The following is a 144179-nucleotide window of genomic DNA, read 5'->3' on the forward strand; positions in this document are numbered from 1 at the left end:
ATATAGAGCTGTGCTTCCTCCAAGTAGGCCAACCCTGTTGTTTGGCAGTAGACATATATATTGCATGAAACTCCGCCTCTCAGTTCACACTGGCCAGTCAGGTTAAACCACCAGACAAATTAACTGACAAAATTATTGGAAAATAAATTACATGAATACATTTTCAACTCCATTTACTCAGCCCATATATTCACAATTAAAACATTCACTACTAATTTTCATCTCTCAGGATTTGTATTATACCTTAATTTAATCACACTCAAAGCTGAGAATACTCACACTGGCTTCCTATAAAAGAGTTGCTGTTGAGAGGTACTTCCTTTTAAAGCAGAAGATGGCGTTTCTCCAGGAACACTCTGAAAGGTGATGTATTACAAAAAAATGCTTTTAATTGATCAAGCAAATTTTCCTTTCAGAAAGAAGCCACACCTTGAATTAGAGTGTAATAAAAAAAGGGGGAAAAAAAGAAAATGTGAGTATATATAATAAATATGTGACTGTTTTTATATCCACCTGTCTACACAAAAGTTTAAAGAGGTAGCAAAATGCTTCCTAACATTTTAAGTAGTCCAAGAGGAGCAAGAAATTCCACAAAATAGAATCAAGGTAACAGGAAGTGATACAATACGTCTTACTGCAAAGCGTCAGAGATCACCAATTAGCCCCCCTAGGGGCCTTTTCACTCAGTGTGACCATAATATTTGTGTTGAATTCCTCTCACACACTCTCTCTTCCTACCTTCTGGGAAGAGAGAGTAGATAACAACTACAACACAAATATGACCCAGGACACCTTTTACATGATTTAATGCATCAACCAGCTCTTCAGACATATAATTTGTCAGTTTACCAGGAGACTCAGGACACAGACTTGGTTGTATGGGTTCCAAGAGGGTTTTATTATTAAATGCAGCACACAGAGCACAGCAAGGTAGGGTGATCTCCCGGCAGAGCAAAAGAAAAGGGCTATGGAAAACCTAAGCACTCTCCTCAGTAACTATGGCGGAGGATGAGCGCAGCTATGAAAGTTACAAACATAAAAACTCTCCACGCCAGGAGGAAAACAGAAAAGCTATGAACACTTTAACAAAACAAAGACACGCTCTCCTAACGAGGCGGAATAAAACAAAAGACGCACTCTTAACAAAACCGAGGCTCTATGAAACTTTAACGATAACTAAAAGCTCTCCTTTAACGGAGGCGACTATGAATGGTTACGACAAAAATCACTCCTTGAAAACGGAAGAAAAAACAAGGCTATGAAACTTACTGTGTAGAATAAATAAACTAAGGCTATGGACGAGGATAATCTATAAAACAAGATAGCTCTACAGGAGGATCGCTCACTGCAGGCTCGTGGAAACTATGGTTGAAAGAACAAGACAAATGGCCGGTAATGATGCTCATGGGGAGAGACAACATACTGGCACAGGACAAGGGAAAGGCAGACTATTTGAACACATGAGGGACCAAGAGGAACAGGTGAAAACACTTGGGAATCAGGGAAGACAATGAGACACTTGACACGGGAGGAAGGGCAAGATACCTGAAACGAGAGGAGAAGGTCTGTGCTTTCAAAATAAAACAGGAAATGACGAGACAAGACATGGAACAGAACATAAACCGTGACAGAATATCCTTTTTCTGAACCAGCTAAATCCCTGTTGCATGTAAAGAGTAATTTAGGGCTCTCATTAAGACTGTCTTGCAAATAGATATATGGAAATACCGTACACAAAATGTCAAAAGCAACAATGATAAAGTAAAAAAAATGTTTAAAAAATGTATAACTTTAATTACAATCACCTTGCTTTAGAGATCCTTTAAAAGAGACTCTGGTGTTCCGATTATTGCAAGGAACATTTTCATTCTGTCGGAAGTAAGAGTCCTTTATGATTCTGTCGTTGTCTTATGTGCAAATGAAATGAAAGTGATGCTACAGTGGTTTAACAGGTGGAGCCCCTGCAGGCCTTTAAATGACCCCACTTTGTAATCCACTGCCTCTCAGAGACAAAAAACGTGGTGGAGTTATGATATAATGTGGTGGAGAGGAGCTCATTATTGTAGTATTGCATAATCCTTTCAAAACTTTCAAGACGGATTCCGTCTCATTCTTGTCACCTAGTAAAAGAGAACTCATGACAATGTCCTACAAATGACTAATGTGTAATGGTATAATACTGTGACATTATTCCTTTTGTTAATTAAATGTTTCATTACTCACTAAGAAAGTGGGTAAAACCATCTGTTAAATACACAAAACTAAAAAAAGGGTCAGTGTTATTCATTTAGAGTATAATAGAAGCAAACAAATAACATTGAGCTTAAAAGGCCCATGACATGTTTTTTTTCACACTTTCTGACTTATCTGCAGTTTTAAAACAATTACTTATCACACAACACAAAGCTTTTTTTAAAAAAAAAAAAAAAGAATCATTTTAGTATTTCTATGCAGAAGGAACTTGTTTTATCCGGAAGTCTTGAATTCACACTCATGAGGCTTTCTCTTTGCAATCTAGCCACCATTGTATCATAATTCCTGGATTTCCTTGTGTGGTCAAATTATCCAGGCAGTGCCCCCTAGCTAGAATGTACACTGTGTCCATTGCAAGAGCAAAAGATTTTGCATCAAATGGAATGAGTGATACACCACTACTTCTCAGGGCAGAGCACTTAGCAAGTTAACCTTTTTCAGCTTCCCTATCACCAAGCGATGTTGGCTCAGTGCATGTAATTCGTTTTTCCTGTCTTGCAGCACAATCACAAAAATCTTTGGATTTGTTCACTACGCTTCACAGATGACAGTTTTATGAACAGGGCCCTGTGTAGTACTGGCTTTAGCAGAGATTGAGTCTGAACCTCAGGTGGTGAATGAAACTGTTTCAAATGTCTGTGTTGTGTTGACATTGGGTGTGAATACATTTTAGTGCAAACATCAGGGGTACATTGAGTCAAAAGTAAGATAAAGGGCCTAAAAATACTTTTAGTGTGCAGGTCAACCAAAAGTATCCGGTTGTTGAGAAGTGTGTTGACATGATTACTTTTTCGAGTGTTTTTTGTCTGAGTTGGCATTTTACCACACTCCACACATCTGCATCATTAACAAGGAAGTACATGAAAAAATATTTCTACAATGAGGAACTGAAAGAAAGCATAATCCAAAATTATGCACAGTAGCAAGTAAGGGGTATATTTACCAGACAGAGACGTGCTGATCGTAAACTTGCTTTGGGGGTGTGGATTACTACTTCAATAGTGAGGAACAAGCCTGAGTTTGTAAAAGGAATAGTCCCAACTAGATATAGTTATAATCTAATGGAAGTAAATCTGTGTCATCAGATTTTGAAAGAAAAAAGTGACTGAATTTCTAGCACCGAATATCTATGCATTGAAATTATGTATCTGAATGTTTTTCAACGTTAAAATATTCAACCTAAAAAAATTCAACTGCAAAAGCTGAACATCAGCTCCCACTTCAGGTGATAATGGTGCACTTCTACTATGCCATCATCGAGTTCATCCTCACCTCGTCCATCACCGTCTGGTATGCTGCTGCCACGGCCAGGGACAAGGCCAGACTGCAGCGTATCATTCACTCTGCTGAGAAGGTGATTGGCTGTAACCTTCCAAGTCTCCTGGATCTGTACCCCTCCAGGATCCTGAGGCGAGGCAAGACTGCAGCTGACCCCCTGAAGTCCGAGCTGAGGGCACGCAAAATAACCGAACTCCAAGCCCAGTACGACAGGTCTGCCGACCCATCACACATACATTTACAGCCCAGCAACGTGCAAACGAATGTTTCAAGAAGGGTATCAGGGATTGTGGGGCAACATAAAAAACATTTAGTGATGGGGCAGTTGTGAAGGAGTGCTTATAAATACTGTTGCTGAGACATTATGTGAGGGAAAACAAAAAGACGAGATGTGTGAAAAAAATTAAACAAATCCCGATGTCAACTTCAACAGCAACCAGAAAATCAGAAATATTAACAGATGATGTACTGGCACAGCTTGATACAGCTATTTAGAGAGATTCAAGATTCAAGAGGCTTTATTTATTCCAAGGGAAATTGCTGTGCAACAGTTATGGAACAAGGGGGAAAGTACTAAATTAAATAAAATAAAATAGACAAATAAGATAAAATAAAGCTAACATAAAATAACATAAGTAACTGAGTACAATATGTGCGGTGTGCAAATAGCAAACAGCAGCCTCAATAAAGAAAACAGTATGTACAAGCAAGTGATTAGGAGAAGTGGCATTGGGTAAAGTGACATTGGTATTAGGGACGAGCCTTCTTTGGTACTGGAACCAGGCAGGATGTCAGGCTCAGATTGAAGATGCGCTGCAGGACTTCACTCTGGGCTGCACATGTTTTGAGGACCCTTAGGCTGACACCATCGGCACCTGCTGCCTTGCCTGGGCGGAGTCTGCACAGCTCCCTCCTCACCTGCTCAGCTGTGAAGGTCTGTGTGTCGTGTGTTGATGGGGGAGGGGGGAAGTGATGATGGGGGGAGAGAAAGAAGAGGTAGGGCGTAGTCAGGGAGGAACGATGGGGGAGGGGGGACAGCAGGGCTGGAGGTTTGAGGGTGGATGGTTGTTGAGGAGTTGGGGGAGGGGTAGTCCAGAGCACTCACATCAAATCTATTGAAAAACAGATTCAGGTCGTTGACTCGTTCAGGACCCCCTCCCTCTGCTGTCTGGCTACCAGATTGTTTGTAGCCAGTAATGTTCCTCATGCTGCTCCACACGTCCTTTAAGTTGTTCTGGAATCTGGAGTTTGTGCTCCAGATTCCTCCTGTAGCTGTCTTTGCCCTGTTGGATCCTCTCCTTAAACTCCCTGTGAACCCACCTCAACTGTTCCCTATCCCCCACTCTAGCCCTCTTCTTCTCATTCAGCAGGACGTTGATATATCTGCTCTGGTGACCCACGGCTTGTTACTGGGGAAACGGCGTACAGTCACTGTGGGAACAACACTGTCCACACAGAAGTTGATGTACCCTGTTATGCAGTCCGTGAAATCATCAAGGTCCTCACAATGCGAATCACAGAGTAACTCCCACTCTGTTAACTCCAAGCAGCCCTGCAAAGCCATATGTCTCCTGTGACCATCTCCTCACAGACCTAGTGGTCACCGGGAGCCGCTGGATTGTGGTCTGATCTTCCAAGTGGAGGAAGGGCAGTGGAGCTGTAAGCCTCCTTAACATTGGCATACAGTAGGTCCAGTGTCTTATTTTCCCTGGCGGGACAGTCCACAAACTGCTTGAAGGTGGGCAGTGTTGCAGCCAGAATTACATGATTTAAATCCCCAGATTTCGCGATGAAATGCATCAGGGTGCCGTGTTTGGAGTCTCCCAACGACGGTGTGGATGGCGTCAGTCGCGAGCACAGCGTTAGCGGACGGAGGAATGTAAACAACCAGGATGATCACGTGTGAGAACTCACGCGGCAGATAATATGGCCGCAGACTCACGGCAAGCAGTTAAATATCCAAACTGCACACACACTCCTTCACAGTAACATGTCCAGGATGACACCACTTGTTGTTAATAAGAATAGCAAGCCCCCCACCTTTCCTCTTGCCACTCTCACGGTGACTCCTGTCTGCACGAACAGTCTGAAAGCCACCCACAGTTATGTTTAAGTCCGGGATGTCCTCGTGGAGCCACGTCTCAGTGAAACACACCACGCTGCTCTCGCGAAACACCCGCTGAGTCCTCACCAGGCCCGCCAGCTCATCCATCTTGTTAGTGAGAGACCTTACGTTCCCCATGGTGAAGGAAGGGAGATAAGGTTTATATCTCCTCTTGTTCTCCTGGTGTTTTTGTCCAGCCTTACATCCCCTGTACTTTCTCCTCAGCTCTGTGGGGATTTCAGGCCTCTCCCATATAAGCTGATGGTAGTAGCGACACCAGCTGATCCCGAGTGTAAACAATAGCCCAGCCACAGTGTTGAGCCCAGATGGAGACGCGGTCGGGGAAAATTTACCAAAGAATGAGGCCCACGGTCAAAAAGCATGAAAGAAAATTCCCAAACATAATTGGCTAGGTTAGCTCAGCCACTTACTGGAAAAAAAACCTGACAATATCAAACAATAAATAGAAAAAGACAGCGAAAGGGAGAGAGCAACTATTGCTGGCTGCCGCTCGACACAGCGCCGGAAGTGACATGAACGCACCATGCATATCTTTGGTCGTCTACAGATGTAACTGATAATGCCCAGCTTTTGGTGTATGTGAGATTTTTTTCATAAAGATGAGAAGGTGCTCTGTGAGGACCCGCTGGGTGTAACGCCACTTGAAACACACACAGGAGTAGAGGACATGGCAGCAATAAAAGAGATGCTGAGAAAGAGGGGCATAGATCTGAAGCAGGCTGTCTCTGTCACCACAGATGGTGCCCCTGCCATGAAAAGAGCAGGGGTGTGTGTCTAGGATGAAAGAGGACAACCCAGATCTTGTGTGTGAATCAGACATTCACACTGAACATATTTGTTTTCTGTCAAACAACTCAACAGTGCAAAAGACCTGATCCAGCTCTTATTTCTTTATATTTCGCTTCCAATCAGCCAGACTTACTTGTAACCTTTTAATGTGGTCTTAAGCAATAGTTCTCTGGGCTTTTTTTGATGGTCTTTCAAAGTTTTATCTAAGGGCATCAGCAGTTTTTTTTTTCAGAGGAACATATTTTTTTTGTTTGTTAAGCCTATTAGCACTAACCTATGAATCATTCAAGCATGAAAAAGAAACTTAACTCAAGTGTTGTGTCTACACATAAAAAAGCAACTTAGCCAAAAAACTAATTGAAATAGTTTCTTTCGGCACTTTTTTGCTAGCAGCCTGTCACAAAGAGACACACACAAAAGTTACCACAGACAGAAAATTACATTCCTGCAGCAACAAGGTAATTCCCAAAGAGCTATTAGCAAGAAACTGGGCATATCTCAACATGGTGTGCAGTGTGTCCTTATAAAGACTGGGGCCATCCTCCTAATATGTTCTCTCCTCCCTCTTCATGTACAATCTCAGGGTGCTGGATTTAGAATTCACACGCAGTGATGAACTCTCTTGTCTTGTTTATGGTAGTCTCTATTTTCTGCTTTGGTCAGGTTATATCTTTACAGGAACTTGGTTGTGGCTAACTTCCTTTCAGCCTCCTTTTGTTTGCCATGTGTCTGTGGGACCCCACATCTGCTGTGCTGCCTTCTTGTTGTATATCCTGGTGAGATGAATCACTTAGTCCTGCCGTACAGTTAGAGCTTATCCATGTAGGAGGTTGCTGATGATTGCTCTGCTTTGGAATTGCTATCCAAAGCCACTCTTTATGATTATTTGGCAGAGGGGGTTCAGCCCTATGCAGAACAGAAGCAGACTCAAATAATTTCCTTAGTTGATGCTGCACTTGATGCAACAGTTGGCTTAGAATTGGCCTCAAGTGTTGTTTACCACTCCTCTCCTTCATGTGATTTGCGTGTACTGCCACTTCGTCAGCACACTGTAATTATGAAAGATGCCTGTAATGTAACATAACTTTTTGAAAATGAGGATCTAATGAGGACGAAACAACTGTGTTAAACCAACATGCTTTTTATAGTTTCTTGTATGAGGCTATAGGTGTCTCTGCTCTCTCCTTTTCAGGACATTAGAAGATGATTTCATCCTAACCCACCTAAATATTTAGGTGGTCTCGAATCGTTGGATTTAATGGCATGTTGTTGGTCTGAGGTAGTTTTTTTGTCCATGGAAATATCAGCGGTTTTATGATTAAGATTCAAAATATTTGGTGTGGCCCTCTGATGGGCTGGTGACCTGTCAAGGGTGTACCCCTCCTCTTGCCCAATGACAGCTGGGATAGGCTCCAGCCCCCTGGGACCCTGAATTGGATTAAGCAGGTGTAGGAAATGGAAGGATGGATACATGCTGTTCTTTTCCCTGGGTCAATTAGAATAATTCTACACAGTGTTTAAGGGGTTGTGTAAGTTAATGCAAAAGGAAACTTACAATTTGATTGTTTCTGAATAAACTTAACGAAGGACTATTTTTATCCGACTGTCACGAAAGTTGAAGATGATTATGATATGAGGGGAGGAGGAGGAAGAGAAGAAGGGAGGAGGAATGTCATCAGTTAATAAACCTAGCCTCCTCTGCCCGTCATCTTAAAGATCGAACAATTTACCGGTCCCCCCCCTGACTACAAGAGCCTAGTCGTGATGACCGTCCGCGCACAGCGCTGCAGCCGTGACGCTTGATATTTCCTCCATCAAAACTGGTAGATTTCTCTGAGCAACTCGGTGTGAACGCTGGCACTTTGGGACACACACACACGCACACAAACCGTCGGAGACTGCCTCTGTTCTCCAGTGCGCACTTCGCCCCGTCAGAGTCCACCAAGGCTTCCTCTTCTTTCATTTCTGGATTCAAAACTTGCTGGACGTTAACGCAGAGAAGGAAAGGATAGTGTGGTTTCGGTGAATGTAGCGACTGGCTGAGTGTTTTTCAGCGGAGCGCACAACGGTGCTGCTGGAGTCCCGTCTCACATCTGTCCGTATTAACCCCCACTGGGTGTCCCGAACACAGAAAACATGGTGCTGGTCAGGATTGTACTTGTTCTTCTCATCCCAGGTAGGAAACGTCCACTGGTTTGATTTTTTTGAACATGAAAGAGAAATGTGCTCTGAGGCTCTTGAAAGAAAGATCAGTCTTTGTTTCGATTGTCACAGACTCGCAACTTGGATGGAGATGAGGCTCAAGAGTGAAAAGTCTTTCTTAATTTGTAGCCTCGCGTCTTGTCTGTTTTTTAACTACTTTTTTATTTGCTTTAATTCCTCCTTTATAGACTTTATGGTCCGTTTTTATCTCTCCATTCAGCACAGTAAAAAGTGTAAATTACATGACTCAATACTCCATCCTCAGAAATCGTTTTAGTCTCAGAGAGTCAGTTCTTGGCTCAGTTCTCACTCAATACCAGGTATCTCTCGATATGTTTGCATCTGAAACGCCGTTAGGCTACGCCCTGCCAACTGAACTGAAACTTTATTGCGATGGGACCAGAAACACCCTGACCAAGCCAGGCTGTGCTCACGGGCCACAAAGAAAGAATTATAAAATTGTGATGAATTTATCATTTTCTACAGTAAATTTCAAAGACGCAGTTTTACGTTGAATCTTTTATAAGGCTTATAAGGTCAAAATGAGTTTTTAGTTGATGGGATTATGATTTATTTAATTTGCATTATGAATTATGAAATCATTTGATTATGAAAACGGCAGAAAAAAGGTTTGGTTTGAAAATCCAAGAATGAGTCAAAACATAAATCCGACATGGATACTCAGACAAAATCCTGAAAATCTTCACCCTGAAATGCTGCTGGGATGAAGGTGTATTCAAACATGGCCTCCTGTGATCTAAGGAGAAGATTTGCTTATTAGAACATTTAAAGTTAGTGTGAGATTCTACCTGCATTATGGAGTTTATAATTGTAATTAATTGGCTGTTTTCTGATCTCTGCTTGTGCATATATTCTCTACACTTCCACATATCTCCACAGTTGATGGTGATAGGCATCTCATTTTTTATTTTTTTATCATTATTTATTTCTAATTCAGTTCTAAATTGTACTCTGACAGCCTTGGCTATATATTGTGTCATGAAGATGCATGTTATTTTCTTCTTCACAATGGGGCCATAGCGTACCTAAACAATAAACTTAATTTCCAAAAATGATTAATTCTATCAATTAATAATTCTATCACATGCATGGCATCACTTCTTGAGAAGTTCATTTTCTGTATTTTCAGGCTTCAATGTAGCCACTTCGTGATGATCTGTTTGTAATAAATTAACCTTCTGCTGGCGGTGAGCGTGATACAGAACTGAAGTTCACCTTGCTGAATTTAATGAACCTTTTCTCTTGGATTTTAGTGTCAGATTATGTGTCTGTTGTCCAGCACCAAAAGCTTTTTGAAAAAAAAACCAAAAAGAGAATGAAAACTGGCTTCTAAAAATGCTGTTCTGTTTAAAACACATTTGAGGGGTGTGGTAGACCCTAAAGTTCATGTAACGACATTACAATGCAGTAAACTGTATCTGCTGAAGGGTGAGGAACACTGTGTCTGAAAACCATGGATATGATGGGTCATTATGACCAAATGGTCAGCAGTTCAGCCCCCTTTTTTCTCATCTACAATCCTGAGGTCAGGCAAATGCTTTCAAAATCTGCAGATTAGATAAGAGTAATATTTATACACTTTTCAAGTGAATGTGAAAGTAGGGACCAAATTATGTTTTACAATTCAGATAAATAAAAACACTAGCATAACATCTAATTTATTGTGCTTTAATTTTTTCTCTTAGTTTTTGATTATTTCATCTGAACCATTCAGAGAGTGTTAGAGGGCAGTGTCAGTGCTTCTTCAGGACATGTTGTCTTTTAATGGCTGTTACAGACACATAGTTTTCACATGATAAGATAAGATGAAAGCTGACAGAGCAGAGCAAACCAGGAAATCACCTGACTAAAAGGTAACAGTAGATAATCCCATTACAGATTGTCTATATGTCAAATCTGCATCCAGACATATGGACAGTTCAGTAAGAGAAGATATCAGCTAATGAGTTAATGGTTTAATTTTCAAAGGCTACATTACCTGCATTAATTGTGTGTGTTGTTCATGTTTTTTTTTAATGTACAGTTTTTGTAAGGTTGTAGTTAGTATTTTTATTTGAGTGGTATTCAATTTGTTTTGTCTAATGACCTCAACAATCTCGTCATTGAACTGGTTGATGAACTGGTTGATATTGTCCATATGTGGGTTTCAGTTTAGTCTCAACCTGTACTTTTACAGATCAGTGTATCAGAAACCGGAAGTGTCATTTCTTCATTACCATAGCGTCTTGTTGACGCTATGGCCTTTTCTGTATTGTCCCAGGTATTGGAGCTGACAGCTTTGTAGAAGGCTGAGGCATGTAATAGGCCTATAGATTAAAACCGCAATGGAGGAAAGTTTCTGTGATTATTATATCTAATATATATGTTATCATTGTTGTGATAATTTGTCCTCTTACCAAACACACATAGTTTATCTTCACTATTAACTACTTATTATACCCATATTTATGTTTTTTTTTTTGTACCACACAAGGCATTTCAGTCTGAGAGCAAACATGACAATAAGACAAGATTAGAGAAGGCCCACATAGACACTTGTTTATATATTTCAAGCTTTTATCTGTTTTCAGATTTTCTGAGCTACTTCACTGCCCTCTGAGCATTTAAGATTGACAATCCTTTGTTTTCATCAAAGCTGTGGCAGGACTAATGAAATCTCTGCACAGTGTCTTTATATATGACTGTGGTCTGTATTGCAGCAGCCCCTCTGTGTTTATTAGCAGTGTTAATGATTGTCTAGCTTGTAGTGAAGCTGTAATGTTAGTTGACAAGCTCATATAGCTCCCTGTCTCTTCCCTCAGGTTCACCCACCCACCCTTCCTCTTCTCTTCTTTCCCTTCTTCAATGCTTTCAGGTTGTGTCTGAATTTTCTTTTTTTTTCAGTCTCAATCTAAATTCCCTGTCGGATTCAGCCGTGCGTTTGAATAAATTGTTCAATGAGGAAGTGCAGTCAACCGACACTGGTGTGCGAACACATTTTAAGCAGCAGTGGTTGACGTCTTATCGGCATACAGGCAGGTGTGCATGTATGTAGGTATTTCTAGTGGTGGTAGGGTGCATAACATGGCTATTTTTGTACAGACAGTACGTATGGGTTTTTGAGGACCTTTACTGATACTCATACTTTGGCAGTTAATCTGTCCAAGATAAATATATTTGGATATTAATTTTGACCCTTCCACATACAGTTTTTTTTGTTTTTGTCTTTGTTCATCTTAAAGGTTTTGAGTTGTTTTTGACTCCTACATACTGGTTTTTGAGTAATTCTCTAGGGGTATGGAAAATGTCCCAAAAAAATCCAAAAATGTCCATTGCAGTTTTGAATGAATTCTTTAAGAAAGGGAATGATTTGCAGATAAGTAGATAACAAAACTATTAAAGCTGCAAGCACCAATAAAGGCCTGTGCACCTAGGCAAGCGACCGCCCCATCAAGGCTTTCACGCCTCGACTTGTCAGGCATAGTGCTTGAAGTATTCTTAGAATTGTTTCATCTAAGCTGCCATTTTGTGAGAGTCAATACTAATATGCAAATATGATCAGTTCGACACTGTTAGCAATCATGCAAAAATATGAATTTGAATATGAAAATGTTGGAGACTTAGACTTAGACAGACTTTATTGTCATTCCGTATCCAATGAGTGTACACGGAACGAAATTTCGTTGCAATTGAAAATAAATAATTATACACTTTATTTATAACGCACTCTTCATTTAGAAAAAAAATCTCAAAGTGTCACAATCAGTAAAAGGAAACAAAACAACATTAACAATTTAAAAAAGGATACTTAAGATAGATTAAAAGCCTCTTTTAAAGAAAGGTCTTAAGATGTTTTTTAAAAGAGTCCATGGTCTGTGGGGTCCTTAGGTGGCTGGGCAGGGAGTTCCACAGACGTGGTGCCGGAGCACAGAAAGCTCGGTCACCCATGGTCCAGAGCTTGGTTCTTGGAAGGTGGAGGAGATTTTGATGTCCAGAGTGTGTGTTCCGGATGTGGGATTGCTGGGTGTGGAGTTCCTGACACCTACATAATTCCCTCTCATGCATGAATTATGATAAACTCAGTCAGGATTTTTTTAGTAAATGTTTTTATACATCCTTAGGGATGTAAAACAAGGTTTGAAAATAATTTTTTTTTATCTTTATTCTATAGAGAAATATTTATATGTCCACTCGAATGTACTTCATGCATTTTGTACTGTAAAAAAACAATGTAATAACATGGTAGTTATATAGTTATAGCTGTAATTTAGTTATACAGTTGTAATGTAGTATTCTGTTGGAATGGTGGTTCCTTCACTACTCTGTAGGCCTCTATTTTAACTCTATTGATAAACGTAAAAGCTAACGTAAACATAAAACTTTTTTTTTCATTCCGCGTTTTTATTTATCTGTATGGATGCCAATCAAGGTTACAAAAAAATCAAGGTTCCTGTCAAATCATGTTTGTTGCTCATTTTTTAAACTATTTTCTATGATAGTTGCCAAAGCATCCAGGGCACAAAGCTACAAGACATTGCATGCAGATGTACTTGGTTCTTCGTGTGCACGCAACATCTTGGCATCTGCTGGCGTTTTTTGCTTCCTTGAGCTGGGGCCAGTGGTTTCCGGGGGCATACCGGATCTCGGGGGGGCCTTAGACACTGCTCTCCATTTTGCCAGTGGTGGAGTGGCACTGGGTCTGCCTCTGGTGTGTATCGTCACGGCTCTCATCAATCACCTGCATTGATGAGAGCACGAGCTATTGACGCCTTGAAGTGCAGCAGATCCTTCGCTTCACTTCCAGAAATTTTATAAAGGAGCCAGGGCATTCACAGTTGTGACGTCAAGGAAGTGAAAGAACACTCTGATTTACCACTGTTTGTTTCTGCGTCGGTGGGGATACATGGCAACACATTGATCCATGAGATCAACTCCACCCATATGCTGATTGTACAGCCTTTGGATGTTGAGCATTTGCTTCTCTGTCTTGCTCCATCTTTGTGCCACAGCTGTTGGGGATAGACCGGTGCAGGAAGAGGCCATGTGAATCACAGAACTATCCAACCAGTGTGTGGCAGTGATGTTTTGCGCATTGGTCACCACAGAGACAGATCCTCTTCCTTCCTTCTTGCTTGATTTGCTTTTCTCTTTTCAGCTTTTCTTGTGCTCCATGGAGCCTGTTGCTTCTACATGTTCCAGTGCCATAGATCCCTTGGTGTTCCAGTGCCTGAAGGAGGGGAATGGTGCAAAAGAAATCGTCAAAACACACCTTGTGATTCTTGTCCTGAATGTCTTCACAAAGGCGCATGACTGCATCTCCAGCCATTCCCAGATGACTCATCTCACCTCGTCCCCCAGCTGGACCTTGATAGGGTTCAAAGTTGTACATGTACCCAGAGGATCCTGCTCGCACCCACACTTTAATTCCCCAGGGCTTCGGTTTTTTAGGGACATATTGTTTGATAGACAGGAGTCCCTTGTAGGGAATCATCATCTCATAAACCGACTGAAATTCTTCTGGATCAAGCAGAGCGGAAGGTTTCCTTGAGTGCATCCAAGACTGGTGTGATTTTGACAAACCTGTCAGCATTTTCGGGGTCCAGTAAGTAGTTGTCAACAAAGTGCAGGTAACTAAGAATTTTCTCAAATCTGTTCACTGACATTGCATTGGCTATTAGTTCAAGACGAAGTCCTGTCTCTGATGACCTGTACATTCTGGATCTAGGATATCTGACATATGACATTACCATATTAATTCCAAGAAATATTTTTAACTCGTCTGAGGTCAATGCCAGCTTGTCTTTTCCTTTCTAGACAGCGTACATGTTTGTATTGTATACAATGTCATCGATCATATCCTGGGTGAAAAGATGCATGAAGAAATCTATTGGATCTGCTCCCTCAACATTCATCTTGCTCTCTCCTAAGAAAGGAGGCAGGTCTCCCTCAAACGGATTATTCTTAGCTTTCCAGACATTTCTGACACTCTCTTCTTTTACTTTTTTTCCCTGAGCTCTGGGAGGTGGTGGTCCCTCAGGTTCAACAGCCTCATCTCCTTCCTCAGCCTCCTCCCTCAGCAACATTTCCAGACTCCTCACCTTCACTGTCACTGCTTGATCCTACTTCTTCTGCTTGCACCTGTCTGTACTGGCAGCCATTCCTCATCACTACTACCAGAAGCACAGTCTTCTGAGTCTGGAAACTCCTCTATTACCCTGTATGCCTGTCTTTTTGAACTCTACAAAATATAAGGTTATATAGAAAAAAACTCAAATTACATTATGAAAACATAAATAAGTTGATTTACAGCCTAAACATTATAGGATATGAATTATTTTCAAGAACAAAGTTGATAGCAATTGACATTGCATTGAAGTTGAAACATAGCTAGTGATACTGGATGTACAACTGAGTGGACAGATGATTACTCTGTATTTCCTCCAAATATAAAATCAAAACTTGGAAAATCTTTACATAATATGTCACCTTAGATGTTACTTGATGTAATTATATTTTTTTTACCTGCAATGGTATCTTTTTATAGAAGGTAGACACCCAAATAGCCAAGGTGTTTGGTCTTTCTCCCTGTCTGTCGGCCATCTTGGTTTCACTGACTACTGGGAAAACCATTGCAATGACCAGCCAATGGGATTCTTTTGTATGGGATGATGCAATAGCTTCCACTAGAGTGGACTATATGCAGCAGTGCCCAAAACTGCAGACATATATAGAGAAAAAACACTTTTAAACAGCTGTACACTGTAGTGACCTCTATGCATGAAAGGGTATGGTGGGGCGTTTCCATAAATGCACTTGTGAGTGATGAGGGCAATTTTGTAATTCTTTCTTGCAGTGATGGGAAGTGTGAAGTGTGCGAAGTACTGTGGTGATGTGTTCATGTTCATGAGTAGGATCCGGGCTGCGTTGTTCTGGATTAGTTGGAGTTTCTGGAGAGTTTTGTTGGGGGACCCAATGAGGAGGGTGTTGCAGTAGTCGAGTCTGGAGGAGATGAAGGTGTGGACGAGCTTCTCAGCATCAGATATGGTGAGGGAGGGGCAGAGTCTGGTGATGTTTTTTAGGTGGAAGTAACAGGATTTTCACTGATGTTTGATGTGGTTTTCAAAGGTTAGATGAGGGTCCAGTCTCACACCAAGGTTGGTAACAACAGAGGAAATGGGGATGTTTTGTCCAGAAAAGGTGATGGTGGTTATTGTGGATGATTGGACCTGGTGGGGGGTGCCAATAAGTATGGCTTCTCTTTTAGTGCATCCAAGCCTTTATCCTCCAGAAAGGCAGAGAGTGTTGAGAGTGGCGTTGATACTGATGGTGGCGGAGCAGTTGAATCAGTCCTGAGATACAGATGAGTGTCATTGATGTAGCAATGGAATGAAATTCCACACGGTTGATGATATGGCCAAGGGGAAGCATGTGTAAGATGAAAAGCAGTGGTCCAAGTACGGACCCTTGAGGTACACCGCATGCTACTGGAAGCGTTCTGGATCTTGCAGGTCCAATGCTGACAAAATGAGTCCTCTTGGAGAGGTAGAATGTGAACCAGTCCAGGGGAGTGTATGAGAGTCTAATATCATCATGGAGGCGTTTGAGGAGAATGAGGTGGTCAATGGTGTTAAAGGCAGCTGTCAAGTGAAGAAAAATGAGGAGGGAAGGAGGGCCTGCATCAGCTGTCATGAGAAGATCGTTGGTGACATGAACCAGTGAGGTTTCAGTGCTGTGAGCCGAGCGGAAACCTGATTGGAATTTTTTGTACAGGCCGTGGAGATGTAGATGATCCTGAAGCTGAGCTGAAACGACCTTTTCCAGCACCTTGGAGATGAACGGGAGGTTGGAGATGGGCCTGTGGTTGGCTAGAACTTCTGTGTCAAGGGAGGGTTTTTTCAGAAGTGATTTGATGACAGCTGCTTTGAGAGCAGATGGAACATGGCCAGAGTTCAAGGAGAGATTTATTTTACATGCTGATTTAGATTTAGACAGTCCAGTACTTGTAAAAATTCAGCAGCTTGACGACAGGAGTGGATGTTCAGATCACCAGAATGATAGTATTTGCAGATGTTGAGAAAAAAGTAGAGAGGAGGTCTTGAAACTCTGGAATAAAAGCCGGTAGATGAGCAGTACTGTTGAAGGGAAGGGAGACTGACATTTAAAAGCAAGACATTCAAATGAGGAAAATGCAGAAATGACCAAAGGAGACAGTTTGAGTTCATTTCAGTGAATTACCAACAGGCCTCCACCATGGCCAGTGCTGCGTGCTTTCTGCAGGTTACTGTTGCCTGGAGGACAGGCTTCATTCAGGGTATAATACACATCAGACTCGTGCCAAGTTTCAGAAATGCTCATCAAGTCAAGCCCCTTATCCAGGATGTGGTCATTGATGAGGCATGATTTATTAGTCAGTGATTGTGCATTTAACAGTTCCATTGTGATATGTGAGATTATGGGGGTTCAAGTTGTTTAAGTTGACTGGAATCCACTCCACGTTTTCAGGCCCTCTTAGCGTGCAACTGGACTGCTGCCAGTTACACTAGTTCCAACAGTGGCAGTGCACTGATGACGTATTGTAGGTGAGATGGCGCCACAAGTAGACCAGATGGACGGGATGGAAATTTGGCTCCCGTGCTGCAGGTAAACAAACTTGCGGCAGGTGCCTCTGTGGATATATCTTAGTCTATGCAAAAGTCCAAGCTGTTTGATGTTCTCAATACATTCCGGAATGGTTGTTGTTGTATTTCGCCAGCTGTGTGGTGGTATATGTCAGTATGGTGGCAGCCACAGAGGAGGTTAGCCCGGTGCTAACCGCTAGCCCCGAGCTGTTTTACCGGCATCCAGAGATGATGACCGTGAGAGCACCGCACAGGTCGGCAGAAGTCAGGTAAAAAGTATCTAAAGTATCCAGGGTATGTCGGCACTGGTGAATATCTTGATGACAAATGAAGATATCACAAGAAAAACACCCAAAGAAAAACATCCAAAACCGCGGACTGGAGAAGTGGCGAACAGATAGCGCCTGCGTCCTCTCTGTCGTCATAGAATAGACACAATATGACCTTTGTGTGAAGAGTAGTATATTAAAATAAAATAATAATTATATATTATATTATATGAGAGTAAGATATAACGTGTAGAAGTAAAGTGACCAGTAGTAAAGTGACATGTGGAGTTAACAGTAATGCAATTCAAATTGTTCAAGTAATTTTATCAAGATGAAAAACCAAGTGTCATAGTTTTCACTTAGAGTTCAGCAGTCTGATGACCTGGGGAAAAAAAAGCTGTTGCAGAAACTACTGGTCCTGCTGCAGAACCTCTTTGCAGAGGCCAACAGGGAGATGATTGGGGTGTGAGGAGTCACTGATAATGTTCCTAGCTCGGGACATGCAGCGCTTAGATGTTATATCCTTAGTGGAGGGAAGAGAAGTCCCAATGTTCTTCTTCGCTGTCCTCACCACTCTCCTCACATTCTTCCATTCAGAGGCCCTGCAGCCTCCACACCACACACAGATGCAGCTGATCAGAATGCTCCCTTTGGTGCTTCTGTAGAATGTAGAGAGTATGGGCGGGGGCAGGTGGGCTCTCCTCATCCTATGCAGGAAGTGCTGACGCTGCTGTGCCCTCTTGACCAGTGACACTGTGTTCACAGACCACGTGAGGTGATCTGTAATGTGCATCCCCAGGAACTTGATGCTACTGACCACCTCCACAGCCGTGTTGTTGATGAGAAGTGGAGTGTGGCTGGGCTGGTCATTCCTGAAGTCAACAATAACCTCCTTGGTTTTGTCCACATTCAGGATTTGGCTGTTGTCGTCCATACACCAGCCTACCAGCTGCTCCACCTCCTCTCTACAGGCCAGGTCATTGTCACCCCTAATGAGGCCCACCACAGCTATGTCATCTGCAAACTTCACAATATGGTTGGTGGCCACTTTGGGGACACAATCATGTGTAGGTGCACAGCCGTGAAGGGAGCCTGTGCTGAGGGTGATAACATTGGAAGAGTTCTGTCCAAACCGCACTGTGTGGTCTTTCAGTGAGGAAGTCTAGCAGCCAGTTACACAGGGGGGTGCTGAAGCCCAGGGGACCCAGTTTTTCTACCAAATGCTGTGGAATGATGGTGTTGAGTGCTGAACTGAAGTCCAGGAACAGCATCTGCACAGGAGTGTTCTTCTCCTCCAGGTATGCAAGGCTTAGGTAAAGAGTGGAGGAGATGGCGACCATTGCGGAGCGGTTTGGCCGGTAGGCAAACTGGAAGGGGTCAAATGAAGGGAGTCTAGAGATTATGTGCTTCTTCACCAACTTCTCAATGCACTTAATCATAATGTAAGTAAGTGCAATGGACTGGTAGTCGTTAAGTGATGTGATCTGAGTGTTTTTGAGCACTGGGGTGATGGTGGCAGTCTTGAAACATGAAGGGAGTTTGGCTTGATCCACTGAGGTGTTAAAATGGCCTTTAGGACACAAGCTAACTGATCAGCACATTCCCTGAGTACCCTCCCAGGTATGTGGTCCGGACTCGGGGCCTTCCGTATAGTGACTTTTCTCAGAGTCCTTCGCACATCGACTGTATCGAGATAGAGAGCCCTTTCATCCTGATAAGGAACAGCTTTATCTGCAGGAGAACTATTTAATGCCTCAAACCTCCCAAAGTTATTGAGTTCATTGAGGTAGTCTGCATTATCATCACACTGGCTATCCTGTCATTCGTGATAGCTCGTATGCCTTGCCACATATTCCTGGTGTTGGTGGCATCGTGGAAAAAATCGTGGATTTTTTTACTGTGAGCATGCTTTGCTAGTCTGATGGCATGGTTCAAGTTGGCTCTCGCTATTCTCAATGGCTCCTCATCACCAGACTTGAAGGTTGAGTTCCGTGCCTTAAGCATTTTGCATGCTTCATCAGGCATCCATGGTTTTTGGTTGGCCCGGATGACGATGTTCTTTGTGAAGCTGACGTCCTCCATGCATTTGTTAATGTAGTCTGTCACAGACTTGGCATACTCATCAATGTTAGTGTTGTCATTGTAAGTGGCAGCTGCTTTGAACATGTTCCAATCAGTGCACTCAAAACAGTCCTGAAGTATCTCTATAGCCCCCTCAGACCAAACCCTCACCTGCCTCACTAAAGGTTTTTCTCTGATCAGCAGGGGTTTGTATGCAGGAATTAGCATGACAGATAGATGACACAGCCGAGGTGGGGGCGAGGGACTGCTCTGAATGCATTCTTGACATTGGTGTAGGCCATGTCTAATGTGTTCACACCCCTGGTCACACAATCCACATGCTGGTGGAAATGTGGGAGAACTGTTTTCATGTTGGCCTGATTAAAATCCCCAGCAACAACGAAAAAGCTCTCAGTGTGAACGGATTGCAACTCACTGATGGTCCTATAGAGAACACAAATAGTCTCTTTAATGTTAGCACTGGGGGGGGGGGCACATACACAGAAGTGATGACACTTCTGTGGCACTGGACACACTTGAGACACTGGAGTGGCATTATAGTTTATGTATTGTTCAAACCATGTGGATTCCTGTTTCAACAGAGCGGTTCTTTGGTGATTAAACAATTTGATGTGGTTGAAAGAGAGGTTCACATCAACGGCTTTTCTGTGAGGTTAATCATTGAAGTGAGGTATTTTTTTTGGATAAAATCCTGCTCAATCGAGAGCACAACCAAGTGCTCTCAATTGTGTTATTTGGATATCTTTGGGTTGATGTATCCCCCTTTGATTTGCTTCAAGTTTTCCCTCCAAAGACACTGAAGAAAATAGATGGAAAAGAAAATAATCTACTTCATTTGAACGAACACCTGCATGCCTCTTCATCTACACATACTAGCATAAGTAGCGGCTTACTTTACATCCCCCAGTCTTTGGCCTTTGGGCTGAACAAATTTAGTCCAAACGAGCAGCAAATGAAGGGGGTGTGCCACTAACTTGGCAGAATAAAGATAAGTAAAAACTTGTAGTACGTGCTTGTCGCCCAAAATTTAAGATCAAACTCGGCTTCAATTGAAAATGGTCAACTTCCTGTTTGATTTAGAATGCCACCGCAACTTTAAGAACCTCCGCTCTCTAATGCCCTCTTCACTCTGTGACACGCCCCTTGTCTGTGGGGTTATGGAATTGCCAATCTGCGTTAAACAAAGCAGATTTCAATATGGCTTATGCCATCCACCTGTCTCTTGACATCCTGGCTCTCACTGAAACCTGGATTAAGCCTGAAAACAAAGCTACCCCAGCTGCACTTTCAACCAACCAGTCATTCTCCCACACCTCTCATACATCTGGGAGAGGTGGTGGAACGGGCATGCTCATTTCCAACAAATGGAAATACAACCAACTGCTACCTAATGCTCGGTCCCTCCGTTGGTCCCAGGATTGTCGTCTAGCAGCTCCTACACCATGCCTAAGACAATCCAAACTCTTTTCATGTGTCGTCCCACAATGGTGGAATGACCTACCGAGCGCAACCAGAACAGGGGCGTCCCTGTCTATCTTCAAGAAGCTCCTGAAAACCCAGCTCTTCAGAGAGCATCTCCTATCCTAGCACTTACCTTGTACTTACCTACCCCCTTTATCTTTGCACTTTATCTTTCTGCACTTCCTTCTATGTCTGTCACCTCTGACAGAGTAGAGGTATATAGCTTGTTATATCTTAATTTGTAAGTCGCTTTGGATAAAAGCGTCTGCTAAATGCATAAACATAAACATAAGTGGGGCTGAATTTTGAAAGATTTTCAGGGGGGGCTGGAGTTATTTTGCTAAGCCCACAGAATATTTTAATTTTTTTTGGTTCAGTGTGTCTCTGTCATCAAATATGCAAAATTTGATCTTAACTGGATATTGTATATGTCATATATAAGGACTTTATGTTTCATGGCGAAGCATCACAATTCGCCATAGATAAACACAAGTGTGATGGTTAAATCATTGAGAAGTTGCAAGCCATGAACTAAAAACTATCCCGTCCTGTTGTTAGTGGGCGGGGCTACAGTTGGCAGGGTATAGGCATACGCTTCTGTTTGGGGTATGAAAGAGATTACACTCATTTTGGTGCTTCCTAGAAATATGAGCAATTTATAATGACTTTTGTTGTCATGGCGTGATATTGAAATTTTTCCACACAACCACGGACACATCCTCCAGTGAAAAGTCAAAAATGAAATGTCATTATGTCAGCTGTTGTCTTTCTTTTGACCACATTTGAAATAGGTGTGGTTGTTGTGTATAGTCAGCCTAAGTTGTCCCACCAGAGATACGGTTACGTCTTGAGTTCTCTGTCCTGAGTTGACAAGCAATACTTGCAGCCGTGCAATTCTTCCTGGTCTCCCGCTTTCTCATTAATAGATATAATACTAGATAACATGTCAATCTGTTCAAGAGCTCAGTGGGATTATATGTGTGATGTTTAGTGCAGATTGGATTCAATTCAATTTAGTTTTTTTTTTTTTTATATCGCCAAATCACAACAAATGTCATCTCAAGGCACAATATTACAGTCCAGTTCAAGCCAATTAGAGTCCAATTTTTTTATAACTTTAAATCCCACGTGTTAAGACTATGTGGACCAATTTTCAGACATTTATGATTAAATATCTAGGAGGAGTTTGTTAAAATGTAACCTGTGTGAGGTGCCAAAATGGTGTCTTTGAATGAAAATGGTTGACTTCCTGTTAGGTTTGGGACATCGGTCCAGATTTTTTGTCAGTCTTAATATATTACTATAATATTGCCAAGTTTCATTAAATTCCAAGAGCTGCAGTTACAGGGCTACCCTAAAAGGTGATGCAGTGAGGTCAATTTCCCCCAAAAAATTCAAGAGAGCCCAAAAATGTGTAATTTTACACATTTCCATGTGAGTTTTTGAGCATGTTCAGCACCCCCAAAAACTGTTTGGTGATGAAGAAGAAGGAAAATAATAAACAATACAGATAGAGTAGGCCTATGCCACTGTGATTAGGCATTATAGCAAACACTACAAATTCAATAGGCCTTCGGACTTCCTTTGGTGCTTGAGGCCTCATTATACCAATAAGTGGTCTTCCAGTGATGTGGTGTTAGACTTCCACTGAGCCTGTGGATTTGCTATAGACACATTTTTAAAAAAATAAACAGAATATTAGTGATGTTTATTATATCGTCAGGGTTCTTTCAGACAAGGATGCATCAGAGAGTGGCGCAGAGAAATTAATTCAAATGTCCTGACATGATATTTTAGAGAATCTAGTTGACATATACACTGACTTGGCCAGCTTTAAATGACTGCACCACATGAGCTAATCACAAACACATCTAGGGTAATGCTAATTAGCCAAAACACCTCTGGTAAGGCTGTCTTTGTTTTTTCTCTTTTTATTTTGAAGTAAGAGATGAAAAACATGACTATTGATAGAGGTAAAATTATACAGAACATCAAATGCACTATTGCGACAAGCATGTGCATTCAAAGACTGTTGGTCAAAATAAAGATGAATGTAGTCAATGTTAAGTCACCAGTTGGTTTGTGGAGTGCTGTTTTGATGCCTCAGCATTGGTTATATGAATAAACTATTTCAGAAACCAAATGAATTTTCACAAATTTAAAAACTGACCTGATGAAAGAGTAGTCTCCCTTTCAAACTAGGGTCCTTTACCATGGGCCCTATCTTGTGTTGCTCTTCAGTGACAGCTCATGATGTCTATGAAAATCAATGAGACTTGTTAAATGGCCATCATAAAACTGCTTTTATGATAAATGTGAGAAAAGGTATCATAGGAAGGAGAAATGACCAACGCAGAGCAGATGAGAGAGTGGGAGGTTGAAAAGGATTAGAGATGGTGAATGAATTTGAGAAAATCCATCATACGTCTTCCGTTGTACTTAATAAAAAGTGAGCTACTTACCTGGCCTCCATCCACCTTCTTCCATCTGATCTGGATGAACTGTATATGTGGATATGAGAATGTATTGTTGTTGTGTGTTCTTCTCAAAAGGATTAGTGTATCCAGGGGGGTAGTTTGGAGCAGTGCCTTATAGAAAGAGAGTTACGACACTCTTTGAACTAACCGACACACGGTCACGTGGTTCATGTAGTCCACACCGGTTCAAGTTCCAAACAGCTCAGCACTGTCAATCCGTTTGAACAGGTTCTGGCAAGACACAGCGCAAAAACTACTATTTTCCCAACTATTTTCTGTAAATATTGACCAATAATGTGCACTGATTACTACACTGACTGTATTTTGTCAAAGCATTTTTTTGGGGAGCAGCAGAGACTCATCATTTATTATCACTGTTTTGAATTTTAGAGGGAAGCGACAAACACATCATTAAATACATTTACAGATTATATTTAGTGATAAAAAATAAATGTTAGTTTATGCAATACAGTGATTAATAAAAGCATGTCTACAGTAGATTATAGTCAGGTTAAACACATAAAGAAACCAAACAAAGGAGCTACAACAACCATTTTGAAGCTCTTTCTGTTGTTCTCTGCATGCTCACATGGGAATGCTCTACCTTACCCTCCTAAACATGCCAGTGGTTCAGTGTTCTGCTCCAGCTTACCTTCAGTATACATCTTTCAACAAAGCATGATATGACTGTCTGTTCCCAGGATTTACTCCTGTTGTCCCAAACACCCCATCTGTAGAAGATGTCATTCAGTCTGTCTGTTCTCTCTGGTGTCAGATGGAAAATGAGCTGAATGGCGAAGCTGAGCTAAATGACTTGGAGGAAAATATGTGGCTGTAGATGCTTTGACTGATGAGCTGGGATGAATTCTTCTTTTCTGTAGAAGACATAATTATTCTATATTTAATTTTTTTATTTTAATGTGAATTGAATACATGCATCTGTTACACTGTTTATTGTGCTTCAAGCTAGAAAACTTGCATTTACTGTTAAATATTAATCTAAATAATAAAACTTTTTCTAGTTAAAATCATATTAAATGACAAAATAAGTGTGTGTCAGTTGTGCAGAAACAAACAGATTTCAACCAAACAATTTATTACACAATGTCATCATGGAAAATTTAAAACAAGCCTTAATAAAGAAGTTATTTTACTGCTATTTATACTGTTGGGTAGTTTGATCTGCAACAATGAACTGTATTTGATTAAATTAAAGGGTTTGGACATGGTAGAAATGTGCTGACGTCCTAAGGAGGGTTCATCCATGGCAGTAGCTCCCTTTGACTGCAACCATCTGCTGACCTCCCTGACTACAACAATAGAGAAACAATTCATTATCACAGCTTAAAGTTGTGCTGAAAAAAAGTGGCAATATATGTTGTTTTGAAGGAATTAACTCAGAATCAGAGGAAAATTGAATAAACTTTTTTCCATTCAGGCTGAAATCTATGAGTGGTTTCGATCAAATGAAAACATCTAGAATATTCTAGACAGTGCTGTTGGTGTTCACTGACCTGTCACAGGAATCTAACATTCATGTATTTCTGTTTCCCTCCAAGTAGCCAGACTTTACTGTCATCTTTTAAAGTGGTCTTGAGCAATGTGTAAAGTTTGGTGGAGGGGGGATTAAGGTGTGGGGTTGTTTTACAGGAGCTGGGCTTAGCCCCTTAGTTCCAGTGAAAGGAACTCTGAATGCTTCAGCATACCAAGAGATTTTGGACAATTTCATGCTCCCAACTTTGTGGAAATGAGCTTCTGGAAGAATGGTCAAAAATTCCCATAAACACACTCCTAAACCTTGCTGTTATAGCTGCAAAGGGATATTAAACGTCATATTAAACCCTATGGATTAAGAATGGGATGTCACTTAAGTTAATTATGTGTGTAAAGGCAGATGAGCAAATACTTTTGGCAATATAGTGTATATAAAAAAATGAGGGACAGCTCAACAGTTCTGCACAGTGCTGTATCAGCAAACACAATTCAGATTACTTTAAATCATTATTTATTATGGTTTTAGTGTTCAATGTTGAGGGTAGTACCAGAAAAAATTTTATAGTCCAATTTTACATATCACTCTATTTTTGGTGGTGTACAGAATTTTACATATATATTGACAATATCCACATTTATCCTGCCGTCTCTGAGGCATTGTCTGTAAGGATGTATAATTCAAACTAAATTAACCATATCAATATTGCAGATCAAAAACTAAACATGTTTTCTCGTTGAAAAAGTTCACTACAAGGAATTAAAATCAGACATACTGATACAGTCATCTTCGAAGAACAAATCTAATAATAAAAGAAAATCTTTATTTGAAAAAAAGGGCCAATAACTACAATAAATTTGATTGCGTTCAATGCTATAACTGCTGGTGTTTGGAACTACCAGCAGCTCCATGACTCACGTGACTTCTGCATTCCTTTCTTTCGATAGAAGTCTATGGGAGTGTCGCCACTCTCTTTTTACACCACTCTGGTTTGGAGGTCCTTTGTCTGGTATCTTGATAACTGGGATTTGGAACTCAAACACAGGGAAGGCAGATGGTGTGTTGGCTTCTGCTTGCTTGGCTGTGTATTTGTCAAGAGTGTAAATAAGCATTAGTTTTCATGTCGTGTGTGTTGCTGTGTGTCCTTACTTCAACTCAGATTCAGACATGAGTCAGTGGTCCCTGAAGGTACCACTGTTCTCTGTGGTGAAAGCTTGGGCTGATCTCAGGTTGACTGTGGCTTTCTCTTATGTGCATCTACAACCACGATGACAGATGGGTCAGAGACTGGCTTCAGATTTGTGGCTGGATCCATAATCCCAAATTAGTTTTTGAGACAATCTACCTCCCTTTTGGCTCAGACACACTTTATGAAGTTCTTCAAATACACATTGCTTCAAATATCTGCTTTTTTTTACTGTACAAAGCTCAAAGACAAATAATACTGAGAGGACTGTGGCATCTCCTATGAGAACTTCATTATTTTAGCAAAAAAATTAATTCAAGTGTCAAAGGTTTGATGCTTTATAACTCAGGCTTCCAAAGCCACTGTACTAGTTTTGTGCTTTGGATATGTCAGTGTAGAAACTTGATTGTGACAGACTTGATGGTCTGGAAGTGTGTAAAGCCTCACCCTGGCTGCATTACACACATCAAAAAGTAAATAAAGACAACAAAAATAAGATTAGTACACATGGGATTCACTGTAATAAATTGATGCAGTTTTGATGGCTAATAAAGATTTAGATGTTGATACAATCTATAAAAATAAGGACGCAGACTTTGTCAAGCTATTCTCTGTTCATTCTATGAAGCATAACATATTCATTTGGATTTGACTGGTGTTTGATTGTTTTGTTTTTTCACCAGTAAAGTAACGTGCAGTCGTGCCACAGTGCATTGTAGAGAAGAAAAGTAACAAATTGAAAACAAAACTAAGAAAGAAACTCAAAAATTATTCCGTATTAACCAGCTGGAACTTAACAAGTACATGACCAACACTAACCAGGCCCTTAGGTACAGTGCTCTAGTACAGCTGCCTTTCCTGGCCCAACTTGTACACTTCCCTTGCAAGGAGCTTCTAATCCAGGCTTTATACAGGAAGGACCTCCTGCAAGACAAACCAACAGTAATTGACAGTCACTTATACAACACCAGCATCATTCATACACACATACAAACATTTACATCAATATAAAATCACCAATAAAATTGTCATGGCAATGAAATATTCAGATTTGCTAGATTTCTAAATCTTCCATCCATCTTCCTTCTATACCCGCTCAATCCAATTTAGGGTTGTGGGGGGTCTGGAGCCTATCCCAGCTGAGAGGTAGGGTACACCCTGGACAGGTCACCAGTCCAATTAAATTACATTCAGTTTAATTATATAGCACTAAATCACAACAAATGTCACCTCAAATCACTTTAATGATATAGTCCAATTCAAGCCACTTCATTGTAATCATAATCCAATAAAAACCAATTAATCAAATTCAAAACTAGTCCAATTCATACATACAAAGCCAATTCAAAAACAATTTATTCACTAAGAAATCCAACAGATTTCACCGAAACTTCTCTTCAGTCCAATCTCCCGTCCTGAGCATGCGCGAGAGAGTAATAAAGGCATCCTTCGATCAAACTCTTTTTGACAGGTGACCTTTGACCTCTTATCGATCAATCAAATTAATATGTTTGACATCCGTTTGCTGACATCTGGGGATATGACTTTTGACCTCTTATCGATCGATCAAGCTATTTTGACATGTGACCTTTGTTTGACATAGATCAGCCATCTGTTGAGGAGGCCTTTGACATCTAAGGAAGGTGGAGTTTATGGCTAGGGTTAAGAATGATTACAGCTAAGGTCAGGAGGTTGTGAGAAATATATTAGTTGAATGTTTAAATAAGAGAAAGGGTTAGGGTTAATAGAAAAGGTTAAGGTGTAGAAGCGGTCAACATTTTAACAGCTTCAAAGACCGGTCCCTGTAAGGTAAAGATGAGAAAATAATTAGATGTGTGGGGGGTATTGTTCGACCCCAGGTTTGAGGGCCAATGGGTGGACAGGGGAGGGGTTTCGAGTAAAGGATAAAAAACCTGAGACAGTCAGTGTGTAGAGAACGACTTTGGGGTGAAAGATAGCTGATTCAAGATGGCCAGGACAAGAAGCAGAGTGAGTGTAGAGGAGAAATCTACGCAGGCACCGGAGAGGACGTGTGCTCTGCGGTCTCTCATTATAAAGGAGCCATCGCTACTCCTAGCCCGCTACATTACGCCATGAACCGAACGGTAGAGGATGGGGGTTTTATATCACCCTGCCCTCCAACGCTAGTCTCAACGTCTTTAAGAGTAATACCAGTTCCAGTTTCCGTGTGGATTTAGTCCAGCATATCGATTTGGAAGGTTCGTGGCAGGTTGCCTTGACGGAGATTTCTTATCCGTACACATGGCATAACGCCCCCAGGGACCAGGCTTTTTTTAAATGGAGGAAAGCGGGGCTGGAAAAGTTCTACTGCCAGAATATAAGATGCGGACATTTCAAGGATTTGAATAAGCTCAAAGCCGAGATTGAGGGTTCACCTTAGAAAAATAGGTTCTGATATTTATTTAGTCGTGAACACGGTGGAAAATAGACTCGTGTATCAGGCAGGTGCCCAGTACCACCTGCGTTTTTATCCACGACTTAGCTACATGCTAGGTGTGGAGCCTGGTAAATGGATCGTATTTGATAAAAGGAGTGCCCCTTACCCGATGGATTTAAAAGCAGGTTTCTACCAGCTTTACTGTTACAGCGATGTGGTTGCTCCTCAGATAGTCGGCGATGCTTATGCCCCGCTCTTGCGAACAGTTAGAGTAGAGGGTAAGTTTGGCGATATAATTACGCATACTTTTAACCCAGTCAACTATCTACCTGTAGCAAAGAGGCATATTGAAAAAGAGATTAAAACGGATCAAAACACCGTTGTGAGACTACACTTCCAACCCGTGATATCACAACGTGTAATGAAATGATGGTCATTCACTCTGATATCACAGAGAGAGTAAGAGGGAATTGTGATTCTATCTCTCCCGATAAGCTCTGATCAGAAGTAAATATATACATATATATATATAAATATATATATATATAAATGGGCCAATCACAGACTCATTAGTCACTATCAAGCAAACGTTCAGTCAGAGGTCACCTCAGTGTCTGTGTCTGTGTCAGGAGGAGGATAACAAAACAAAGCAACATGGTTCAGATAAACATGAGGGATGATCCTCACCGCTTCGTAAACTATTACCAGAACCAGGTCGGAGGTACCCTGCCTGGTTTTTATGGAGCACCTGTAATGTACGGTCGCGGAATAGGCTCTATATTTTCAAAATTATTACGCTTCGTAGCCCCCATAGTTAAAAAAGGGTTTTGCTATAGCTAAGCCTCATCTGAAAACAGCAGCTACAAACATTGCCTCAGATGTCATAGGCAAAACCATGAGAAGAATTTCTGGTCCTGCAGAGACGGGGGGACAAGAAGGATCGGGTATTATGGTTCTGGGAGCAGAAGGTTTTTAAGTAAATCAACCAAATGTGATCCTCTCACAACCTCCCCCTGATAAACAAATTCTCCTCTGGTGGTCCAGCCATTTCTCTCAGATAATTTCCTCAAGATGTATTCACCATTTCTGCCATCGCGCTTTGGAAGGATTTTTAATACCTCACTCGCCGTTGCATCCAATTCTAACTGATCGGGCTCGTGAACACGGTCCATCTCACGGGAATCTGATTCAGGTATTGGATCATTAAGACTGTTTCGCTGAAGAGTCACAGTCATCCGTGGCTCCTCCATCTGACCTTGCTTGATTAGGGTGAGGTATCTTTGCAGCAGGGCGTCGTATTTCTTAATTTTTTCATAAGAGGTCATTCCTGACTCGTCGAGTATCGCTCTCATTTTATTATCCAAATCATCCTCCGCCGTCTGTCTGATAGAAGTCTCTGACTGACTCAAGTGTTTGAACTGATGAGGTGAGATGAGAAACATCTTTTGTGCCGTCCTGAGCGACATGGTTCTTATCTTCTGTTGTTCTTATCTTCTAACGATTCCGGCCACTAGATCCCCAATTACGGGTGCAAGAGCCGTTAGGATGGGGAGAATAAACCCACCTCCTTGACTTTTGAGAGCCAACTGCTTACGTTTTAAACCGGTTCTCTTATCAGCCAGCAGTTTGATAACTTTCTTTTGCTTTTTCAAACTCCGATACTGGGGAGGGAATAGCTTAATGTTACCCTTTAAAATATTCAGTAATCTCACACAAAGCTTTAAGAAAGTCGGTGAACAATGGCCGAGAATGTCCTTACGTTTCTGAGGTGTGGCGTGGTACAGAGCTCTGAGTAACGGAGCATTCCTTTTTATACGGGCTGACATGATAAATTACTATGCTTTCGGAACATAGACAACTGGCCACTGACTAGGAAGTAAACCCGTTCTCAGTCTGTATTGTTCTGGGCATGAGTGGGTCAGGTCGACGATTAAATACTCGTGCGGCTCTCTGGTGGCGTCCTCAAAGCTCTCCAGGAAGATAGCTTTCTCTGAGGGGAAGATTTGACGGGCTACTATGTTCACCTGCAATCTGTCTCTGGGATTCTTAAACAGCACCAGGTAGTTACTGTTCAGGCTGATGGTGCGACTGTATTTCCCTTGATGAAATACATTTTGAGTCAACATCATGACACTCATATTTCTGTGAAGTCTGTACAGTGTGAAAACTTTTACCTCTTCAGGATGGTCTGAAGCCTGAAAAATAACGTCGTCCAGAATAACCAAGTGCTTACGATCAGGAGGGAACAGATTTTCATCTTCAAAAGAATGAGGCAATCCTTCCACAAATTTGATGTTTTTATTCAACCGCTGAAGTTCAGCATACAATGGTTGGAAAGAGGTATAAATCCAAACAATATTATCAGGTACATCATCCATCACATGGTTACACTTTTTTAAAACACTTTTAACAAAAAACGATTTCCCACATCCGCTGGGCCCCACAATCAGACATGAAAAAGGAGTCTTTAGTCTGGGGTCGAAATCAATCTCCTTCACATCAGAAAATTGCGACATTTTTTTTTTCCCTCTTAATCACCTTAATACCTTAATAACCGAAAGGCAGAGTTGTACCGTCAGGAAAAAGGCGTCTCTTGTCATACACCACCCAGAACTTTTTCATGAATGTCGCATTTTTTAACAGAAACCCCTTTTTATCTCTTCTGATGGTACGCTGAGGGGTCTCGATCACTGTTTCTCTGGAGTCAGCCAAGTATCCCTCCACTAACTCTTTGATGCTGTCAAAGTTGACCTTCTCGCTGCATTCATGTGTCTGAGTGATGCCTTTAATGCGCATCGATACTTTTTTCTGATTTCTGGTCTGGTAGGCGTAACTCTTGGGTCCTGCTGCAACAAATTCCTGAATTGTGTCACCCCCCAGCTCATCGGTCAAATCCCCCAGATAGTTTCCCAGTTTCAGAGGAGTCTCACCTTTTTTCACCACATAGATCAGACTATCTGTGTCTATGTAGAGAATTTTGTCCTGCATTACTTCCAGACAGCTGTACAGTTTTAAACGTGCATATGCGGTGGTAAATGCTGCAATGAATACATTGTTTACCTTGTTGGGAGGAGCGATGGCCATTTGTTGTAAGTCCACTGCAACATGCACATGTCAGGGTTTAGAAAGTGGAAGTAGGCTATCTTGTATTTACCCGAGAACATGAAATTAAAAAATTAATTTGGGTCTGTGACAATGGTGGTCTGATGGAGGTCGTTCCTCTGCGCAAATTTCCCCCAGAAACTGTTCAGACACAGTTTAGCCACCTGTCTTTTAGCAGGGTTCACCTCTATTTTGCTGGTATCCAGTTGAATACCTTGATGGAGTTTGTAATCTCTGACGTACCTCAGCTTACTCTCCTCATCAAGTGCATCTGCGGGATATCCTGAAACCTCTTGTTTACCCTTAAGAAATGTGTGTATGTAGTCTACAAAGATTGAACTACTGGTCCAGTCAAAGTGCCACACCTCAGTGATTTTAGCAAGACGATAACCAAGCTTTAACGCCTTGCTCCACTCCACACTCACCCACACACCTGTTAGTGCTCTCTCCTCTCTCCTCATCGCTGTGGTTGCATGCACCTGCCTGGTTATTCATTTCAGCACAGGTGCGACAGAGAGTGAATACAAGTTTTCCGTGAGATGACTTGTAAGGTAAAACTGGGAAAAACAGCCCGCGCGGAGGATAAACAACAGCTCTTATGAAACCAAAGTAGCTGTCAGGGTCATCAAAATCTTTGCAAATAATTCTGGGATGGCCGAGAGGGTAAGGAAAGCTGCAATTTACATAGGGGTAAAGAGATGTAAAGTCAGCGTAGTGCACAGTTTCATCTACCCCCGCACTGTACCTCAACCTGAGTGCGCAGGTCCGACCACCGTACAGTGCTTGTCTGGGAGAGAGAGGTACAGGGGCGTTAAAGCTACCCTCACACCGTCAATTTCCGCATACCCATCTACGTGATAAGGACCGATTCCTTTTTCCCCTGTGTTTAACGCGTGGCTAATCTCAGTCCCTCTGCTAAATGCTAACCACTCCAGCCACTTTGAGAAGGTCTTACTCTGCTGACTGTAATCAACGGGTGAAGGTATAGCCAGGGTTTTAGGCTGCAGAAAGTTGGTGGTAAAAACTTTCATACAGGCCGACGCGATCGCGATGCATTTCAGGGGGTCCACGCGCGTCTCGTTAAAGAATTGCTCGTGGAATTTGACACACCCCTTGAACACTATATCTACATAATTTTTGCAGTAAAGCATGCTCTGTTCACGAAAGTTAAAGGTGCCTTTACACACTCCACAGTACTTTCTGTAGAACTCTCCCTGCTCACTGGGGCTCATGAGTTCTACAGAGTAGTAACTCGGTGAAGGAAAAGGCCCCATATATTTCAAATTCTGTTCTGAAGAGAATCTGTGGGGAAAGAAACCTTTGGTATGATCACTGAAACCTAATGCTTTTGGCATCATACTCAGTTTCATAGCCAGGAATGACAGACTATCGATGAATCTCAAACCATAATCACAGTCTGTAAAACAGAATTTTACTCCCCTGTGTGATGAGAGAGGGCTTCATACCTAGTTGCACCATGACGTTAAGGATAAGATAGCTATCATATCCTCGCCCGTTGTGAGCAATAAACGTGTATCCACGGTAGCGTGGTCTCCTGAAATGGAGGAGGAATTTCCTGACACAATCCAATCCATAGGCAGACCACTCGACACCTTTCAGCGTTTTTGCACAGACCAGAAAGGGGACATGCACATCGTTCTGACCGACTAAGGATTCAAAATCATAAAAGATCAGTTTTTCGTCAAGCCGTTCGTTGGCGCTGCTAGGTTGAATGTAGCACTGGTGTCCACTGAGAGTTGCTGTAGAACCGGGGGTCAGTTTCTCACCACAGATTGTACATTTTAAACCTTCACACGCGTGGGTTTTTTTTACCTTAGTCATCGCAACGCAATAAAATCTCTTACACGTCGGAAACCTTTTAATCAGATCACAATCACTCACTTGCATTCTGGCTCGGGGTCTCCCACGACGTTCTTTGTGTCTGTTGAAGCACGACGAGTTACGACAGCTTCTGTTGCAATCGCCACAAAATACAGGACTGAACTCTTGATTTGTACATGACGAGTCGCAACACACAGGACAGTAACCAGGACAGTAGTGTGAGTGTGGCTCATTGTAACTGGTGTAGCAGTGCACGCAAATGTACCTCGACCCTATAAATCCTTTGAGGTTTTTTATTCCATAGTAATGGTTTTGGAGTAATAACAGAAAGAGAGGGCTTGATCGATCTCTGAAATCAGTCTCAAATTTACACAGAGCTCGATCACTCTTGGTTCTGTGAAACACCACAATTTTTCTGTTTAGGATTTTTTCAAATTTTCCAACATCACTGAAAGATACAGGCGTCTTATCAGTCAGCCCTGCCAGACGCTGGCACTCTCTCGCCTGGGCCAAAGCCTGACTATCGGTAAATTTAGAGCCGGAGACGTGCGCGAGTCTGATGGCGAAGCAGAGCTGATTGTCACAATTATCTGTAATGCACAAGTGACGTTTTTTCTTATGGATTAATTCGCATTCTAAGGTTTTTTAAGCCTTCCGTTTGGCGCCCCCTGTAGGGTTTCTTACTACCTGGAGGACTAACTCCAGGTTAGTATCAGAGGCAATCTCTGCGTTCGATTGAGTTAACTCGTCTAAAAAGTCCAGAAAGGCTTTCAGGATTACATCAGACTCGTCTGTGACAGAAACGGCAATGTGTTGAGAAATACTCTCACCTACTAATTCTAGCTGGACGACATCATTACATCTGGCGAGTGATCGCGCTGTTTCTGCCACTTCAATAAGATTGCTCATAACAGCTGAAGTGAACTCAGCGATGTTGGGCATTATATCAGGGCACGGGCGCGGTATTGTGACGGGACGTCTTATTTCAAGACAATTGAAACGTTCATGCTCAATCGGTGGAGGTGTATCTCTGTGATTCTGTTCAGGGACGGCTACATTCTCCTGATTCAAGCCCCCAATCGGTGGAGGTGTATCTCTCTGATTCTGTTCAGGGATGGCTACACTCTCCTGATTCAAACCCCCAGTCGGTGGAGGTGTATCTCTCTGATTCTGTTCAGGGACGGCTACATTCTCCCGATTCAAGCCCCTACCATGCTGCCGAGTTTGTTCTGCTGCAGCTGGAGAAGGTAAAGAAATAAGATTTGGTGAGAGAGTATCTGATGCTGAAGTTTGAGAATCACTATTCGCTGAGGCTGTATCTAGTGATGTGACACAAGGAGCTGGATTTGGTGAGACAATATTCGGTGACTCATTTTGCAAACTCAGGGCGGGTGGCGGAGGCCCGTTTAAATTCAGGATTGATGATTCTAATTCGTGTAACACATCACATTTTCATCTTCTTCAATATTCGTAGGAGATGACTGATAATCGACATTAAGGAGCGCATACTCCAGCGGTGTAAAGTAATTCCACACATGAACCGGTATGGGAATGTTTTCCAAATTTCCCACAGCCTCGGATATTATAGCCGGCACACCTCTGCCTGCTTGATTATCCATCTTTACACAGAATTGAGAATGGCTAAGAGGGGATAAGATATCTACTTATATATATACACATTTACTTTACTTCGAAAACACCTTCAAGTCACGGTTAATTTTCTTTATAAGAATCTCGCTACTTCTCATGAATGCCCGAGCTCTTGATTTTTCACGTCGGATGGTAGCGTTTCTTTTCCTCCACAGACGAGGGTCGGGCCGAATTGTAGGACTTATCCGTTCTACTGACAGGTCAGCCTCTGTGGATGAAGGAGAAATAACCATAAAAGTATTTTAAATATACCTGGTTCCGTGATTGTGAATGTTTTAAAAATAAATAAATAAATGATAATAATAATAATTAAAAAATAAATAATAATAATAATAATAATAATAATAATAAATAAAAAAAAAAGTAGAGGAAGAAACTTTACCTCTCATTAACCCTCGGACAAGCGATAGCCTTGAGCGCACTCTAATGCTCCGTTGATTCTTTATCACGGACCTCACAGGAACTAAAACATGAGATTCTGTCTAATTGAAACACAGTTTAATAGGATAAAAATAGATAAATAAATAAAAAACTTAAGTATACACTATGTGAAATTTGCATAGATGTTACCATGTAATGCTCCCGTTGAATGCAGCACGGATAAGTGGACAGAGCAGTAATAATATATCAACTGGCTTGTTTTACAGGCACTTCACATGAGTTCTACTGAAAAAGGCTGCGCTCTTTTAACCCCTCCCACCCTCACTCTCTCCCTATGCGTCACATCCGTGTTGATGACGTATGACGCTTACGTGCACACGTGAGAAAACAAAAACAAAGAATGTAAGTTTTTTTTTTTTTAAACTTACCCCGCAGATCAGGCTGTTTAGCGAGGGGTCCTTCCTCTCCGCGAACAAGGCCCGGCGCCTCTAATAGCTGCGCCGATATGCAGCCTAGTAAACCGACAGCCTGTGTCCCCTCGCCCGCAACAGTCTCGGTGTTGAAGCCGCTCACTGGCGACTTGGGCCGCGGTATTATTCGAGGGGAGAAACGTATGCTCGGTGGTGTGTGTAACACCGATGAATCCAACTGCCCGTCCTCTGTAGTAACACTCGGACACTCCGTTGAAAACTGATTGTCTCGAACAGGGAGCAGTCTTCGTCGTAGCCGAGATTTATTCAGGGAAAGTCCGTTTCCCCCGCTCGGTGCGACGGAAGTCAAATCTCCCTCAAACACGGCTGGGTTCTTCTTTCGCGAAAGCCCTTGCTCCACACTGTTTAGTAAATCTGTAAACAGTTACATCTGATGTTATTTCATTGAAATATTTCACTTGTTAAAGGTTATTAAAGTTAAAGAAACATTACCATAATCGGCTTGCGTCAATATGAAGTCATCCAGATCCTCCGCGTCCAACTCTGGAAATTAACACTCTGTCATGGTGTGGTAATATAATTATACACGCATTCATATGTTTATCATCAGATCTTTTTACTCACCGTTGAATACTTTTAAGAGGGCCGAAGAACCGCCGGTTGGTTGTGTATGGATGTCAGCTCTTGTTTTCCGTCCTTGTTTTTTTTTTTTTTTACTATTACAAGTACTGACCTAAGAGATTTAAAGATTTAAAGTTTTAAGGAGACTTTTGCGTACCAGAGTCCATGATTCCTGTCCTGCCTCGGTTGAGCCCCCGACATAAATGCCTGAACCATTTTATATAGTCTTACATCCCCCTCCATAGAAATAAGGGAGTGTTTTAAAAATTTCTTGAAGTGCTAATTTCAACCCATTTGCTCTTCACACGTACTCTACATCCATCCTACGGTTAGTAACAAATGTATTGATTCTGTTTACTTGTGAAGTAAGACACAGGATGTTTCCCCACACAGTATGATGCATTCTAGTGAACATCATATATGTTCATTTGTTTACTTGCTAACTAAGACAACGACACAGACTGTTTACCACACTGTACTTTGCATTCTTATGACCCCTGGCCATTTGTTCCTTCTGTTCAGTGCCACAGTATGATGCATTCTTGCAACCCCCTGCAGTTGAGTCTCATGGTATGAGCTGGTCAGTCAGAGAGAACCAGATGTAAACTTTATGGGCAACCTGGTCTATTAGTGAATTCTCTGTAGATCAACCCTTGATACCATATGCACCATGTGTGCAAACTAAGAGGGAAACCTTTTTGTGTAATTTAAACCTACCTCTATTTGCTAAAAACACCCCATCCTCCGTTCAGTGTCACAATATGGTGCATTCTTGTGACCCCCCCTCACACGTTCAGTCTCATGGTATGAGTTGATCGGTCAGAGAGAGCCAAATGTCTGTTACCCCCCACCCACACCCAAATCCTTGCAGTGCTGCATTCTTGCGACCCCCCCACACATCTAATTATTTTTCTCATTTTTACCTTACAGGGACCGGTCTTTGAAGCTGTTAAAATGTTGACTGCTTCTACAACTTAACCTTTTCTATTAACCCTAACCCTTTCTCTTATTTAAACATTCAACTAATATATTTCTCACAACCTCCTGACCTTAGCTGTAATCATTCTTAACCCTAGCCATAAACTCCCCCTTCCTTAGATGTCAAATGCCTCCTCAACAGATGGCTGATCTATGTCAAACAAAGGTCACATGTCAAAATAGCTTGATCGATCGATAAGAGGTCAAAAGTCATATCCCCAGATGTCAGCAAACGGATGTCAAACAAAGGTCACCTGTCATATTAATTTGATTGATCGATAAGAGGTCAAAGGTCATCTGTCAAAAAGAGTTTGATCGAAGGATGCCTTTATTACTCTCTTGTGCGGGGCGACTGTGGAAATAAAAAACTCCCTTTTAACAGGAAGAAACCTCTGGCAGAACCAAAGTCAGGAAGGATGGCCATCTGCCTCGACCAGCTGGGGTTTGAGAAGACAGAAAAGAGGGGAAAAAACGCCATAACACCATTCAAAGGATACCTGTTGGAGCAGGGAAACACAAGTTAATGACAACATTAATGCCAAGCGCCAAAGAGAGGAAAGTGAGGAAAGGAATGACATAAGAGGCCCCTCAGCAGTCTAGGCATATAGCGACTTAACTATGGGATGTTTCAGGGTCACCTGAGCCATCCCTAACTATAAGCTTTATCAAAAAGAAAAGTTTTAAGCCTAGTCTTAAAAGTTAGAGAGGGTGTCTGCTTCCCGGACGTATACTGGCAGCTGGTTCCACAGAGAGGGCCCTGACTTTTAGAAACTCGGGGAACAACTAGTAAACCTACAGTCTGAGAGCAAAGTGCTCTGTTGGGAAAATATATAACAAAGAGATCTTTAGGATATGATGGAACTTGGTTATTAAGAGCTTCATATGTGAGGAGAAGAACTTCAAATTCTATTCTGAATTTAACAGGGAGCCAATGAAGAGAAGCTAAAACTGGAGAAATATTATCTCTGCTGTTAGATCTCATCAGAACTCTGGCTGCAGCATTTTGGATCAGCTGGAGGCTTTTCAGAGAATTTGTGGGACAGCCCAATAATAAAGAATTACAGTAGTCCAGACAGCTGGACAATTTCTCCTTGACACGCTCAGGTCCAAAGAAAACAACTTCAGTTTTGTCTGAATTTAAAAACAGACAGTTCTGAGTCATCCAGGTCTTTATGTCTCTAAGACAGGCTTGTAGTCTGACCAACCTATTGGTTTCATCTGGTTTCATAGATAAGTACAGCTGAGTATCACCAGCATAGCAATGGAAATTTATGCCATGCTGTCTAATAATGTTACCAAATGGAAGCATGTACAAAGTAAAAAGAATCGGTCCAAGCACAGAACCCTGAGGAACTCCACGACTTACTCCAACGTGTGAGGAAGATTCTTCATTTACAAGAACAAACTGGAATCTATCAGATAAATATGACTTAAACCAGCCTAATGCAGTTCCTTTAATCCCAATAACATGTTCAAGTCTCTGTAACAGAATGCTGTGATCGATCGTATCAAATGCAGCACTGAGATCCAACAGGACAAGTACAGAAACAAGTCCGCCATCAGAGGCTAAGAGGAGATCATTGGTAACTTTCACCAGTGCTGTTTCTGTGCTATGATGCACTCTGAATCCTGACTGAAACTCTTCAAACAGATTATTTCTATGTAAATGATCACAAAGTTGAACTGCAACTATTTTTTCAAGAACTTTAGACAAAAGAGGGAGATTGGATATAGGTCGATAATTAACCAACACTTCTGAATCAAGAGTAGGTTTTTTAAGTAAAGATTTAATTACAGCAACCTTAAAAGTCTGAGGTACATATCCTATCAACAAAGACCGATTGATCAAATCCAATATGGAAGCGTCAATTAAGGGGAAAACCTCCTTGAACAGTCTGGTTGGGATTGGGTCTAAAATACAAGTTGATAGTTTAGAAGAGACTATTGCTGTTGTTAGCTCAGAGAGATCAACTGGGCAGAAGCTGTCTAAATACAAATCAGGTTCTAAAGATACTTCTAAAGCTGCTCTACTTGATGATACATCAGTGATAATAGTGGGAAGGATTCCATTACTCTTCTCTCTGATAGAAACAATTTTATTGATGAAGAATCTCATGAAATCATCACTGCTGAGAGTTAAAGGAATACATGGCTCAACAGAGCTCGGACTCTTTGTCAGCCTGGCAACAGTGTTGAAAAGAACCCTGGGATTGTTCTTATTCTCTTCTATCAATGATGAAAAATAAGCAGCTCTAGCTTTAGGAAGGGCTTTCTTATACGTTATTAAACTATCTTTCCAGACTAATTGAGACTTCTAAATTAGAGGAACGCCACTGTCTCTCCAGCTTTCTTGCAGTCTGCTTTAACACACGCAGCTGTGAATTATACCAAGGAGCCAACCTCTTCTGACTGATTACCTTCCTTTTCAGAGGGGCAACATTGTCCAGTGTTGTACGCATTGAAGCTATAGTGCTGTCAACAAGAGAGTCAAGTTCTACTGGAATAAAATTTAGGTAGCTGTCCTCTGTCATATCTGCACATGGCAGTGAAGAAAAGGATGATGAAATCAACTCTTTAAATCTGGTTACAGCATTCTCTGACAGACACCTTCTTTATGTAGAATTCTTCTCAGAAGCTGTATAGTCAAGTAATGTAAATTCAAAAGTTATAAAAAAATAGTCAGACAAGACAGAGTTATGAGGGAACACTGTTAACTGTTCACTCTCAATCCCATAAGTCAGCACAAGGTCAAGGGTATGATTAAGGCAGTGAGTAGGTCTGTGAACACTTTGAGAAAATCCAATAGAGTCTAATATAGAATTAAAGTTAATATTTTGGCTGTCATTTTCAACATCTACATGAATATTAAAGTCATAGAGCTGTGGATTGTGGCTCTATACACTTATACACTCATAACTAAGCACGGTTATCATGTAGGTCCTGTGCCATGGGTGTTGCATTTTCTCACACACACACACACACACACATTTATTAGCCCAGTAGCATGCTCGCTAAGCAGTTTATGTATTATCATGTCGTCTCAGGTCATCTATATCCACACCTGTGTTGTATGCGATTGCCGCTTCTTGTGCTGGTTTTTGTTTGTTTGTGTGTTTGTTTTTTCTCTGCTTGTCTGCTTTCAGGTGCTCCTGGTGGCGCTAAGGCTGGATTCCCCTCAGAGGCCATGGATTGTTGTCTGTTTTGTTTTTTACAGGTGTAGCAGCTGGTTGTCTGGTTTTTGTTTCTATTTTTGTTCTGTTTCCTCTTCTTTCCGCTTCTTCTTTCCTTGTCCCCCGGTCCGGTTCAGTTCTATTACATGTTATATATTGTAAACAGAAATAAATAAATGGGCATCAAGGGGAGCTTTACATTTATAAAACCTCCCTTGGCAGAGCAAATCTGTTTGGCATCAAAGGTATTCAGACTACAATTCTGCTGCCATAATGCTGAACAGGACAAGGGGGAGAAAAAAAAAACAAAAACAAAAGAGCTAAAACTAATCTTGGGTCTAGGACTGATTAGTAACCCTGATCTGAAGATAGCTGCCACTCCTCCTCCTCTGCCTGTGGTTCTAGGAACATGAACATTTAAATAGTCAGAGGGAGTTGATTCATTAATGCTAACATGATCCTCCTGCTGCAGCCAGGTTTCTGTAAGACAAAATATATCAATATGATGATCACAGATCAAATCATTCACTAACATAGACTTCGACAGGAGAAAATTCAGCAAACCACATTTAATATTTTGATGTTTTTGTTCACTTACAGTTTTTGTTTTAAATTTTTTTGCACAAGAGGATTTGATCCTTTTGTGTTTATTTATTGGGGGGGGGGGGCAGCATCAGATGGAAAGCCACAGAGAAGTGTGTAAGACTACAACTCTGCATCCTGGTCTCAACCCTGGGTTGTCATGTTTTTGGATGACTAATAAATTTGTCCATATTTCTAGAAATGAGAGCCGCTCCTTCCAAAGTGGGATGGATGTCGTCTCTCCTCATTAGGCCAGGTTTTCTCCAGAAAGATTGCCAATTATCTATGTAGCCCACGTTGTTTGCTGGACACCATCTAGACAACCAGCGATTGAATGAGGACATGCGGCTAAACGTGTCATCACTGGTCAGATTTGGCAGGGGTCCAGAGAAAACTACGTAGTCCGACATTGTTTTGGCAAAATTACACACGATGCAACATTAATTTTAGTGACCTCCAATTGGCGTAACCGGGTGTCATTACCGCCGACGTGAATAACTATTTTACAGTATTTACACTTATCCTTAGCCAGCAGTTTTAAATAGGATTCTATGTCGCCCACTCTGGCCCCTGGAATACATTTGACTATGGTCACTGGTGTCGTTAATACCACGTTTCTGACTATAGAGCTGCCAATTACCAGGGTTTTCTCCTCAGCGGGTGTGTCGCTGAGTGGGGAAAATCTATTTGAAACGTGGACAGGTTGATGGTGAACCACGGGCTTGACTTTAGGACTATAACTCCTCTTCCTGACAGTCACCCAGCCACTCTTAAGTCCCGGCTGCTCGGGATCTGCTTGGGGACGACTAATAGAGCTAGCTAGGTTAGTTGGCTCCGCACTGGCTAAAGGGGCCTGGCTCACTATCGTTTGGTTTTCAACAGTGCAGAGCCGAGCTTCCAATTCAGATAACCTTGCCTCCAAAACTACAAAAAGTCTACATTTGTTACATGTACCTACATGTACCACTAAAGGAGGCAGAGGAATAACTAAACATCTGACACACGGAGCAGGTGAAAGCAAGAGATAGAGGAAGAGAACTGGTAGCCATGCTAAGCTAGAGAACCAGACACACCGCTAAAAAGTGAAAAATAAAGACTAAAGATCTTTAAGAGGGAGCGTTAGAATATAACTAGTATGCGATAGAGTTAAATATGGAAGATGTCAAGATGCCATCTGAATACCTCCCAGGAAAGGTGTTTCAGATGTATCCCACCATGAGGGTTTTTCGTGGGTGAATGAAAAACCATATAAGTATGACATTTACTTCATTTATAATGAAATTGGATTACAACTTATGGTAAATTTGGATGGAACTTGTGTTTGGGTCAGTATTATAGAGTGGAACAATTCACCATCACTTTGGTGTTTTCTAAACCCCCCAGGTGCTTCTCTTAGACTTAGACTTAGACTTACTCTTGCGGCCTTCGTTGTGGGTCACTTTCATTAAAGTGACTTGGACCGGTTGCTCTCCTGCGCCGGAGGGGGCTTCTCGTGGCTTAGAAGACAAACGGGGTGGTGTGTAGGAATTTACTGCAAATAATGACAAAATTGTCCAACGGTGGAGTTGGTTTTGTTTGCTGACCAACTCTGATGAGGTGAACTTAAATTCACCAAAGATTGACAAAAAGGTTGAAAAGCTTCACGCTGGCTCTCTTGGTGATCAAAAATAGGTGAGGAAGCTGCAGCAGCTTAAAACGTGCTATAGAGAGGAGACAGGATGACGGACGAGCAAAAATGCAAAAGGTATCTTTCTACTACATTCTTCTCTTTCTGTCTTTGTTGGGACTTTCTTCTTCCATCTCATCTTCCTCTCCTGCCATTTCCAAAGACTCTGCAAGACTCATTCCATCACTCTTCAAACTCTCTGTTCTTCATGATTCAATCTTGATTCTTCCTTTCTATTCCCTACTCTCTTCTGACTTTTCCTCGCGGTTTCTGGAGTTTGATTTGCGGTGGCGGGGCATGACATAGGCTTACGCTTCACTTTCAGCCAATGGTATGCCTGAAACTGTTGTGACGTCTGCCTGGGCGTATTTTGTAAGATGATCTATTCTGAGTTACGAGCCTGCAGCGAGGGTGTAACACAGGAACTTGGTTTCTTCATTCCTCTGTCTCATAAACATTTGTTCAGAGGATTCTGAAAACACCATAACTTGTTAAGATATAAAGGTTAAAGATATAGCATAAACTTATGACATAAAGACATCAAAAACAATGTAACATGATGGTTATGAGTCTCGAAATTCAGATGGATATCTGTAAAGTTATGACTTATGAATAACGAACCAAACAATGTTATCTTCCTGCGTTAAACACAGAATACAATAAGAAACAGCAGGAAAACATTGGTTAACAGTTGCATTATTTCATATAAATGTCACATGTCATATGAAAGTTGTTGACTTAATTTTGGGTCTAACTATTCAGTACTACAGACCACTAGGGGGCAATGTGGCTCCATAGGCCGATTAATCATTTTCCAAAATAATGATTTCTTTGGTGTCCTTCCACATACAATCATGAAAAAGGTGTTAAAATGCAGCTTGGGATATCACTGAGAACATGAAAGAACTTGTACAAAGATATAAAGTACATTTAAGTTTCAAGATTCAGCTGAAAGTGAATCTGGGTGAGGTTATTTCAAAGGTTCCATTAGTCAAAACCCAATTTCCCGTCGGATCCCGCATGAGTCGGGCGCGGCTGCCGGTGGACCTCACAGTCTCCGCGCTGCCCGCGTTACGCGTGTGCCAAGGGGCTCCCGGCGGGGGTTGGTTCGCTCCAGCAGGGAATTGGGGAGCAGGGGGACGCTCCGGAGCGACGCGGGGACGCTCTCTCCGGGCACCGCCCCTCGCGGCGTCGGGGAATCCCGATTCTACCCAGAGACTCCGTGAGCCTCCCGTCAGGGAGCCACGACCAGCCTCCCAGGAGGCACCAATCGACTACGACCTCAGATCAGACGAGACGACCCGCTGAATCTAAGCATATTACTAAGCGGAGGAAAAGAAACTAACAAGGATTCCCTCAGTAGCGGCGAGTGAAGAGGGAAGAGCCCAGCGCCGAATCCCCGTCAGACTGGCGGGCGTGGGAAATGTGGCGTATGGAAGACCGCTTGCCCGGTGTCGCTCGGGGGCCTGAGTCCTTCTGATCGAGGCTCAGCCCGTGGACGGTGTGAGGCCGGTAACGGCCCCCGTCGCGCCGGAGTCCAGTCTTCTCGGAGTCGGGTTGTTTGGGAATGCAGCCCAAAGTGGGTGGTAAACTCCATCTAAGGCTAAATACCGGCACGAGACCGATAGTCGACAAGTACCTTAAGGGAAAGTTGAAAAGAACTTTGAAGAGAGAGTTCAAGAGGGCGTGAAACCGTTAAGAGGTAAACGGGTGGAGTCCGCGCAGTCTGCCCGGGGGATTCAACTCGGCGGGTTAGGGACGGCCGCTCGGTGCGGGAGGATCCCCTCGTGGGACCTCTCCCCGGTGCTGGCTGGCCCTCGCCGGGCGCATTTCCTCCGCGGCGGTGTGCCGCGACCGGCTCTAGGTCGGCCAGGAAGGGCTCGGGGGCGAAGGTGGCTCGCGGCTCCGGCCGTGAGCTTTACAGCGCCTCCTCGCCTGGACTTCGCCGCTTCCCGGGGCCGTGGATGAAGTGCTCGCTGTGCCCTCTCTCCTCCGGGAGGGACGGGGCCCCCTCGCTCCCGGCGCGACTGTCAACCGGAGTCAACTGGAGGTCACAAGACGGGAGAAGGGGAGATGGGCCGAGTAGGTCGAAGGCCCCTTCTCCAGTCCTACCAGATAATTGGAGTCTGAGGAAATTACTGCCCGCCCGATTTCGGAAACCTGGTTTTTAGAAAACAGAGGATGTGTTTTTCCGGCCTGACAGAGCCACCAGGGCCTGGAGCTGAGCTCCGGAGCCATCAACCCGGTTCCTGGAAGAGGGGGGCAGGATTGCAGGGCGGATTGCAGAGTGCTCATGTGGGGCCTGGGAGTGCTGGAGGATCCAGGAGGGGGCAAGATGCTGCTTAGCAGCCCGGGAGGGCAGCTTAAGGGCGGATTGCAGAGTGCTCATGTGGGGCCTGGGAGTGCTGGAGGATCCAGGAGGGGGCAAGATGCTGCTTAGCAGCCCGGGAGGGCAGCTTAAGAGCGGATTGCAGAGTTCTCATGTGTGGCCTGGAAGTGCTGGAGGTGGGGGAGGGAGCAAGATGCTGCTTAGCAGCCCGGGAGGGCAGCTTAAGGGCGGATTGCAGAGTGCTCACGTGTGGCCTGGAAGTCCTGGAGGTGGGGGAGGGAGATGCTGCTTAGCAGCCCGGGAAGGCAGCTTAAGGGCGGATTGCAGAGTGCTCATGTGGGGCCTGGAAGTCCTGGAGGTGGGGGAGAGAGATGCTGCTTAAGTTTGCATCAGAGTCAGAGCAAATGTCGCCTTTCATTTACTTTGACCCAGATAGGGTCAGAAGTGTCCTGTTCTGGTTTTCTCCAAAACTCTCCTGAGAGGGTCCGTTGTTTGTTCAGCTTAGTTAGCATTAAGTTATTAATGCATTCACCTAAATTTATGGCACAGGTCTGTGGAAAGAGGGGCTGAGAAACTCCCCCAAAATGCTTTCATGGGCAAAGGTTGGTGTAAATCTGAGGATGTCTGGTCCTTACACACGAACATCTCCACACCGGAATGTGGAGAGTCTTAAGTTTGAATTAAATTCCACACTTGAGTTCACTACATGATGAATAATGTCCAATTCTAATAGCGAAGTAGGCAGTTAGAATTCTTTTGCACCCTAAAAATTGGTAATCTATAAAAACTCAAATTTTTGTTGAATTACAACATATCAATATAGAATAATACATATATTGCTACAATGGATTTAATTTGCCAATGACTAGAATAGCAAGAAATTATTGTAGCAAAGAAAATGTCAGGTCTAAATTATTGGTGAATTTTGAGATTTAGGCAATACTTTTAGCACTAAGATGTTTTGCTTATGTTTTTTCAGACAATTTATGCTTTTTCCTATGAATTCCACGGGGGTCTGAGTAAAGGACAAGACTATCCAGTGTTTCTGATGTGGATTTTAGCAATCTGGAGACCTGATACAGAGCTAGAATTATATGGAATCGCAATACATGTAGAGAGTGGATTAAAGCTGTTGATGAACTGTTGATGAATGTAAAAAACAGGGAGAGTATAATCCACATAAAACAGGTTTATTTACAAAGAGTATGTGGCCAAAAAATGTACTTAAAAATCAAAAAGGGACATAACAGTTAACTTGGCCAAACTTCGAATAACCTAAACCAACAGATGCTAGATTAATGTCACATGCACTCACGCACACCCCCACAAACAGACAAAAACTATTTTCATAAAGCGCCATCTTCTTAAAATGGCTTCTTTTGGACTTATGTGTGTGTGTTTGAATGGGTGAAAGTGGCTTGTTGTTTAGCACTTTGAGTGACAAACTAGTATAGCAAAGCACAATATAAATATAGACTGTTTACCTTCTATCTGTGTTTGATGGTATCTATTATAATAAAGGCTGAAAAGCCCTAAATATCCTCGTAAACATTTCCAACTTATCTACCCTTAAGCATTTAGAGCATGGACTGCCTTTATATAATGCTTATCTAGTATTATAGATTGCTCAAAGCCCTATGGTGCAAATCACATTGTTCTATTCACACTTTCATTCATACAACACTAACCAGCCTATACGTGCTGTGTATTTCTCTATCATACACACTCTCACCCACTGATCTATGCTTAGGGTTCAGTACCAGCAGCTTTTTACCATCTAAAAAACGTTGCCAGAGTCAAAACAGTAGTGTCTAAACCAGACTTAGAAAGACTAGTCCATGCGTTTGTCTCCAGCAGGTTAGACTACCGTAACGGCTGCTCACTGGGCTCTCTAAACGAGCTGTAAGACAGCTGTAGTACATCCAGAATGCTGCTGCTCAGTCCTGACTGGAACCAGGAAATACGACCATATTAGTCCAGTGCTCAGGTCTCTGCGCAGGCTTCCTGTCGCTCAGAGAATAGCCTTTAAAACAGCTCTGCTTGTGTACAAGTCTCTTCATGGTCTAGCACCAAAGTACATCTCTGGCATGTTAGAGCAGCTGGTTGTCTGGTTTTTGTTTCTATTTTTGTTCTGTTTCCTCTTCTTTCCGCTTCTTCTTTCCTTGTCCCCCGGTCCGGTTCAGTTCTATTACATGTTATATATTGTAAACAGAAATAAATAAATGGGCATCAAGGGGAGCTTTACATTTATAAAACCTCCCTTGGCAGAGCAAATCTGTTTGGCATCAAAGGTATTCAGACTACAATTCTGCTGCCATAATGCTGAACAGGACAAGGGGGAGAAAAAAAAAACAAAAACAAAAGAGCTAAAACTAATCTTGGGTCTAGGACTGATTAGTAACCCTGATCTGAAGATAGCTGCCACTCCTCCTCCTCTGCCTGTGGTTGGAGGAACGTGAACATTTAAATAGTCAGAGGGAGTTGATTCATTAATGCTAACATGATCCTCCTGCTGCAGCCAGGTTTCTGTAAGACAAAATATATCAATATGATGATCACAGATCAAATCATTCACTAACATAGACTTCGACAGGAGAAAATTCAGCAAACCACATTTAATATTTTGATGTTTTTGTTCACTTACAGTTTTTGTTTTAAATTTTTTTGCACAAGAGGATTTGATCCTTTTGTGTTTATTTATTGGGGGGGGGGGGGGGGGGGCAGCATCAGATGGAAAGCCACAGAGAAGTGTGTAAGACTACAACTCTGCATCCTGGTCTCAACCCTGGGTTGTCATGTTTTTGGATGACTAATAAATTCGTCCATATTTCTAGAAATGAGAGCCGCTCCTTCCAAAGTGGGATGGATGTCGTCTCTCCTCATTAGGCCAGGTTTTCTCCAGAAAGATTGCCAATTATCTATGTAGCCCACTTTGTTTGCTGGACACCATCTAGACAACCAGCGATTGAATGAGGACATGCGGCTAAACGTGTCATCACTGGTCAGATTTGGCAGGGGTCCAGAGAAAACTACGTAGTCCGACATTGTTTTGGCAAAATTACACACGATGCAACATTAATTTTAGTGACCTCCAATTGGCGTAACCGGGTGTCATTACCGCCGACGTGAATAACTATTTTACAGTATTTACACTTATCCTTAGCCAGCAGTTTTAAATAGGATTCTATGTCGCCCACTCTGGCCCCTGGAATACATTTGACTATGGTCACTGGTGTCGTTAATGCCACGTTTCTGAATATAGAGCTGCCAATTACCAGGGTTTTGTCCTCAGCGGGTGTGTCGCTGAGTGGGGAAAATCTATTTGAAACGTGGACAGGTTGATGGTGAACCACGGGCTTGACTTTAGGACTATAACTCCTCTTCCTGACAGTCACCCAGCCACTCTTAAGTCCCGGCTGCTCGGGATCTGCTTGGGGACGACTAATAGAGCTAGCTAGGTTAGTTGGCTCCGCACTGGCTAAAGGGGCCTGGCTCACTATCGTTTGGTTTTCAACAGTGCAGAGCCGAGCTTCCAATTCAGATAACCTTGCCTCCAAAACTACAAAAAGTCTACATTTGTTACATGTACCTACATGTACCACTAAAGGAGGCAGAGGAATAACTAAACATCTGACACACGGAGCAGGTGAAAGCAAGAGATAGAGGAAGAGAACTGGTAGCCATGCTAAGCTAGAGAACCAGACACACCGCTAAAAAGTGAAAAATAAAGACTAAAGATCTTTAAGAGGGAGCGTTAGAATATAACTAGTATGCGATAGAGTTAAATATGGAAGATGTCAAGATGCCATCTGAATACCTCCCAGGAAAGGTGTTTCAGATGTATCCCACCATGAGGGTTTTTCGTGGGTGAATGAAAAACCATATAAGTATGACATTTACTTCATTTATAATGAAATTGGATTACAACTTATGGTAAATTTGGATGGAACTTGTGTTTGGGTCAGTATTATAGAGTGGAACAATTCACCATCACTTTGGTGTTTTCTAAACCCCCCAGGTGCTTCTCTTAGACTTAGACTTAGACTTACTCTTGCGGCCTTCGTTGTGGGTCACTTTCATTAAAGTGACTTGGACCGGTTGCTCTCCTGCGCCGGAGGGGGCTTCTCGTGGCTTAGAAGACAAACGGGGTGGTGTGTAGGAATTTACTGCAAATAATGACAAAATTGTCCAACGGTGGAGTTGGTTTTGTTTGCTGACCAACTCTGATGAGGTGAACTTAAATTCACCAAAGATTGACAAAAAGGTTGAAAAGCTTCACGCTGGCTCTCTTGGTGATCAAAAATAGGTGAGGAAGCTGCAGCAGCTTAAAACGTGCTATAGAGAGGAGACAGGATGACGGACGAGCAAAAATGCAAAAGGTATCTTTCTACTACATTCTTCTCTTTCTGTCTTTGTTGGGACTTTCTTCTTCCATCTCATCTTCCTCTCCTGCCATTTCCAAAGACTCTGCAAGACTCATTCCATCACTCTTCAAACTCTCTGTTCTTCATGATTCAATCTTGATTCTTCCTTTCTATTCCCTACTCTCTTCTGACTTTTCCTCGCGGTTTCTGGAGTTTGATTTGCGGTGGCGGGGCATGACATAGGCTTACGCTTCACTTTCAGCCAATGGTATGCCTGAAACTGTTGTGACGTCTGCCTGGGCGTATTTTGTAAGATGATCTATTCTGAGTTACGAGCCTGCAGCGAGGGTGTAACACAGGAACTTGGTTTCTTCATTCCTCTGTCTCATAAACATTTGTTCAGAGGATTCTGAAAACACCATAACTTGTTAAGATATAAAGGTTAAAGATATAGCATAAACTTATGACATAAAGACATCAAAAACAATGTAACATGATGGTTATGAGTCTCGAAATTCAGATGGATATCTGTAAAGTTATGACTTATGAATAACGAACCAAACAATGTTATCTTCCTGCGTTAAACACAGAATACAATAAGAAACAGCAGGAAAACATTGGTTAACAGTTGCATTATTTCATATAAATGTCACATGTCATATGAAAGTTGTTGACTTAATTTTGGGTCTAACTATTCAGTACTACAGACCACTAGGGGGCAATGTGGCTCCATAGGCCGATTAATCATTTTCCAAAATAATGATTTCTTTGGTGTCCTTCCACATACAATCATGAAAAAGGTGTTAAAATGCAGCTTGGGATATCACTGAGAACATGAAAGAACTTGTACAAAGATATAAAGTACATTTAAGTTTCAAGATTCAGCTGAAAGTGAATCTGGGTGAGGTTATTTCAAAGGTTCCATTAGTCAAAACCCAATTTCCCGTCGGATCCCGCATGAGTCGGGCGCGGCTGCCGGTGGACCTCACAGTCTCCGCGCTGCCCGCGTTACGCGTGTGCCAAGGGGCTCCCGGCGGGGGTTGGTTCGCTCCAGCAGGGAATTGGGGAGCAGGGGGACGCTCCGGAGCGACGCGGGGACGCTCTCTCCGGGCACCGCCCCTCGCGGCGTCGGGGAATCCCGATTCTACCCAGAGACTCCGTGAGCCTCCCGTCAGGGAGCCACGACCAGCCTCCCAGGAGGCACCAATCGACTACGACCTCAGATCAGACGAGACGACCCGCTGAATCTAAGCATATTACTAAGCGGAGGAAAAGAAACTAACAAGGATTCCCTCAGTAGCGGCGAGTGAAGAGGGAAGAGCCCAGCGCCGAATCCCCGTCAGACTGGCGGGCGTGGGAAATGTGGCGTATGGAAGACCGCTTGCCCGGTGTCGCTCGGGGGCCTGAGTCCTTCTGATCGAGGCTCAGCCCGTGGACGGTGTGAGGCCGGTAACGGCCCCCGTCGCGCCGGAGTCCAGTCTTCTCGGAGTCGGGTTGTTTGGGAATGCAGCCCAAAGTGGGTGGTAAACTCCATCTAAGGCTAAATACCGGCACGAGACCGATAGTCGACAAGTACCTTAAGGGAAAGTTGAAAAGAACTTTGAAGAGAGAGTTCAAGAGGGCGTGAAACCGTTAAGAGGTAAACGGGTGGAGTCCGCGCAGTCTGCCCGGGGGATTCAACTCGGCGGGTTAGGGACGGCCGCTCGGTGCGGGAGGATCCCCTCGTGGGACCTCTCCCCGGTGCTGGCTGGCCCTCGCCGGGCGCATTTCCTCCGCGGCGGTGTGCCGCGACCGGCTCTAGGTCGGCCAGGAAGGGCTCGGGGGCGAAGGTGGCTCGCGGCTCCGGCCGTGAGCTTTACAGCGCCTCCTCGCCTGGACTTCGCCGCTTCCCGGGGCCGTGGATGAAGTGCTCGCTGTGCCCTCTCTCCTCCGGGAGGGACGGGGCCCCCTCGCTCCCGGCGCGACTGTCAACCGGAGTCAACTGGAGGTCACAAGACGGGAGAAGGGGAGATGGGCCGAGTAGGTCGAAGGCCCCTTCTCCAGTCCTACCAGATAATTGGAGTCTGAGGAAATTACTGCCCGCCCGATTTCGGAAACCTGGTTTTTAGAAAACAGAGGATGTGTTTTTCCGGCCTGACAGAGCCACCAGGGCCTGGAGCTGAGCTCCGGAGCCATCAACCCGGTTCCTGGAAGAGGGGGGCAGGATTGCAGGGCGGATTGCAGAGTGCTCATGTGGGGCCTGGGAGTGCTGGAGGATCCAGGAGGGGGCAAGATGCTGCTTAGCAGCCCGGGAGGGCAGCTTAAGGGCGGATTGCAGAGTGCTCATGTGGGGCCTGGGAGTGCTGGAGGATCCAGGAGGGGGCAAGATGCTGCTTAGCAGCCCGGGAGGGCAGCTTAAGAGCGGATTGCAGAGTTCTCATGTGTGGCCTGGAAGTGCTGGAGGTGGGGGAGGGAGCAAGATGCTGCTTAGCAGCCCGGGAGGGCAGCTTAAGGGCGGATTGCAGAGTGCTCACGTGTGGCCTGGAAGTCCTGGAGGTGGGGGAGGGAGATGCTGCTTAGCAGCCCGGGAAGGCAGCTTAAGGGCGGATTGCAGAGTGCTCATGTGGGGCCTGGAAGTCCTGGAGGTGGGGGAGAGAGATGCTGCTTAAGTTTGCATCAGAGTCAGAGCAAATGTCGCCTTTCATTTACTTTGACCCAGATAGGGTCAGAAGTGTCCTGTTCTGGTTTTCTCCAAAACTCTCCTGAGAGGGTCCGTTGTTTGTTCAGCTTAGTTAGCATTAAGTTATTAATGCATTCACCTAAATTTATGGCACAGGTCTGTGGAAAGAGGGGCTGAGAAACTCCCCCAAAATGCTTTCATGGGCAAAGGTTGGTGTAAATCTGAGGATGTCTGGTCCTTACACACGAACATCTCCACACCGGAATGTGGAGAGTCTTAAGTTTGAATTAAATTCCACACTTGAGTTCACTACATGATGAATAATGTCCAATTCTAATAGCGAAGTAGGCAGTTAGAATTCTTTTGCACCCTAAAAATTGGTAATCTATAAAAACTCAAATTTTTGTTGAATTACAACATATCAATATAGAATAATACATATATTGCTACAATGGATTTAATTTGCCAATGACTAGAATAGCAAGAAATTATTGTAGCAAAGAAAATGTCAGGTCTAAATTATTGGTGAATTTTGAGATTTAGGCAATACTTTTAGCACTAAGATGTTTTGCTTATGTTTTTTCAGACAATTTATGCTTTTTCCTATGAATTCCACGGGGGTCTGAGTAAAGGACAAGACTATCCAGTGTTTCTGATGTGGATTTTAGCAATCTGGAGACCTGATACAGAGCTAGAATTATATGGAATCGCAATACATGTAGAGAGTGGATTAAAGCTGTTGATGAACTGTTGATGAATGTAAAAAACAGGGAGAGTATAATCCACATAAAACAGGTTTATTTACAAAGAGTATGTGGCCAAAAAATGTACTTAAAAATCAAAAAGGGACATAACAGTTAACTTGGCCAAACTTCGAATAACCTAAACCAACAGATGCTAGATTAATGTCACATGCACTCACGCACACCCCCACAAACAGACAAAAACTATTTTCATAAAGCGCCATCTTCTTAAAATGGCTTCTTTTGGACTTATGTGTGTGTGTTTGAATGGGTGAAAGTGGCTTGTTGTTTAGCACTTTGAGTGACAAACTAGTATAGCAAAGCACAATATAAATATAGACTGTTTACCTTCTATCTGTGTTTGATGGTATCTATTATAATAAAGGCTGAAAAGCCCTAAATATCCTCGTAAACATTTCCAACTTATCTACCCTTAAGCATTTAGAGCATGGACTGCCTTTATATAATGCTTATCTAGTATTATAGATTGCTCAAAGCCCTATGGTGCAAATCACATTGTTCTATTCACACTTTCATTCATACAACACTAACCAGCCTATACGTGCTGTGTATTTCTCTATCATACACACTCTCACCCACTGATCTATGCTTAGGGTTCAGTACCAGCAGCTTTTTACCATCTAAAAAACGTTGCCAGAGTCAAAACAGTAGTGTCTAAACCAGACTTAGAAAGACTAGTCCATGCGTTTGTCTCCAGCAGGTTAGACTACCGTAACGGCTGCTCACTGGGCTCTCTAAACGAGCTGTAAGACAGCTGTAGTACATCCAGAATGCTGCTGCTCAGTCCTGACTGGAACCAGGAAATACGACCATATTAGTCCAGTGCTCAGGTCTCTGCGCAGGCTTCCTGTCGCTCAGAGAATAGCCTTTAAAACAGCTCTGCTTGTGTACAAGTCTCTTCATGGTCTAGCACCAAAGTACATCTCTGGCATGTTAGAGCAGCTGGTTGTCTGGTTTTTGTTTCTATTTTTGTTCTGTTTCCTCTTCTTTCCGCTTCTTCTTTCCTTGTCCCCCGGTCCGGTTCAGTTCTATTACATGTTATATATTGTAAACAGAAATAAATAAATGGGCATCAAGGGGAGCTTTACATTTATAAAACCTCCCTTGGCAGAGCAAATCTGTTTGGCATCAAAGGTATTCAGACTACAATTCTGCTGCCATAATGCTGAACAGGACAAGGGGGAGAAAAAAAAAAACAAAAACAAAAGAGCTAAAACTAATCTTGGGTCTAGGACTGATTAGTAACCCTGATCTGAAGATAGCTGCCACTCCTCCTCCTCTGCCTGTGGTTGGAGGAACGTGAACATTTAAATAGTCAGAGGGAGTTGATTCATTAATGCTAACATGATCCTCCTGCTGCAGCCAGGTTTCTGTAAGACAAAATATATCAATATGATGATCACAGATCAAATCATTCACTAACATAGACTTCGACAGGAGAAAATTCAGCAAACCACATTTAATATTTTGATGTTTTTGTTCACTTACAGTTTTTGTTTTAAATTTTTTTGCACAAGAGGATTTGATCCTTTTGTGTTTATTTATTGGGGGGGGGGGGGGGGGGGGCAGCATCAGATGGAAAGCCACAGAGAAGTGTGTAAGACTACAACTCTGCATCCTGGTCTCAACCCTGGGTTGTCATGTTTTTGGATGACTAATAAATTCGTCCATATTTCTAGAAATGAGAGCCGCTCCTTCCAAAGTGGGATGGATGTCGTCTCTCCTCATTAGGCCAGGTTTTCTCCAGAAAGATTGCCAATTATCTATGTAGCCCACTTTGTTTGCTGGACACCATCTAGACAACCAGCGATTGAATGAGGACATGCGGCTAAACGTGTCATCACTGGTCAGATTTGGCAGGGGTCCAGAGAAAACTACGTAGTCCGACATTGTTTTGGCAAAATTACACACGATGCAACATTAATTTTAGTGACCTCCAATTGGCGTAACCGGGTGTCATTACCGCCGACGTGAATAACTATTTTACAGTATTTACACTTATCCTTAGCCAGCAGTTTTAAATAGGATTCTATGTCGCCCACTCTGGCCCCTGGAATACATTTGACTATGGTCACTGGTGTCGTTAATGCCACGTTTCTGAATATAGAGCTGCCAATTACCAGGGTTTTGTCCTCAGCGGGTGTGTCGCTGAGTGTGGAAAATCTATTTGAAACGTGGACAGGTTGATGGTGAACCACGGGCTTGACTTTAGGACTATAACTCCTCTTCCTGACAGTCACCCAGCCACTCTTAAGTCCCGGCTGCTCGGGATCTGCTTGGGGACGACTAATAGAGCTAGCTAGGTTAGTTGGCTCCGCACTGGCTAAAGGGGCCTGGCTCACTATCGTTTGGTTTTCAACAGTGCAGAGCCGAGCTTCCAATTCAGATAACCTTGCCTCCAAAACTACAAAAAGTCTACATTTGTTACATGTACCTACATGTACCACTAAAGGAGGCAGAGGAATAACTAAACATCTGACACACGGAGCAGGTGAAAGCAAGAGATAGAGGAAGAGAACTGGTAGCCATGCTAAGCTAGAGAACCAGACACACCGCTAAAAAGTGAAAAATAAAGACTAAAGATCTTTAAGAGGGAGCGTTAGAATATAACTAGTATGCGATAGAGTTAAATATGGAAGATGTCAAGATGCCATCTGAATACCTCCCAGGAAAGGTGTTTCAGATGTATCCCACCATGAGGGTTTTTCGTGGGTGAATGAAAAACCATATAAGTATGACATTTACTTCATTTATAATGAAATTGGATTACAACTTATGGTAAATTTGGATGGAACTTGTGTTTGGGTCAGTATTATAGAGTGGAACAATTCACCATCACTTTGGTGTTTTCTAAACCCCCCAGGTGCTTCTCTTAGACTTAGACTTAGACTTACTCTTGCGGCCTTCGTTGTGGGTCACTTTCATTAAAGTGACTTGGACCGGTTGCTCTCCTGCGCCGGAGGGGGCTTCTCGTGGCTTAGAAGACAAACGGGGTGGTGTGTAGGAATTTACTGCAAATAATGACAAAATTGTCCAACGGTGGAGTTGGTTTTGTTTGCTGACCAACTCTGATGAGGTGAACTTAAATTCACCAAAGATTGACAAAAAGGTTGAAAAGCTTCACGCTGGCTCTCTTGGTGATCAAAAATAGGTGAGGAAGCTGCAGCAGCTTAAAACGTGCTATAGAGAGGAGACAGGATGACGGACGAGCAAAAATGCAAAAGGTATCTTTCTACTACATTCTTCTCTTTCTGTCTTTGTTGGGACTTTCTTCTTCCATCTCATCTTCCTCTCCTGCCATTTCCAAAGACTCTGCAAGACTCATTCCATCACTCTTCAAACTCTCTGTTCTTCATGATTCAATCTTGATTCTTCCTTTCTATTCCCTACTCTCTTCTGACTTTTCCTCGCGGTTTCTGGAGTTTGATTTGCGGTGGCGGGGCATGACATAGGCTTACGCTTCACTTTCAGCCAATGGTATGCCTGAAACTGTTGTGACGTCTGCCTGGGCGTATTTTGTAAGATGATCTATTCTGAGTTACGAGCCTGCAGCGAGGGTGTAACACAGGAACTTGGTTTCTTCATTCCTCTGTCTCATAAACATTTGTTCAGAGGATTCTGAAAACACCATAACTTGTTAAGATATAAAGGTTAAAGATATAGCATAAACTTATGACATAAAGACATCAAAAACAATGTAACATGATGGTTATGAGTCTCGAAATTCAGATGGATATCTGTAAAGTTATGACTTATGAATAACGAACCAAACAATGTTATCTTCCTGCGTTAAACACAGAATACAATAAGAAACAGCAGGAAAACATTGGTTAACAGTTGCATTATTTCATATAAATGTCACATGTCATATGAAAGTTGTTGACTTAATTTTGGGTCTAACTATTCAGTACTACAGACCACTAGGGGGCAATGTGGCTCCATAGGCCGATTAATCATTTTCCAAAATAATGATTTCTTTGGTGTCCTTCCACATACAATCATGAAAAAGGTGTTAAAATGCAGCTTGGGATATCACTGAGAACATGAAAGAACTTGTACAAAGATATAAAGTACATTTAAGTTTCAAGATTCAGCTGAAAGTGAATCTGGGTGAGGTTATTTCAAAGGTTCCATTAGTCAAAACCCAATTTCCCGTCGGATCCCGCATGAGTCGGGCGCGGCTGCCGGTGGACCTCACAGTCTCCGCGCTGCCCGCGTTACGCGTGTGCCAAGGGGCTCCCGGCGGGGGTTGGTTCGCTCCAGCAGGGAATTGGGGAGCAGGGGGACGCTCCGGAGCGACGCGGGGACGCTCTCTCCGGGCACCGCCCCTCGCGGCGTCGGGGAATCCCGATTCTACCCAGAGACTCCGTGAGCCTCCCGTCAGGGAGCCACGACCAGCCTCCCAGGAGGCACCAATCGACTACGACCTCAGATCAGACGAGACGACCCGCTGAATCTAAGCATATTACTAAGCGGAGGAAAAGAAACTAACAAGGATTCCCTCAGTAGCGGCGAGTGAAGAGGGAAGAGCCCAGCGCCGAATCCCCGTCAGACTGGCGGGCGTGGGAAATGTGGCGTATGGAAGACCGCTTGCCCGGTGTCGCTCGGGGGCCTGAGTCCTTCTGATCGAGGCTCAGCCCGTGGACGGTGTGAGGCCGGTAACGGCCCCCGTCGCGCCGGAGTCCAGTCTTCTCGGAGTCGGGTTGTTTGGGAATGCAGCCCAAAGTGGGTGGTAAACTCCATCTAAGGCTAAATACCGGCACGAGACCGATAGTCGACAAGTACCTTAAGGGAAAGTTGAAAAGAACTTTGAAGAGAGAGTTCAAGAGGGCGTGAAACCGTTAAGAGGTAAACGGGTGGAGTCCGCGCAGTCTGCCCGGGGGATTCAACTCGGCGGGTTAGGGACGGCCGCTCGGTGCGGGAGGATCCCCTCGTGGGACCTCTCCCCGGTGCTGGCTGGCCCTCGCCGGGCGCATTTCCTCCGCGGCGGTGTGCCGCGACCGGCTCTAGGTCGGCCAGGAAGGGCTCGGGGGCGAAGGTGGCTCGCGGCTCCGGCCGTGAGCTTTACAGCGCCTCCTCGCCTGGACTTCGCCGCTTCCCGGGGCCGTGGATGAAGTGCTCGCTGTGCCCTCTCTCCTCCGGGAGGGACGGGGCCCCCTCGCTCCCGGCGCGACTGTCAACCGGAGTCAACTGGAGGTCACAAGACGGGAGAAGGGGAGATGGGCCGAGTAGGTCGAAGGCCCCTTCTCCAGTCCTACCAGATAATTGGAGTCTGAGGAAATTACTGCCCGCCCGATTTCGGAAACCTGGTTTTTAGAAAACAGAGGATGTGTTTTTCCGGCCTGACAGAGCCACCAGGGCCTGGAGCTGAGCTCCGGAGCCATCAACCCGGTTCCTGGAAGAGGGGGGCAGGATTGCAGGGCGGATTGCAGAGTGCTCATGTGGGGCCTGGGAGTGCTGGAGGATCCAGGAGGGGGCAAGATGCTGCTTAGCAGCCCGGGAGGGCAGCTTAAGGGCGGATTGCAGAGTGCTCATGTGGGGCCTGGGAGTGCTGGAGGATCCAGGAGGGGGCAAGATGCTGCTTAGCAGCCCGGGAGGGCAGCTTAAGAGCGGATTGCAGAGTTCTCATGTGTGGCCTGGAAGTGCTGGAGGTGGGGGAGGGAGCAAGATGCTGCTTAGCAGCCCGGGAGGGCAGCTTAAGGGCGGATTGCAGAGTGCTCACGTGTGGCCTGGAAGTCCTGGAGGTGGGGGAGGGAGATGCTGCTTAGCAGCCCGGGAAGGCAGCTTAAGGGCGGATTGCAGAGTGCTCATGTGGGGCCTGGAAGTCCTGGAGGTGGGGGAGAGAGATGCTGCTTAAGTTTGCATCAGAGTCAGAGCAAATGTCGCCTTTCATTTACTTTGACCCAGATAGGGTCAGAAGTGTCCTGTTCTGGTTTTCTCCAAAACTCTCCTGAGAGGGTCCGTTGTTTGTTCAGCTTAGTTAGCATTAAGTTATTAATGCATTCACCTAAATTTATGGCACAGGTCTGTGGAAAGAGGGGCTGAGAAACTCCCCCAAAATGCTTTCATGGGCAAAGGTTGGTGTAAATCTGAGGATGTCTGGTCCTTACACACGAACATCTCCACACCGGAATGTGGAGAGTCTTAAGTTTGAATTAAATTCCACACTTGAGTTCACTACATGATGAATAATGTCCAATTCTAATAGCGAAGTAGGCAGTTAGAATTCTTTTGCACCCTAAAAATTGGTAATCTATAAAAACTCAAATTTTTGTTGAATTACAACATATCAATATAGAATAATACATATATTGCTACAATGGATTTAATTTGCCAATGACTAGAATAGCAAGAAATTATTGTAGCAAAGAAAATGTCAGGTCTAAATTATTGGTGAATTTTGAGATTTAGGCAATACTTTTAGCACTAAGATGTTTTGCTTATGTTTTTTCAGACAATTTATGCTTTTTCCTATGAATTCCACGGGGGTCTGAGTAAAGGACAAGACTATCCAGTGTTTCTGATGTGGATTTTAGCAATCTGGAGACCTGATACAGAGCTAGAATTATATGGAATCGCAATACATGTAGAGAGTGGATTAAAGCTGTTGATGAACTGTTGATGAATGTAAAAAACAGGGAGAGTATAATCCACATAAAACAGGTTTATTTACAAAGAGTATGTGGCCAAAAAATGTACTTAAAAATCAAAAAGGGACATAACAGTTAACTTGGCCAAACTTCGAATAACCTAAACCAACAGATGCTAGATTAATGTCACATGCACTCACGCACACCCCCACAAACAGACAAAAACTATTTTCATAAAGCGCCATCTTCTTAAAATGGCTTCTTTTGGACTTATGTGTGTGTGTTTGAATGGGTGAAAGTGGCTTGTTGTTTAGCACTTTGAGTGACAAACTAGTATAGCAAAGCACAATATAAATATAGACTGTTTACCTTCTATCTGTGTTTGATGGTATCTATTATAATAAAGGCTGAAAAGCCCTAAATATCCTCGTAAACATTTCCAACTTATCTACCCTTAAGCATTTAGAGCATGGACTGCCTTTATATAATGCTTATCTAGTATTATAGATTGCTCAAAGCCCTATGGTGCAAATCACATTGTTCTATTCACACTTTCATTCATACAACACTAACCAGCCTATACGTGCTGTGTATTTCTCTATCATACACACTCTCACCCACTGATCTATGCTTAGGGTTCAGTACCAGCAGCTTTTTACCATCTAAAAAACGTTGCCAGAGTCAAAACAGTAGTGTCTAAACCAGACTTAGAAAGACTAGTCCATGCGTTTGTCTCCAGCAGGTTAGACTACCGTAACGGCTGCTCACTGGGCTCTCTAAACGAGCTGTAAGACAGCTGTAGTACATCCAGAATGCTGCTGCTCAGTCCTGACTGGAACCAGGAAATACGACCATATTAGTCCAGTGCTCAGGTCTCTGCGCAGGCTTCCTGTCGCTCAGAGAATAGCCTTTAAAACAGCTCTGCTTGTGTACAAGTCTCTTCATGGTCTAGCACCAAAGTACATCTCTGGCATGTTAGAGCCACATGAACCAGCTGGGACTCTGAGAACCTCAGGGAGGGGTCTCCTGCTGGTGCCCAGAGTCAGGACTAAACAAGGTGACGCTGCGTTTCAGGTTTATGCTCCTAAAATCTGGAACAGTCTTCCAGAAGATGTGAGACAGGCCCCAACTCTGACAATGTTTAAATCCAGGCTGAAAACAGTTTAGCTGTGCTTATGACAACTGAAAGTATTTTACCTGCCCCTGCCCCTGCCTTTCTTTCAAAGGGACATTTCAACTTGGGGAAGCTGGGCTTGAACCACCAGCTTTTTTTTCTTTTTTTTTTAAGGCAATGCTCATCTCTAGTTCATAGTCCATCCATCTGCACCCATTATTTTTGAAAGCAATTTGTGTGCTTTGTCTGTTGGGTATTTGTAATTTGGAGCTAAAATGTGATATAGTGAAGCAATGGATTGCATGTATGAGAATGAGACGACCTGGTTGTTTGTGCTTGGAGAGGCCAGAACTGAGGCATGTCTCTCTGCTCTGTTGTGCAGCTGCTGCAAATGCTCCCAGAACTAAGTGTGTAACCTGAACATGACACGAGGCTTCCTTTCCACTACTGATGGGAATGATTGAAAGTTTTGTAGAAGTGGAATGATGTGATACTGGCAGGAGACAGGACAAGACAGGACATGGTCAGAGAGTCACTGGCTGAGTGGTCATCCCGATGTCTCCACGAAGTGAGTTGTGGCAGAGTGTCGGGATGCAGTACTGTACAAAGGCTGTTTGTTTGACCTACAATGTTTTATGTATGTGGTTAGTCTTTCATCAGCACACTCAGTATTCAATTTACATACTGTCTACTGATCCGGCACTGAATGTTAAGCTGTTTATGCTCTCTCAGCCACTTTATTCTGACACTAAGATGTGTGTGTGGAAGTGTGTGTGTACGGGTTTGTCTTAGACAGATTGCTTTGCCCCCTCCACCCCCACCTCTGTGGTTGTGCAGTATTGTGTTCTGGTAATAATGATGGGTTCTGTGCCTCCCAGTCTCCCTCCCAGCAGGACACACACATAAAAGGGACCTTCTCAGAGTAGCCATGTGTGCGTGTGATTTCAGTGTTGTTGTTTTGTGACTGAATGTGTGTATTTGTGTGTGCATATGTGCACATCTTTGTGTGATTCTAAGAACATCAATTTTGGTGGTGCATGCTGATTGTGCTTCATACTGTGCGCGCGTCCAACCTATCAAGGTTCACATTGGTGCTCTCACTCTGTCTCTGCCTCTATCTCTTTTACTCTCTCCTGTGCTCCTAACTCTCCCTTTTTCCATCTATCTGTCTGTTCCCCTATTTCTCCTCTCCATATGACATTTTAGCTGTCCTCAGACTACTTTTCTAAACTTCCCTTGTCCGTATCAACTATTGGATTTTAGAATAGGATGCTTCCCTTTTTTACTATTCCTATTCAAAGCAAATTTTCTTCAGAAAATAAACAACTGCTCTTGGAGAGAGGATTGTATTCTTCAATACAAAAACTATAAAAAAAAAAACAGAAATAAAAACTAGAAAATCATCAAGACGGTGCGACCTGTATTTCTGTAAGCGTGTGCCAGATGTGGGCCAAACAAGCATATAGTCAGAATGTTCTGACCTGCTTTCAGTCTGACTCTTGTGCATTTTGTTTGTGTTGCCAAAACAAAGCAGACAGAATGTTGTGATAGTTCAAGGTTACAATAATTCAGGGGGAAAGGAAGATTAAAGTCCACCTAAATCTCCAAAGCTTTACAACAGGCAAAGGCATATGTTCCATAGAGCTGCATTAGTTAGTATTCACATCAATAGAAACTACACCAGACTCAAGTCAAGCAGAAGAATCTTTTTCTCAACCACGTTGCCAGATTGTGTTATTTAGTTTTTTTTGCAGTGCTGCAAAATATATCTCAGTAAAGGTGACAGATGCTGATTACATTATCAGTAAAAATTGAGGGGCTCATTCAAACATGCTGTATGAGAGCAACTCTGAGCAAAAGACGGGCTTTACCCTGACTTTAAGAGGATGTATTTGAAGCTGATACTCAGAAAAAAATGAATTGGTTGGTCCAGACAAATAAGAATATGCACTTAAATACAATTCAGTTTTATTTATATAGTACTAAATCACAGCAAATGTCATTTCAAGGTACTTCAAAGATACAGTCCAATTCAAACCCAGTTCTAATCCAATTCCTTGTAATTCAATAATTATCCCATTTAATCAAATTAATCAAAATCCAGATTAGTCCAGTTCATATAATGCCAATTAAAAAACAAAAGTTACTTAGCTAAGGAAATAAACAGATTGCATCAAAACCAATCAAAAAATGTAGACCTTTGTTGCAGGCACACAGTCTTAGTATCTTGGTAATAATCATGCACAGTTTCAAATGTTCGGGCTGGGAGAATGTCTAAATATCAAATGTTTCTATCAATTAAAGTTTTTTTCAACCTACCAACTCTGTACTTAAAAAAATGATTAACCTTTTATGAGATGATGCAAATAGATGTTATTATGTGATTTCAGTGTCCACAGAAGCTCCACTGGAGAGAAAGAGTATTTGACAAAAACACAGATATTTGGAAATTTTGTCTTTTAAGACATTGACTGCAGCACCAGGATATAACATTATACATTCTAGACTAAAGGCCTGGCCATATCAGTGTTTACGCTGGTGTAATTTCACAGCTAATTCCATTTACTCCAATGCAATTGGCTGGCTTGCGGGAGGAAGTAAATTCCTAATGACAGTCCATCTTGTTGGTGCTGACCTTTGAGAGTGCTAAGAGGAGGATGCTGTCATTGCTCATTACCTGTGTGACACCAACCACTTATATTTAACTCCCTTCACCAAAATATGAACTATTCCACAGAAAAAAGATTAAAGAAAATAGCTACAGAAATGCATTAAGCTCAAGACACTAAACCCCACTTTTCTCCAGGTGTGGATATGATGGAGAAAAAGTGCAGCAAAAATGTGTGCGTAAATGGCTGAATGAGAAACACACTGCACATCATTGAACAAAGTCAAGGTTAAAAAGATGCTGTATAAGTGTGAACCATTTAGCAACAGGTGAACTGGCTTTGTAATTTTTGTTTTGAAAAGTGGTTTCTAACCTGAGCTTCTAGTGGGGCACCAAAGATCACAGGGCGTGTTTTAGCCAATCACTCCAAAAGGGTTGTGAAAATAAGATTTTATGGAATTGCTGAACTTAAAAGAATTCTTGAGTGGATGCATCTACAGCTTTGTACAAACAGCAGACTGATGTGTTTTTGAAACAGCATACCTTGTGAACACATTTACTAAACAATAAAACCGACAATCAGATACAGCATCCTGCATCAAAAACGTGCTGAGTAAATATGCCCTTAATGTGAGTACAGAGTTTTTTCAGGGAAGCTGCAACAATGTCCACAGCTGATGAAGCAGTTCAGTTGCACTGTGTGTGCTTCCTCAGACAGATTTGTGCACTGATACAAGCAGATGAACTTGCTTTGGGTAAGAATTAAATACCGTTTTACCTGTGAGTGTTTGACTTCTGTATTTTAAGCCTCAAAGACATGGAATACCTCACGTGTGATGATGTACTCGATCACCTTCAAGCTAATTCAGTGTAATTGAAATATCTCCACGAGAACAAACAAAAAGTTTTGGACAGTCACAGCACATGTCGTTGTACCCAAACTGATAAGCACTCAGTTCGAGGTTTTTGTCCCTTTCATCTCTATGGATTTGTCTCAGAAAACTCTAGCATTGTTAACACAAAAGGAAAAAAAACAAAGTTACATCCCACCTGACATATCATCCGTGGCCGGAGGTATGCAAGCTCAAGGCAGCTGTTAGTGTTTTCTGAAAGAAAAAGTATGATTTTGTGTTCTAAGACATGGCTTGTGTATGTATGTGCATTAGGCACAGTGTTTTCAAGAAAAACCAGGTTGAGAACCATGGATTTTAAAGATGTTGTCTTGAGGGCAGCACATGTTGCTGTAAAATCTCAGTGACAGACTAATACAGCCTCATATCATCACTCTGTGATGGACTGGCTTTTGGACTCATTGCTGAGAACAGTCTGAATGCTTCTTTTGGTCTTTGGTCCGGAGCACACGGGGTCCATTTCTTTCAACAAAGTTCTGATACGCAAAGCTGATTGAACTTCTGTACATGTATACTGATTACATAACTAGTTATTTGATCAGTTTTCAGTCAAACCAAGCTAAGTCTACCTTGACATGTTACTCGGCTGATGAATTATTGTGCTCTTTCCAAAATTCATGAGAAATAATATGCTGTGAATCACAACCTCTTCTTTCCCCCATTTTAGCTTAGATATTTCCTTCATTCCTTTTAATGTCTCTTTTGTCTTTTCTCAGGTGTGTTGCCAAACTCAGCACCAATGTTTCCCTTCCCTCCATCAGCTCATGACTGTGTTGAAGCTCATCGCATGTGTTCCACAGACCCCCAGTGCGAGGCACTGTATCGTGGTGTGGAGCTGTGTGCAGCCGATACAGCGGTCAATCCACTGGGAGAGCAAGCGGCATCTGAGTGCCTGGAAAGACAGGACACCCTGTTGGCCAAATACCCCTCTCTGTTGGTCTGTAAGTGCCAGCGTGGTTTCCGCAAGGAAGAGCGGTGTCTTCGTATATACTGGAGAGTTCGACTTCTCCCAGGTCAGTCGGGCTCTCTCTGTGGAAATTGATTGCGTGTGTGTGTGCGTGCATATGAACTTACATGACTCCAGACTAAATTTTTCCACAAGTGGTGCTGACGCTTACAACTGGGCTGCAGTGTGTCAGACATAAACAAAATGTTATGCCACGATTTGAAAAAAATGGACCCTCAAAGCAGGAAAAGTTGGGGCAGTATGAAAAATACTGAACAAAAACATTTTTTGCAAAAACAAAATTAACACAAATGCAAATGACAAAACTGTGATTCTTACTGTTTTGTTTTTTTTTTTGTTGTTTTTTACAGTCAATATGAACCTGAAATATTTTGTCTTATCTTTTTTTTTTGCCTAATTTGGTAATTTACATGCAAATCTACATTTCAGGCCTGGAACACATTCCAAAATAAGTTGGGACAGTAAAGATTTTGCCACTTAGTAACACTGCGAATCAATTAAATTCAATTCAGTTTTATTCATAAAGTGCCAAATCACACAACATTCCTTCTCAACTTTTTAAAAAAAACATTCTGGCATTTAGGATACCAAGTAAGGAAAAGTTACAGGTCTTATTTTGTCCCTTAGTACCTGTAAACACGTCCTAATGTGTGCAACAGTGCGGAGTTGCATTACTACATTTCAAAAGTCTCCACACACTGATTCTCTATCGTGGATAGGTCAGGACTGCTGTACCCTCTTTTTCTGTCATGTTGCCATGTTTTCTTCTTTTTTTTTTGGAATGTATGCTTTGAACAGTGCTTCCTAACCTCAAACTCCTAAGTGGGGCACCAAAGATGACATCTTGTGTTAGAAGCCTTTTCTCCACAGGGGCCGTAGTAATTAGATTATCACATGTACAAATTCATAACACATTTACTGGATTAAGACATTCTGCATTTTATAGCATTTCAAGAATTAAAAGAATTCTTTCATAATTTAATAATTAATACATATATTACACAATAACAATGATTATTATTGATGAATGAATTCTTAAGCAATGACTTAATCAATTATTCCAGTATGGCGCTGCACCAGTGGCAGCCTGCTGCAGTTGTTGTGGACCTCTCAAATTTCGTATTTTCTTAAAATTTTCTAATAAGCTTTTTTCTTTTCCTGTTGGTAATTCTGGCTCTTTTTCACATCTGTTTTGATGCATCACCATAGCAAAAAGAAAGTTGTTAGCATGTGGGAGCAGCTGATTGAGCTTTTTAAATTCCAAAGTAATGCCTGGAATAAGATCCCAAATCTAGATGAGTTTAAGAAGAAATCTCTAGGATGCACTGGAGGAACAAAACCGAGTAAAAGGAAACTGTTTCTTGCCTCGATTGTCATGGAAAATGTGAGATCACTGGCAGAAATAATGGACGAGCTTGGGGCGCTGACAAAGACGTGGCAGAAATATCAGTAGTAATAATAATAATATCAATATTATTTTCACTGATACATGGCTGTAGGAATAACTCTAACATCTCTCTACCAAGCCATCAGAGTATATGGGCAGGCAGAGACAGAGTAGTAACAGTAAAGGAGGAGAGATTACAGTGCTTGTTAACAACAGATGGTGTAATCCTGTCAGTGAGAAGGAGCATATCTGCACCCCAATTGTTAAACTGTAGGTTGGGAATTCCTGTTCAAGTTTTCTCTGGGACACTGGGACGCAGCTTCATCTCGCTCTGCGTTCACCAACTTTCTCGAATGCCTGAGTTTTGTTGTTGTTGGTGAAGACGTCAACAGGAAGTGGCTCTATTAGCAATAGTTTAAATGGGTACAGCGCTACCAATCCGATATGACATGCTTTGTGCCAGTGATTCGATTCATTCACCGCCATATATCCAAGGATAATTACCCTCAGATAAGGAGCAGAACCCAACTATAGCTGTAATCCAGCTAATCTCATCATGGAGACCCACTGACTGTGTGACATCATCAGCTACATTGTTGTCAAGTTATAAAATCAACACCCCAATACATTCGTGGCCATCTATGAGGATTTCCAACACACCACTCTCTGCTTCGCTTCAACTTTCTAAATGTTAGTAAGATTGTTTTTATTTGGCTTTATATTATTTTGTTCTCTATCTATAACAGTACTGAAGCAATATAATTTCCCTTTGGGCATTAATCAAGTGAACTGAAGAGAACTGAATTGAACTGAACTGAGTTAAATTGAGTTGAGGTTGACTTGATTGAACTGACTTGAAATTAATTGAATACCACGTCCCTGGAGCCAGTTCTCATTGCCAGGGATTGGCACACCCAGGTCCCCACCTTTGCCAGCCACCCAGCTCACATTGCACCCGACCTCAGATACAAGCAGCTGAAATGGATTTCCTTTGGAGGGTAACTGGGCTCAGCCCTAGAGATGGGGTGAGGAGCTCGGCCATCTCCCGATGGCCATCTACTCAGAGTAGAGCTGCTGGTCCTCCGCATCAAAAGGAGTCAGCACAGGTAGTTCGGGCATCTGGTTAGAATGCCTCCTGGTCACGTCCCTTTGTAGGTTTTCCGGGAACCTCTCACTGGGAGGAGGCCCCGGGGCAGACCCAGGACTCATTGGAAGGATTATATGTCCCTTCTGGCCTGGAAACACCTCAGGATCCCCCAGGAGGAGCTGGAGAGTGTTTCTGGGGAGAGGGATGTCTGTGTTTTTCTCCAGGACCCGACCTTGGATAAGCGAATGGAAAATTAATGGATGGATGAATGAATTGAATTGAATTGAATGCAGCTACAGCTGCGTGGAAAAACTGACTGATGTAATTTAGATTAAACCAGCATACCTCACAGACATTTTTTACCTCAAAATAAGTCCAGCAATCAGGTGCAGGTCATCCCCCGACATCCCTGACATGAGCAAATTGGAATACAAAAAAAATGGAAAAATTTAATCAGGGGAGCAACATCAGTATCCACTGCTCAAGTTACAGTCCAATTGTACTGTGTTCTTCTTTAGTCACTGATTTAGACCCTTATTTTATTGAAATGAATGAAATAATGTTATTAACCCCAAAGAGGATCATTTATATGAAAATGTCAATTTTTTCTTAAACTTGTTTTAGGAACATTGTAAACTTAAAGTAAACTACAGTGTGTTGATTCCCTAAAAAGTAAGTTTTTATAACATGCACATACCAAGTCCAAAAAGGCCCAAAATGCACAAGTATAATCAGCGACCACAGCAACACAAGGATGAGGCAGGGTATTTTTTAATGCTGTAAAGTAGTGCTCCCAAAATGTTGTGTCAGTTGTAGTCTGTTTTGGAACCCATGTTGCATCGCTTTTTGAATCTCTCTCCTAAACCCAACTGAAAGTCAGTCACCAAACTTTTCCGTCATAGAATCAGATCTTGAGACTGTTGTTCTCCTAGTATGCTGACCAGAGCCACCTTACACTTGGTCACTAGATGCATAAGACCTTGATGATGCCTCATATTATACATATTGTGTTTTTTCTCTGTTTTTTGCAAAATGATTTGGTAACTGGGCTGCACAGTGGTGTGGTGATTAGCACTGTTGCCTCACGGTAAGAGGGGTTCCTGGTTTGAAATTCCAACTGGGGCCCTTCTGTGTATGTGTGGGTTTTCTCTGGATACTCCAGCTTCCTCCCATAGATTATTCTAAATTGACTCTATGACTGAGTGTGAGCGTGCATGGTTGTTTGTCTCTGTATGGCCTTGTGATGGACTGCCAACCTGTCCAGGGTGTACCCCGCCTCTTGGCCAGTGGCAGCTGGGATAGGCCGTATTTACTTACAGTCATGGCTCCAATTAATGATAATAGAAAGTCCACCAAATTAGACAATCACCAACCAATTTACTTGAAATTTACAGAACATGCTGTACAAATGAACAACATGAAACATCTTAGGTGGGCAATATCCAAGGCAAACACAAAATGCCATTTGTTTACTTTTAACTCTGATGTGCGACAAGGGCCGGCAAAACTAATATGTCTAATATTTGCAATAAATCTCCTTGACTGAAGTCCTGCCTAAGGGTCTGATATTATTGTTTGCTGCTTTAATCAAATATTTTCACTTTATTACGAGACTTAAATTGCCCCTATCTGAACTTTTTTAAAGATATGGTGCAGGCCTGAAATTAAACTTACAGTATGATTGAAAACTCTTCTGTGCTTGAGAGCAAATATTTCAGTGAAGTTAGAATCAGAATCTCTTTATTCGCCATAGACAACTTCAGCTGAATCTGAATCTGCGGCCTGATGGGAGGGTTATAAACAGGGAGTGAGCTGGGTGTGATGGGTAAACCTCTATCCTTCTAGCCCTCTGCCTGGATCTGCCATCGTGCAGAACACACACGGGCTCCTGTTCAAGGCCCGTTAGACGACTGGCTGTTCGCACGATGCGCTCCAGTCTCTTCTTGGTGTGGGCAGAGGATGCAGGGTACCACACAGTGATGGAGGAGGTGAGGACACTTTCAAAGGTGGCTCTGTAGAACTAAGTGCGAACCTTGGGGGAGACGTTCATCTTGCGGAGCAGCCTGAGGAAGAACATCCTCTGGTGCGCCCGCTTGATAACTTTAGATTAATGTGTCTCCCATTTCAGGTCGCTGGTGATGGTGGTGCCCAGAAACTTCACAGAGTCCACCACCTGTACTGCGGTGTTGTTGATGGGAAGTGGGTGGTGCGAGAGTAAGAGTCTGTGGAAGTCCATGACCAACTCCACCGTCTTGTCGATGTTGAGCTCCAGGTTGTTACGTGTACACCATACTTCCAGCTGTGACATCGTGTTCCTGTAAGCTGACTCATCGTTGTCATTGATGAGTCCCAGGACCGAGGTGTTATCTGCAAACTTAACCAGCTTGATGGAAGAGTGGCTGGAGGTGCAGTCGTTGGTGTACAGGGAGAACAGATAAGGGGAGAGGACTCAACCTTATGGACTTCCGGTGTTGGTGGTGAGGGGGCCGACAGGTGGATGCCAACCTAAACTTGTTGCTTCCTGTTGGTGAGAAAGTCTGTAATCCACTCACAGATGGGGCGAGGTACCTGCAGCTGTAGCAGCGTGGTGTGCAGACAGTCTGGGAGGATGGTGTCGAAGGCCAAACTATAATCCACAAACAGGGCCCTGACGTAGGAGCTTGGCTGGTCCAGGTGCTGGAGTATGTGGTGGAGGCTAAGGTTAATGGCGTCGTCCACAGAGCGATTTGCTCTGTAGGCAAACTGTAAGGGGTCCAGGAGGGGGTCCGTGAGTGGTTTAAGGAAGAACAGAATGAGTCTCTCAAAGCTCTTCATGACCACAGATGTCAGAGCAACAGGTTTGTAGTCATTTAGGCACATTATCTTGTCCTTCTTTGGAACTGGGACGATGGTGCATGTCTTGAAACCGGATAGTACACGACATTCAGAAATGGACTGGTTAAAGATGTCTGAAAACACTGGTGACAGCTTGGTGGCACAGTGCTACATTAACAGAAAGAGTCAGTTGGGTTCAGAAATGTGTTCAATTTTGCAGGGTAAACATATGTAACTTTACAAGGTTATAAAGCCTCCCCCTCTTTATCTGAGCATAACTTCATGTTCAGATGATGCTGCATTCCCTGTAACTCAGAAGTGGGATGTTAAAACACTTGTTTTTGGTTTTGTATTTATATTTATGTAAAATACATTTTATTGTTTACTTGATAGAGGAAATATATGTACTAATATAGCTTACCTGTACTTTGTTTCATGTTTTATCTTCCAACACGGAAATATGTCTTCAGATTGTTGTTCTAAAATACATTAGCAGTTAGAAGTTAGAAATTTGTCACTGAGTGCACCATCAGTAAAGCATGTGTTGTGTGCATCAATAAATGAGCTAACACTAGCCAGCATACTTTCTCCCCTGTGGCCTATTAGTCAGTGGAGCATTAGTGTAATTATACACTCTTCAGTTCCCAGTGCTGCTAAGCTGCTCTAGCGTGTCATTACTATAAATATATAGCCTTGGATAGGATTTACATACATAAACACTTTGCATGTCAGTACATTCTCGATTGAGTTTACTTCGGATTGTACTTAAATAATTTGCTGGAGTCAGTCAGGACGCTACTGATGGGATTCACAATTGGACAAAAGTTATCCTCATTAACATGAGATCATGGTGACTCTTTATTTAACCTCCCATCAGCATCAGCTTACGCCTCATCTAAGTTGATATGAATGTAAGAGAGATGTCCTATTGACTAATGATAGTTATTTCTATGATGTACATCATCAGTCCAAACAAGAATCTTTACGTATTTCTCTAGTGATATAACCCTCCTTTGAGGTGGGCCATATTATTAGATTATTAGAAGAAACATAAATATCAAGATGTATTTTAATTAGTGGAAGAGCATTCTTTAATGCACACTGGTCAATTAATTTAGTTTCCAGGGAAATAAAAGGAACTTTGCCATGGTTAATATCATTCATTACCCTTGTCTTTCTCATTGTCTGATGAGTCAGAATGTTGACTGTGAATAAGGTCTGTTGGATAAGTCAAGCATTTTGTGAGCTGGGGCATAATCTACATGCATTATATCCACAATCTAAATGGCAGCTTGGTTGTGTTGAGCTACTTTGTGGGGAATCGTTCATGGTTTCTGGAGTTGTTGAGTGTTTTGGGTAGGTGAGGTGGCTTTATTTGACTGTTACATGTTAAGTGGCTATCCTGTTTACCTCTATCGGTAAACTGTTGGCCTTTAACCACTGCACTCTGCTTTTTTCCCTCTAAGCCCATGCCCCCAGAAGTGCTCATTGGGAGAAGTTGAGGTGTTACGCACCCCTCTGCATCTCCAGTGACTATGCAGTAGGGATGCACCGATATAAAAATTCTGTCCGATACCGATATCCAATATTAATTTTGCTGTTACTGAGATGATAACATTTTGTACAGACTGAAAATCATGCAAACTGAATTTTTGAATGTCTTTCTTTATTTTCCAGACTTATTTTACTTCTAAATACAAGGTTACAAGGCTACCATAAAATATAAGTAACCAACCTTTACCAATTATCAAACATGCCAGTATTCATGGCAACATGTTTTCAGCTCTGTGCACTCCAATTTAACTCAAATCTGTGAAAAAGGGTACATCAAAATATCCAAAACATGTCCTGACTGTTAGTGCACATTTTTTCAACTTGCACTGTAATTTTCAAGTCAATGTCAAACACTGAAACATTGTTTATACCAAGCAAACATAAAAAAAAAAAACATGTCAATTTCAAGACCCATCTATAATGAAAATATGAGAACTGTGACATAACTGTAATTCAAAACACATGGTGGTCTTTGTACATTTTCCAACTTAAAGCAGCCACAATGTACTCAAAGTAAATGTCCCAAACACTGAAACAGTGTTTCCACCTAACACTGTGCAGTAAGTTATAGTCCAGGCCTACTTCATCAGCAAAGGCAGTTTTTTTTTTTTTTTTACAAAAGAGAAGCATTTTTGCTTTCTCACACTGGATCCTGTTTCTCTTTTCATCAACAATATGTGATGCAGCAGAGAAGAGACGTTCGCTGTCCACACTTGTACATGGAGCTGAAAGGTACTTGCATGCTGCTTTGGCCAGGGCAGGAAAGCAAAACATGTTGCTTTTCCAATACTGCAGTGGGCTCTCACTTCTGGGGATGAGGGGCTCACTCAGGTAGCCATGCACCTACAGGAATGTAGACAAGTGTATTACAATACATGTCTAATAAATGACCAGCAATCTAGACATTAAGAGGTTTGATGAACTTTGCTCTGATGAGATGACCAGTGCTAAAAGTTAAACTCAAGGCAGCAGAGAAGCATTACTAAATAATATATTTATAACAATTAGCTTTTTCATTAAGTACATCTATTATTTTAGTAACTCTATAGAATGTACAGCACATCAATAAACAAAATGAAAATCACTGCACAAAGGATTTTAACAGACTTATTTATTTGAGTAAAAGACTGGGTCTGATAATACTATACCTGCACACTTGTGTGGCTTGTCAGGCCTGCCTGCTGTTCCATGGTCGAGTTTTCCTCCAGAATTTCATCTTGCATGTCAAACAGCGACTTTCCACCCTCCTCGCTTGTTCTTATCTTCTTCTATTGCGGTTATTCTGTGTCCGGTGTCTCCGTAGCGCTCTCGCTGTGCGTCATTTTGTCCACTTGCTTCTGGAGCATATTTACCGCCGCTTGCTTGGTGACTGTGTCAAAATAACGCTCTTTATACCGGGGGTCAAGGACCGTTGCCAAGTAGTAAAGCGGCTCAGAGAAAGGGCTTCCAAATCGCTTGTTCACAGCTTCCAGTAGAGTGTGCTTCGCTGTGTGGACCACACTGTCCGTCTCAGCTGCCGTGGTCAGTAAACGTTTCAGTGCCACAACAGAGGGAATCACGGCCGCAGTAGCAGCCAGATGTGAGCTGATCTCCCTTGTTAATTGTTCAAATCGAGTGAAAAGCGTGGTCATGTTTTCAACGAGGCCCCACTGATATGCACTTAAACAAGCAGGCAGCTCATGGTCTGCTCCATACACACAAAGTGCGCACTTCTGATCCAGTAGACTTTTCATCATATATTAAGTACTATTCCATCTGGTTGCGACAGCTTATTGTAGCATCATGATTTTCAAGCCTAACTCTTGCTGTTTGTCTGTCAGCCGAGAGGTGGCGAGTTGGGAGTGGAGAAAATGTCCAATTATTTTCCTCCTGAGAGCCACACAGTCTGAAATGCTGCGCTGGCTTAACACTGCATCATGCACTGCTGGCTGCAGTCCACGCTTTTCACGCTGTACTCCTCCATTGCCTTCTACATATTCCGCGCATTGTCACGAAGCTTTTTCAATTTTCCACGTAGCAAACATGCTGTCAAATGAGCCAGCGATGGCAACCCCCATATGCGATCCCGCAAACTCTTGCGCATGTAAAACAGCTCTCTTCATTTCAAAGTTGCCATCAACCCACTGAACAGTAAGGCTCAACATACTCATCTGACTTACGTCTGAACTCCATATAACCGTAGTGAAGCTAATGTCAGTCACATTGTCTAACAATTTGTGGATATGCGTGGCCACGATTTCGTACAAAGCAGGGAGGGAGACGTCGGAAAAGTAGCGCCGACATGCTGGCATGCTGTAGCGGGGTTCAATGTGCTCTATCAATCGCCGAAATCCTCGGTCCTCCACTATGGAAAATGGCTGGTCATCAAGAGCAATCATTTCCATTACTTTGTTGGTAATTAACCTGGCTTTTGCGCTGTCCTTGATAATTTTTTTTTTGTCTCGTCGAGTACCTGCTGGATTGGGCTGCAGCTTCTTTCTTTTTAGCCTGCTGGTTAGCGTTAGCAGCATTTGCTTCCTGCAATTGTTTGTGTAGTCCTGGGTAGTGGTTTTTCAAATGACATATTAGGCTTGTGGTGTTGAATGACTTTGATGCGGCATCCTCCTTGCATTACCTCGACTTTGCAGTTGTTGCATACTGCTTTTTGAGTGTTTTCATGCCCAAACAAATACACATGGCCTTGTTTTTTTCTGGTGGTGGGTGTGTTTACACAATCTACAGCCTCCCAAGCCAGAGTGAAGCAGCAAGAAGTGTTCCTGCAGTGTGTACCCATTCTTGCTGTGTAGTATTATGGATGTTTGTCGTAAAGGTTGCCAGATTTGTTGATAGTCAAGCAAAATCTGCATTCAAGCTAATAATACTAAAGGTGTCAGTCTCCTCTTGTTTTGCCAATGTTATACGTTGTGAAATTTTCACTGAGTGAAAAAATGGATGTAGCACCTGACTCTCAGGCTTAGTGACTTGAAAGCCCTGCCAATGAACATTCATGTGTAAGTATTAATAAGCTTTTGTGCATAGTTCTCAGACTTTTTCTATGTTATCCAAACATTTCTAAATTATTCACATTGAAAGCTGTTGGGAGCTCGTTTAGCAATCCTCTTGAGCTGGTTTGGGCAATGTCATGCTTAGTGAGCCTTTATAACTGAGGTGCAAAATGTGTATAACAGAGATGTTGGGAAATTTAGTGCCCCCCTTGTCCTATCCAGCATTACGGCAGCAGAATTGTAATCTGAATACCTTTTATGCCAAACAGATTTGCTTTATAAATGTAAAGCTCCCGAAAAACCAGACAACCAGCTGCTACACCTGTAGCTACACCTCTGTGGAGAATCCAGCCTTAGCGGCACCAGGAGCATCTGAAAGCACACAAGCAGAGAAAAAGACAAACACACAAACAAAAACGAGCACAAGTAGCGGCAATCGCATACAACATAACTGTGGATTAGATTAGATTAGATTAGATTAGAGTCAACTAGCACAGGTACAGGTACTGAGACAACGAAATGCAGTTAGCATCCAACCAGAAGTGCAAAACAGCAGTAAAAGTGGTTAAAGTGCAGAGTATGTGCGTATGTAAAGTGACTAAATGCAGGTTGAGGTTGAGAGTTTAGCAGGGTGACTGCTGCAGGGAGGAAGCTTTTCCTGAACCTGCTCGTCCGGGAACGGAGCACCATGTAGCGCCTCCCGGAGGGGAGGACGTCAAACAGTCTGTGGCTGGGGTGAGAGCTGTCCTTGACAATACTGCACGCCCTCCGCAGGCACCTCTTGCTCTAGACAGTCTCAATGGAGGGGAGTGGGGAACCTGTGATGCGTTGGGCGGTTTTCACCACCCTCTGGAGTGACTTCTGTTCTGCAACAGAGCAGCTGCCATACCATACTGAGATACAGTTGGTGAGGATGCTCTCTATGGTGCAGTGGTAGAAGTTCACCAGGATCTGAGGAGAAAGATGGGCCTTCTTCAGCCTCCTCAGGAAGAAGAGGCGCTGGTGTGCCTTCTTGACCAGGGTTGAGGTGTTGAGAGACCAAGAGAGATCCTCGGAGATGTGGACCCCCAGGAACTTGAAGCTGGTGACACGCTCAACCTCAGTCCCGTCGATAAGGATGGGGGTGGGTGTACCACTCTTCTTCCTGAAGTCCACAATGAGCTCTTTGGTCTTCTTGGTGTTGAGAGCCAGGTTGTTGGCGGCGCACCACTCTGCCAGATGCTGAACCTCTTCTCTGTATGCCGTCTCATCATTGTTGCTGATGAGGCAGCAAACTTGATAATGGTAATAGAACCATGTACAGGCGTGCAGTCGTAGGTGAAGAGGGAGTAGAGGAGAGGACTCAGCACACAGCCCTGTGGGATGCCGGTGTTCAGGATGAGTTCAGAGAAGGTGTGGTTCTCCAGCCTAACAGACTGGGGTCTGTTGGTTAGAAAGTCAAGTACCCAGTTGCAGAGGGAGGCATTGATACCCAGGTCACTGAGTTTGCTAATCAGTTTGGAGGGGATGATGGTGTTGAATGCTGAGCTAAAGTCTGAACAGCATTCTCACATAGGTGTTATTATTGTCCAGGTGAGCAAGGGCAGAGTGTAGTGCTGTGGAGATGGCATCCTGCGTGCTCCTATTCTGGCGGTAGGCAAATTGGAAGGGGTCAAGTGTGGGTGGTAAGCAGGTTTTGAGGTGAGCCAGGACCAGCCTCTCGAAGCACTTCACGATGGTGGGGGTGAGTGCAACAGGGCGGAAGTCGTTGAGGCTCTCAGCTTTGGAATGTTTTGGCACTGGCACAATGGAGGTGGTTTTGAAGCATGTGGGAACAGCTGCTTGGGCCAGCGACAGGTTGAAAATGTCAGTCAGCCCTGGATGAAGAGTAGGCCTGAGCATCACCAGATCTGAAGGCGGCGTCTCGTGCCTTCAGCAGTAGGCGGACTTCTCTATTCATCCACGGCTTCTGGTTCGGGAAAGTAGTGATCCGTTTGTGAGTGGTGACACTGTTGATGCTGGTGTTGATGAAGTCCAGCACGGAGGAGGCGTAAGAGTCAATGTGGCCTGGGTAGCAAATACACTCCAGTCTGTGTGTTCGAATCGCTGCTGTAGTTCCCCAGAGGGCCAAGCGCCCCAGACAGCCACACAGTGGGTCAGCGCCTGCCCCAGCACCCCTAGCCAACTGCCCCGGGAGTCAAGATGTGCCCACAGGTGGGTAAAGTCATGAGCAGCGGGGAGAGGCAACGCCCCCCCATCGGGAACAGCACAAGCAGGCCAGAGGACAGCAAGTCCTAGACCCAGGCCTAGACCCAGGCCCAGACCACACACACATCCCATACATCCGCACGTCCTCCCTCAACTCCGCTGGGGTGTGGCGCAGCGGGCACACCAGGGGGCCAGCAGCCCCCTCAGCCACCACAGGCCCTGAACCAGTAGAATAACTCATCCTCTTGGCCCCTCCCACCCCGGGCAGCAACCAGGCAACAGGGGTGTGGGAAGACCCCTCCCCTCACCCTTGTAGAACTGGGAAGCGCGGCCCTCTGGGCAGCCTACATACCCAAAGAGCCCCGCCCACCAGATGCCACTCAGTGCTACCACCCCCCAAGACCTAATGTGAGTGTGTCAATATTTTTTGGAGAAATGGCGCTGCCAACAAATTCACGATGAGCTTATATTTTTCACGAAACTGAATGTCTCACTTTCAACATTCAATATGTTTTCTATGTTCTATTTATATATTCCGTTGTGAATAAAATATTGGTTTATGAGAGATGCAGAAAAATAATACTCATCATGGACTGCACACCAGATGTCAGCCACGATGAGCAACTGTCAGTGGTATTGCGGATTGTTAACTGTGAGCTCACAAAAGGAGTGTCTATCCATGAGCACTTCATGGGATTCCTTGTGGCAGATGACACCACTGGCAAAGGCCATTTTGACCTGTTTCTGGGACACCTGGAAAGACTGGGCTTGGATGTCTCTGACTGCCGTCATATGATAACGGCAGCAACATGCAAGGGAAAAGGTAAGGGGTCCAGGCGAGGCACCTTCAACTCAACCCCAAAGCTCTTTGTGTTCCATATGGCAGCCACACATTAAACCTGGTGGTTGGGGATGCTGCCAAGTCCTCAACAATTTTTTAGGGTACTTTGGGACATTGCAAAGCCTGTATAATTTGTTTAGTGGCTCTGTTCAACATTGGACAATTCTTCAGGATCATGTGAAAGATTTGTCAGTAAAAGCCTTGTGCACAACAAGATGGGAATGTCATTTGGATGCTGTGAACGCGGTGCGCTACCAGCTTCCTGAGATTGTGGATGCGTTGACAGCTGTGCAGGAGCATGCAACATTGAAGAAGGAGCCAGAATGTGCCTCCACTGCTGAAAGCCCCAGAGAGAACATGACAAAGTGGTCATTCATGGTGAGTACCTTTGTTTGGTACAATGTGTTGTTTCACATAAACCGTGTCAGTACAATCTTGCAGAGCCCCAGTGTGTCAGTTGAGACTGTCATGGCAGTGTCCGACTATTTGGAGGAATTTAGAAAGCGTGGCTTTAAGTCTGCACAAACAGATGCCAGGGAAATGGCAGAGAAGATGGAGGTTGAGATGAGCTGGCCTGAGGTGTGACAGAGAGCAAGAAAAAGGCAGTTCGATTATGAGGGGAGAAATGAGACTCGGTCTACTCCAGAGGAGTTCTTTAAAAGAGAGTTTTTCCTCCATCTTGTTGACACAGCCAGTGCAACTTTAAAAGAGAGATTCTCAAACGTGCAGGTTTTCTATAACCTTTATGGGTTTCTTTATTCATCTGAGCTATTGAGAAGCACCGTTCAGGGAGGAAAGCTTCAAGAGTGCTGCCGAACGTTGGAGCAAGCAGTGGAGGATGTGCATGCAGAGGACCTTAAGATGGAGATTGAAGGAGCTGTTCGGTCCTTCCCCCCACACATCACATCACCACTTGAAATGCTAGAGCATATATATAAGGAGAGTGTCTTAGACATTTATCCAAATCTGAGCATAGCCCTAAGACACCTCCTTACTCTCCCTGTCGCTGTAGCTTCAGGTGAGAGAAGCTTTTCAACACTAAAGGGACTGAAAACGTACATGCGCTCCACAATGTCTCAGCACAGACTATCTGCCCTCGCAACCATTTCTATAGAACATGAGGTCCAAAAAACATTGGATATGGACTCAATGATAGGGAGGTTTGCTGAGGCCAAAGCATGAAAGGTCAGATTTGTATGAGTATGATCTCAACTGTGCCTCCTGGTCATAAGAAGAAGATGAATAATAATAATAATAAATGTCCAGTTCCAGATGTCTACACATCCCCGATGTATGAGAAGAAAAAGTAGCAGCAATAACAAGTAGGAAATTCTTTCTTAGACATAATGTGCAATGAAAAAACATGGACAACAAAACACATGGATGGACTCAAAACACATGGTAGTAGAGCAATTTTGACCATAATTGTTGTCTTTTCAATAATTTGTGATTTTGAGTGATTTGATAATACACATGACTAATACTGGCACTCTTGATCTGTCTGGATAATTGTTCCATTACTCTGTATCTTTTTTCATGTTCTTCTCTTTATGAGACATCAATTACTTATGCTTCTATAGAGTCTTGATATAACCAACTGCTTTAAATGGTTGGTAGATTTAATTTCTAATAACAACAATGGCACACAAGTATGCGGTAGCAGGGAAGTCTTTTGCTATGCTCTGCATCTTTATTTAACTTAGGAATGCAGTTACTGTAATTAAGATACACTTATCAGCATCAGAAAAGGTAACGCTAGGATTTACATGTAGCAGACCCTTAGATTCTTTCTGCCCCCGATATAGACAGACCAGACACCATCTCAAGCAGAGCCACTGACCCAGAAAGAGACAGAAGAAAGCCCATATAAGAGTTTGAGGGAAATCCACTTGGATCGATTAGTATTCCTCTACCTGGCCTACTATTGTCTAATGTGGGGGGGGATTAGCGTGAATGTGATGGGGAAACAGGGGTGGGAAATCCGAGACTGTTACCATTAGAGCCCTAGTGCAGAATATTAGGCTGCAGTGGACTATGTGGGCATGTGGGAAGCAGGACTTGTTTGTCAAAGAGCACTGGACCACAGTAACTGAGAGCAACCACAGGGACTTGGATCTAATTCTGGGACCAATTAAAAGACCTACACCTGGTCTGATTATACACAGTGAGGAAATCAGAAAGTTGTCTCTTGTTTCAAGAGGATTTTAATGGTAATTCTGTGCTGAACTCTGAGCCATTAAAGAGCTCTTAGTAATGGAGTAATAATATGGTCGAAGCTTCTGCATTCCCCATCTGTCTGGGTTGCAGGGGCAACAGTGTACGTAGAGATCCCCAGACCTCCCTTTTCCAAGCCACCTCATCCAGCTCTGCCAGACAGACATTGAGACATTCCCAACTGGGATATATAGTCTCTCCAGCTGGTCTTGGGTCTGCCCCAAAGCCCTCCTCCTGGTGGAATATGTCCGAAACACCTCCCTATGGAGTCATTCGGAAGACATTCTGACTAGATGCGGAGAAGCAGCGACTCTACTCTGAACTCTGCTTGGATGAGCAAATTCCCCACTATATTGCTAAAGGTGAGCCCAGCCACCCTTTGGAGGAAGCTAATTTCTGCCACTTATATTCGCAATCTCATTTCTTTGGTCATTACCCACAGACCAGTAGACGCTGCCCCAATCAATTTCCTGCTCCTTTCTACCCCCACTCATGAACAACACACCTGGATACTTAAACTCCTCCACATGAAGCAGTGACTCACCCCCAACCTGGAGTTGGCAATCCACCCTTTTCCAACTGAAGACCTTGGCCTCAGACTTGGAGGTGCTTATTCTTCTCACGGCTGCTTTACACTCGGATGCAAATTGCCCTTGTGCTTGCTGAAGGTTTCTACTTGATGAAACCAACAGGACCACATAATTTGCCAAAAGCAAAGACGCAATCCTAAGCCAACCAAACTGTAAACTCTTTGACCCTTGGCTGCAGCAAGAAATTCTGTCCATAAAAGTTCTGAATAGAATTGGTGACAAAGGGCAACCCTGACAGAGACTAGCACACATCGGAAAAGAATCTGACTTACTGCCAGCAATGCAGTCCAAGCTTTCATTCCAGTCCGACAGGAACTGAATGGCCCAACAAGAGGCTAATACGTCATACTCCCAAAGGACACCACAAGGAACATGGTTATAAGCCTTCTCCAAGTCCATAAAACACATGAAGACTGCTTGGGCAAACTCCTATGCACCCTCTAATATCCTTGTGAGGGTAAAGACCTGGGCCAGTGTTCCAACTAGGATGAAAACCACGTTCTGAAAATGACAATTGACTATCTGCTGGACTCTTCTGTCCAGCACACTGGCATAGAATTTCCAAGGGAGGTTGAAAAGTGGGACATCCCTGCAGTTGGAACACAACCTCTTGTCCACGTTATCAAAAAGAGGGACCACCACTCCAGTCTGCCAGTTCTAAGCAACTTCCATATAATGTTGCACAGGTGTGTCAACCAATACAGCCAAAGACTTTATGGAACTCAGTGCTGATACTATCCACCCCTTCCAGTATTGCCACCGCAGAGTTGTCAAACGACCATAGCAACTTCAGTCCCAGTGATTGATGACACCCCCCCCCCAAAAAAAACTCCCCCACTTCTGGTTTCAAGCAGATTAAGAAGATCCTCAATGTATTTTTTCCACCCCTGGATTATATTCCCAGTCTTGGTCAGCAGCAATCTGCCCCCTATTCTAAACAGTATTGGCAAAGCACTACTTTCTCCACCTGAGATGTCTGATGGCTTGCCAGAATCTTTTTGAGGCCAACCGAAAGTAACTTTTCATAGCCTCACAAAACTCCACCCTCATCTGGGTTTTTGCTTCCATAACTGCCTGAGCCATATTCCATTTAGGCTGTTGGTACCTGTCATTTGCTTCCAGAATCTCTCAAGCTAACCAAGCTCTGAAGGTGTAATGACCAGTGACCTCAGATTCGAATTACACCACACACTGAATGAAAAGTCTTAACGATTTTATTTCCAGCAAGGGATAATTTGCAAGTTGGTTTCCTTGGTGTCATGGGTGCTGGTAGCCACGTACATAAACAAGGTTAGAACCCAAAAGCAGACCGAGACTGAGTAGGATGGAGATTGGTTTTATTTACAATGATGTGTAGGTACAGAGGTTTCCAGGAGATTCTGGATTGTGGTGGGTCACTATAACAGGAGTGGTTGTTAGTAAGGTCCAAGGGGAATTCGTAATGTGAAGCAAGCAGAGCACTTGTTTCCAGGCGAGGATTGACACAGGAGGGGTACCAGGAGTTGTAGATGTTGTGAAGCTGTTCAGAGGTGCAGGCAGGGTGAGCAGGCATGAGAGACAGCAGATCCGGAGTAGAATGATGAATAACCGAAGGAGTAATAATCCAACTGGATTCCAGGAATGAACATCTCAATGGGGAGTAACGGGAAGAGAAGGCAAGAGGTAAGGAGCAAGGAATTTCTTTGTTACGAAAGTAAACTGAGAACCAGATTTACCACAAAGGTAATAAGACAATCTGACGTCGTCTGTGGCTCCAGCCAGTCCTTATCAAGCCAGTGACTGATGAAGGTAGATGAGCAACAGGTGTGCAGCAGGAGATTCAGAGACTCTGCCTGACACTCTCCATGGCCTGCTCCGCCCCACCTGCAGCACACAGTCTACAACTCTGACACTTGGTCTCATCCTCTGTGGTAAATGCATATAAAAATGCATGGACTAGTTTATCTGCATCACCCTGAGACAGGATGTTCCTGATTTTAACAATATTACGAAGGTGAAAGAAGGCAGTCTTAGAAATCTGTTTTATATGTGAGTCAAATGACAGATACTGGTCAGAAATAACTCCAAGGTTCCTCACTGTAGAACTAGAAGACAAGGAACTATCATCTAGAGTACCTGTATAGAAAGACAAGTTTTCCCTGAAACGCTCAGGTCCACAGATAACAACTTCAGTTTTGTTTCAATTTAGAAGCAGAAAATTTTGAGTCATCCAGGTCTTTAAGACATGCTTGTAGTCTGACCAACTGATTGGTTTCATCTGGTTTCATAGATAAGTATTGCTGAATATCATCAGCATAGCAAACAAAGTGTATGCCATTTATTAAATTAGGATGGTCTGGGAGCAGACACAGTCATTGTGGGGTTTTGGGGGGGAGTAGTAATCCCCCAAATGGTACATATAACATTTGTTACGTGAAACATTTGTTACATGTATCATTATCGTTAAAGGAAGCAGAGGAGTAACTAAACATCAGACACATGGAACAAGAGAAGGCAGGAGATGGAGGGAGAGAGCTAGTAGCCATGTTAAGCTATAGAACCAGAGATCTTTAAGATATGATGGAGCTCGGTCATTAAGAGCTTTATATGTGAGGAGAAGAATCTTAAATTCTATTCTGAATTTAACAGGGAGCCTATGATGAGAAGCTAAAACTGGAGAAACATGATCTCTCCTGTTAGTTTTGGATCAGCTGGATGCTTTTCAGAGAATATGTGGGACGGCCCAATAATAAAGAATTACAGTAGTCCAATCCTGAAGTAACAAATGCATGAACTAGTTTCTCTGCATCACCCTGAGACAGGATGTTCCTGATTTTAGCAATATTACGAAGGTGAAAGAAGGCAGTCCTAGAAACCAGTTTTACATGTGCGTCAAATGATAAATTCTGGTCAAAAATAACTCCAAAGTTCCTCACTGTAGAACTAGAAGCCAAGGAAATACCATCTAGAGTAACTATTTAACTAGACAATTTCTCCCTGAAGCGCTCAGGTCCAAAGAGAACAGCTTCAGTTTTGTCTGAATTTAGAAGCAGACAGTTCTGAGTCATCCAGGTCTTTATGTCTTTAAGACAGGCTTGTAGTCTGACCAACCTATTGGTTTCATTTGGTTTCATAGATAAGTACAGCTGAGTATCATCAGCATAACAATGGAAATGTATGCCATGCTGTCTAATAATGTTACCTAATGGAAGCATGTATAAAGTAAAAAGAATCGGTCCAAGCACAGAACCCTGAGGAACTAAATATGATAATATGATAAATATGACTTAAACCAGCCTAATGCAGTTCCTTTAATCCCAATAACATGTTCAAGTCTCTGTAACAGAATGCTGTGATCGATCGTATCAAATGCAGCACTGAGATCCAACAGGACAAGCACAGAAACAAGTCCGCTATCAGAGGCTAAGAGGAGATCATTGGTAACTTTCACCAGTGCTGTTTCTGTGCTATGATGCACTCTGAATCCTGACTGAAACTCTTCAAACAGATTATTTCTATGTAACTGATCACAAAGTTGAGCTGCAACTATTTTTTCAAGAACTTTAGACAAAAAAGGGAGATTGGATATAGGTCGATAATTAGCCAACACTTCTGAATCAAGAGTAGGTTTTTTAAGTAAAGGTTTAATTACAGCAACCTTAAAAGTCTGAGGTACATATCCTGTCAACAAAGACCGATTGATCAAATCCAATATGGAAGTGTCAATTAAGGGGAAAACCTCCTTGAACAGTCTGGTTGGGATTGGGTCTAAAATACAAGTTGATGGTTTAGAAGAGACTATTGCTGTTGTTAGCTCAGAGAGATCAACTGGGCAGAAGCCATCTAAATACAAATCAGGTTCTAAAGATACTTCTAAAGCTGCTCTACTTGATGATACATCAGTGATAATAGTGGGAAGTATTCCATTATCCACAACAAGTATTTCAGTTGTGCCTTCTTTCTGTTAAAATCTTTATTTACATTTAGCAAGATCCAGTTTTGTTGTGTTCTAAATAGTGTTTAACCAAATGATTCATTAATGGAGTGTGGATTACTAAAAATGTGAATAGACTCTTGCACATATGTACAATTTTACAATGATAGGGACTTTTACAAAGAAACGAAATGCTTACACACAACTTTTTAAATTTGGCAAAAAGAATATGAATGCACATTTTTGCCTTTGTCTGCACTCAGTTTTAGTTATGAAGCTTCACAGTTTCATACATCTGGCCCCTATTTCTATAGTCAAATATATGAAAAGAAGATGTAAGAGTAACAATTACAAAAGGTCAGGTCAAACTCAGTTTTAATGTGTTTTATTGTCTTTTTACTATATTCAATTAAATATACGATGTCCCTTCATCTATGTCAGCCAATTACATCAGTATGTGTCTTAGATTTGTTTCTTCCAATACAGTGTTTCTTTTTTGTGAATGATCACCCATGTATTTGCCAATGTTTGTTTTCCTTTTCTACAGGGAAGGATGAACTGGAAATCTCCCCCTATGATGACACATTAATAGACTCTCGCATGGCCTCTTTAGTGGCAGGTAAGTTACTTAGGCTGCCCTAAAATGTCAGAATTTCACAAAAAGTGGGTGAGGAGTGAGGTCATGGGGGCGTATATAATGCATCTTTAGTGATAGAAATGAGTCATTAATTAAATATGGGCATATTCATTCTGTGTCGGAGGTGAAGCTGATGCAGAACCACTACAAAATGCATCACAGCTTATGGACACTTGGTTGTTTCAATAGATTCTCATTCAAAGAGTATCAACTCCTCTTCGAAAATACTAAGTCTACCATTTTCATTATGGTGTAATAATTGTAGGAGAGCCCCCTGCTAAGTATATCACTGGTCACTTACAATCACTTACAATAATTCCCCAGTCAAAGAGATACACTGCAAGACAGTGCATAGCCCTTTTTTGCAGTGTATACACTGAGCTATTTGTAAATAGGATTGTTTTGATCGAGCCCTTTTAAAAAGCAATTCTATCAACAGGAATGATCTAGCTGTGCTCACAGCTACTTTTTCACTGTCTGCAGAAATGATCATCAAAGATAAGGAGGAGGTTTGGTGTGAATAACACATCCTGAGTTTTTTTGCTGCTTTTCAAACAGTATAATTTTTATAAGGAGAACGAGAAGACATCCCAGTGTAACTTCACTCCTTGCATTGAGTCATATCAGGTCAGTGTGTCCCCAGGATGTATTATGTTCAGAATATGATATTATTGTGGACAAAAAAAAAAAGATTCCTCATTTGAGTAAACAATCAACCCCCGTTTTCCATTTTCCCTTGCTTCTTCATTTCCTGTCTCCTTCCCCATCAGTCACAAAATCGTTCGCTGATTCTGGTGGTCTTCTTGATCTTTCATCCTCACATGGTCTTTTAAATTAAAAGTTACTTGCCACGCATTCAGTAACAGTCAAATTTGCACATGGCCTTGGAGTGAACATAAAGGAACATATTATTATGCAACTGTTATTCAATTAAATTAAATATTCATTCAACAAAACTTTATTAATACCAAAAGGGAAGTAATATTGATGCAGTATAATTCATTGTTATGGATATAAAATAAGATAGAATAAAAATAAGTTGACAAATATTTGGAAAGTTGAAGTGTAGCAGAGAGAGGTGGTTGAAACCTTAAGAGAATGCCATCTATGGATCGGGATATTGTTTTGTAGCTTGGCAACGACTTAGCTGATGATGTCATGCACAGCATTGGCAGGTAACACAGGTGAACTCTCTCTGTAGATAACATGGACATAATCTCAGCCAACAGTTCAACATCTGGTGTGCAGAAATGCTCCTTCTCAGTGACGTGTCCTGGGTTATAATTGTTGTTAACAAACACTGTAATTCTTTTCCTTTTCTGTGACCATAGTACTCATAGAGTCGATTTCCTACCTTATCATAGCTATATTGTTTCTGTCTATCTTGAGATAACAGTTGTATAACATATTCAGTATACAACCTTTCAGTGTAGTAGTACGCTGCTAAGCTACTTAACTATTCTATACCTTTATATCACTTTTATTATTGTCCTACCTGAACCCATTCTACTCATATCCACCCTACTAGCCTCGTCTTTCATGCAACTGGATGGTGAAAACCAGTGTCTGAAGGCAGCGCAAGACTGCGGCCTTTACGAAAAATGTGGTTCCCTGCGATCAGAGTATGTCCTGGCCTGCACCAAGCCGATGCCTGGGACCTCCCGATGTAACCAACATAAGTGCCACCGAGCCCTAAGGCGTTTCTTAGAGCGGGTACCTGAGGAGTACAGTCTTGGTGTCCTGTTCTGCCCTTGCAGCAACAACCTGTGTGGTGAGAGGAGGAGGAAAACCATTGTACCCTCCTGCTCCTACCAGGAAATGGAGGGTCTTCAACCTAACTGCCTCTATCAGCAGAGCTTCTGCCGCCGAGATGACCTCTGCAGGTTTGACATTAAGCCTTTTGTCAACATAGTGTAGAATCTAACAGAAATATTTCACAATTTTTGAAACCCTAACCCTATCTGTTGGGGAATTAATATTCTCCTTCCTAAATGTTATGAATGTTTTTTATTATGGTGGTTAGTTATTTATATTGGATTTCCCTTCAATTTGTTCTCTATCTATATGTACAGAACATTATTTTGTACTCATCCCTCCAGCTTGATTTCAGCAATATGCATAGTTATATGCATATAGATACTCTGAACTTGTCTTCAGTGTGCCCTGGTCAGAGGGACAAGCTTACACCAGGGCCTCACATAACACTGAAGTTTCAAGGTTGTTGTTTCTTGCTTCTATTTTACGTTTGATAAAAGCTCTTGCTAAATGACTACATGTAAATGTTATTTTAAACTTAAACTTTATTATTCAGTAATAAGAGAAACTCCTGGAGATACATTGTGTCAAACAAACACAAACTTGACACTCACCTAAGAACACTTGCTTTTATATCAAAATAAAGACTACAAACAACCCATAATAAAACACTGCCTGTAGAAGACTGGAAAATATTTGAGCCAACACAATATTTTGGAACAATGTTGATGATAACTGTCGCTGATTTTTAGCATGCTAATAAATTATGATCCTTATTTGAAGGCCTTCAATGTTTAAGGAAAAAGAAAGCTGGTGTAGTGTCTGACAACAGAGGTTCAGAAAGGCACCAGGTTTGTGTCTGGTGTGTCCAGACAGGAGATGAATAATGGTAAACATAAACAACTGGAGAAACACCCCTTAACACCCCTCAGTTCTCACTTAAGAATGTCTATTGCCTAATGTCTATTAGCCTGACTATTGAGCCCACCCAGAGTCACCAAATAGAGGAACGTTTACTCTTCATAAGGAGAAAAGCACCCTCAGTGAGGGAGAGATGACACAGACTTTTGGGCTTCAAGGATCTCTCCAGATTTGATGCATCATTCTGTAATTCTGAGAAGAACCTGGTGACCAATAAAAGACTTCTGTGATTGACCAAGTCTGTATCAGTAGAGTTCTTCCTCTACCATTACCAAGTATTATCCCCATCACCATTATCTTCACCTCAATAATCAAGGTCCAAGTATCAAGAACATAATATAATATGAAAGAACACAAAGCAGAAAAACTTTACCTATGTTCAGAGGCACAAAAGGGTATTGAACAGTAAATCCAACCCACATCCACACAAACTCACCCTCTCAAATTCCTTGCTTACTTTTAGCATTTGATGTTGACCTGTATGTGCTTTTGCTAGGTCCAGATTGGCTGATTTCCTCAGTAACTGCCAACCATCTCATCTGACAGCCAGCGGCTGTTTGAAAGACTCAACAGGCCTTTGCCTCCGAGCGTATGCTGGACTCATAGGTACGGGATGGAGGGAGGAAAAAGGGGATGCAGGGTAGTTGAACTACTTAAAACAGAAATTTGTGAGCCAAAATTCAACTTTTGGCAATTTTGGAGATTTTTTATTTTTTTGCTAAGTTGACTCTTAGCAAACGTGGTATGTCTGAATTTTTATCAAGCACACAATTATTGTGTTGCATATCAAGTCCATTTTTGTTGATACTTTGCAACACCAATAATATGAAACGGCTACAGTGGTCCACAGCACAAAATGACAAAAATAAACAAAAACAAAAAATATTAATACAACTACTGCTACCACCAACAATGATATTAAGAAATAACAACACTTTCTGGGCAACAAAGTCTTTAAATGCCTATGTGTTACAGTACATTAAAAAACATTTTTAAGGCTCCAAAAGTGTCCCATTCCTTAGTTTTCTTTTGCAAATTGCAACATGCTTATACATTTTGATACATGAAGAAATCTCAAATGTGATATGTCAGATCAATTACATTAGTTATCCCACAGACTGTCAAACAAGGGAGCCAAGGTCGAGACCCAATATTATTCAACAACTTCAACAATTCAGTTTGGCTTTAATATTGGTAAATAAATGCTTAAAGATTTACATCTCACTGCCTGAATGCTGCAGTACAACAGACATTAAAAACAGCATTGTACAATTTCTTGGCTTTATTGTGACACCACTGTGCTTTGGATTTGTAGACAAACATATCTATTACATATTTTCATGTGAGACAAGGCCTCAGTTACTTAACTATGAAGCTTAGGCCCCTTTTACATTTGCCTTTTCAAGTCAGGACTGATGCACCTTCTTTGCAGCCAATCAAGTCTGACTGACCATCTAAGAGTTTCCCACTTTGTTCCAGTCCATTTTAAATGAGCCCTGGACAAGAGAAGATAGCAAGGATTCTGGATCATGGTCACATATGACACAAATATCACAAAGTGTTCCTGAGCCCATGCAATGATTTCCATGACAAATTCATGTCTATTTTTAATGTCAGGTATGTCAGGTTTTTGGAATAATTGAAGTATCTACCAGTGTTTTCACCCTTCCCATGATAATCAATGGAAAAAATTATTTAACTCTCTCTTCCTTTTTCTCCATTTTGTTCAAATTCTAATTCTAATTGAATTAGAGCTACTACGTTTCATAAAATCGTAAAGTGTCTCACTTTCAACATTCCAACTCAGGAATGTGACAATCCAACAACTCAGGGTCATGAGGGGCTAGAGCCTATCCTATCTGTCACTGGGCAAGAGGCAGGGTACACCCTGGAAAGGTCTATCATATATTTACATAATACACAATAAAATATTGATTTATTAGATTAGCATATTATTGCCCCATTTACATTTACATAATGCCCCATTTTTTGTGAAATTGGGGTTGTATAATGTTCCAACAATCCAAAAAGGACTGATAACTTTGAAACTCCAAATAAAATAAGCACTGGAGAATCCAGTGAGAGGATGAGTGGAAGGATAGATGGAGGGGAACAGCAGATTGAAGTGGATTGGGTGTAAAAGTATGTAAATGAGAAGATGAAGGCGTGGGCACACGTACAGTAAGAAGATAGAGCAGTGCTAAGTGGACCTTCTGGCTCCGCCACTGATATAGTGATATATTTTCTACAGGGCTCAAAGGTTATCCTGCCATTGGGGGAACCCCACCTCTCATGAGAAAACCAGTGGGGAGCCAAATGAAATACCAATGCTTGAAATTAAGCACATGTTGACTGTGCATGTTCCCTCATTAAAAACTGTATTGTATCCTAAAGGCAGCGTGAGTTAATGGTGTGTGCTGTCTGGAGACATGCTGCTGAAAATAGTTAGTTGTATTTGAGAACTCTAAATAAAAGATGAAGAAATAGATAACCTAAGGGACTGGAGGTAGAAATGTTAGTCAATCTGACCACTCAAAGTGCTTTCACACGACATGTCACACTCACTCACACACTTGTGACACGTGGCCTGGAGAAGTCTGGAGTTGAACCACCGACCTTCTGATTGACAGGCAACTGCTTCGGAGATACAGCCGCTCTGAAATGAAGCAGTGAAAAATGTCAAATTCTATTCGCATTCTCTTTGATTTACTTTGATTAATTTGCAATCAATGAATCAAAAGGACACCAAGATCATTGTGTTTTCTAAAATGTTTCACTGATTTAGTAAGAATCAAAGCCTTTGTGTGTGTGTGCGCGCGTGCTCTCAGCCATGGCTATTGTAATGACTCTCAATTCAAGCATTAGCACTTTTTCACAAAAGTCTTTCTGTCCAAACACAAATTACAGAGATGACATCAAACAGATCCTCCATACTTTGAAATATCCCTTCGGCCCATTCAGAAAAGGGCAAAGATTCTATAACATGCTGAATTCAGCCAACTATTTATATTTGTTTGCAGGAAAATCCCAATGATTGTTTTGCTTTTTTTTGCCATGAAATAATCACCTGACAAATGACTCAAAGTAAAATGCAGTGTAGCTTTGACTTTTAAGGACTTGGTTTCAGTGATTTTTTTGTCATGCATTGAACCTTTGACATTCTGATTATGACCTTTGACTGCAGGTACCATCATGACACCCAACTACATCAGCAACAGCTCTGCTGATGTGTCACTGTGGTGCAACTGTGAAGGAAGCGGCAACCAGTGGCAGGAGTGTCTGAGACTACAGCGTCTCTTCACCCACAACACCTGCCTGCGTGAGTCTGCTCTGCCTACACAAACATACGTTATATATTGATATCAGCAATGATTTACCAGAGTGGGGCTGTAAAGGGTTTAATGAACTGGCCTGAACTCATTGTGATTTGACATGTTGATCCACAGTTAAAGTTCAAATTGAGTTTCAGGCTATAGTTGATTTGCTGTTTGTGTAAAACATAACAAGCAAGAATACAGTCAGTTTTTTATTGTTACGAGGTTTTAGCTAGATCCTTACAAGTATTTTCCTCCATCTAAGGACATTTAATCAGTGAAAGATCTCTCTTATGAATTTCTCAGAGCCTCTGTGCATGGAATGATCTTATTCATTTGAAGCATATTTTGAGGCCTGTTCCAGGTCTGCTTCTGACCTACATAAGTCAGAGGAGCACAGAAGCCTATAACCTTCGCTCTCAGGATCTTTTTTTACTGTCTGTTCCGAAAGTCACAAACTGAACAGGGAAAAGAGGCGTTCAGGTTTGCAGCTCCATTTACTTGGAATAATGCACGAAAGGACCTGAAACTTAAAAATCTGGTTTCACTGGACTCTTTTAAGAGGTTGTTGAGCGACTTGAAGGCGGACACATCTGGCTGCAGATGTTTTGACTGATACACAACATTTTTATTTCATGAGCAACTTTATTTTTGGCGTGATTCTGTGTTTTTTAATGTTTTGAATTCTAGTTTCCCGTTTTTTGTATATGTGTTTGTCTGAAATATCAAATTTGCTGCTGCCTTGGCCAGGACACTCTTGAAAATGAGATTTTTAATGTCAATGAGGTTTTCTTGGTTAAATAAAGATTAATGAAAAATGAAGACATTTTCCAAACACATATCCTAATCCACGCTGAGCTTTGTTTTGCGAGTAAACTGATACTGCAAAATATCTGAAAATAATTCGACATACTTAAATGGTTGTTTTTAGCCTGATGTGATTATATCTAGACATATATGGGACTGTATGAAAATAGACTTTTAATCCACTATATTGTCATGTGAATTATATATCTGAGGATCATAATTATGAACACAGTCATAATTCGTCTACATCCAAGATCCTGTGAGGAAGAGCTCAGATGGAATAAATAAAACACAGACTTAGACACAGTGTCTGCTGAATCTGTCTGGGTGGCTACCTCCTGCAGTTACTCTCACAGCATGAGCTGAACTCTGTTGCTTTAAATGTCAGCTACATGCTACAGTCTTAGCATCGAAAAAAATCTTAAAACTGGATTAGCAGGATGAATTTGATGGGATGGAGAAGGTGAGGTATATTCACTTGTCACTCAATCACAGCAGCTGTCAAATACTGTCAAAAACTGTCGATACACACTTAGTCTGTATGTCCAAACACTAAAGCCTGAATCAATTCGTCAAGGCACTTCCCATAAAACTTGGTTATTTATCAAGCTGACAATGACTCAAGCAATATAGCTGCCAAAAAGATATGTTGGTTTTACGCCCACTCAGGCAGCATCACAGGCCAGCCAAGTGCACACACACATACACACAAGCAAACTTGAGAAGCTATTCCAATGAAATACTTCCAATTTCTGTGGTTGAGCAAACCCAAACCCAACTGAACCTAATTCATTCATTTATTAACCCTAACCTTAACCAACCTCCATTCAGACCTTACCCCTTAAACTGAACTCCATAATGATGCCATTAAAACTGTGCTTTGGTCCACTTGAGCAATGCTGGTCCCAACAAGGTAGGTGATTATACCAGAAGATTTCATAGTCAGGCCACAAGACTGAATAAAACACACACACACACACAAACTCTGACAAGACAAAAGTTCATTAAGAGGACTTTAGATTAGTAAAGTAAAAAAACTCAATTTTATGAGGGTTTTTCTGTTAGTTGTGGGGTCCACTTACGGGGTCTCTTCACACAACCCCAGTATTTTGGTCGTCTGCAGGGTCCGTCTCCAACAATCCATGTGAGGTCCACGTTCACACACATTACAATATTTCCAGATTCTTAGCAGGGGACATTAGAGTTCGTGTTTTACCATTCAGCTTATTATAAAAACTGCACGCCAACCTAAGGAGAAAAAACATTTCCAACCAATTGATTTTCTTCAAATATTTTTGTAGTTTAGCAGCACAGTAATAGCTGTTCAACAATTTTCAAAGTGATTTTTCAGAATCAGTGAAACTATCAAGTCCCTTGTTGGACAATTATTTTATGAATTGTAGTAATCTTACATGTAACAACATAAACTCGCTTTAGAAGTTGTATTTATTTATGCACAGGTAATTGGCACAAAATCTGTCTGAAACATAAATCTGTGTAAATAGCATTTTAATACAAAGTTGTAGCTTTTCAGCTCTTCTTTCAATATTTCAAAGAATGTTAAAAAAAAAGATGATAAAGAAAATAAAAACTTCTGTAAAACTCTGCCACTGAACGTTTTGTGTTCATTTATGCATAAGTAAAAGGCACAAACGCAAACAAACATTTAGTGCACATTGCATTTTATAACAAATGTGTAGCTTTTCAGCCTGTCTTCCCATATTTCAAAGTGTTGAAAAAAGAAAAAAAAAGAAAAGAAACTTCTCTCTAAAACTCTGTTCCATATCATATTTGCCTGTCGATAATTTTTTTCTAACTTTTGAACCGAAAGGTAATGAAACAGAACCTACTCAAGTTTTTTTTATGTTTTGCATAAACATTCATAAATTGGGGCCTCCTATGATGCCTTTCCTGCTTATACAGCTCGACAATGGAAATAAAACATGTTTAAGAGAACACTAACAGAACTCTAATAAAACTTTTTCAAACTGTACTGTTTCACTGTAGTATTTCTAACAGTCTGATTTCATGTTCCCTTATGTCCAAAGTACACATCCTAATGCATCAACAAATAAAAGTAGAAGAAAGGACCAGCTTGTGTTTAGTAAAGTTCTTTTCCTGGTTTTTCCTTCTTAAAGCAGTAACTCCATTTTTAACGAAGAACTTAACTGCTTTCCAGTCTCTGGTTCCTTGGGCTTGAGGTTCTGCAGCAACGCAGTCCTCACAGCCTTTCTTACCAGGTACTTGGTGCATCATAATGAATTTCCTTAAATGTTTTTCCACTGCAGCACACTCTTCTGGTGTCCAGCTTCTTCTGACGACAGTCTGTTTTACTACGGTAAAAAGAAAAAAGATTTCAGAACTTAGACTTTTACTGTGGAAATACCTTCTTGCAGGGATGTCACAATGTCCTCATCCAACTCTTCTGCTTCTGTCATTTCTACATCTAGGAACAGAAAATATTTAAACATCTCTTGATGCCCAACATGGTCTACACTTTTGCTTTAGATGAAAACATTCTATATGTATGTATGAGTGTGTGTGTGCATATATAGACATACCTTGCATGTCCTCCTATGAACACCCATCAACAGTTTCTAAACAGGGAATTGATGAAATTAATTAGAAAGGTAAAACTGACTAACTGAACACAACTACTTAACAGAATGTGGCAATGCAAAGCGATATCCATTTTTACTTTGTGGAGTACTTTGAGTACTCCACATTTCTCTCGCTTCTCATTCATGAGGTCAATGGATTCCCTCATGATCGGAGTTAAAAAAACAGGAACTTTCCTGCCTCTTTTTCCAACTATGCTAATGTGAAGAAAATGTTTGCAAAGTTTTTGCTCGAGTGTTGTTAGGGCTAAATTCACATCTTCATGTGTTTTGATAAATATACAGACAAAGGCAGTCTAGAAACTTCGACGGTTGAAGAGAATAACTTGGGTCAAAGTTACTTTTGCCAACTCTTTCCAACTGGAGGGTGAAGGGTCATCTCTCAGGGAATTTAATTGTACCGGCTGTTTGTTGGACAAATAGGAGAAAAGGTTCTGGACATCACGCGTGAAAGGAAGGAGTTGAGGGGCATTTCACTTTGTCTGGTCAAGTTGCGTCAGCGCTTGGCTTGCAATGTCAAACTTCTTGATAAACTTTCTTGATAGAGCTGTGCAAATTCTTCCAAATCCTGAACAGATTGTTTATCTCTTTGTTTCAATCCTTCTGGCTTGATAAACATGGCCAATGAATGCAAGCTATATTGGACTTTGCGAGCTAAAGATGGACGTAGAAATATAGCTGTTGAATCACAGTATCCTGTCAGGCTTCTTACAGCTTTGACAACATGACAGTACTTTTCAGGCTTTATAACATCATTCAGTCTTAACTGTTGCATACTTTTTTGGTTCCAATAGCAATCTGGCAAGTTCTCTAAGCTTTTGCAGAATGTACTGGTGCTGGCTGGTTACCTTCTCATTTTTGTTCAAGATTCAGAAGCCGTACTCCAAAATGCACTTGTCTTCCTTGATTGCAATTGCAATTTTGTCTCCATTCATTTCACCGAGAAACTTCCAATATGCATCACTAAATCCAGATGGAGCTGGTTCAGCAAAAGCACACAAAGCTTGGACTCTTGTTTTTCCTCGTTTAGGTTGATCCTGCTGAGGCTTTAATTTGCAGAGATGAAAATGTCGCCACATAACTCTTTTCTTGAAAAGTCTAAAGCAATACGCACAATGTGTGAATTCTTCTCCTTGAGTTTTCTCAGTTGGCTGTTTCCATGGGATGAGTTTGCCTTTATGGCATTCCAATACTTCTATGTTGTGCTCAAAGTTCCCCCTATTTCTAATATAATCTAATTGTGCATGTCTTTCCTTAGAGTTTTTTGGAAAGCTTAAAGCTTTTGCAACGTCGACTTTATCTCCGTGTTTACGCAGCAGATGTCTTGATATTTTTTGAACAACCTTTCCACAATGTAAGCAGTGATGTTTCTTGTTGTAATGTCTTGAGCCATCCGCCTTTCTCAAAACTGGATTGTCATAGACAGATGGCTGTTCTTCAGAAGGTGCTGGTTCGTCTTCATTCACATCATTTGTGTCATTTAATTAAATTAAATTTTATTTATATAGCGCCAAATAACAACAATTGTCATCTCAAGGCACTTAAATAATATAATCCAATTCAAATTCAATTCATTCATATAGAGCAAATTCAAAAACAATTCCCTAGCTAAAGAAACCAACAGATTGCACCAAAACGTCAGTCCAATCTCCCGTCCTGAGCATGCCTGTGGCGACTGTGGAAAGGAACGACTCCTTTTAACAGGAAGAAACCTCTGGCAGAACCAGAACCAGGAAGAAACCTCTGGCAGAACCAGAACCAGGAAGGATGGCCATCCGCCTCGACCAGCTGGGGTTTGAGAAGACAGAAAAGAGGGAAAAGAGGGGGGAAAAACACCATAACACCATTCAAAGGATACCTGTTGGAACAGGGAAACACAAGTTAATAACCACAATAATGTCACTTGTACATAAAATCAATTAAACAGGGGGAAAAAGAGAGCAAAGTGAGGAAAGGTGTGACAGATGAGGCCCCCCAGCAGTCTAAGCCTATAGCAGCTTAACTATGGGATGTTTCAGGATTACCTGAGCCATCCCTAACTATAAGCTTTATCAAAAAGGAAAGTTTTAAGCATAATCTTAAAAGTGGAAAGGGTGTCTGCTTCCCGGACATTTACTGGCAGCTTATTCCACAAGAGAGGGGCCTGATAACTGAAGGCTCTGCCTCCTATTCTACTTTTAGAAACTCTGGGAACAACAAGTAAACCTGCAGTTTGGGAGCGAAGTGCTCTGTTAGGAAAATATCTTACAATGAGATCTTTAAGATATGATGTAGCTCAGTCATTAAGAGCTTTATATGTGAGAAGAAGAATCTTAAATTCTATTCTGAATTTAACAGGGAGCCAATGAAGAGAAGCTAAAACTGGAGAAACATGATCTCTCCTGTTAGTTCTCATCAGAACTCTGGCTGCAGCATTTTGGATCAGCTGGAGGCTTTTCAGAGAATATGTGGGACAGCCCAATAATAAAGAATTACAGTAGTCCAATCCTGAAGTAACAAATGCATGAACTAGTTTCTCTGCATCACCTTGAGACAGGATGTTCCTGATTTTGGCAATATTACGAAGGTGAAAGAAGGCAGTCCTAGAAACCAGTTTTATATGTGCGTCAAATGATAAATTCTGGTCAAAAATAACTCCAAGGTTCCTCACTGTAGAACTAGAAGCCAAGGAAATACCATCTAGAGTAACTACATAACTAGACAATTTCTCCCTGAAGCGCTCAGGTCCAAAGAGAACAACTTCAGTTTTGTCTGAATTTAAAAGCAGACAGTTCTGAGTCATCCAGGTCTTTATGTCTTTAAGACAGGCTTGTAGTCTGACCAACCTGTAGGTTTCATCTGGTTTCATAGATAAGTACAGCTGAGTATCATTAGCATAACAATGGAAATTTATGCCATGCTGTCTAATAATGTTACCTAATGGAAGCATGTACAAAGTAAAAAGAATCGGTCCAAGCACAGAACCCTGAACCAGCCTAATGCAGTTCCTTTAATCTCAATAACATGTTCAAGTCTCTGTAACAGAATTCTGTGATCGATCATATCAAATGCAGCACTGAGATCCAACAGGACAAGCACAGAAACAAGTCCGCTATCAGAGGCTAAGAGGAGATCATTGGTAACTTTCACCAGTGCTGTTTCTGTGCTATGATGCACTCTGAATCCTGACTGAAACTCTTCAAACAGATTATTTCTATGTAAATATCACAAAGTTGAACTGCAACTATTTTTTCAAGAACTGTAGACAAAAAAGGGAGATTTGATATAGGTCGATAATTAGCCAACACTTCTGAATCAAGAGTAGGTTTTTTAAGTAAAGGTTTAATTACAGCAAAGGCAACTAAAGTAATGAGGTGGTGATACACTTTTATCGTCTTGAGTTTATTTAGTGATGCTTTAATAATTTTAAATCACCAACAGTCAGATCCATACAGGAAGGTCCCATAAGCGAGACATAAAAGACTGTGTGTGTGAAAAACTGTGAACAGGTTCCTGTCTTGGTAAAGCAAGTACCGTGTTTTTTGGGCTATAAAGCGCACTGGGTTATAAGGCACATTAAATTAAACAAAACTCAGATAAGTCAAACTTTTTTCAACTCACTTGTTGAGTTTGAAATCCGCTTCGTAAGCATGTCTCTTAACAGGAGCCAGTTTTGGGGCAGCGGGTATAGAAAATGAATGAGTGAACGCACACACCTTAATGCTGAAGCACAGATCGTATTACTCAGGGAGTCTCGTGACTACGGGGGACGTAATGCTCAAACCATCAAGCAGTGCAGCTTCGTAGCTGACCAAGGCCGTGCTAAAACATTTTGACAGATTTTTGAGCACCGTGTACCACATAAAATCAGATCTAAGTCAGATCTAAGCACAACCAGAATTAATTCATACATGAGGCGCACCACATTTTAAGGCACAGTCGATTTTTGAGAAAATTAAAGGATTTTAAGTGCGCCTTATGGTCCGAAAAATACGATAGTTGAACTGATGAGGAAAAGTACTGAGGAAATGAGAGCTGCAAAAGTGAAGCAGGCAGAAAGACAGAACGGAAAAGGAAACTGAAAAGGGAACCACAGGGAGCTAAATGGAACTCAGATAAAGGTGTTATAATTGGCTTTATTCTTAGACATTATAAATTCATATTCTGTATTTTCCTAAATAACCTCTGTTCCTAGCTGGTACTTTTCCACTCTGCTCATACTGCACAACAGATGACCTTAAATGGTCCAAGACCTTAGAAGGACATAAACAACTGGGTCAGACAAAACATCTCTATTAGGGCAGATAGGTCTGGTCCATTAGATCCACGCCTAAAACAGCACTCACACACACACACACACACACATTGTTTATCACATCCAAAGAACACAACAAGGACAGCAGCTGGCCTGAGCATGTCACCCAAAACTGGCCAATTATACTCTGACAAGTGTGAAAACAACTTCTGTGAGATAAAGCTGAATATAAACATGAAATGTTTCCGGATATCGGGGCTCGGCCTGACGGATTTCCTGCGGGAGCTCTGGCACTCCGAGTCCAGCGCTGTAATATACTTTACTTGTGACCACTAATAAATACTTTATTTGATAAACGATTTCTCCAGCTTGTTCTTGAGCTTCCAATGAAAAAATCGGGCTAACAAAGGAAACATCCAAACATCCAAAAATCTCAAAACTCAACCTAAAAAAAATTTAACAGTAACAGGCTGGCTGTGAAGATGGAGGAATGGGGACTGGAGGCATTAATCTGGAGTGTGGAAGCAGTGCTGGGGCACTGAACGCCACTGGATGCCAGTGAGGGCACTGGAAGCTGGGGGTGATAGTGCTCAGGTTCTGGAAAGTGGCGTAGGGGAACGCTGTGTCCGGAAATAAATCAAACTCAAACTCTTTAAGTTCTGCTTGTTCGGTGTTAACCTCGGCCCAGGCCACCTCCTTTATAGTAGGGATGTCCCAATCAGGTTTTTTTGGCCCCGATCCGATTCCGAGTCATCTGATTTTGCGTATCTGCCGAATCCCGATCCGATACTTTCGTAACACATTAAAAAAAAAAAAAGCACAAATGCATCCAGTTTTTATTTTATTTCATTATTTAACACTATAACACTACGCTTTTCTTTGAGGTAGCCTGAATAACAAATAATAGTGCAACATTTGAATAAAAATAGCAGCTCAACTTAAAATACCCAGCAGGCATGTAAACAAAGTGCTTAAATGAAAGTGCAACTGTGTCATAAAGTAAGGCCAGTAATGTGCTTTTCAGAACTGCACTCTTAATTCTCTTCTGGCTTAATAAAATAATAAAATTTATGTTCTTCTTGATGAAAATCAACATCTCTACCTTTTCTGATTTGAGCCTGTTCCTATTCTCATCAAGGATATTTGACACAGAACTAAAGAGCCTTTCACTCTCTACAGAGCTGCAAGGGGCACAGAGTTACTGGACTGCAAGTGCAGCCATAGCAGGGAAGTGAGTAGCACGTTCTTTCCAGTAGTGAAGTGGGTCATCTCTTTTAGGGATGGTTTGTTCGGAGAGGTAGGTGCAGACCTGCACTTCTGCTGAGGTACTACTCACAGACCGGGCCTGAGATTGTCTCTTGTAGAATTTCCTCAAAGGCACTCTCCAGGGTGTTGTACGCATCAAGCCGTGGTGCCTTGCTCTCAGGGCTGGCTGCAGCTCCTGCTTCCTCTGAAGTGGCAGGCCTCTTCTCCTCTGTCTTCACCACCTCCTGGATGAGGTGTTCCCTTAGATGAGTCAATAGAAAAAAAATATACAATGTAAAACATCATAAGAGACACCACATAGCACAGCCTTGCAACTGTCTTAATCGTGAACTCTTAATGAAGAAATAAAAATCTAACTATAGACCCAAAACTAAAGACAATAAAAACAATATTTATTGACTTAATTCTACCTGGTAAGGATTTTACTGTATATGAACCTGGCATATGAATATGGTGTACAAATGGTGGACTTACATTTGACTATACTTGCTCATCTTTGTATCTGGGATCTAGTAGAGTGGCTATGTAGAAGAGGGGCTCAGTGTCAATATCATCAAAGCGCTTCTCCACTGCCTCCAAGGGGGTTCTCTTCATGGTCTTGATTCCATAGTCATCTTCCTTCTTACGAGAAAGAATACGTCTGAGGACTAACAAATGAATAACTGAGTACATGGGATTATTGTTTTTTTTCAAACACTATCAATAAATATAGCCTAATATCAATACAATACCGGTTATGGCAGGGATCCCATCAGCTGCAGTTGCATCCTCTCTGCTAACCTGCCTGGTCAACTCTTCAAAGGGGACTAGCACATCTGCAACCTTCTTCATGAGGTCCCACTGGTTAGCTGCCAGTACTGCTGGTAGAGTGTGCTCAGTGGCATAGACGCTGAGAGGCTGTTTTTGTTCCAGTAGGCTCTGCAGCATGTAGAGGCTGCTATTCCACCTAGTCTGTGCAGAATATAATACGATGTGTTTAGTTTTGTGTCAACTACAATAAGGAATTCTACGACTATTCCTATTTCCTTGTTCAAATCTGTCTGAATGTCTTCCGGTGTCTATCACGCTACGTTGGGAAAGCAAGCCCTCATGCACGCAAAGTTGGCAAGAATGCGCGACACAGCCCACACTCCGTACCCCCATCTCACCCATAGCTTTCTTCATATAGCAGCGTTGTCACGCAAAATTACATGGACTGCTTGTCGATGCCCCAGTTAGTGAGCATTTTTTCCATAGTCTGATGTGTTTGATGTTGGGATCCGCAAAATTCTTGGCCATGCAGGGTCGCACGGCTTAAAACAAAATTAGAGTCGGCCCACTGAGCTGTGAGGCTCAATAGGGACATCGGAGCTACAGACGAACTCCAGACATCTGTGGTGAACGAAATAAAGGGCACGTCTGATAACAAGACAATAAGTTTGTCCTTAACCCTCTTTAAGAGCACTGGCAAAGCTTTCTCTGTGAAATAGTGGCGAGAAGGCATGTCAAAACGGGGCTCCAAGAAATCTAACAACATAATAAAGCCCGGGTCTTCGACAAATGTGAATGGCTGATCACTGAGTGCTATCATTTGGGCTATCTTTGTGATAATTCCTTGTGTCTTTTCACTGTCGAGGGCATTTTTTCCTTGCGCTTGAATGTTTCTTATAGAGTGGGCTGAATGGTATTGGACTGTGTTGCTTGAGTGAATTCTGCATATTGTTGTGGATGTTTGTTTTTAAGGTGTCGAATGAGGTTTGTCGTGTTAAACACAGCTTTGTCCTTACCCCCCCTGGAAATACCCAACTTGCATGTGGAGCAGTTTGCTATTGCAATGTTTGTGTCATCCACTGTGAAGTATCACCAAACAGCAGACATGTTTGTGCGCCTCCCGCTTAAACTGGTGCCATATTCTGCTGCACTTTACGGCAGTAAAATGTTGTGATCCATTCATGCATTTTAGGTGTGAGACTTCTACTGGGGTATTATGTCTAATAATAACCTTGAAATGCTGATCAGACTAATAAGAGTAAAATTCATGTCCGATCACTGATCGGGATGCAACATCCGATTTCGATCAAGTCTGAAACAACGTGATCAGGCCCGATTTCCAATCACGTGATCGGATTGGGACATCCCTACTTTATAGCCAGTATATCACACGGAAAAAAGGTTTAATTCCTGGAGTCGATAAAGTTCACTGCATCATAAAAGCCCTTTGTGGGATCATACAGCACCAGCAAATCCATAATGTACTGGCCTGCTTGTAAAGCTGACCTCAAAGTTAGATAGAACAGAAATAAATACAAGAGAAATGAATGAGGGTAAAAAGAAATTAGTATGGCAATATATGGATGACATCTGACAATGAATGAAAGAAATAGAAAAGCTGATGTAGGGAGAGGTATAAGTGAGATTAAGAGCAGGAAAAAAGAAGATAAATGTTCTGGAAGTTGAACTGATGACATAAAGTACCAAAAAGAAGAGCAAAGGTGAAGAAGGAAGAAACTGGAAACCAAAAAGGGCACGAAAAAAAACAGAAGAAGAGAAATAGAACTCAGGACAGGACTGTGGAAGCGAATCGTAACCATAATTCAAATTAAAATGCATTTGCAGAAATGCTTTTTCATTTTAACAATGTGGCTGCATTATTTGGCTCATAAATTAAATTAGTAATCTATCATCCTATTTGCATTTTAATTTTCTTCTTCAAGAGTGCTCAATCTTTCACTTAACCCTTTAGGCGCCAGAGGTTTTTTTCTAAAATCCTTGATTTTGACAAATAACTTTCAAAAGGCTATATCTTAAAACTGATAAGAGATAGAGACTTTCTGTAAATTAAAGAAATGTTAAGGATGACCCAAAGTTTATGTAGGAAGAAAATTTACACACCTAATTGGCATATGACATCATGTGGTGGCAGCCATCTTGGATTATAGAATTTTTATGAAATTTTCATGTTTCAATGATGAAATGCAGCTTTTTTTCCCCAAATATGACCCTATTATTCTCTGTGCTATATTCAATATTTTATTTTCAATGTGCTAGACAATGCAAAATGTTCAGGGAAATAGCAAAGAGTAAACCAACATTGTAAATTATTTCTAATAAATGGCCGAAAAAATGCACATGAGCGATAACCTCACGTTTGCCTGCAGAGGTACAAATAGGCATATGTCTATCCATCCAGGTGACACTGTTTGTAGTTTTTTATGGTGTGATACCTTTCATTGCATGGTACCACACAAAGACCCACCCCACACTGCCTACAACTGTAATTTGTCTCACAGCGCCCTTAGGGCGGGTTCGATCAGAACATACAACACAATCTGGGTGGTCATCAGCCTTATACAGAAAGTGACGTTCTGTGAGTCTCTGTGGCATTTCACCCGAGGACTTCTTCCTCCCTTTATGGCTCCCTTTCCTGGAGTAGCCTTCCAGTAAACCAGTTACCACGTCTTGCACAAAGACCTTCAGAAACTTGTGAGGAGCCGGAATACAGCTTCAGTAAATTATGTGAGCATTCACCATACTTATGCAAAGAATAGCATGGAAAATTCTGTTATACCACTTTCTTGATCTGTGGGGAAAGAGTTAGGTCTTCATTCTTTGATCTGCAGTGTCAATGCACCCCAGGAATGAATTATAATCATCAACACACACAGGTGTATTTATTCATCTGTACCCACTGATAGTGTGTTTTGTCCTGATGCGTTTTCGATTTCACTGACAGTTACATCAGACCACTGGTGAAATCTTGAATGTGGCTTGACTTCATGGGAAGCTAAAAACTGATGGGCATAACGATTTGTTTCTACAGTCAATAAATTCCAGAAATCATCATTGAGAAAAAGTGACAAGAAATCTTGGGTCGCATCAGCATTGGATAGTTCTCTGTCCCCCTGATATCCAACTGTTTCATCAAATAGCTTTATCCAATGTTGCTACCCCACCTCATCAGTCAAATACTCAAAGCCTGCATGTCCATAACCTGGCTTAGTGAGACGCATGTTGGCTGACTTGTCTCTGCGTTGTGTAACAGCGCGTCTGCCTCTAAATGCGCTCCTGTCATGTCTCCATCAAGTGCGCCAACACGCTCCGGTCAGTGAACAGACACAGTATGGCTGCGTCTGCATGACCTGTGCCGCTACGTTTTCCCCCAGCTCTCCCACTGACACTTCGACCACGTCTGACATGGCCATCAGATTTGTCAAGCTACTGGCTTTGCGATCGCGAACACTTTGTGAAGGCACCGGGTCAGAAAGCACAGTGTTCACTTGGTGAGCTCGATTAAAAAGACAGAACACCCATATTACTTCCAGCCTTGTTCCCTCCAGTACTACCATCCCTGCTAACTCCTCGATGGAAACTTCGACCCCCTGAAACATTTTCCTCACCATCAACATTGCTTGGCAAAGGATCAGAAGTTGGTGTTTGGTGTAGGGAAACACTTTGTCCGACTGCTGGTGAGGCAGGGACGTGAGGCGCCGGGACTAGCTAACAGCGGACCGTCATCTTCCGAAGGTAGATTTTCCCCATCAGAATCAGGATCAGCGAATAGAAGACCCGGCGCTTCTTTGCAGGTAAACTTTTTAGTGGACATTGTGCGATTATTGGAAAAAAAATACTCGCTAATGCTGACTATATCGCTCTGCTGCTGTGGCTCAATGGTGTACTCGCTCGGTGAAGAACTCGTACTGATTCAACTTGTTGTAGCGCAAAAATTTGAAATAGAATGACGACGTTTTTTGCATCAGAGGAGAAATGTGACATGTCTGCCAACCAGAGGTGGAGAGTAGGAACAAAATATGACGTTATTTTTGCCACAAAGGGCCGTTTTATTCAAGGCGCCATCTTGTCGACTTAAGTCGACCATAGCGCTTAGAGGGTTAATTAAAATGAAAAAGAAATAGACATTTGAGATTTAATTTTCAAAATATGCCCCAGCAAATAGATACCAAAATTCAATTTGAAATGTCAAATTTGAAAATTAAAATGCATTTGCAGAAATGCTAAGAATGGAAAAGGAAAAAGCATTCTGAGCGGCGCAGTAGAGTGACGTCAGCTCTTCTTCAGCTCCCTGCTGACTGAGCTACCCATCTTGTTCGGTAGGGGGCGCTGTGCACATCTGCATTGCATTACATTACATTGTAAATTTGCTGGGAAATTGACTGAATTGCCGGGTCTTTAGAGGACGCATCACAGATCATGGCGCTCCCTCAAATTCTGCAAACACTGTTAGAATTAGCATAGCAGGTAGAATCTAATAATATATCTGGGTCTGATGCCCGTGGCCGAGTAGAACGAGTCAGAGAGCTTGGCTTCAGACTCTGCCGTCACAGATTTACACATTAATGAGGTTGCCAGTAAACCTCTGTTCAGTCCTGGAACAGCTGGATGCTGTGGAGCCTCAAATGGGACGAGTACGACCAACCATCAACATCCGTTCAGTCCATTGAAAGCTGTTTATTACATGGTTTAACAATAAAGGAAATAGCGGAGCTGTTGTAGGCCACCAGACAATCTGGAGGATTGATGTAGCAGACTCCTTATTACTATTATTTGTAAAGGGACCGTGTTCACAACTAAACTTAATTGTTGCCATTTGATGCTTTGTGCCAAAGTTATAACCTGATCATTGTTGATGTGACTGTCACTAAAAATAACTTTTATAACGTAGATCAGCAGCTCCCTTCTATGTCCCAACCGAGTTGACGCACCCTCAATACCCAAGACATTAAGAAACCGGGCGGGCGGTTACGTCTGCTCTTCACTCATGGAACGGGGTTTATGTCTGTAGGAGCCATATATTGTTTTCTTGTCATTATTTGTTTTTCATTTGTTTGGTTGCCACGGTGATATGTGGAGTTTGGGTCACATGTGTGTCGTAGGTAATAATAGGGGCTGAATCACCTGCGCCAGACAGGAGAGAGGCGAGCCAGTCACCTTCATAAAGTCAGCATCAGGGGCCTGCACCTTGACGACCTGGACTTAGAATCAAAATTAGGAACATGGTTACACCTGATGGTGGACACACATCTCTAGCCTGCTGATCCGCTGTGCAGAAACCATGTGCAAAAGTAAAAAATTATCCAGAAAATCTATTTAAAAAGATCTCACCTTCTTCCGCTATGGCCATGGAGAATCACCTTAATTATAATCAATTTCATTTCCCTGTGTGTGGCCCTGGGTGTGACCCTGTGTGTGACCCTGTGTGTGACCCTGTGTGTGGCCCTGTGTGTGACCCTGTGTGTGGCCCTGTGTGTGACCCTGTGTGTGGCCCTGTAACGGACCGCTACCTGTCAGAGGAGAAACCTGCCCCAACCAGCTGAGATGACGTCATAGCTGCTGGATTAAATCAGTCACAGAATCTCACACATTTATGCAAAAACCACCTGACAGGTTAACTTCACAAATTGGAAATATGTGTAACCAAACTTTCTAACCTGAATATTATTCCATACTTTATGTAAAATCACAATGAAAACACCACATATCTATGGTGACCATATTTCAAAAACACTTCAATACCAAAGTCAAAAATAGTTTCGTGTTTTATATTATTATTATTATTATTAATGATAATGAATATTATTATATTTCAATTTACATAACTTTATTTTACATCACCTGTCCTCAATTTGGTAGCACTCAAAGCTCCTGAACACCTGAGAAAAACGCTACAGACAAGACTCCAATCTGACTAAAGTATTGGCTTTCTGCTGTGGGAAGCATTAGAATTATATAATCATTTTGAAAGTGGCTCCTATCTGTAAAAACTTTGTTAATTTGCTCTGTTAGGCTGCAGCAAAAACGTCATTTTGCTAACCACATGTTTAAATGTCTAACATTGATGTTAGCCGAGTTGCCGGTCCAACGCGGGCACACAAGTTAAAACTACTTTTATAAAGTCTCCACTCATAGTATGCCTCTAATTCAAGCCTCTGACTTATGTGTTTACTCACATTTCTTTGATGTTTAATACTTCCTGACTGCTTTAATCGGACAATGGTGCATTTATATGTCAGGAACAATGTAGGAAATAAGAACATAACGGCGCGAAGCATTTGTAATCATATAGATCCCTTGATATTAAAAGTGTAATTTTCAAAAACACGTAGATATCTATATTCTTTTGTAGTCTTTATGGGCATTAATGGGTCCTCTTATTTATTTTAGATATTTAAATGCAACATTTAAATTGACAATATTCAGTGAAGCTGCTGTACAGAAACACAAAGACATTAACAGTTATGGTCCAGTTATATTCTAAATGCATACCAAGTATATTTTAATGATAGAAATTTAATGTATTTTGAAATCCACTAGCTGTCATGATACTAAAATAGCATTTTCTTGATAGCAAACTTTAGCTATATGTGCTAACATTAGCTGCACTAGCTGTTACTACCTGCTGTTCAACGACATTGAAACAAAGTTAAATTCTGCTCTTATCAAGTTTCACTTTGTTTGACCATAGTTTGAAGTAGCGTTCATGGCATAAAAAGTATAAAACAAAAAAAGAAAATTGAACTTACTTGTTGTTGAATAAATTCTCATGCAGGAGCCAAACTGTACAATATCTTATTACGGTCAAATTACCCCAAAAATCAATCAAGGAAATCCTGCTTAAGTATTGCTCATTGGTCAGAATATCAAGCGTTCACATTGGTTAACATGATACACTCTTTAGGATATGTGTATCGATGTAGTACCATCAGATTTTCTGCAGGGGCCTCTATAGAGCACACACATTTCCATACTTTGTCACCTTGTGGGCCAAGTGAAAAAAAAGCAGAGTCCCATTAGGGAAAGCTTCTGAGCTGCTTTTGAATAGAATCCAATGTGGGGCCCTGATTTTTGGGCCCCACATTGTGAGTGAAATCTTTGCCATAGGGCCTCCTGAAGTAGCAATTGTAAGTACACACACGCAAACTTGTCTTTCTGCTAGTGAGGTCACACATTTGACACCCCTCTACCCCTTTTCTATATTATAACCATCATCTGTCTGCCCTACCCTAAGCTCTATCCTATCACACAAAGGTAATTCCAACACCTAACATCCAGTGGGTCTACATGATGAGATTAACTGGATTACAGCTACAGTTGGGTTCTGCTCCTTATCTGAGGGCAATTATCCTTGGATATATGGCGGTGAATGAATGGAATCACTGGCACAAAGCATGTCATACCCCGGTACGATAGGTGGCACTGTCCCCATTTCAACTATCGCTAATAGAGCCACTTCCTGTTGACGTCTTCACCGCCAACAACAACAAACTCAGGCATTCAGAAAGATGGCGAACGCAGAGCGAGATGAAGCTACGTCCCTCTACATTTGTGATGAGCTGGTTATGGGACAAACGCGATGCACAACGGCGCATTCTCCATCGCGTTGTTTGTTTCTTTCTGACGACAACAACAGGAATATCGTCTCCTTCGACTTCCGGGTGACGATCGCCGGGAAAAATCTGGAGGATGTGCAGAACGCTCGATCCGATCCACTGTCGTCTACATGCACGTTCAGGAGGGCATTTGGATCGAGTTATCCCGGGGTCTTAATTTGATCCAAGTAACCCGATCCGATTCAATTTCTTGTCGGATTAAGCTTGTTACATGAGCTGAATAACTCAATCTTATTGTAATTTAGCCATTAATCCAATCCGATGGCACTCATGTAACCGCACTGAATGAAACTACTTTAGTAATCATCCGTGAAAAGTCATTTAAACGTGTGTGTTCTGCCATTCTTTTCCCCACAAACCTACTCAGACCTCTAAAGTATGCTGTATTCCCAGCTTTTGGATTTCACAAAGTATAGCAGAGTATAGCAAGATTACACACACACACACACACACTGAAAGGTGCTGTGTTGTGTCTCCATGCAGGTAATTCAATCAGTTGGATGGGAAGCCCTAGTTCGCTGCCCTCAGAAACCACTCAACCTCCCGCTCCCAGACCTTCTCCACTGGTTCAGGAGGATGAGCTGTTGAGCAACAACCACCTGCCTGAGCTCACTAATGATGTGAGTATGCTTTGGTAATCATTCACAATATCTTCATATTTTAATTTACCTTTCAGACTCTTATTGTATGAGTTTTCATGATGCTTTTTGTGATCCCATCATATCACTGTCTCACTGTGTGTGACTTGTTTTTGTATCTTTTGTTTATTACAGAGCTTTATATCCATCATTACTAATATTTTTAAGCTTGTTAAGCCCACTAAAATCTTTTACTTTATCTGAAGGTTTGTGATCTATCATTGTCATACTTTAAGTGGTCAGCTATACAGGCACAGTCCATTTACCATTTGTCATGGGTTTCATGGAAGGAGGACCCAAATGCAGACATCAGACAAGAGCTTGTCAAATGTGGAACTAAGGCTTTTTTAATAGGGTTTTTATAGAAGAAAACAAAAGTGCTGCCAAGGCAATATTAGAACAACTTAGAGAAAAGAAATGAGAAGAACAAATACTAAGAGAAAAAGAACAATGGGAGAATTGACTAACTCACTTGACGCCAAAGCAAAAGGCATCGATGAACTTACAAAAAGAGCACGGCAGAAGACAATAAATTAACTAGCAATGAACCGTGAGAATCAAGGAGAATATGTACTGAGGGAGTGAATTGAAAATAAGTGACAGGTGCGGCAATCAGCAACGGAAACCAGGTGTGACAAGAAAGTAAATTCAACTGAATACACAAGGGTAGTAAACTCTATGAAATAAAACAGAAAGAAAGCTTTTCTTTAACAATAGTTCAAACAAGAAAAAACAGAACAGGTCCAAAGACATGTCCAAAAACTGGTCAAGGGCCAACAGGGCCAGTCCAAATGCTCAAAAGAAAAGTCAACAGAAGCCCAGCAGAGACTGCTTGGTTCCACACTAGCACACAAGCAGTGATTTTAAGACTCGAGGGGACGCTCCTTTCAAGCCAGATTATGGAATGCACTCCCTCTTTCCTCACGCTGGATAAATCTGCCAAAGACTTGGGTGTTTAAATAAGCTTGTAGTTGGACGAAGGGGTTATTGTTTTTTTTGTGTGTGTTTTGCTCTTATGTTTATTAATTCTATTAACTTGTATTAGTTTTTATTCATAATGTATTGTTATTTATTATTTATGATATATTTATATATGATTTTATGAAGCACGTTGTTATTTTTATCTGTGAAAGGTGCCACATAAATAAACTTTGCTTGCTTGCTAGATGAAAAGGTAGAGATGGTTCAGTCGAGTTTACTTAACTTCTATATATCCAACCTTAAGATATAGTGGCTGCTACTGTTTTCTATTCAGTGGTTGAGCTGAAGGTTAAAGGGTTCAACTTTAAACCTAGAAAATACAATCAGTGTCCAGAAAAGTTGGAATGCTTTGTACAATGCATTCTATCTGGTTTTAATGTAATGCAAAGACAAACCTTCAGAAATTAAAAGAGTACATTTTTTTTGGCTGAAATTCTCGCATATTTTGAGTTGATCTCATCAACACGATTCAGATCATTTGGTGCAGGGTTATGTTTACCACTGTGATGCTTGACCTCTTTGAATAACACATTTTCATATGATTGCATGATATAAGATTTTTTACAGCTAAACTTTAGAGGAGCGTGTTTTTTTTCATTACATAAGACACTGAATGCTTTCAGTATGTGGTGACCTGCTCTCCAGGCCTGATTCCCACATTCACATCAAAGATCCATTATTTGTAATACATGCAGAAGGTTGTCATAAATTCCATTACTGAAACAAAGGTCTGCCAGCAAAAAACATTTTTAGACGGCAGGATGTGTTGCAAAATAGTAGTTTCACCTGACCTATTCAGAATTAGGAACTTAGACAGCACTTTTTTCACAGATGTTAAAAATAGCTGGGTGAATGTAACCACTGTATGGAAATTCAATTCTTTATCAACATATATTCATGGTGTTTGGTTTTCATCATGTGGCTGGTGAGGTGTTCAGAGTCAGACGTCAACTATGAGCAAACTAAATGTTCAACTGTCCTGACTGTGTCTATTAAAGCCAATAGTGTGTTATAGAGACTAATTTTGATTTAGAGCCTCAGCTCCTGGCTGCCCTTGTCCAGCTCTGATCAGTAAACATGGTCCAATCCAATCACTGTCCTGGCTACTAAAACCTTAGCCAGACCACAGTTTGTGTGGCCCTCGGTACCTAGCATGCCTCGCTGCGAGAGATAATCTGGGCCAGCAGACAAGAGGGGATTCCAACTCTCCTCCACTCGCTCACTCTCTCTTCATCTTTTTGTCCCTCTCCCAGTGAGAAGATTAGATGAGGTGTTGGTTGGAAGGAGTTCTTCATTACTATGAATTTATTCATGCCCATATGTTCCCCTCCCTTTCTCTTTATTTCCCTAAATCCTCCCCTTCCTCTCAGCCTTCTGTCCTTTCCTAAATCCCTCCATCCTTTTTTTACTTCTGTTTTCTCTCATTCAATCTCACACCCTTACACCTCCAGTCCAGCCCCGCTACACCCCATCCATAGGTGCTCCACATCTTTTCTGGTTGTTACTCACCTGCACATTTAGTCTCTCCGATGAGCTTTTGCTTGTTTCTCCAAATTGATTTTTCACATAATTTTTAAAAGTCTAATTTAAAAGCACAGATTGCTTTGGGATGTGTTTCTAAGGCCACTTTGATGTGGCCAATTTATGTTCTCATTTGCTGAGACATTCACTTTTTATTTAAACAGTTATTCAGACAAAACACACTTGAAAACCTTTTATGAAAAATCTTTATGAAAATTTTGAGGAACTTTTTTTAAAAATGTTTCTAAAAAAAACACAAAATAGGATGTATTTAATTCATAGTGGGAAAATGTAAACTTATATTGGAACGCAAATTAGAATTACAATTTACAACTTTATTTTAACCTGGTATTAACAAATAATTGTTGATTAATAAGTATGAATGGACCCACAGGACAGTAGGTCCGACGTACTAGTACGAGAATCAACATCATCATCAGTCACAATAAACATCCACTGATTATGTATGAGCAAATAATCCAGATCAAGCCCTTGTGATCTTGCCTACTCATTGAAATGACACTGAGTCAGTGAGAGCGTCACAGCTGTAAGGTCAACATAAACCACCCTGCTGGACACTGGAGAAAAGTGAAAGAGTTGTGAAAAATACTGAAATACTGTATATTGCTTGTGTCCATCACTGTGTCAGAGTGAGATTTGAAAAACCTCAGCAGGATCATTTATTTTTTCAAATATTTAAATTGTTATTTATAGAGTAGAAAAAACTTCATGACAATGTATCAGTGATATTGAGCCTTTCTCAGAATGATTGGCTGTAACTACATTAGATGCACAATGTAAAATAAGTGCATAAACCAAAGCAGTAACAGATGGGCTCTTCATTGACAGCCATGCTTTTAAAATGGCAGCAGGTTCCATTTTAATGATAGAGATAGCCTGGTACGATTCCAGAGAAATCCAGTGTGGAAAGGTTTAACGTTTTTGCATCAGTGTCTGTTTTGAAAAACTATAGTACCAAGTGGTGACTGTTGGGTTGAAGTACAAAGTGTAAAACTGTAAACCAGATAAACTTAGATGGGTTTTAGAACAACTAGAAACAGAAATCTTTCAGAAGTTATTCCCTCAATTGTAAGTTCTTCTAAATTTTGGAGAGACAAACAACCATATGATGGAGAATATGTTTAACATTTCTCTTGTAATTCTTTATGTTTCTGACATTTGATACTTACACCTGGTCTTGTTTTAGTAGAAATTATAATAACTTTCATCTTCACATTTATAAAGCAGATGTGGTGACTATACAAAATTTAAATCTAAGGCAAAATAAAGAAGAGCTTATTAACTATTGTAAGAAGCTTAGTTACAGTAGAAACCAAATGAAATTTCAGTTGGGCTAAAACATTTGCTTTTGATTAAATCAATTAAAGTATTTTTAATAAGCATTTAGTTAATTTTATTAATAAACCACACAATGATCTAACATATTATTTCACACAGGTTGTGTTGTAAATATAAACTTAGTATCATAGGATATAATATTGAAAATATAGAAATATTTATATCATATTAAAATATTAAATATTCATTGTTGATATTTTAAAATGAGGAAATAAGAATCCACAAAAGTGACATATATTCTTATCACAGGCTGGACTCACCTTCTTGTCATATGCATTTATGTATCTATGAATTATTTAATCATATTTAGTACCATTGTATGAAATGATCAATCATTTAAAATTTTGTGTCTTCAAAGAATTATGGGACAATATTATTTAATCTCCTTTCCTAAAGGATTGTCCAGTGTTTCCTGTGTTCAAAGAGAAGATAAAGGAAGCATTTAGATCATTTAACCAGCTCGTGTCATGGCTACCACTTAAATACTTTAGAATCATTTTACTCAGTTAGGAGGAATGTTGGGCAAAAATGGTACATTATGTATGAATGAACATAAACCAAAAGGGACATCATAAGCTGTTTAAAAAAAGGTAAACAAGTATTGTGAGTTATTGAGTTTTTTTATTGTGGATGTGGACTTTCTTTGTCTATAGACATACATATGTTTGAGTCCCAGTTCCCCTCTATTAACCCCAAGGTAATATAGTGAATAAAATGCATTTTAATTAAAGACATGTTTAATTCCATCCATCCATCCAATTTATGTACCTGCTTAATTCCAATTCAGGGCTGTGGGGGAGCTGAAGCCTATCCCAGCTGTCATTGGGCAAAAGGCGGGGTGTAGACCATCACAGGGCCACACAGACATAAATAAGACTCCTAGGGTCAATTTAGAATAGTCAATTAACCTAACATGCACGTTTCTGGACAGTTGGATATGAACCAGGAACCCTCTTGCTGTTAGGCGATGTTGCTAACCACCACACCAGTCTGTGTTTAATTCTCATGAGTTACATGTATTTATTCATCCAACAGTGTATATTTTTTGTGGTACATTAACCTTGAAGACGTAACTGGTTACTAGAGCTCAGATGCCTCTGACAAGCCAAGATGCTTCGAATGAGAGCTATGGCTACATCAAATGCTGCATTTACCGCAACTCTGACTTTCCAGTACCCAGTTGAGCAAATCAATTATCCCATAAAAAGGGGTGGTCTGAGCCCCCCATTTAGTCCCAGAGTTATCTGCCTTGGAAGTGGAATTAGCTGATTCTGTAACAGGTGCAGTTTTCTTCTTTGGTGTAATAGTACAATGTTGTTATCGCCAAACTATAACTACAAGCACAAAAAATAGAAAAACTGGACATCGGCTGCTCCTTAAAAGAAATTTACTTGACTTTTTTACATTTACATTTTTCTTAATGAAGAGCACTCAAACTGGTGTTTTGAATGTACTTAAAAAATAAACTTTAAATAAAGTTATTTTGTTATTTAGCACAGAGACATATGCTGCCCTTTTTTTTACAAGTTAATACAATTTTCTGAGGTTTGAATCAAATCTCTGTGTCATGCTTTGCATAGTATACCACAGAAATAGAACACCACAGCAATCTCATTGTGAGTCATGCACTGAATTTACTCAGGCTGGGGTAACATTGCACCACAGATATGAATGCTGAAGTAACCCAACAGCAGCCACTAGGCAAATGTAATCTTTCTGTCGGACATAGACTTCATAAACACTGTGTTGTACAGCAGGTCCATTCCTCTACGATCGGTTGTAGTTTTTAAAAGCTAACGCTAAGCATTGCAGCCCACATGGGATACTTTTCACCAGCGTTTTAAAGTTTATTTTTACAATAGCTGAAAGACTGATGATAGTGCATCCAGTGACAAAGGGGAAATCAACATTTCCATCTTCTTAAAGGGGAAAAATGAAAGAACATGAATCAAAGGTCATATTTTCCGGTCAGGATATAAGCAAAAAGGAGCAAAGAGCAAAACAGTTTTGACTTCCCATCTTCAATCTACATGAATGCAGCTTGATGTGAAGTTGAAGCTGGGTGAAGATAACGATGAATATTTTACATTGTATATTTAAAAGCAGAAAAAGAGGCACAAACTCATCACTTAAAACTAATTGACATGAGAAGTGGTTTAACTATCAATACACAAAATATTTTCATGTTATATGGGACAGCCCTATCAACACTTTCTGCAAATGTCAAAAGAGATGACAGAGAGTCAAACAGCATAAGTCAAAAATGTAGATTGCAAATTGCAAGAAAGTATGAGAGACAGTGCTTTAATTAGCTTAGAGAGGGGCTTAAAATGATCAGTGGAATAACAGTTTGCACACAGTACCCTAGAACGCGCATTGAGCTCCTCCAGATGCTTTTGCATATCACTGAAGAAAAACAGCTGGGCCCTCAACACTAAAGACAAGCATAATCCACACAGTCTCATACCTATCAAAACAGGTCTTTTGATCACTGTTAAATTATAAAGAAAACAAATGTAATATTATAGAGCATAAGAAATTCTGAAATCAGCTATAGGGCCAACACATTTAAGGTGAAGAAATAAAAAAATCTCTCCCACAATTTAATAAAAATACATGACAATGGTTGAGGTGCATATTTGTCAAAATAAGTCTCCTAACAATGATTAGCATTGGATTACAAATTGAGTTAATGGTTTACATGCTTTTAATTTTCTCAGTGAGTGCAAGAGGACACCTAACAATACCCCGAATCCCTAACATTTCTCTAACTAGCTTTCTGTACATCGCAACTCAGAGGTTTAATAGTGGTTTAAAACAAGATTAAATATAAAGAATATCAACTAATATGGAGACAAACCTGGGTCTCTTGGCTCACATTCTGAGTAAACTCTTCCTAACCCGGATGTTTTAATAAATCCAGTACTAAGTGAGAATGCTTAAGTCTGCTGCTGCAAGCCTCAGCAGTGTAATCTGTCTGAACTGAAGTATTTTATTAATCATGACACACTTTTCACCCATCTGATTATGAAGACGGATATGTGTCTTACGTGTAACAGAGGTTCTCCCGGAGAAGCCTCACTGTTAATGATCGTGGGATAACCACCAGTGTAAACACGGGAGAGAGGAGACAGCTGTCGAAGCAAGAGTAGGGCAATGTTAGAGATGGAGCTTACTGTTGTCTAAAAGATTAGACGCTATTATTTGTATTTCTTATTTGTGGTAACAAAGTGATGTGACATATGAAAGGGGAATTAAAAAATGGTCCTTTAGAGAATGGGCAATTGCAGTTAGTTATACCAATTAGTATCAATTAGTTGACCTTACGCATGGTAAAGGGTTAGAAAGGGCAAGATTGGAGTGTAAGAAAAATGGACATTTTGTTGGGCAATGGGTCATAACATTTGGTTTCCTGTGTAAAAATCGCACGTGCAATACCATTTTTTAAAACTGTAGAACATGAAGTCGTTTAGGCTAGTACATGCCACAGCAGCTTTCACTTACTCACTCTGCTCAATGACAGGTGGTGGAGAGTGAGGAAGAAGAGGAACTGACACAGACAGTTGAGGAGGAGGGCGATGAAGGTGGCCAGTTTGATATCATCCCGCTTTACTCGGAGAAGGCCACTGTCTCCAACCTGGGTTCCTCTGGGACAGGGGCGGGTGCGTCTGTCACCACCAACCCAACTGAACCAGTACTACTGCTCCTTCTGCTTCTGTCTGCTTCCCTCTGCTGGGGGTAGATCAGGAACAGAGGGTATAAGGAGGACACACAAACACACATTTACATAGAATGGATCGGCCCACAATCTTTAACTGATTGCTGAAAAAGTATAACAAGTATAGTGAAGAAACGGACTTGACCTTTTGTCAGTGGAATCTCCTTGATTTGTGTTTTCTGCCCTTCCTTTCTTCCTTTCTTACATAAGAAACTCATTTTGTCTAATTTGATCTGACAGGAATTGGAGTGGGGTGTTGCTGTCCTGTCAGTACAGGTGACATACTTGTGGTACATTCATATTATACCTTCAACCCATGCAAATAATATGTCCAGTTAAAAAACATTTATTCACTGTCATCTCATAAATACGAACAGGTTTTGTTTTAAAATGCATTAGCAGTAGTAACTGTAAGCAGCTTCTCACATTTGTCCCCTTGCCTAACTTTAGAATCTGAGGTCTGGTAAAGTGTACGTTGATGGCAAAACAGAAGAACACAGATGTTTCAAAATGTTAAGATGAAACCCAATGCTTTTATGCTAAAATGAGCCTTTGCAATGAAAAAATATCTGAGTGCTGCTAGGTTTTAGCTGGACATCTTTGTTACTGTTCCATTCATGAATCCCTTTACTATTGTCTGTGCTAATGTATTAGCATTCTGACTACTATAAAATGCAGCAAACATTTTTGGGAATAATTTAGAATTTGTATGAATAGAGGAAGCATGATGTTACTTACTTTTATTCAAATATATTCATTATTTAATACTGAAACCTATTTTATTTTTATGCAACCTGTTTTATTCAAAATAATGACTAACAAGCTACCATCAGTGTTGTCATGCTGGCATCTAGAAACAATCCTTGATGTGGCCTAATTTGTTTTTCTAAAATTAAAAATGCCAGGAAAAGGAAAGCTGAACAGGCTGACATACTTCTAATGACCGAATATTATATAGGAAAAACATTCTTGAATGTTTAGAAACTAATGAGGACAACATTATCTTAATGATGCAGATTTTTGATTCCAAAGTCCAGTACTTCTTTTAATGGAACAGACCACAATAAAAATTATTATCCATAAACACTGATATGTCTACCAACTTGCTGCTTTTAACAGTTACATTGCACTGACCACCATAATAAAAGCTGTTGAGCTATTATTGTTGAATAAGCAAATGGTGAATGAAGAAACTATTCACAGAAACAAAGAAACTCTGCCAACTTGTAGTTTATGTGCTTAGATGTGAATATCTCACGTACACAGAAAAGCCCCACGGGTGCAGTCAGGACCCCTTTTATTCTTTAAAAAAAAAAAAGTGGAATATTTTAATTTATTGATCGATAACTGTCCCATAGAACACAACTTACCTTTCTTTAGTTCATCCTAAAAGAGACACTTTTGTCCCTCACTGTTTGATGAGCATCAGATTCCAAGTATGTGATATGTGTTCTCTTTTTGTACCTGCATGAAGGCATCAATCCAAAAAAATGCCCAAAAAAAAATTGGGCAAAGCTTTTTGTTATAATTTGAGGCCTTCACTTCATCATTCCCATCTATGTCAGCACAGCTTTACATGTTGCATACCCCCAGTGTTGGTCATCTTACTTTAAAAAAGTAAGTTATTTGTAAGTGTAACTAAACTAACAAATTACTTCTCCCTAAAAGTGATTGCGTTAGTAACTCAGTTACCTCATTGTAAGAGTAATTAGTTACTCAGCAAAGTAACTGTGACATTATTTTTCATGTTCTGTACGCTATTACATTCTATAACATCTTTAACGTCAAAGATGTTAATATTATCGGATTGAAGAATAAAAACACTACTTACAGTATTTTAGAACATTTGGTATTTATTTGAACTCAGCAGATCGCAGCCTGCCGTGTCAGCATGTGTTGATGTGAGCTGCTTCATAAGGTTCCAGTTGCTTGAGGCAGACGTGGATAAAGTCTTCTCCTGGACATAGCTGCATGTTACAGAAACATTCTTGCCTTTAATTAAAATGAGAAGTAGTGCTGATACTTTCATTTTGAGGATGCTACCTCTGAATTCCCCTGGATCGTCGCCATTGTCGCTGTCTTGCTGTGTTTGGCGGTCAGAGGTGGGACAGCGTCTGCGGGGCGTGATCCGCCCACCCAGCCAATCATCATCATCCCCATCCCTGCAGGCAGCTAATGTACGGCTAAAACCTGACACTTTGCGCTTCATTCAACCTGTAGTAACACGCCACTTCATATTCTCAGTAAGGGCAACGGCGTTGCAACGATGGGAAAAGTAATTGATTAGATTACTCATTACTGAAAAAAATAATGCTGTTAGTAACGCTGTTATACTCATTATTACCAACACTGCATACCCCCAGCCATATTTACACACATGCTGCCTAACATACATTGAGCTGATGCAGCTCCTTCTCTCTTTATTGCCCTTTCACTGTCTGTGTCTCCCTCCCAGGTGACTCAGGACTGGGACCTGAGCAGCTAAAGGCACCAATATGAATAGAACTGTCATATTAAAAACAATACACCTGGCATTATGAGCTCTAAAATAAAATGGCAGAACAAATCAAACAGATTCCCAGCAGGCAAAAAAGAAAAAACATGCTACATTTGATATAGACAAAATAAAGAGAGTTGGAGAGAGTGTGACGCATGAGTGAGAAATTAGGAAAAAATAAGGCTGTGTCACTGTGTGTTCTTTATGCATTTGATGCTTTGCTTGTTTTAAGTTGGGAGGCAGATAATCAGTCCCTGTGAACATCTCTTTATCATCTGACAGGCTTCTGGGGCAGCCAGTGTGTGTGCTTGTGGATGGGTGTGTGCGCACATGTGTGTATGGGTATATTTTGCAATTAGAAACGAGGCACTATGATGAGAACAGAAGCCCTAGCTCACAAATATAGCCAAGAGAATCGCCAGCTCTTGATTTTCTGTGTCATATAAATCTTTTGCTGACACGTTTTTTTTTTCCTTCTTTCATTCTTATTTCAGGGGAATGTGTAAAATTAATTTCCATTTTATTGAAACAGGCAACAGTGGAGGGCAAGGAAAAGGAAGAGAGGGAAAGAAGGGGAAGGGAGGGAGGGAGGGGGAGTGGAGAAAAAATAAATGGAAAGAGCAGAAAGAAGAGGATGGAGGAAACGAGGGACAGAAGAAAAAGGAAAAGGTGAGGGAGGAAAAGAAGTTTGCAAACAGTAGGAAGGAAGAGAACAAATATGAAACATGAAGAAGAGAGAATAATGCAAAAGAGGAAACTATGGAGAGGAGACAATAGAAGTAGGAAGGATGAATTAAATTAAATGGGAAAAGGCAGAAAAGAGGTGCGGAAAGAAAAAAGAGAAATTGAAGAGAAAATTAAATTTGATAAAGACAAGGACAAGAAGAGGGGATGAACCAAAACATGAACATTGGGAATATTAGAATGAAGGAATGTAAGGAAGAGAAAAGAGGTAAAAGCATAAGAAAAAAGAGAAAAGACAGACAGGAGACAAAGTGAATGAAAATATAGAAGATGAAACGAATGGAGAGAAGACTGTATGTGGCATGAGAAGAACATAAACAAAAGAGGAGAAAATGGGAAGATGCAGCTAGAAAGAAGACAGCAAAAAAGTAAATAGGGAATGATTCAAGAAGAGAAAAAAACGCAATAATGGAGAATGAGGAGAGCAAGAAAAGTCTGGAAGCAGAAAGTAGAGGAGAAAGACAGAAGAAACAGTCTAGAGATAAAAGATGAGAGCAGACATGGAAAGAGGGATGGCAGGCCCATGGTGTTCTTTAACCTCTTTTCTCTCCTCGGGTGTTACTGTTAAATTCGACTGCTGAGAAACAGACGCACAATCTCAAAGGCTTTTCTGTCTGAACACAAAGAATCTGTCAATCAGTGAAACTGTGAAAAGAGACGCTCACCTAAGCAGTTTGCACAGTAAATACTGATGTGCTGTGAGGATGATTTTACTCTTGTATCAAGTCATAAACAACAATGAATGATGTTGGGAGTAGATACTGAAAAATTCAGCAACTGTCTCCCTAAATATTTTCATGAGGCTTTACAGTGAGTAGAGAGGTGCACATCATATCAGCCTTGTCAAAGTTAGACACACAGCCTGCATTCTACTGAACAGAAATGTCATATGTTACCGTTATGTTTACAGTTGAAAATATTACTTACTATTGAGCTTGGTGTTAATGAACAACAGAAAAAGAAAACATCACTGGATCATACTCACAAGAACCATGTTATTGCAAATCCTGACGTAGCTAATCGCTACAGTATGTGTTATAGGAAACCAGCTTAGCAGGACCAACCTGTATCTGCACCCCATTTAGATGCACCAGTAAAGAAAACCAGATAAACCCATGTGACATAGGGAGATTTAATCTTGTGATGGCTAAAGGAATAAAAGAGAGGCAAATATGCCATATGGCTGCAAATGTTTTATTTTGAATATCCCATAATGACTGCCACATAACGTACAAATCAAAATCCTGATTCAAGTCTTGAACCATGGGCCTTCACATCATGCTGTCCACCTCTCCCTGCCAGCGTTCCCATCTCTCTGGTGTCAAATGAAGGCCACTGGAGCTAAAAACATAGAAGAAAATAATAATAAGCTGATTGTTGGAAGCCCCCATATAAGCTACGAGACAGCTCTCAACAGCTAATTTTATTTCACTACTTTTTAAAATGATATAACCCTGTTGTTGTTTTGTGTAATATAATTAAAGTATCATTAACTTTACATTAGAAATCATCAAATTATTTATTAATCCAAACAAAACTGAAAAAATTTCATATGAATATGTTATTCCAAGGGGTTAGGGTTAGGGTTGTACCAACTAAAATTCCTCAAAGTCAAACTAACACACCCATAGAATGTTGGGAGTCAGATTACTCCTACATGTACTCATTATTTGGACTAAACTGATCTTGGCCCTCTGTGTAAGTTCCATAGTTCCTGTCCTAGGCATTGAGTCTGAAGAAACACAAGAAGCCATCTGCAGAAGAGAGAGAAGGCAGTAACAATGTGCCACACTCCAGACTCTTTGATTTTTAAATAACAAGTCTCATTTGTGTTAGGTTGGAACTGGATCCACAAGGCAGACTGAACTTAACCGCAGAAGTTTATTTTCATACACACTGTTTGGATGAGAAATTGTCCATTGAGGTCCAGAATGGGGAGGCTGGATGCTGGAGCTCAGGACAGGAACTGAGGGGGGGCTTGGAAAAGAGCTGGTCAAGGCAGAGGAGCAGGACACAGAATGGGGCTGAGGAAGAAGCAGACGGCAGGGAGTTAACTGCTGGACAGCAATACCAAATCCTAATAGTTAGGCAACAAAATACTATTCAAAAGAACAGCAGTCGGATACCGGATTACCACAAGAGTAACAGCCAAACTGGTGAAGACTGGAAGATCAGACCAGGCTTAAATACTGGAGGTGAGTAGAGGCAATCAAGAAGATCAGCAGCAGGTGGTAGGAATTGCTACAAGATCCCACCTTGACCAGCTGACAAACAGGAAGTAGAGGGGAAAAACACAAAAGACAGACACACACCCAACAATTTGGAAAAAAAGAATGCACAAAATGTACAGAGATATAAACTTGTCTAATTCATCAGTCAAGAGTATTAAACCGGTGCCTGCTAAATAGTTTTCGAATGTATTTTGGTCTGTGATGTAATGGATCAACCAACAAAAACACAACACTAACAAGCTGTAGAGCATATATTGCCACCCTTTGTTGTGGAGACATACTTGGAACAAGAATTCTGCGACCGTGGTTTGCTGCATGGTAATCTTTCTGTCTCTCAGTCAAATGTTTTGGAAACAAATATTTTTAGAAATTAGAAATTGAAGTTCATTACCTACTTCGTCTTACTTTTGTTTAATAATGCACTAAATATTTTAAGTGGGGACTGCAGTCACAACATACCTGCCCTTATCCTACTTATTGCATTGCTAAAATAAGCAAAGTGATTCCCTAAAAAATCTTCTAGATGCCAGCTAATGTTACTCCTTAACCTGTATATGTCATTCATCATTAATGGTAACTGTAGAGTGCAAGTTACACATGCCATGTCCACTAATGCACGCTTATAGCGTTGTGGATGCTTGTTTTTTCAGCTGGCAACTTAAAACAAGCTGGAAGGGCCCTGATTACTGAAAAGAATTTGAAGTTTGGAAATTTCGAATGTAATGCATAATAAAGGTTAAAAAAAAAGAAGACTATTGAGCACTCAGCAGAGTTAAAGAAATACATAAACTTAAGCTAGAAAATCAGTCTCCCATGCAAGAGAAATATTTGATCTCAATGGGACGTCCTGGGAAAATAGGCAATCAAAAATTACATTCACCACATCTTTTCAAGTGTTGCGTCTATGTGAAGCTGTGCGTATGTATAGTTTTATTGCATAGCGATAACCTGTATCCACTGCTTTCAGAAGTGTCTCTGCTAAGCTTTTAATGATCACTCTGCAGATGATGCACATGGACAAATTCTTGCTATTTTAGCTTAATCGGCTTACTTTTAAACTGTTACAGACAGAACAGTAAACCCATCCTCATCTTTGCTTCAGAAAGACACTTTTTATTTCCAGTCATGTCACTGACATGTATTCAGTTGACTTTTTGGGTTGTCAAATGTTCAACTTCATGCAACTCTGTTACTCTTCTGTTGTGTTTGTTGTGTCTTTTTAAAAATGTTTTGCTTGTATCAAACTGGAAGTATACAGTTTTGATAAATCTTGGTAGTATTTTTTTTAATCATTGTATTATTTTTTCTGCATTTCAAACTCATTCTGAGCTGTTAGACGCGTGATGTGTGAGAACAATGTTTAAGTTGTCTTGCTCCTAAAAGCTCACTGATTTATTCAGATAGTCAGCTTAGGTAAACTGATGAGCTGTTCTCCAGAATTCCATCGCACCCTCCTGAATATAGCACAGCACTTAAGCTGTCAGTTCTCTGCTCACTTTTGCTCCATGCCTGCAGCCATCTGAAAGCTCTGCCGCTGTACATAGCACACTTAAAGAACAGACACTGTAGGCACTGAGGCTACATTTCCATTGGTGAACATGCCTCAATGTTTCCTTCTTGGGGGTGATGAGGTCAGGTATCAGTGCATACCAAATATTGTTGCTGCACATCCTGTTAAAATTCTATTCACTTGCACATGAGGTGGCTTCCTGAAGCATTTCAGAGGTGGATACTGATTCTTCACAGATAGAAACACTCTTTTCTTGCGTATTTGCCAATGTGAGCATATTGTATAGTATCCTCTGACCTCACAGGTCACTCTGTCCATCTTTCCATCTACAGAGAATAAGATAGCCTGGTCAGTCCCTTCCATCACTGTCACCTACTGCCACCATGTAGTGGGGGTTAATTGAGATCAGTGGGGGAGGGCACTTGTTTGATTGTCATGGCTGGAGAAATGGCTTTATTAGGCCCTGTTGTTCACTTTAATTGTTGTCCTGGTTGTTTGTCCTGAGGGCCGACACCCGATGGCAGGAAGACAAGGGATGGACAGAGGGAGAAAGAAAGACTGCAGAGGTAGTGGACACTGGTGATTTACATTATTATGTACTGAAATAAACAAGCAGGGAAGTCATGCGTTAAATCAACTCGGAGAGAAAGAAAGAAAGCCTCCAGGGTGTGAGAGGACCAGAGAAGGAGGATGTGTCTGTGTGGGTGTGTGCGCTCGGAGAGAAATGCTCTCTTTTATTGTTCTATTAGTGAGCACTAGATTTACTTGCGCAAACACACACACACACCATGTCAGATTTGAGTGTCTAGTGTGTCTGTTTTCTTTCTCCAGTATTTCAGTATTCTAATCCATCATTGGCCTGACATGGGGATGCTGTCTCTCTCCTTTCTGTCATCATCTGTGTCTCTCTCCCCCCATGCTTCTGCACATACACGGCATCCAAATGGAAGATAAAGGCAGAGCAGGGAGAAAAACAAACTCCACAGCAGGGCAAGCTTTATCCAGAGAGATAAAGCTGCAGAATAAAGCGGCGACAGAGAGATACAGAGAAAGTGGAAGACAAGGAATTAGAGGTGAAAAGAGGGAGAAAGTGGTGGAAAAGGGGAAGATGGAGAGGAAATTTTGAAAGCAGGGAATGTGAGGGAAATAAAGGTAAAAAGAGAGGAAAATGGTGAGGGGTGGGATGGTGAGAGAGCAAAAGGTAGAGGTTGATGCATGTGTGTGTGTGTGTTGTCTGTGTGTGTGTGTAAGTGTTGCAGTAAGTTGCAACTGAAGCCTGAACCTCTGCTCCATTTCACACTCTGTAGGTCCTGTCGCATCAGCGCTCAAAGACACATATTGTCACACACAGACACACACTGGCTCTGTGCATCTTTTTCAATTTCCAATTCAGAAAAAAGCACACACTCATTCGTTGTCAGATCTCAGTCGTGGACACAGATAAAATTGCACAAACACACAGTCATAACAGCTGAAGTGAAATTCCTGCAGATTTTGCCCTCGACTTTATTTGCTTTAATCTATTATACTGGGTTCAATAAGCATTAAAGGAAGTGTCTCCTCTGAAATATTTAAATTTTGTGATGTCATAGGGTTCCAAAATCTACATTAATGGATCTGTCAGAAAAGCATAGAGGTGCATTACATTGAGGAAAAATGATAAAACAACCCTTTAATAATTTCAAATAATCACGATTCAAAATAACTAATTGAACATTACACACTGAATATTGATAGATTAGAAAAAACAAGGTGCTTTTAGCTTTATCTTTCCTGTTTTGAGATATTTTTCTATAAGATTCCTGGCATGTCAGTGGTGCTGTCCTCATTCAGGGGTTTAACAGATCCAGCCTACCCCTGGTGCCATTGAACAAGAGGCAGGGTACTCCCTGAACAGGTCACCACTCCATCACAGGGTCAGACAACCATGTACGCTCACACTCAGATTTACAGCAGTTAGAATCACAGCCACATCTTGTTGTTGTGCAGCCAAGCTCCCACCACATTGCTCTACATCTGTATTGTGGATCAATGATATTGAATTAAGTTTTGTTAAGATGTGAAAGTTCTACAGCTGCATTAACTTGTGATAAGCAAATAACAGTCTGTAGATATCCAGAGATACAGTGGTCTGTTTGTTCATCACAAACAACATGAACAAAGTACAGCATGTCAAAACTTTAGCTGTAGAATCATTCGAGGATGTGTTCTAACACTTGTGTTGGAGACTAGTTGCCCCTTGCATTCTGTTAGTTCTAAGCTTGGCTAAACACTCTGGACCTGCTGTATCTTGTGGGGCATGTAATGACTCCAAACAAACACATAGCCAGTAACAGTTACTCATTGTAACAACAGCTTCTGAAAAAGCTTTTTAAGACAGATAAATGCTTTGCCATAATGGAATGGTAGCACAGGTGAGACGTAAAAAGAAATGTAAACGTAAAAGTGTACTAACATTAGCTAACCATTATAAGCTATTGCTCATACTGTAGCAAGACTGCAGCAACAGAACCATTGAATGTATAGTAAATTAAGCAAAGATGTGTGTTCGTATGTTGTGGGTGAAATTTTCTTCACAGTCTTGTTTTCAGTGGGTATATATTTCATGTATTTGTCAAAAACACATCTTAACAATCTTAGAACTTTGGATTTATTTTCATATTCTGGTGTTCTGTTTGAAGTAGCAGACTCTATCAAGAAATATGTCAGAACTTTCATTTGTCAATCTCTGTCAAAATATGTGCATTTCTACAGTTTTACAATAATTTATATGCTCCTGATTCAGTATTCAGTTGTGTATCTGTCTCCTCTTACCACCTGACCAGGATCACTTCTGTACAATTAAAAACCTGGCAAATGAAATGTGATGGGGACCTCCCTAACCTTCCTCGGTGTCCCCTACATGGACTCCTAAAAATCTCGCAGACTCTTTCAGAGATGCCTCCCTCCATCACTTAATTCACTTCAGTTTATTTGTATAGCGCCAAATCACAACAAATGTCATCTCAAGCCACTTCAATGATACAGTCCAGTTCAAGCCAATTAGAATATAATTCATTGTAATCATAATCCATTCAAATCCAATTAGTTATGACTCAATCATGAATAACTAAATGGAATGATTTTTTCTGCAAAGTGTTTTTGTCTCTTTGGCTGACTTTTTTTTCCAGCTATAACATGCACAACCTTTCACTGCAATTTGTTGCCATGGATACCACTGTCTCACTTACGTTGCTGCACCCTGGGTGATCCCAAAAGTTAAATGGAGCTGAATGATCTTCAGAAGTCTTATTTTTCTCAATACGCTCGCACCTGGTGAGTGCGCAGCAGCCATTTTGATGGCCCTCAACACCCAGCGCCCCCTCCTCCCGTATTTCCACTGACTAACTGAACAACCTTCCTCCTGCCCCTACTCTTATCCCGGCAGGTGCCTGGTTGAATGGGAAATCATCGTCATGGAGACTGAAGCGATGACACTCATGCACACACAAACACAAACAGTCACAGACTTGGAAATGAGACTGGCTTTCATGAGCAAGCGGCTGCAGTCTGACATGATCAAAACTTGTCTCTCCAAAGGAAAGACAGCTCCATGGATTGAGCTGTCACTAGAGGAACTGTGTGAAAACGGTCAGATCGCTCCTTCTCTTTGATTCTGTCAAATGTAAACATTTCCTTTCTCCTGGCCTTGGTAGATGAACACTTGAATATTAATGTACTCTATTGAAATAACATTAACCGAGGCTGAAAACATAGTAGTTGAACCTTCTGCCCACCCCACTCTTGCTTCCTCTCTACAGCATGTCAGTGTACATTGCAGAGAGGAGGATCCACATCACTCACCACAGGACTTTCCGTTCTCTGCCTCATTTTCCTGTGTGCTTCATCCTGATACTCCTTTGGGCCTGTGCTCGCTGCCTGTTTGGATTGTTGTTGACTGTGTCATAGGCACATAGATGCCAACTGGCCTTTCTTTCACTCAAATGAGAAAAAAGTGAAAAAAAGTTCAACACTGAATCTCCTCTGATTTGTCTGTAGCTGGTTTTAATCTGTGTTGATTAAAAACTTGGTGTCTTCAGCGGGCATATATGTAGCCTCGCATGAAATGTTTCAATTTCTTATCATTTTGCCCAACTGAATGCGCCCAGGGGGAATATGAATCGCTTCATGCCTTTGCTGTGTTCACCTGTGAATAAAAAAATAAATGTACAAGCTGACATTTCCGTATTTTGAATACTAGTGTGTCTGTTCTTCTCTAATAATTTCAGGAAATTTCTTTGCTATCTGTCTTACACTCAGGATGTGGTAGAACAGAAGATTAGCAGACTAACCTAATTGTGCAGCAGACAAATCTGCAGAAATTATTGTATTGTATTGTTATTGTAATCATTTTAAAATGGAGCAGTCTCAAAGGAACATTACAATTTCCTTGGAAAATTCATGACACGTATAATTGGGACTTTTTGAGAGGTGGACTCCATAGTACTTTAATAAACACAGGTCTTTATTGGTAGGCAGTAAATTTAGCAAAAAATACAAATAGAGCATCCAAGCAGTTTTAATGGGCAGACTAGGAAATATTCATAACTGTCAATGCCAGTCAAGTGACCACAATCAGTTGACTTACTTTTATACAGGTAAAGATTAGATTGACATGCATCAGTTATGTATATAATGGAGTACAATTCCTATGCCTGCCTATCTATCTGACCAGAAGGGTCAGATACTGAGCAGATGACTGAGCAGATGATCTTCATCTGCAGATGATCTGTTTTCTGACATGATTTTATTTTTCACTTGTTTTTGCATTGGAGCTGGAAATACAAGGTGCTTTTCAGTAGTATAGGCAATTTAATTTTCTTCCAAACAAAGCAGACCTGTGAGAAAAATATTTTTTTCAAGATGAAATTATCCTCATTACATATTCAAAATGGGTCAAATAATGACATGTTGTATGAAATAAGTAACTCATTGTAAAAGATCCACACAGAATTCTTATTATTATTATTATCATTATAATTATTATAATATTATTAATTATTATGAATTTACAATAGTACATTGGTTTTAAAAAGTCACATTGTTCTGTCAAATCTCTTATCATTCTAATTTCTGGCAGCTGTCTGAATAGAACGCTTGACAAAAAGCCACAGTACACTAACTTCATTAACTTAGTGTTTCCCATTTTGTATTCTGTTTCCCTCAATTAGTTGTTAAAAAGCAGACAAAAGTGTTTTGAGGGCGCCATTTGAAGGGTACCAAGGAGGTTGGCTGGGAAAGAGTACAAGAATGAGAGGATGACGTGCTGCAAAGACCCTAGGTCCAGATAAGACCCCGGCAACTGGTGTAAAATCTGAGCCATTGCATAAGGTGCAACTGTTCAACCAGATGAGTTACAGGATTGTTACAGGATCAGAACAGTACATGCTGTAATTTGTTGCAATGCAAGACCACCCCTGCAACTGTATTGGAGACAGAAATTAAAGTCATGCTTGTCAGACCCTACCTATTTTGTCTATATGAAAATATCATAAGTGCTGTAGTTTGTGGATGGAAATAGGCCAGACAGTAAGAGAAGAGCAATGTCGTGTTTCTCTATACAGGAACTGTGTTCCTGTGCATCTAAGGAATACATTCTGCATGTGAACAAGAGAGAAAGAACCTTATATAGTAGTGAACACAGCTTTCTGTGACTGCACATGGAAGGGAGTACAATCCAGGCTAACAGGTGAGCATAGCAAGCATTTAGCAGGACAGGGACAGGATGGGAGGCAGGTTTCAAATTTTAGAAGGTGAGATGATAAAGATTTGGTATAGAGGAAAAGCACACAATGTCATTAAGATGCCAGCTTACTGACATCTGAGAGAATCAAAAAAAAAATTTGCTCAGTGACTACATCCATCCATTTTCTATCCTCACTTAATCTGTTGGTTGGGTCGCGGGGGTGCTGGAGCCTATCCCAGCTGTCATCGGATGAGGACATGCAAACTCCACACAGAAAGGCCCCAGCTGGGAGTAGAACCTGGAACCCTCTCGTTGTGAGGTGACTGTGCTAACCACCACACCACCATGCAACATGACTAAAATTGGGAAGCCCTGTAATCCAATTGACTGTATTGACAGATTACGCAAAAAGTCAGAGTTCTCATTTTACACTCAGCCAGTATGTAAAGAGAAGAGAGCAACATGGATTGCTACAGTAAAATTAATATACACAGTGGAATCCAGGCTAACAAATTATATATAAACACTTTTTTTCTGGTACATTTGGTTTTTGAGTAAAATTCATTAGTGTACAATATTTTGACAAATGATAGACTAGATAGATTCAGCATCTCCCGTTTATAATCCATTTAACTGCTTTTGCATTCAAATATCATCATTAGATGGAGAAAAACAATGATGCCTAAGTAGCATACCCAGCTGAATGGTGGCCATAGGCCTTGACTGATGGTTCACAGTGTTTTATTTTAGTGAATTTTCTTCACTCATGAACTCACCGTAAGAGCTAGAAAAGAGAACACAAAACATTTCTATCCCTTCTCAGAGAAAGCCTTTTGAATCATAGCTCTTTGACAACACAAACTAAAATCATGCATTCCCCAGCTACTGCAACATGAAACCCACGCCTTCCATAACCCATACCAAATCAGTAACAATCTCCTATAGTCGTATGCTATTGTTTCCAACTTACATTCTGATTTTCAACGTCATTTCCATATCAAACAAGCAGCTCCAACACACATGCCATGAAAAACAACACAAGGCACACAAGTACATTGTTTTTACATTAATGAACTCACTTGTAAATTAACTATAGAACGACCAGGAGTTCGGCTAACGCCGATTAGCATTAACGCTAGCAAAACACCTCTCAGCAAAAAATATCATAGAAAAATCATACAAAAAGCACAAAAATTCCAACTCGGTGTTAAACCTTGTATTAACTTAAACAATCACAGACCTTGTGATTCACTCCGTGAATGTACTTCTCTGCACACATTCACGTGCGGACTCACTTTCGACTGGGTGCTTTCAAAATAAAAGTTTCCATTTCTAAAGTAAATAATTAAATAATAACCTGGCTTCAAAGAATATTAACAAACGTAATGAAAACACTATGTGCTTAGAAACAATATACACATCAAAAGATAATTTACAGCGTAAATGTTAATTTCGTTGAGCTATATTGTGTATGGGGATTAGATGCCAGTCATGACAACCTTGGAGTAACATTAACAATTTAACTTTTCCAATGAAATTTTGTACAGAAATTGATTTAACTTTCAAAGTTTGCTTCAAATATGTTTTACCTGGTAACACATAAGTGACTGTATTAACTAATGACAAGCACAGGTGGCTTACAGTTTCAGTTCAAAATTTAGATATTTCTAACCCTAACACTGTGACTCCAAACATGGTTATATTTTGAGTGATTTTATCGACTGTTGCAATCCATCCTTTCTAAATATTAATGTGGCAATAATTAAAGAAATATGTATTGATTTTAGGTTTTGCCCGACATGATTGTAGCAATAGAGAGAGCTGTTGGCGCTCAGACTGTGGTCATTAACCGCAATACTGAAAACGTCTTGGAGAAGCTGGTGGCTTTGCAAAGGCGTATGGATCGTTTCTGTGACCAGAATGGACAAACAGAGTGAGTCGTGTCCATTGAAATACGACTACTCGCCCTAACTCTACAATCATGATCTAATCTGCATTCCTGCTCTCCTGGCACCGGCCTTGGCCAAGGCCGCTGCTGTAACAACACTCCTTGAGATCTCTGCTGTGAGATGCTCTGAATTCCTTTTTCCTCCCTCCCTTCCTTCCTTCACTGACACCTGGTGATTGTTGACTCCGTCTGGGACCCGATCAACTTATTGCGATGACATCCTATGAACTGAGACTCTCTGGGCTTATGGACACACAGTTAACTACTGACATGCAGATATGCAGTACAGCCCCCGACTCCCATCCCACGCCTTCAAGTAGTTTTTGCGTTTTTATGTGTGAAGCGAGCAAATGTTTGCTTATGTTTTGAGTCTATGTTAGATGGTGAGCTTATGTTTGCTGTTCTTGATCTTGCTGAGGTTTTTTCCCGACCCCACATTGTACTCCCCAAGGAGCATAGTCTGAATGCTGAGTTTTTTCACCGCCCCTCTCCCTTTCTCCCCACTCTGTGCAACTCTTTAAAGTTGGCGCATGCATATGCTGCCGGGCTAATTTCATTGTACTCATGTTAAATGACAATAAAGATTTCATTCAAAATACCTCTGTCATCCTGCCTGTTGTTATGAAATGTCAGGCTATTGATATGGATCAGTAGTACATATATCTTGGGACTGTAACTGACAGCATACTAAACTTTGAATATACGGATACAGATTGTTTGAAACCACAGAACGACACAGCAATTGTATAATAAGAGTGTGACTGGGTGAATGAATGTGTGTGTGTATATGTGAATGAACATGCAAAATATAAGGTACATTTTTTTATTTGAAATGTGCTCAGTTATGAGTGCAGAGGGCCGTTTACCAGTCAGTTATTCATGTCGGCGGTAATGACACCCGGTTACGCCAATCGGAGGTCACTAAAATTAATGTTGCATCGTGTGTAATTTTGCCAAAACAATGTCGGACACCGTAGTTTTCTCTGGACCCCTGCCAAATCTGACCAGTGATGACATGTTTAGCCGCATGTCCTCCTTCAATCGCTGGTTGTCTAGATGGTGTCCAGCAAACAACGTGGGCTACACAGATAATTGGCAATCTTTCTGGAGAAAACCTGGTCTGATGAGGAGAGACGGCATCCATCCCACTTTGGAAGGAGCGGCTCTCATTTCTAGAAATATGGACGAATTTATTAGTCATCCAAAAACATGACAACCCAGGGTTGTCTGACCATTTTTTAATAACTTTTGAATTTACATTACTTGACTACACGGTTTCTGAGAAGAATTCTACATATAGAAGGTGTCTGTCAGAGAATGCTGTAACCAGATTTAAAGAGTTGATTTCATCATCCTTTTCTTCACTGCCATGTGCAGATATGACAGAGGACGACTACCTAAATTTTACTCCAGTAGAACTTGACTCTCTTGTTGACAGCACTATAGCTTCAATGCGTACAACACTGGACAATGTTGCCCCTCTGAAAAGGAAGGTAATCAGTCAGAAGAGGTTGGCTCCTTGGTATAATTCACAGCTGCGTGTGTTAAAGCAGACTGCAAGAAAGCTGGAGAGACAGTGGCGTTCCTCTAATTTGGAAGAGTCTGGAAAGATAGTTTAATAACGTATAAGAAAGCCCTTCGTAAAGCTAGAGCTGCTTATTATTCATCATTGATAGAAGAGAATAAGAATAATACCAGGTTTCTTTTCAGCATTGTAGCCAGGCTGACAAAGAGTCCGAGCTCTGTTGAGCCATGTATTCCTTTAACTCTCAGCAGTGATGATTTCATGAGATTCTTTATCAATAAAATTGTTTCTATCAGAGAGAAGAGTAATGGAATCCTTCCCACTATTATCACTGATGTATCATCAAGTGCAGCAGCTTTAGAAGTATCTTTAGAACCTGATTTGTATTTAGACAGCTTCTGTCCAGTTGATCTTTCTGAGCTAACAACAGCAATAGTCTCTTCTAAACCATCAACTTGTATGTTAGACCCAATCCCAACCAGACTGTTCAAGAGGTTTTCCCCTTAATTGACACTTCCATATTGGATTTGATTCAATTCAATTCAATTCAATTCAATTCAATTCAATTCAATTCAATTCAATTCAATTCAATTCAATTCAATTCAATTTTATTAATATAGCGCTAGATTACAACAATTGTCATCTCAAGGCACTTAAGTAATATAGTCCAATTCAAACCAATTGGAATTCAATTCATAATAAAGTTTTCATCATGCTGTGGGGCTACATTTTACCAGCTGTTATAAAATGCAAGAATTGATTAAATCAGATGATTCTCAAAGCATTTTAGAGCAAAATATGTTACCCAGTGTCAGAAAACATGTACATGTCCTTATTTTCATCAAAATGATTGAATTCATTTTTCATAAATTATTGTTTCAAGACCAATTTTTTTCAAATGTCATGAAGTAGAAAGTATTTTGTTTAACATGATGGTAATGGCCAAATTTAAGTGATTATAATGTTTTTATGTATACAAAAGAAAAAGGTATATTAAAGGTACATATTAGTTTCGGACAGACATGACATAGCTGTCTTCATTGTTTCATACTGAAAGAGTGAGAGGATTTCAGTGATCAATAATGTAACACCCCCAGGATATTGAGACTAACAGCTACACTAACTGTTGTTTGGCACATGTGGGTGTCACGTTGTGTGGCGTATGATACGTGGCGTGGTGAAGTTTGGACCGGGATGCAAATGTTTAAAAAGTAAAAACTTGATTTATTTAAACACAAAAACAACACAAAGCGCAGCTGAGCCGGGAATACGAAAACCTAACAATGACAAAACAAAAACCAAAACCTGACTATGAACTGTGAACAAGGACTAAATCTGACATGAGCAAGAACAAACAAGGACAAACCTGAAACATGAATAACGGTGAGGATCTGGCAGTGTGCATGGGGGAACCTGGAAACTAAATACTGAGGGTGATCAGTGATGGAGTGGAGATGAGGGGAAAAGCACAGGTGAGGTGAATGAACCTAATGACAGGGCAAGAGAAACTATGGAAAATATGGCAAAACTAATAACTAACCAGAAACTTAAAACATAACAAAACTATTTCTGCAAAAGACTGCATTGATCAAGTCTTCGACAACACAAGGGTAAAAGTCACACTCACTAGTTTGGGTGTTTTCTCCAACATATGGCCACAGTAATAAGAATGCACATACAAAATTATCCACATGCTCTACAAGCAGGGAATGCTGTAATTTGAATTTACTTCACAGGCAGATTGATTTTCATTCAGACGGTAGTTTTATGTATGGGACAGATTGAGGACCCATACAAATAGCCTGATACAGCAACATCCAAGCCTTAGTTACAATACCTTTATTCCTGCATTCAGCTCACTAAGTCTGCCTCCGAGAAAATAAAAAATACAATGCTAAGCTCAAAGCTGTGACGTATTCATCCTGTAACTGCTATTTGCAAGCTAAGAACTTGCATATTCTTGTTGCCATGATATTGAAAATAAATCAAGACATTCAGATTGAAAATGTGTTAACTTCTGCTCTGAAACCTTTTTGCTCTTCAACTTGTCGTTTTACTTGCCAGGGGAATTACTCCTGTCAAACTTTGATGAGAATGAGTCCAAGGGTATTTTTAATAGTCTGTCAGTGTGGGACTGATGAAAACACAATAATATCTAAAAACTAATTTAATGTTGCTGCCAAGACAACAAGCACACATGTGCATGCAATCACTCGCAGGAAAAAAATGATTGCTCCAATGGTTATCTATACAAGGACCCTCTATTGACCAATGCCACTCCTTTAACCAATTTAGCGTGACATATGGGTCATTTTACCTTTCAAGCCTTGAGTGAGTCACACATTGCATCAACATTTTATCACACCATAATGATTTCTAGAGAGTAGTCATAAACATTAACAGAGCAAACTCAATAATTTACAATAAAGCGGAAGTTTTAAGCTCTCAAATGTTTTTTATTTCATGTTTCTAATTTCTTCAGATGCCAAAAGATAAAATATTTTCCAGAGGACCCTTAGGTTTTAGAAGGATGTTTTAAATTGTGTGAGAACCTGAAATTTTCCCCTTTTTGAAATATTTTTTTTCAATGATTTTTTGGGAACTAGTGGGTGTGATTCAACAGTTGATAGACAAGAACAGGGTATCTGCACGTGGGACAGCTCCTCTACCAGTTGAGCTTTACATCACCCTGCCTTCTTTAAATTCTAAGGTTTCACATATCATGACATAATTAGAAAAGAAAAAATGAATGGTTAAAAAATCACCCGGTCTTTACAAAAAAAAGGAATACAGCCTCAGACAAACAGAGATACTTGACATATGAAACTGTGTTATTATCTATTGAACAAAAACTGGAGAAACTGTCAAAATACAGAAGCCTTGTGAAAGATAAGTCCACCTTTACTGTTTCAAAAGAAATTAAGAGGTGAGTGCAGACAGGTGCTGCTAATCAGCTGCTTTTGTTTTCACTGATAATCAACAACTGTGAGCACCTCTATAGGAGTAGAAGCTTTGGCCATTTGCTGCTCTAGATCTTTCAGGTGTGTGTTAACACAATGCCAAGGAGGAAAGACATCAGCAATGAGCTCAGAGAAGCAAATGTTACTGCTCACCAATCTGAGAAGTGTTATAAGGCTATTTCAAGACTATTCTGAGTCAGCCATTTTACAGAGAAATTTAGAGAAATCATTAAGTATTTTTAAGTATTTCCAACAATACAGTATTAGGAACAGGGTGATCTTAGTCTTCTGTGTCGTGACATTAGAATTTCTGAATGGCTGAAAGCACTCTGAACATAAATTGATGAAAAACAATTTAACAGTTTATCTTCACAATAGTATTTTCACATTTCCAGCAAATCGTGTTGTTAAGATCTGTAAACAAACTTAGGATAACAGGTGGGTAAAAAGGTAATTGATTTTATTCACAGGTGCACACAGTGAAAACGTGAACTACAGGTGGAATCAGGAAACTGAAGTCAGATTCTTCTCCATAAGGTAGGTCTGGGCTTCTGAGAGCGATAGAGCCGGTTAGTGATTTTCTTGTGGTTTTTCCAGTGAATGAAAAATCCTGAATCTTGTACAGACCAATCTGTTGTTTAATTGTGGCTTGGAATTAATGCTCAGAGATTATCCTGGTTTGTGGTGCCTGAAGGTGGCGATAGAAGTGGCGGTGCAGAGTGGCTTCTTCTTTCCTGGTAAGAATGTTTGACAAGGAAATATTCAGTCCGTTGTTTGTCTTCCTGGAAAGGTGAGAGGAGCAGAATTTAACAAGATGCACAAAATCTGACTCGAAACTTGGCAACATATAAACTTGGCCGAACGTTATACTACTTTATGAGAACAAACAATATGGTAACAAAAGCAGAACCAGATCCACCATTGGTGAAGAGGATGATTGATCAAGAGCACTACCAGCTGCCTCACCCATCACAAGCATGAACTACACACAAACATAACAGAAACTGAACCCTGACAAACTTAACGATAGAACTGGAGCCATGAGTGGCCACATAGTCATGAGTGTAGAGTGAATAGAGGAGAGGTATTGGTACGCACCCTTGTGAAGCTCCTGTGTTGACAGTGATGGTATTGGAGATGCAGTTGCCAACTCTCACCACCTGTGATCTAAATGAGGCCTGATTCCAATTCGAAAATGTCAGATTTAATGCGACTTATGCTGTTCACACTGTCAAAAGCAAATCGGACATGGTCACATATGAGTGAAAAAATCAGATTCAGGTCACTTGCAACTGCAGTGTGACCATAGCCATAGTCTTTAATAATATACCACATTTTGTCATAGATCTTTGTTATTATTTCAAAATACAACTTTCTAGTTGAAGTTTGGACTTATACTGGGCTATGGCAACAACTTTATTCTGTTCTTTCTCAGACATTCTGTTGTAGAATTTGCTATTGTGTAGTGGATTTGAAGGACAAAATAATAACGATTCATGCTTTAACTCTCCCCTGTAGTAAGTTTGAAATTCCCAATTAATCAAACACGCCACAGTGTCACAGAATCTATAGTTTGATATCTTTTGGATATGATAATAAACTGCTTGGCTGGACTTGCATATTGGGTCAGCATTCTTTCAAGCTTTAGTGAAAGTGGGAAGCACCATTATGAATAAAAGATGTCCTTTTTCTTATAGGAAGAAAACAGGTCAAGTTACAAAGTGTCCTTCGCCAAATTCAAAAGCAAGCCTTTTGTTTATAACTATATATATTTTCATTTGATTTCCTTTTGGTATAAATAACGTATTTTTACATTTAATTTTCACATGTGGATTCAGATTATTTTTCTGAAAGAAAAAAACCCCACTATGTTCTAATTTAAGAACATCCTTTTAAGTAGACTTTAGGTGATAGATTATTAAAGTATTCTTAGCTCTCCTCTGACATACTGTAAGTCTGGCTGGAAATATTATCATGTACAGAACGTTTATTATGATTCGCAATGCATGGACCCCAGGGATTGTGACCTCATCCTCTACTAAGACCCATTTGCTACATCTAGCAGCAGTTCTCTTACCACAAAGGAAAGTCTGTGACTTAATGTGCCTTATCAAAAGATAATTAATTTAAAGTAATGTGTCAAAGCTGCACATCCTTCTGCACAAGGACATGGGTCCCTTAATTTCTCAGCTGTTTCCACTCAATTCTGATGGTTCTGCTTTTACAGGCAATGAAAGAGTGATGGGACTGGTCATCACCACTCTAGCTGCTAATGTATTCTGACTAATCCAAAGCTCTCTGAAACTCTGCAGCAGTTGAGCACCTCAGGCCTCAAATATTACCACAAATCACTTGCCACACCCTCATGCTCTGTGCTCTGCCATTGATTCACAACAATAGAGCCCCAGGTGTTTTGAAAAACAAACAAATAATAAACAATTAGGAATAAATATATAAAAAATCTTTCCTAAACTTCACTTTCGTTGACTCACCATTGTGTTGTAGCAAATTGTGATGAACTGTAGGAAAGTGAGGATTTATTTCTATATTATGGGTTATTAGCTTTTAGATCTACATGCCAGTCCAGCTGCTGAGCTTGAGCTTGGAAGACACTTTGTTATACTGAAACCTGGCTGTCTTCACAGAAATTTTTCCCCCCCACCAGGAAAAAATCAGGACCATTTCACAGCTTCTCAGCATACTGCTGAGTGTGTGTTACGTGTGTGTAACAAAAAGAGAGGACGCATATGATTGCAGGAAAGATTTTGTATATGACGGTGAGTAGGTGTGGATTTACCGATATCAGACATCTAATGTTTGTCTGTGTTAGTGTGTATTTTTGTGCTGCATCACTTTTAGCGCTGTTTCAGTCTCTGTAGATCAGCTCCACAGTTAGAACTGAGTATTTTTAGCCACCATGGCTCATTCCTCACCTCTATCTAAATTCAGGCCTCAGATTCTCTTACTTTTTCTTTACTTCTTAGCGACTCCAGTTCTTTGATTTCTCATCCTAACCTTTAACAAAGACACACAGGCACACACAAACATCACAATGTACTGTTTCAGTAATATATTAGATTATCAAATTCCTTAGTCCTCTACTTCCTTTATGAAGTTGGACTGATACATTTTTTCCAAATGTTTTAGGGTGAAATAACTTGCCGTATTTTTCGGACCATAAGGCGCACTTAAAATCCTTTAATTTTCTCAAAAATCAACAGTGAGCCTTAAAACGTGGAGCGCCTAATGTATGAATTAATTCTGGTTGTGCTTTCTGACCTAGAACCGATTTTATGTGGTACACGGTGCTCAAAAATCTGTCAAAATGTTTTAGCACGGCCTTGGTCAGCTACGAAGCTGCACTGCTTGATGAATTGAGCATTTCAGCCACCGTAGTCACGAGACTCCCTGAGTAATACGATCTGTGCTTCAGCATTAAGGTGTGTGCATTCATTCATTCATTTTCTATAACGCTGCCCCAAAAATGGCTCCTGTTAAGAGACATGCTTACAAATCAGATTTCAAACTCAACATTATCAGTCGTGCAGTACAACAAGTGAGTTGAATAAAGTTTGACTTATCTGAGTTTTGTTTAATTTAATGTGCCTTATAACCCAGTGCGCTTTATATATAAAAATAGAAAGTATGCTCCGAATTGCTGTACACAAGGAACAATGCTGGAAAGCATTACAAAATGTCCCCCCACCACTGAATTAAAAACAAACTTGATTCTGTAGATATAAGGATATAACTACATCAGCTTAGAAACTTTTCTGAAAACAAAAGTTAAAACTTAACCAGGTAAAGAAAACCTAAATGAAAACAAGATTCTAAAATGCTATGGGTATGAATTCATTTAAGATGGCTGAAGGCAAATGGAAACTGAAGAAGTTTGAATAGTCTGAAAAATCAAAGTTTCAATTTATTTTCAAATTATGCATCCTTCAGGCTAAAAAGGAGAAATATCTAGCTTGTTTCAAGCCCACAGTTCAAAAGGCAATATCCATGATGAAATTGGGGTACGTTAGTACGTATGGAATGAGCAACCAACTTATCTGTGAAGGTTTCAGAGGCTCAAAGCAACAAATACAGCAAGAGATGGGCTTTTTTGTGATATATATTTTTTTGACTATGTCAAAGCACATACTGCACTTAATACAGCATCATAGCTGTGCAATAACAGTGATTGGGTTCTAAAGTAGCCTGCCCGCAGTCCAGACTTGTCACCCATTGCCAACATTTTAAAATAAAAATACAATGCGGGGTCCTTAACTGCTGAGCTGATTAAATCTTTTAGCAACCAAGAGTGGGAAATCATTTCACTTTTAAGACAAGTGGTCTCCCCAGTTCAAAATCACAGAGTGTTGCGATAAAAAAGATTACTGTACATCTTTCTCTATGAGGAGATGTATTTGATTTGGTACCTCTGGATGCGCTTTGATGTAATCTGATACCGTGCATAACATTTGATTACATTAAAGCTTTTTATTTCTTTCTAAATGAAAAGCAGTCATCTCTATAAATGTATCACCTTTAATATAAGACCAGCTGATTCCAAATTGTGTTTTGGTACTTCATAGCACAGGAAAAATACATTATTTGACTTTCAACACATTTGTGTGTTGGTAACATTTGCCTTGGCTCTAATAATGTATTACAGTAACATGTCACTAAATCTGTCAATCTTTCCCTTTATATAAATCAAAATCAAAAGTGTGTAATGATACATCTAGTGCTGCATGCTAGAGAGATGTTGCATGTAGGAATGTATATGGCCCTGCTCCCTTTGTCCCTGCCACTGACCGATCCAGTCTGGATAAAGGAAGCCGAGTGCATCAATCTTCCGAGATCAGTACGTAGCCTCTCCTTCACCAAGACCCCTACCTTGCCTCCTTGTGGCAGCACACAGATACTGGAGCCTCACGGCCCCAGGCTAAAACATATGGTATCGCAGGGCAGCAGTAGGCCCTGAACCAACTAGCCACTGGCCCACTGCCATGTGGGTAAACCTGGGAGGGTACTTTGGCCAGGGGAGTAAACCCCGAAATCAAATCTGCACCAGTGGACAGGCATAGGCGGAGTCCAACAGACCAGATTACTGGCAGTTCCCTGCAACTCCTACCATACTAAGGGAGGCATTGGTTTTCCAAGCCATCTAGCGGAGAAGGTGGAAGTGAGGACTGCGCATCCAAAGAGGACTTCTACCGGATGCTCAACCATGTAATCCAGAAGATCCCAACCACGGACAAACTCATACTGATGGGAGACTTCAACGCCAGAGTGGGCACAGACCATCTGGTATGGAACCGGTTTATTGGTCAGCAGGGAGAGGGCAAATTGAACACCAACGGGCTACGGCTCCTCTCCCTCTGTGCAGAACATCACCTGGTCATCACCAACACCACATTCTGGATGAAGAAAAGAATCAAGGAGGTTTTCCCCTTAATTGACACTTGCATATTCGATTTGATCAATCGGTCTTTGTTGACAGGATATGTACCTCAGACTTTTAAGGTTGCTGTAATTAAACCTTTACTTAAAAAACCTACTCTTGATTCAGAAGTGTTGGCTAATTATCGACCTATATCCAATCTCCCTTTTTTGTCTAAAGTTCTTGTAAAAAATAGTTGCAGTTCAACTTTGTGATCATTTACATAGAAATAATGTGTTTGAAGAGTTTCAGTCAGGATTCAGAGTGCATCATAGCACAGAAACAGCACTGGTGAAAGTTACCAATGATCTCCTCTTAGCCTCTGATAGCGGACTTGTTTCTTGTCCTGTTGGATCTCAGTGCTGCATTTGATACGATCGATCACAGCATTCTGTTACAGAGACTTGAACATGTTATTGGGATTAAAGGAACTATTTAATATTTATCTGATAGATTCCAGTTTGTTCTTGTAAATGAAGAATCTTCCTCACACATTGGAGTAAGTCATGGAGTTCCTCAGGGTTCTGTGCTTGGACCGATTCTTTTTACTTTGTGCATGCTTCCATTAGGTAACACTATCAGACAGCATGGCATAAATTTCCATTGTTATGCTGATGATACTCAGCTGTACTTATCTATGAAACCAGATGAAACCAATAGGTTGGTCAGACTACAAGCCTGTCTTAAAGACATAAAGACCTGGATGACTCGGAACTGTCTGCTTTTAAATTCAGACAAAACTGAAGTGGTTCTCTTTGGACCTGAGCGCTTCAGGGAGAAATTGTCTAGTTATATAGTTACTCTAGATGGTATTTCCTTGGATTCTAGTTCTACAGTGAGGAACCTTGGAGTTATTTTTGACCAGAATTTATCATTTGACTCACATATAAAACAGGTTTCTTCTTTCACTGCCTTCTTTCACCTTCGTAATATTGTTAAAATCAGGAACATCCTGTCTCAGGGTGATGCAGAAAAACTAGTTCATGCATTTGTTACTTCAAGATTGGACTACTGTAATTCTTTATTATTGGGCTGTCCCACATATTCTCTGAAAAGCCTCCAGCTGATCCAAAATGCTGCAGCCAGAGTTCTGATGAGAACTAACAGGAGATATCATGTTTCTCCAGTTTTAGCTTCTCTTCATTAGCTCCCTGTTAAATTCAGAATAGAAGTTAAGATTCTTCTTTTCACATATAAAGCTCTTAATGACCGAGCTCCATCATATCTTAAAGATCTCATTGTAAGATATTTTCCTAACAGAGCAAACTGCAGGTTTACTTGTTGTTCCCAGAGTTTCTAAAAGTAGAATGGGAGGTAGAGCCTTCAGTTATCAGGCCCCTCTCTTGTGGAATAAGTTACCAGTAAATGTCCAGGAAGCAGACACCCTTTCCACTTTTAAGACTAGACTTAAAACTGGATGGCTCATCTGTCACCACCCCCCCCCCCCCCCCCCCACCCCCCACCCCCCCACTCCCCCACTCCCCACACAGGGATTTCAACCCTGAAATCCTCCTTCGCTGCAGCGAGACCTGAGCCCTAAAGTGCCCTTCGGGTCATGTGAGATACCTGGTGGGTGCAGAAAGCTCAGGAGATCCAACACCTTCTTTCCAACACCAACAACTGGCAGCATGAGACATTCCCACAGGACAACAACATCACTGTCATCTATAAACACAAAGGCGACGGAGTGATCTGCCATGGAATCTCCCTCCTCTCCATCCAGGGAAAATTCTGGCAAAGATTATGCTCAACAGACTGGTAGAGCACATAGCCTTCATTGATCTCAGCAAAGCCTTCAACACCGTTGACCATGAGGTGCTCTGGCAACAACTCTCCAAACATGGGGTACCACCCAAGTTCCTCTCCATCCTGAAACAGCTACATAATGGGATGCACGCCAGAGTCCTCACAGGAGAACTCCAGTCAGAGTCCTTCGACGTAAAAAAACTGGGGTGAAGCAAGGCTGTGTTTTAGCGCGGTACTTTTCAACCTCTTTCTTTCTGCCATCACATACCTATTACATTGTTCCCTGGAACCTGGAGATGACACCTCCAGGCCCACATGAAGACAAAGACCAAGCAAATCTGTGAGCAGCAATATGCTGACGACTGTGCAGTCTTAGCACACAGCCCACAGTCCATGCAGCACGCCCTCAACACCATCTCCTCTCTGTATCAATCCTTTGGGCTCCAAGTCACAACCCAAAAAACTGAAGTCATGTCACAACTCACTACCCAATCTACCTCCCCCCCGAGCTTTCATATAAATGGTATCCCACTCAAAACAGTTCACCATTTCACCTATCTTGGCTCCACACTGTCGTCACACTGCCCCCTCGGCACTGAAATACACACCCGCATCAACAAAGCCTCATCAATCTTCGGACACCTTTGCAGCAGAGTTTTGAAACACCGAAACCTAAAGGTCAGCACTAAGGTCGCTGTCTACAACAGTTTGTGTTTCAACCCTGCTCTACGAGGCAGAAACATGGACTCCATACAGACAACATTTCATGAACCTGGAGG

General features: G+C 41.4%; 1 protein-coding gene across 1 annotated transcript; it reads left to right on the top strand.

The window, feature by feature from the left end:
* Window positions 1-8171: 8171 nt before the first annotated feature.
* gfra3 (GDNF family receptor alpha 3) lies at window positions 8172-118167 on the top strand. The gene is made up of 8 exons (XM_072396314.1): window positions 8172-8621; window positions 65109-65405; window positions 85478-85549; window positions 87096-87450; window positions 88740-88849; window positions 91428-91562; window positions 109350-109486; window positions 116889-118167. Exons 1-8 carry the CDS (start codon window positions 8582-8584, stop codon window positions 117105-117107), a joined length of 1365 nt encoding a protein of 454 aa, XP_072252415.1. The 5' UTR covers window positions 8172-8581; the 3' UTR covers window positions 117108-118167.
* Window positions 118168-144179: the final 26012 nt, after the last annotated feature.

This window comes from Leuresthes tenuis, unplaced genomic scaffold (assembly GCF_036924035.1).
Source record: "Leuresthes tenuis unplaced genomic scaffold, fLeuTen1.0.hap1 SCAF_11, whole genome shotgun sequence".
Classification (NCBI taxonomy): Eukaryota; Metazoa; Chordata; class Actinopteri; order Atheriniformes; family Atherinopsidae; genus Leuresthes; species Leuresthes tenuis.

Coding starts and splice junctions, on each gene's coding strand:
- gfra3 (XM_072396314.1), top strand. CDS start 8,582: ATGGTGCTGGTCAGGATTGTACTTGTTCTTCTCATCCCAG. Junction 8,622..65,108: donor ACTTGTTCTTCTCATCCCAG/GTAGGAAACGTC, acceptor GTCTTTTCTCAG/GTGTGTTGCCAAACTCAGCA. Junction 85,550..87,095: donor CATGGCCTCTTTAGTGGCAG/GTAAGTTACTTA, acceptor CCACCCTACTAG/CCTCGTCTTTCATGCAACTG.